Here is a 117,143-nt window from a genome sequence, read left to right as displayed (position 1 = left end):
TACGCTGAAGAAAAGACATGCAGCCATCTACTGGGAGGAAAAATATTCATAGATCATAAAGAAGAAGATGACCAACGTTGCCAGCAACCTGGCCTATGTAGTTCCACTCTATTCTCATCTCCCTCCAGAGTTCTGTCTGGGATTTCTCCCATTGATTTTGATTTCTCACGATGTATTTTATCTCAGCCAATCAATTAACACAAGGAGAAGTTGTGAACTATGTCTATTTTCTGTGTTGTTATAGAATTGAATCAGTCTGTAGTTTAAGCAATGGCAATGGAGGAAGTGAAGGAAACTATTCAGTTTGTGTTGGTCATGCCTGCAAATATTGAGCAATTAAAGCCAGAGGAAAAGGAATGTCTAAGACGGTTTATTGCTGCCAAAGATGTTGTTCATTTCAGCACTTCTCTCTTTGCTGTGGGGATGGTTGCTTACCGCACCTTAGTTTCTGGTAAACCTCATAGTGTTGCTTCCTTCACGATCAAACTGACTTCTTATGGCTTGGCCGAATGTTAGCAATTGGGTGAAATCTGATTCAGCTGTTTCAAATTTCAATATCTGCCTACACCTCTAGCAAACAGTCGTTTTTCAAAAGCTGAGGGTCCAGACCCTCTGTATGAAGGGAAAAGCAGAACAATGGTCTGTTTATTACCAGGCTGCCATGAAATTAGCATGAAACAATTTAAAACGTGTGTCATGTTGCATTATCCTACTGGAGCTCCAAACCAAAGATGGAAACACTAGATTCACAAAGTCTTGATCAGCAGCAATGCTCTGCTGGTACTTAGAAGCCAAAAGTGTACCAAGAAAATCTTTCCTCCACTACTACACCACAGCCATTAATTCTGACCCTACCTTCTGAATATGGTTCATCAAACCAGGCAATGGTTTTACAATCTCTTACTGCCTGGTTTTGGCAAATCGAAGTGAAATTTACTTTTGGTCTCCGGCTCTTGTTGACTCCCAGTGTGATCACTAACAGCCATGGCTTGTTCAAAGGAAACTAAATCTCCTCTCTTCTGAGTCCCACTTTTAACTCCCATAAGTTGCCTTCCTGCCTAAACACATTTGAGTTGCTGCTGTCGGTTTGTTTCCCCAAATAAAGTGGCACAGGTGCATTTGCCAATGAAAACATTTGAAAACGTAAAGAAATGTCATTTTAGTTCTTCCATATCACCATTTTCTAAAGCCAACAAGCAGTCCAACTTTCCCCCATCTGAAGAGGAAGGAGCGTCTGCTGCCTGTGGAGACTCACATGAGTTTAACCTTTGATTTAAAATCACTGTTTCCCCAACAGTGCAAACCTTCCATGGGATTTAAGTCAGGTCACTGGAGTTGAAGGTAAATACACACTTTGATCTACCAGCTCCGCTCTCTGCGCTCTCGACTTTGCACTTTTCCAATTTCCCTGTCAAGACTGTGGGACTGTATGTCCTGCCTCCTGCTTCACGCAGCCTTTTCATGTCGGGGGAACTCATTCCTCTCATTTCTCATGCAGTCGGTTCTTTCCCATCGTTCGGCAGTTTTCTCCTCGCTTGTTCCAGAGATTCCAGATTCCAGCTGCACAATATATACAACACCACAGTCCTTTTATTACAGTTTTTAGACCAGCAATAAAGAGCAGCAACCCACTTGACAGCCAGCTTTACTCTGATCTTAAATCAGCTAACAGGATTTTAATGACAAAGGCTTCTTGTCTTAAATAACTGCTCGCTTGTGGATTTTATTTCCCTCACCCGCTCTTCCTCCTGATGTAATTGAGGAGGAGCGGGAGGAGAAGGGAAGGGTGCAGAGAGCGAAACCTCCAATCAGCGATGTCAACACTTTGCAGCACTGCATTGTGAAAAGGAGACTGACTTCACGCGCTCAGGATAATGGCCATTCCAGGTCCATAAAGCAGAAACCGTCTGTAAGTGTCTGTATTCCAACTCCTACAAAGGCAGAAACGGTGAAATAGAAAGCCTCCTCTCCACGAGGAGATCTTCCTCTTCACGCATTAACATTTAAATTAACATTTATGCGGGCACAGGTGTTCGTTTATCGGGCGTTTAACAATGACTTCGGCTCCCACCAATCGGGGCGTAGGACAAGAAGTATCCACTTTATGTGTCATCATTAACGTCGCAGAGCGCCGCAGATGTCACTCTTCTCCCCAGAACAGGATGAACCTCCTCAGATTTTATTTTCTAACTCTGAATTGAAAGCTTCCTTTGATTACTTTTTGGACGTCCGGTGTGTTTTTTTTTTTTTTTTTGGTTTGTTTTGTTTTTTTTGGAGAAGGTTGTCTGAAGGGAAGAAGCTGAGCAGGGAACAAAGTTAAATGAGAAAGTGAGCTGCATGGCTTTAGCTGAGGATGTCACAGTTCAATCACTCTGGATTACAGCTTTAAGAGAAGCTGTCTGTCTAAATAGCCTCTGTTGTGGATGTGCGTGCGCGTACTGTGTGCGTCCTCCACCTGAAGGATAAGCCGCTCTTGTTTGTTTTTCAAAAAGCAATTAGGTGTTTGGTTGACATCAGAACTCTACAGAAACACAGCCATTTCTGTCTCACTTCAATATAGACTCAACTTTTACCGTTTTGCGTTACTTTGGAACATCTTAATTATATCTTTGGTGTTAGACTTTCAACGGTGTGCTCACACTAGCCTTGTTCTAGTTTGTTTGAGTAAAAAGCCTGTTTTGATTTTGAAGATCTGAATGACCAATCAACCAAAAAAAGAACATTGGTCTGCCTAAGAAGCTATAGGTCTGGGTTCAGACATGAACTCTGGAGCTGTTTGAACACCAAGTGGACTGGAGACCTCGCTAAATGCAGCTATAGTAGCTACAGTGCAGGGCATTCAACCCTAACCCAGAATGCATTGTACTTTGGTCTTTTCCCAAAGACAAAGGAGAAATTCTACAACTGTTAAAATCTTTCGCCAATCCATTTTTGTTTCAATTTTGTGAAAAAGGAAGTGGAGCTCAATGTTTTCTTCAGAGGTTTTCATGTTGTTTCCTTCAGGAACTTTTGTTACAGTGCCACCCCAGGTTAGGAGGGGAACAGATTTTTCAATCTGCTCCCCCCAATCTGTTTGGTTGGTTTGACACAGTGCAGTGTGAAGGTCAACTGCACCAGCTGAAAATGTATCAAATGTTGCAATTTTGGATCCCAATCGGATCGAGAACCGAGTATCAGGTGTGAAAACACACTAAAATGTTCAAAATTTAAGTAGAAAATGTTCAAATTCAAAGTTTCCATACATTTCCTTGGATTGTCTTTCAAATGGTGCAACTCGAGTCAAACAAGCTGCTCACATTAGTTTGCTGGAATTCTTGAACCCATTCCTGCTGATAAAATAGATTCAGCGATTGCTACATTCAGACAGCAGGCCACGTGTTTCATATCCGCTTCCAACGTTTTCATGGCAGTCTGAGGGGCCCATTCGATCTATTCACGCCCCAAAACATCCAAGTGTCACTTCCATATGTGGTGCTAAATTGAATATATATCCAATAGTTTTCTTATTGTTAAAAATGCTTATCTTAAAACATTTTACCCATCATTCTCGTTGAATACACCTCTAAAATATTTATTTTCAAATTTTCTGCAACAAATCAGGAGCAAATTTGTAAAACTTTAGAGGAAGGTTTGTGCCAGGCAAATGTCTATAGGTGCCAGAAACAGCACCTATGAACATTCACTCCAAAATGAAAGCGGTCGGCATCTTTCTATAATCCATATGAGCTCTCTGGACAAATCAAACCTCTCCGCCTACCAGTAATGTACTCCACTGTCAAACCAGGTGGAACCTTTAAGACTGATGTTGATGAGTAGCTGAACTGACAAGCATCTGCCCGTTGTTGCCAGTTCATCCACTCAGCTCCTGAACCGTAATCAGCTCATCGTTCCTGCCGCCACCGCTGCTGCTGCTGCTGGCCCGAGTGATTGCCTCTTGTTCCGACAGTCCTGGCAGTGGCAACAGCGAGCACAGCCAGGAAACACATTAGCAATTCATCACCAAACTATGACTGAATCACACACTTTAGGCTGATTTTATCCAGTAATCTGTGATATGTGAACTTCACAGCTGTGAGATGCAAAAACAGGAGATGAGACGCTTGTACAGGCAGGCATGGTGAAAAGAACAACTGTAATTCTAGGATGTGCTTTATTAACCTTTAGAATGAAGTTAAGATAATCAGTTATAGAAAAGGACATCTTAACTTATGAGATCATTGAACAGAACTATTCCCAAATGCAAAAACAATCCTGCCTTTAAAGAGGCAACCATTTTTCTCAGTGCTAAGGTTGGGTAATTAGGCTAGATCCTAAAACATATTACCTAATTTATTTTGTGATTAAACTCAATTAATTTCTGAGGAACAAAGATTAACATGCATAATTTCTGCTCCCATTTTTCAACTTCTGTTTTTTTGTTTTAGCTTTGCACACTTCTGGATGAAACTGTAAATGAATGCACAATCGCAGCACCTGTATTACCAAAGGTTTCTCATGTTGACAGTCCTAGCAAAGAGTAAGTTGTACCTTCATGGCAAAAAAAAAAGTTAACGTCTGTACCCAAAACCAGCAATCACTGCTCAAAACAAATGGTACACATTTGTACCAGTAGGGGTCAGTGATTTGACATCAGTTTCCTCCCAGATGACAGAAAAGGTGCCAGAAATGTAAAATGGCGAACTGTCCACTTTGACGTGGTCTGTCCACTGGAGAAGTTCTTCAAAGACTACCTGGAGCTGTAATCAAAATTAGTGGAGACTCAAGGATAAGTAATCTGACTCATTTTTGTTCACTCAGTTTCCATTAATTTCAAACTGACCTGCTAACAGCACCTAGCATGTTTTATTATGTTAGAGAAGTGAACAATTGTATGTAGTTTAGTAAGAAGAGACAAAAGTAAAACTACATTAAAATTGAGTCATACCCGGTCGTGCTGTGGTGGCGTAGTGGATAGCGCGACCCACGTTTGGAGGCCTTGAGTCCTCGACACGGCTGTCGCGGGCTCGACTCCCGGACCTGTTGACATTTATCGCATCCCTTCCCTACTCTCCTTCCCCCTTTCCAGTCAGCCTACTTTCAAATAAGGGACACTAGAGCCCACAATAGACCCCCTGGAGGGGAGAGAAAAAAAACTGAGTAGTGTCCATGGAGAAAAGCAGCTGTGGTTAGCCGCTGGGCTAGCACCAGGACAGGGTGTGTGTAACCACGTAACTAACAGCTTAGCAGAGTGTGTGTAGCCACTCAGCTAACAGCAGGGCAGTGTGGGTGCAACAACTGGGGGAGAACAAAGGAGGTTGGTGCTTGGTTGGGAAATACCATGGAACTGTTATTGTGAGTAATATATTCACATTTTTTGGATTTCAGTTCTTTTCCCCAAGTCTTAGTGTTTGGCAGTTTTTTTTTTAAAATTATGTGTTGATGCATCTGGCCACACTTAGCTGTTAGGTTTTGTAAAACCCCAAAAAGAAATCAGACTTTAAGCTCTACTTAATAATTAGCTTTTGGCAAGAAAAGTAATTTTGTCTCATTATTATTATTATTATTATTATTATTATTATTATTATTATTATTATTATTATTATTATTATTATTATTATTGCACATTGTCTCCTGAGCTGAGGATATCATTACACCCCTGGTAAGTTCTGTTATCTATTAGCAGATTTGGAGTTTTGGCTAACACAAAGACATGCTAACATCAGGCTAACTTTATGCATGTAAACATTGGCTGCTAAGAGTTTGGGTTTTTAAACACGGTTATATATACGATTGAAAAAGGTTGTACTGTCTTGATACAAACACTGTACAGACAGTGAAGGCAATTTACTTGGTACCACTTGCATGTCAAGCTGGAGAATTAAACTGTAGTTTAATTCACTGTTGCCAAATGAGTTAGTGTTGCACAAGAATATAATAACTTCTGCATAAGCTCACTTCATCCCTTTGTGCCTTTGTAATGGTGCACAAAATAATAGCTGCAGATGGTCTATTGTTCCAGGTAGTTGGAAACAGATGCTGTTTGTGTAAAATGCTAAATTTGTTGTAGACACTCTTTTCATAAACATCAACACTAAGCAGCAAAAAGGAAAAAAAAAACCCTAAAATTTAATTTAATAAAACTCCTAACCAATATTGTGCGTTCAAGAATTTTCTATTGACTAAGGGAGTGATTTAAAGAGTCAAATCTACTTTTTTGAGCTTCACATCGTGTTATGATGTTATTCCCTCAACAAATCCTGGAGTGCTGAGGATCATAGTAACATTCTCACTAACCCTTCCTATGTGAAAAGCCAAATTAGGTTTGCTTATGTAAATGTGATTTGCAAAACATTCCAAAACATATTTGCACATTGTCATGATGAAATGTTTGTGTGTCAAATTTTGAGGAAAGAAATTAATTTAATATAACTTGGAATAGCATAATGTGAAAAATAGATTTCTAATTTTATTCAAATGATCACATATTTATCACTGCTGGCTGACAATAGCAGGAAGATAAATTAGAACTTGGAGAAAGAAAAGCTGAAAAATATAAAAACTAGTTTATGGAGCAGGTGGTCGGGTAATGGAATAGAAAGAAAAATACTGATCATGTGTATAAATGGTAAATAATAGTTAATTTTCTAAATTCTGTGGATCATTGGACCCATTTAAGATGATCTTGTCCAGGCTCCAGACAAAACTCCCATCTTCCCTGGACCTAACAGGTAAGTGTTTGGGCTTATATGATGCCATGTCCAGCTTTTTATATTAAGTGTTTTTCAGAATTAGTGGTTTAGAAAAACCCGTCTCTTTCATCTGTTGTTGGGGTTTGAGGTCAGTTCCTCTACTCCCAGGCCTAATTAACATCTCATTAACAACTCATTTACTTAAAGTACAATCTTCTGGAATTACAGAAAAAACTTGCGCTTTTTAAAAAAAAACTCCCTTAGTCAAAAAAAAAAACAACAACAACAAAAAAAACCTCCTATCAGCAGTGAGCAAATGAATCTCTGCCAGAGCTGGTGTATCTGGGTTGAGACATCCTGTAGAGAAGAAAATGAAGGTCAGGGAGGCTTGAACACACTTTGTTATTGAGCACAAAAAACTCCTTCCTTCATCCTTTCCCAGGATGAATCTGTAAGGTTGTTTATGTTCGGATGCAGCGCCAGTGTTGGGTTTGATTACAGATAATGAATCACTTTGCATAGCAAGTGTGTGGAAGTGCAATGGAGAGCTGTTCAGTCTGAGGCAACCTCTTGTTTTCTCTAAACAGGAGCACCATGGAGAAAAAAAAAGACAGAACGAGGGATGCAATCAGTCGTCATGAATGAGCAGAAAAGTGGAAAGACTCAGAAGTAAAACAATGTCAGCGTTTGAAACCGGAGCACTGACAAAAAGAGGCCCATCAGAGATTCCACTGACTCAGATGACTACAATATGTGTGATGTGTTTCTGGCAGCCGTGACCCATTTCTGCACTGAAGAAGGAGTGATCAAAAAAATCTTAGAACAAATGTTCCTGCTTTTTGCCTTTTTCTGGCTCTCTGCAGTTTCGGGCTCTCTGAGCCTTGACTTCCTGTTGGAGGAAATTCCTGGCCCATCGTGCACAGCCATTACAGACCGACCGGAGTGCCAGCTCACCGCACAGAGTCACACTAATGCCCTGAGGGTCCCATCGATCCACCACTTCCCTGAAGTTAATGTAGAAATCCCACTGTGGTTTAGCATTACACTGGAACTAAAATGTTGGTAGAACATTTATTTCTATTTCTGCACAGTTGCCAGGAATGTTGCCTTGCAGCAAGAAGATCCCAGGTTCCAATCCTGGCCTGGGGTCTTTCTACATGGAGTTTGCTTCAGTTCCTGTGGTCAGCTCCTACAGTCCTAAAATATTATTGCTAGGACTCTTGGACTCTGTTGCCACAGGAAGTGATTGTTTTTGGGTGCATGGTTGTGTGTATCTGTGATGGACTGTTGTCAAAGCATGTACAAATGTGTTAACTCATGTAACGTTTGACAAAAAGCAGACAGTTGGTTCGGTAGTATCTCTTTTATTTAGTCGATTTCACTGACTGTAAAAATGGCCATATGGTTCATAAACAGGTTGGTGTAGTCTTGGTGAATTTGCAGATATGCAGCAAACGCTTTTTACAAGAAGGTTAACGTTGATACTTAGAATTAGTAAGTATTACATTGTGGCGTAGTTACACATCTAATCATTAGTAACCATGAAGAAAATATCCCACCCTCATGTAACCCACCATATACAAAACTAGTCTGCTCCGGTGTAAGAGGAAATGCCATTTAAGACATAGTGGTTTAAATAATGTGTCGTGAGTCAAGACAGTCAGTGACTTGATCCAATCAATAGGAGGGAGAAGGTATTTGTTGGTTTCTTTTGGAAACAAGGCTGTCAGTCAGTCCAGCTAGGTGAGCTACTTCCATAGAATAATTAGTTCGACTTGAACGAGTAGAAGCTGGATATAAACACCAGCCTCTCTGCAAAGCTTGGTAAAGATGAATCAATGAATTGTTTTCCGGCTACATCTGCCATTGGTACAAGAATAAATATTTCAGATTGGCTCTTCATGAATCCTGGATTAGGGTTGAACTGTTCTGAGGAAAAAAACAGCCTATTTGTTGGAACGTTTGGAGGAACATTGGACTTTGTACAGCCTTTTTCATATTATTGTGACATAATCGGTCTTCAAATTAGAACACACACAGTCTTTAGCTGTGTTTCCATTGGCCATATAATTGCACAATATGAGATTTGAAAAATAAATTTGCTTAAGTTGGCATGCCAATTTTGAAAAAAAAAAAAAAAATCATGCTTTTTGGTAAAAGGTTTTGGTACTAGTGCGAGGTCGTTTTTTGGCTGTATCCCAGTTGGTTTATTTCGCAAAACTGCAAAGGAAACCATTATTTATGTTTTTTCATCACACAAGCCACATGATCAACAGCCGGATGTTTCCACTGCCGCAAACCAATGAAGAAGAAGACAGGAAGTACTTAGAGAATCGTGGTTTTTAAATCTTTCTGATTTAATGCGAAATTGTGTTTTGGAAATGAAACTACAGTCTGGTGCAAATTTATAATTCCAAGAAAATCTATAAAGGCTTTGAGATTATAAACACAAGACTTTGTCTCTGGATAGAACATGAATTTAATGTTCTCTTGTGCTGTTTCAGAGAAGCATTAATTACTCACATGTTCCAAATTTCAAATTAGAACACAAACCTTCAGGTTTTGATGGAACCTTTAAATGTAAGCCATCATACTGCCAGCTTGTCAGTGAGTGTATTAATTTATGAACTAGAACATGCTTCTTTGTCTAGTGGGGAGCTTTAACATGTCAGTCTCTGACACGTGCCGTGTCAGATCTAACTCTGGCTGTAGTCAGTGTAGCCTGGAGGCTTTAGCCTGGAGCAGAGAGGAGGCAGGCTGCAGTGGTCAGATTAACTCATGTCTCCACACCCCCAGATATTTCTCAAACTTGTAGTCATTAGCCTCAACCAGCATTTTTATCACACTTGGCACGTATCAATTGGCTTTATTCATGTTTTTTTTTTTTTCTTTAATCTGAAGCAGCAGTGAAAATACCTAGCTGTAGGCATAATGTCTGACCACCAGGGCAAGAAAAACACACTTCTGGGGAAAAATGTTGCCTTCAGGGTAGTTTTTATTAATAACAACCATACATGTTGCTGAGACTAAATGAATATGTCGGAGGATTAGCAGCTAGAAGATAATATGTTTGATATTGCCTGTTTGCAAAGTTTGTGGAGGAGTTGCGACCAAATCCAGCTTCAAGTAGACAGGATGGGGGATTTCTGGAACAGGAGTCTGTCTGTCTGAGGGCCTGTGACTCACAGAGGCAGGATTAGAGATCTTAGATGACCTAACTTTAATGTTTCTGTGCAATAGAAGGACACTATAGTACCCAGAGAAACACAACACACACACACACACACACCCACACAGGAAGAATGACATTTCCAAGGTTTGATTGGTTGATGTACTTAACACTAGTTAAACAGAACAAACCAAACTTCCCACAGAACAGAAGACAAGAAACAACAAAGAAACTCCACAAAATGAGAATATTATGTAAAGACCCTGATGTCGTCCCTCCACTTTTAGCTGCTAACACTGCTAACGTTTGTACCTGAATGTACTACTGATGCTTTATTTGAACAGCTGTTCAACAGTCTTTAGTAAAAATCTACACAGGCTGATAAAATCTGCTTTATTCTAGAGGAACAGAAATGATTCACAACACATTTTTTGGGAAAGCACTACTTTTGTGAAAACACAAAATGGACATTTTCAGTGTTTTTCTTGGCTTCAGGACTGAGCTAGACAAAAAGAGCATAAAAACGTACATGCCAGTCAAACAGAGAATGTGATCTACTGTAAACTGATAACAGAACAGCAATGATAAATAAATAAAAGAAGTTTTGCTTTTTGAAATCTGAACCCTTCAGCAGTTTGTGAAAATACAAAAATTAGGATTTTCTGAAATTGTGTGAAAATCTTTTCTTGTTCAGGTGATAATTTTGTTCATCTTGTTAACAGAATAAATCACAACAGCCGTTATAATGTGTTTACTTCAACTGCTCTAAATAACTTGCTCTTTGAGATTCAGTTTACTTAGTTTATTGTTTAGTTCATTTATCTACAGAAAAGACGGTGACTACTCAGGTACTGTCCACAGTCCATGATTAAGAAATAACAAAATAATAATAATAATAACAGAAGGTAAAGATGATCAAAGTGCAGGTAGTTTTCATCTCTGCTTCAGAGTCCGTACTGTTCCATTACTGGTTCTGCTGTTTTGTTGTGACCAATGAACCTTTTCTGGTTTATTTCTAAATGATGATCCTGTTCTTTACAAAGACCACCCAATGGGAGGAAAAGAAATGACATCTGAATCAGCAATTCCAGACAGCAATTTTCAGACATTTGTAAAATTAAGACTTAACCAGCTTTTATCTCCAAACTGCGGCCGACCTCTCCGCCGTTCCTTTTGCGCAAACTGTCCTACTTTGCTCAGGTTTGATGGACGCATTATCCTGACTGCAAGCAATCAGAACAGTCCACAGTGTTGCTGTCGTCCATTCTTCGGTGCTTTTAGATACAAACTTTGGTTGATTATGTTGTTGGAGGAGCTGTGACCTGCAGACCCTCTTAGAAAAGCGAGCCTGGAACAGAGTGTGGGGCCTTCTTGTCTCACACCAGGGTTGCTGCTTCTCTTTGAAGGCTTTTAGGTTATTTTTTTCTTGTATGAAAACAGAACTGTTATGACTTGATGTGACAAAAGGCTCTAATTCTGTCTCATCAGTTGAAAGGACAATGTCTCAGAAGAAATCTGGCTTGTCACTCTGTATTTTGGTAAACTCATGTCAAGTTCTTTCTTTTCCATTTGTCTCGTATGGTGAGGATGTTCTGAAAGTTTTTTATTGCTTGTAGCTGTAAGTGGTACCAGTCAGAGTTGTCCATAATGAAGTAACACTTTTCTACTGTGGTCCTGGAAACCAGTTGTCTGTTTTAAGCACTTTATTTGCACTGTATTTTGGTTGTCTTGTTGCTGATGTTTCTGCAGTAGCTGCTTCTGGATGACAGCTGATTGTTTTTAAGAGGATTTTAATATTTTTACTTTTGTCATAAACAGAACTCAGGGGTCCAGTTTACTATTTACAATTATTTTGATAAAATTGTTCATAAGTCACAGGCAGCTCTGATCACCCCTGCAGCAGACAGCTTCACAGCTGCACAGCGGTCAGAGGTTTTATTGTTCATGCAGCATCTCTGTACATGGTACCACCTCCAGGTCAGCCTGCTGCACCTTACATTTTTATTTTAGGTTACCACCTACCTTGATGACTGCAGCTACGCCTTCATTTTCCCACTGATTATGTTCGAAATAGGAAGAAATGATTGTATTTCATTTGTCCTTTTGAATTCAGTGTTTACCGTTTTAGAACAACCTTCCTTACCAAAGATACGTTTGTCTGACTGACAGGAACTTTACATGTCTTGTTTAGAGGTGAGGATTTTACCGTGAACAAAATAGCTTTAATATTTCTAGGAAATAATGTCCAACCACTGAAGTTTGGACTGTTTTTTTTCTCGTCATCTATTCACTCACCTGCATGTAATGGGTTGTGGTCATTAACACGTCTCCCGTATACTAATGCTAATTTGGTAGCATGACTTATTTGATCATGCTGTGGTAAGCAGTCATAGTATGCTGATAACATTCTGGATAATGTTAAAGCAGTAAAATAAACGTGGGTAACCATGGCAACCGGTGACAGTTTAAAGGCCGACTGGCTCTTTCTGCAGCCACCCTGTTTCCTGGCTCACAAACAGAGTGAACAGACAGGCAGGACTCGGTTGGTCTGCAGTTGTGCGACATTCTAAAAACTAAAACAAAGTGGGAACATATGTTGTACAGTTTGGTATGAATTCCATCACACAGTGGAAGCATACTTACTGTCAGAACCTCCAATGCAGATACAGAGTCCCACTGCCAAGTGAATCTGAGGACACAGAGAGCAGCACAGCAACTGATGGGGCGAGTACCTTTTAGTTGAGTCTGTGTTCAAGTGCTCTGTTGTTCAGGATTACATTTGCTTGCATCACCAGGGTTGTCAAATTGATGAAGTTGCTTTGTTAATATGCAGAGTTCTCATCTATTTGCATGGGTTTTCTTAAGTTCAGCACACTAAAGAATTTTGGCTATTAGGATTGTTTTTATGAAAATACAGAAATGTTCTCAGTGATTTATCTTAGCATGCATAGGAGAACAATTCACCTTTAATGCTTAGAGGAACAAGGCTTTTGTTCACATTTGTTGAGTACGTGTCTACAATTATAGAACATAACATAAGGGAATGATTGTTGTTTCCTAACATAAAAATTATAATGATTTGCTCTCCATTTTTCCTAGCTTTCTTCTTAATGTCTAGAGACAGTTCTCCTTTTGGGTTTCTGATACAGAAGTCATAATGAAGTTAAGTGCCTCACGAAACAAATAATTCATACATTTTTCATCAGGCTTTATTTTGCTGGTGTCCAAAAAGAGTAAAAGCTGCCACTATTCCTCGTTAATGGGCCTGGTCTTAAAGAGCTTTGTCTGTGTGTTCCAGTCAGTGTGAACAATGAGACGCTGCTGAGGTGTCCTTAACAAGTTCTGGAGTGATTTCTGTGGTTGAAGCAAAGCATCAGACTGCTGATGCACTAAGACGTTCATTAACCCTCTCATGAAGCCACTTCCTGGACTAAAACATTCATCAGCCCCCCCCCCCCCTCCCTGTGGAAGATGTGGGGAGAGAAGTACATCTTTTTACTTCTTCTTTTTGAAAGCATTTTCCAAACAGTCAGGTTTAAATGTAAGAAGGTTTTTTTTAGTTGTGGCTTTGTAAAGGTCAACGAAGCAAACTGCTGAGAACTGTTGGTTCTGTTCTGTGCTTGATTTGTTACGCTCATTGAATGCATTTTTTCTGTACCTCAAACCTGCACACGCACACACACACACACACACACACACACATTCAGAGGACTATTCCACAGACTCTCACACAGCCCCAGGTGTTGAACATGTTGAATTTTGACGCTATTTTAGTCATTGAACATGATGGTCCCAGCTGTCAAACTTCCCTCTGGATACACACTCATTCACACACGCCTGCATGCTTACACACACAGTCCCAAAGCAAGCCTCTATTCAGCTGTACAAACTATAGACATTTAAATCCTTCCCTTGTTTTTCCGGCCTCTAAGTTCTGCTTTTGTGTTCTCTAGTTTTGAGGCAGCCTGTAGGCTGAGCTGCATTTCCATCAACTTGTTCAGTTGGAGATCTTTACATCCCGCTTTTATCTACAATTATTAGTTTAGCTCCAATTCCAGTTTTCTTTTGACAAAGAGGGCCATCAGTTAGCGTACACTTATCAGTGCAAGTGTTGAAATCAGACTGGACTGAACATCCAAAGCATAACTTTTCCATAAGCACAATTCATGTCAAATACAAACTTGGATGCACAAGCTTAACGTATTCCTTTTTATCAACACATGGTCTAAATTATGTGTATTGTCTTAGTGTAGATTTTGTTCATATCTCCCACAGAATAATTCATAGTGGGTGCTCACTGCTAGCTAAAACGTTAGTTGCTAATTCACTACAACAACATTTGTATTCAGTAGAAGCTAAAGTGCTAAATCCAGCTGTGTTGATCCCCACTATGTGTTGAGAACAAAATGTGTTAGAACATATTATATCACTCTCAGCACAGTGAAATTTGTTACTGCACACCTACCTTTATGGTAATCAGGAAGTGATTCTTTGGAACAGTGATTCTTTCACTCTGAGTGTAAAGAGTTTTATAGCTGTTGAGTTTTGATCATTTTGTTGTGAACTCTGCTGCCTTATCATCCACTGTAGGACTTCCATCAGATAATATATGGAATATTTTAAACTTAAATTCATTCTGGGTGTAGAATAAGTCATTGGCTGCATTGCATCATGGGTGGAGAACATGAAGACAGGAAATGGAGCTGCTGCGTAAACAGTCCTCACCCACTTCAAAATAAGAGCATGAATCTAAACGTTTAACTGACCGAACCTTCAACACACGTCAAACTTTAAGACTAAAAGTTTACAAAACACCCAAGTAAATTAGTGCTTAAGAATTTAACCAGAAAAAATTATCTAGGGGAAGCTAAGTGCGCTAAATGCTTTCAGAGTCACTAAAAATGCCACAAGAAACCCTGACAACAAAAATGATCTCTGCTATTTGTGCATTAGCAGAAGTGTGTCCACCACTGCCCAATGTTCACATTATCTAGGATAGTTCAGCAGTTAAAGAGTTGGTTTCCTGCCATGGACTGTAGTTTCAAAGATGTACCATTATGTTTCAAAAGGGTTGAGCTCTGCGTCTTCCCACAATCTCAGTCTTTGCCTGTTCATTTCATTCCAAAGTTCTGTTTTTAGGGACCATTTCTATGTCTGCCAAATGAAGCAGACTGTGCTGATGCTGATGGGTTCACTGTCTCTTACTGTGGGAGTCAAAGTGTAGCTCTTTTGTAAGATTTTGTAATGTGAGGAACTGAAACCTTTGTTGCCTCTTAATTTGTCAAAGATATGAGATAAATTACACAAAAAAGGTAATATTTCAACCAACTCTTTCTGAGTTATTTACCTAAATACAGCTTTGAGAACAGATCTTTGGTACGTTTTGCAGCTTTACAGTAAACTATTCCTTATGCTGGTAAACTAAGGGTTGTAATATGATGCTGTACTCCTGGCCTGTATGAGCGGATATTGAAAAATAGAAGTGTCACAGTTTAGTGCTATCAAGAATAACAGTGACTGACAACGACAGCTGGTTTTCAGCCAATAACAGCAAAATCATGCTGTCCATCAATCTAAATTCAAGATTGTGTTCTTGACTGCCAACCATGAAGTACCTCTGCTCACATTTGGAGTGAATGAGACAACGTTTCTGAAAGAGCCTTGAATTTTCTTTGTGTTGCTCATTTCTTCTTTGTTGTTCATCAGCTCCTTAGAATAAATCTGATGCAATTTCCTTTTCACTACAAGACTTCTTTCTTTCTCTTAAACTTTTGAGTTCACTTCTTTGGAGATGCATTTAGGTTTTATTTTATTGGATTTCTTGTCAGTTCATTAAGGCTGTTTTCTATCAGGTCTCCTTCAATGGTTTGTGTACATTTTTGCAGTCTCTCAGCTTATTTCACACAAGAAAGAATGTGTGGTTTGTGTCTGATCTATGGTAAATGTAAAGCATTGGCCTGCCAATACCAACACTAGCTGATTCAGATGACTTTAAGTAAAATATTATACAATATTGTTAAAAGTATTCCCTCACCTAACAAAAAAATTGGAATTATCAATTAGCGTCCATGGTCAAGTCAATCTCCTATGTATGGAGGCTGGGTTGGGTCACTCAGGTGTTCAGAGAACCAGGGTGGTGCAGCTGGTGGGAAAGTTCTTTGCTACTAAATATTTCACTGCCTTCTGTAAATCCTTTGGAAATTACTAGAAATGTCAGCAACTCAGTCAGAAAGTGGTAGGCCATTTAAAGTAACAGAGTGCAGTAAATAAATGTGTTCTCCATGGTGACCAGTCGTGTGACTGATGCATTCTTACCCGCATGCTGTGACGGGAGCCTGGACTCTTAAAGCTCAAATACATCAAAACATTCTGGAAGACCGTCTACTCCCAACCTTGTGGCAATAAATAGTGGATGGTCAATTCCTGTTCCAACATGACTGACCACCAGCCTACAGAACTCACCCATGAAGACATGGCAAGTTGTGGAAGAACTTGACTGGACCTGTTCTGTCCTCAAACCGACACAACACTTTGGGATGAATTGACATCTGACCTGGTACTTCAGTCAATGTAATAAACAAGCAGACACGTATATTCTGTCAGGTCTTACAGATTTATTCAAACTACCAGGCTAGATTCACTAGCTCTAATATAGTAACAGGGACATTTGTGTACAATTTTGATGATATTCCCTAACAAACCAAAAAATCTGGTAAATATTTGACAGATTTCGAGACATTTCTATTTCACAAAATTTGAAAAAAAAAAAAGCTCTTTTTTTTATACATAATTTACTTGACAAGAACTTAAACAAATATGTACAACGGCATGAACAGGAGGACAAATGATGTTAGCGTGCGGCTCATTCACTAGCTAAAATAGGAGTACATGATACAAAAACAGCCTCATTCAACTGAGGATTCGCTACAAAAATACATCTAATAACAGCTTTGATCTTTTCTAATGTACACAGTTCATCACAGTAATAAATAAGACCCATGTTCAGAGAGAACATTAGTTTTCTAAAACATCTTGTGGTGTGCACTCCATTCTTGTTCATGCACCTTTTCCTGCGCTCAGAACCTCGAGACCTTTTTGAACCAACACGGTTCAGGAGCCGCTCTGCCGGGTGGCGCCCTGCCCTGTGAGGAAGGCGGGTTCCTCTGCTGGGGAACCAGAGTGGACACCAAGCAAACAGCGCGCCCACAATCCTGCACCTCGCCTTGCTGCATCAAGCAGCGTTCCCGCCCTCTGCCGGTTCTGCCGGATGAATTTTAATGTGCATTATTGTTTGCTTTGTTTGTTTGCACCAGAATAATCTATAGTTGGAGAGACGGATAGTTGCTACCGCGGATGCCCCAAAGCAATCTTTGCCAGATGTTCGTCTTGAGAGGAGAAAATGTCAGAGGATGGGAGGAGAGAAAAAGAACAAGTGGAAAGAAGTGTGGGAGTTACTGTGCTTTTCCTGCGTACTTTCAGCTGTCAACATGCAGCAAGGATAATCTCCTTCATCATATATAGCAGAGATAATTGTCATTAAAATGATGTTTTAATGAAAACAAGGTTGGCAGCCTATTTATTGACATAAGATTTGAACTACCACTACTTAAGACTAGCTAAAAGCAGCGAGCTGCAGTTGACAAATGGCTGTTTTACCGTATGATTACCTGCCAATCAAACCTTGACGTCTCCGTGCGTTTCACTGCCGCTCTGAGTGGCTCTGGGACGCCGGGCTGATGTGGAACAGGTCATGTGACGAGCCGAATCAATTACTTCACGTTTCAGCCTAAACTCTCCCCGTCACTTTGGGATATTTTAAACTGACTAAGATGGCAGAAAATCAACTGTGTGAAAAGCAGAGTGTAAAGGTCAAACGCCTGAGCGGTTTATCAGATCAAAGCCTCTTAACTGCACTTCACATTTCTGACCTGCTGAAAACATGACTGTGTGTAAAGGACCGTAGCCATGGTTTCCAGGCTGTGGTACAGGTAGCTCTGGTCGTAGCAGCTTGCGCTGCATTCAGGGTACAGAAGTGACTCAGATAGAGAATATATTTTCTTTAAATATAGAGATTTTTAGGAATTTTTTTAATCTCTAACCCTAAACTGAAACAGACCACGGTGAACAGAGAACAATTGCTAGTGTCAACTTATTTCCCCATAAAGTAGGAACATGGATCTGGGAATGACGCCAAATCCAACTAAACCCAGTACCAGCTGCTCGTCGGAAATCAGATTATAATTGCTGTGCTCAGACAAGACTGCTACTATTGGCAATAGCTAATAACATTGTATTTTTTTGCAGTTTGGGAATGTGCTCAACAGAGGTTGCATTATAGTACTGAATGTGTGGAAAATGTAAAGAGACACAAGATGGTTTAAATAAACCAATTCTAAGGTTCATTTTGGTGAAGAACCTCAATTTTTTCACTTGGAATTTCAGATTCAGACTTTGTTTATTTTTTATTTGTTTTACTTTGGACTCACAAGTATTGACATCTGAGTAAAATGCTAAATCTGAAAATGGCTAAGATATTTTCTTTCTTTTTGTCTTGTATTGTATTAAAACGTCTGTCACCACAGTGCCTCTTGGAAACCCAGGCATTCACTGAGGTGTGATTGTCATAAAGCATCGTAGAACCTCACATGACAGTTCTACTGTCAGTCTGCAGAAAAATAGTAGTAAAGTTTGTCTGATTGTGTAACCAGGAGCGACATGGTGATGCAGTTAGTAGCACTGTTGCCTTGCAGTAGGAAGGTGCTGGGTTCAAATCCCAGTCTGAGGTCTTTCTGCATGGAGTTCTCCTGGTCATGGTGGGTTCTCTCTGGGTACTCTGGCTTCCTTTTGGGCTGTGGGAGGATAATCTGTTCATTGGTTTCTCTAAACTGCCCTGAGGTGTGAGTGTGTGTGCATGGTTGTCCGTTCTGTGTTGGACTGGTGTACCCTGCCTCTCACCCAGTGACTACTGGAGACACCAGTCCCTTCAGAACCCAGCAAGGATGAGTGGCTATAGACAACAGATGGATGAGTAACATGTTTTGGCAATGACAAAATAGCTGTGGTCAAATATCTGCTTTAGTGAAGGCTATTATCATTGTGGTAACTATAACACACTTTATTTTTCAGTGAAACTGTAAATGAATTCAACCACAGATAGGTTGTCCTTTCCAGATTTTACATTTTACAGATTTACTGCACTTTGAGCTGCCTTGTTGCTGAAAAAGTGCTAAAACTTTTTCTCCTAAAGTCATATAGGAAACAGTTCCATGGTGTGCATGACCTCTGGCTCCACATAACATTTTTACATATGTATGTAGTTTTGATCTTTTTACGTTTGCCATGAATATTTTGACAGATATATTGATTCAGAGAACATGAGCTCATCCTGTGGGTTAACACAGACTCAGCTAGCGAGCGCGACGCGTTGCGACCCGTTGTCCCCACGTCCAGCCGTCCTCACCACTCAGTGAGAAAAGCAAACCGAAGCCACCAGAATAACCAGCTTGACTCCTGATTTATTATCTGTTCACTCGTTACCGGCTGCTGTTAGAATTCATTTAACATTTATAACTTTGCATGGTCAATGCCTCAGATTATTTCTGACCCGTTGACGCCTTACAATTAAGCTCTGACCTTGAGGTCCTCCAACCAGAGATCATTAATAGATTCTCACAACTGATTTAAATCCTGTGTTTCTTTCAAGCTGTTGCATCTCATCTGTGGAAGGAGCTTCTCAGGTTTTTTTTTCTCATATTGACTGTGTTGGTTTGTTTAAACAGCAACTCAAGGGAAAAGCCTTAAGCGATTTTTCTTTCTGATTTTTTTATTATAGTTTTTCCCTCCCCCCATTGTATTTCACCGTTAAGCCGTTTGTAATTTTAATGAGAAATAAAAGCGCCAGCCAGATTTATTTGCATCCCTGTAGCACTCATAATAAAAAAAATTAGAAAAAATGATCCATTAATTTAAGTACATTTATTCAAAACCCATGTTACTTTTGCCATTAGGATTTTTCTTTTGGTTAATTGTTTGTTTTGCCCACTGGCTCTAAGGTCATTAGACCCAGTGATGACCCGTTTTCAGCCTACTGTTACTACTGCCACATTCTTATTGGCATGTGGAAGAGTTTGTAATGCCACTCTGGTCATGTTTCCATCAGAAAAGGTTTTTGGAAACAGCAAAATTCCTAACAACTGTTGCAAAAATTTATGCTCACTTAAGGCATTTTTTTTGCTTTTCATAAAAGACTTAATGCACTAAAGGCAGATGGAAACACATTTGCAGAATAAGTTAACATTCCCATCCACTAATAGACCTCTACCTTACCAGAGCCACAAAACTGTACAAACCTCCAGCTCATTGGAGATTCTCTCCATGTAGTTTACAACCTCCACTTCCTGTTTACTACAGCCATGCGTAAGGTCAGCATCTGACCACATTACGGTTTGCAGAGCCAGGTTGATTCGCTCCAAACTCGTAAAACAAAACACACCTAATGTGCAATTTTATTTTTATTTTTGTGACATTTTAAAAGTTCCCAAAGCATTTGGTAGAGAACCAGGCCCATAACATCATACATCCTCTACCGTACTTCCCTGTAGACATGATGTGTTTTCTCACATTTTGATCATTTGCTCCCTGTGGCTCCTCATTCAGTGACTGAAAGAAATGGGCCTTTGTGTAATGTCAATGTTGGTATTTTAAAAGTTGTGAGCTGGTGTGAATTTTAGATTGTTTTTATTTGGATCGCAACTAATTAGGAGAGAATGAGGCTGAAGAAATAATCTGAGTCTGATCCCAATGTATGACAGGTTAACTAACCAACTACCCATCAGTAAGAACATTTTTACTTTGACTTACATAAACTGTATCCATAAAAACCTTCTCTAAATCTGCTTTAACCTCCCAACTCTTGCATTTGGGATGAGGTTTACATTACAGAGATTGCATTTTTATTCAGCAGTGTCGGATTAGATCATTACTGCTAATTCCAGTTCCATTGCTATTTCAAATTATAATAACACCTTGCATTTGATATTCAAAGAGAAAGCAGTGTATTTCTAAAATGAAATGCCAAACTAACCCCTCTCAATCTTATCTTATTCAATATTAGCGAAGAATGATAGTGTGTTGCCCTGCAGGGAAAGTCTTTTATCCTCATGCCTCTAACAAACCTGGATAACGTGGCTGAAAGATGAATTACTCTTGGATTTGTTCAATTGGACTCAGAGTTGGTGGGTGGGTGGTCAGTGCATGCTCCACAGTTTCTGCCCGAGGCTTTGACACGGAAGTAACAGCAGCAAATACACGGCAGAAAAAGAAGCCCGTAACATCAGAGGCTTTCCAACAACAACAGAGACAGAGTTCACGCTGTTTCCAGCCGCCAGCTAAATCTGTTTGTCAGCCGTTTTGATGTTTGAAGCAATAGGTCAACTTGGAAAAGGTTCAGTAGAATCAAGGTGAAAGGGGTTGTGTTGCCACCGATAGTTGTCATAAAAAGTTTTGAGAGTGTCACAGATGTGTTGTACAAACTTTGGAGGTTCGATTTTCTGTGGTGGAAATTTGAATTGTCTTTTGATTTAATCCTCATCTTCTCTGTATTTAGGAACAAAAGCCGATAAACTGAGATCAGCTGTTGGTGATGGAAGAATGGGTCGTCATCAAACTGGATTTGATCCAGACGTTTACAACTAGAGAACAAGTCAAATACCAACGCTTCACACTAGTTGCATGTATTTCCAGAAAATACAATCTTTGAAACTTCATTTAGTCATAATATTTCTAAGAAACATAATGATTAGGTCAAGAAATACACCACTGACTCACTGTCAAAACTTGTGGTCATGACTTTATGATCAGAATAATCAATAGACATACATTTATTAGTAAATCTCTTGCGTTTCTGTACTTGTTTTCTGAGGAAAGGACTGTAAGCTAATAAAAGGCCTCAGCTTTATTGTGTATGCAAAATCTGCAGCAATGTACTGACTTGCTCTAATTGTAACTTTAATCCTTTTTAGTGTTGAGATCTGCTGTAAACATGTTTCATGAAAGTTATAATAAAGACCTCTATTTATGTGCCTTATTACTCAACACTGTCTCCTTTCCTTCTTACCTTTTCACTGGTTGCTGTCTTTAGTTTATGACATCCCACTTAAAACGCCAGCAAAACTCACCACTAACTCAAATCTATCTGCATCTCAAACTGCAGGCGGGTCCCTACTTGTTTCTGGCAAAATCTAGGGAATGTTTTTGATATTCATAACCCTTGAACCTTTTCACATTTTGTCACATTGTAGTAACTCGACAGAACAGCTCAGGTTTATAGAGAGATTATATTACCAACAGTTGGACTCTAAAGTGGGTGACTTCCAATTGTGACATTATTTGTAAAAATGTCACAATTATCCACTTTGTGTTGGCCTATCACATGAGATTTCAGAAAAAAATACTTTGAAGTTTAATGTGAGAACAAGTTATGGTGTAGAAATATTGCTTCTAGCCACTGTGTTTCCCAAGAGTGTGTTGCTCATATTTGTACTGGTTCCTTTGTAGGGACAGAGGAGCAGAAAACCTTTTGCCTTTCATGCTTTTTGTAAGTTCTCATAAAGGACTCGGAATAATTGCCCTTCCATTTCCTGCTTCACTTCTTAGTGGCTAGGATTCACATTTCATCTTCCTATTACTATTCTAACTGTACAGCTCTTCACTGATTTAACATATTCAGCACGGCCTGGCGGAGTGGTCCGTTTTTAAAAAACTCTTGCAGCAGAAGCAGAGATATCATCTCTAATATCAAATACATTTTCTTCTTCATCTGACTTTGGCACCAAAACCACCCCTGATGCAATTTGAGCGAAGATGTGTCAATAAAAGATAGCAGTATGCTATGGGAGTGCTGGTAATGTTATCAAGCCAAATAATTTTCATGCAAAGCTCAGGCCTTTTATTTCTCCAGATTTGTAGTTTTCAGTTTTAAGAATCTGAATTAAAATTAGGCATTAACCAATATGAAAATCTGGGCCGTTTTCTAACCCATATTTATCTGTATTTTATATTGATTTCATTATCTTTTGAGAATTTTGAAAAAAACGACCACACTACTGACTGGGATCAAATGAATTTCACGGCCACATGACCAACATCCAGAAACAAGATGGAAATAAATATTGGTTGTTGATATCGGCCCAGTTTTATTTATTAAACCGATACCGATATGTTATAAATGGCCAATGCTGATGGTAATGTTGATATATTATGTATCTACTCAACAGAAATGTTTTAAAGTCAATAAATAAAATACCAGGCCTTTACAAATATTTTACTCCTTATAAATATATGAAAAAGTAATCTTTTACGTTTGGTCACAATACAACCACAAACGTCTCCATTTTGTGTTTAAATGTCATGCTAGCTGTTGCTAGTCAACAACCTAGCAACATGTAAAACTTTGTCAATATTTTGATAATGTTAAAAAAAAACACAATTTCACAATTGTGGTGTTTCCATTTAATAAGAAACACAATTAAAATCCCACGTGAATAAATTTGTTCACGAGCAAGTCATTAAAAACATGCTGGCTCATCATCCTACTACTTCCTGTGCTCTTCTTCTTCATGGGTGGAGCCAGTGACAACATCCAGATGTTGATCACATGACTCAGGTGATGCAAAAAAAAGTGTTTCCATTGCAGGTTTGAGAAATAAACCATTTTCAATACTTTTTCAAATTTTTCATCGACAAACAAGAATATTTTTGAAATTGGGATTTTCATTAGGCAAACATATTTTCGAAATATCAAATTGCACAAATATATGGTGAATGGAAATGCAGCTACTGTTAATTGGAAGGAATATCATCCTTAAAATTAAAAATCTGAAATGCATGGCCAACATTTACTCTGATAAAAGTTGATGCAACTGAGTCGCTTCAAAGTCACCTGACATCTGCTCTGTTTTTCAGAGAACATTAGTGAACTGCTCAATCCATCATTCATCAAAATTTATGTTTCAAAAATGTGGCCCTGATGGAAGAAAGTCACTGTTGATTAAAAACTCATAAGAATTCCTAAAATGTTATGTGAGCAGAAAACCTGGTCCCCTTACACACGACCATCACTGTGTGGGCCATGCTTTTCTTCAGCAGGGACAGGAAAGTATTAACTCAGGAGGAAGCTGAACAGAAATGCAAATATCAGATCTGTCTTTGTAAAGAATTTTGATTTCTGCCTGCTTTTCACTTATTTTATGTTTTTCTAATCCCAATAAAAGACACTTCATGTTTATAATATGACACACAAGTGAGAAAGGTGACACAGTTCAAGGGATATAAATACTTTTACAATTGTATTTGAAGATCTGCCTTTCCTCTGACACGGCTGTGTGGCGTCGACAGTAAACGATCTGAAACCTCTCCGGGAGAAAATGTAAACCAAACAGCGTGTTTATGATCACAGAGTGAAGATATCTGAAAGGGATGCGAGGCTGAACTTTTTTCGTTTTCTTTTTACTGTCGTCGAAATTCATCCTGAAAGTAAATGATTGGTTTAAAATGCTAAACGGGAGACGTCGACTGATTTCTGCCGAGGGAAACGAGCCCAGCTGCGTGTTCCCGCCACGATCCTACAGGCTGCACACCTGAGGCTCATTTAGAGAGGGATTGCAACTGATGAGGATAATTAGCCATCTTTTTATATATTTCTTTCTTTTTTTTTTTCCAGACATGTGAATCAGTTCTGGAGTGTAAGGACTCCAAGAGACTCTGCATGAAGACAGATAGACTTTGTTTTCTGATTACGCTCTCCTTAAAATGACTCATATTCCACCCTGGATGTGATATTTAGGCTATGATGTGGGACTTGTCCTGGGGAATGGCAGCCTACAGTAACACCTGTAAGGGCAGAACTGCTGGATGAGGAGGAGGGTACAGGGATGGGTGGTGACTGTGAACGGGATGAAAAGCCGCTAAGGGGTACGGACCGGGAGCTTCCAGCAGTGGGATGGGGGAGGAAGCGTAGAATGAAGGAGGAAGAGGTGGAGGGGGCGGCGGTGGAGGTGGCGGAGGAGCAGGGCCAAGAGAAGAGAGGTGAGGGGAGAAGGGGGATAGGAAGTGGGGGTATGAGGAAAGCGGGAGGTGTGATGGAGGTGGCAGAAGGGAGAGGTTGTGCTGGATGAAGGTGTGGTGGAAGGAGAAGGAAGAGGAAGACGAGAGGGACGGCTGGAGGAGGAGCGGAGCATGGAGGGGGATGCAGCGTGGGGGGAGGTGAGGAGGAAAACATGGCCTCTTCTCTGAAAACAGATGCTCCAACTCTATCCCTTTCCTCCTCTCCCGTTCCTCCTTCTCCTTCCTCCTCACCCACTCTTTTTCCCACTCCTCCCTCTTTCTCTCCAGCCGCTTCTCCTCTTCCTCCTCCTCCTTCCTCTGCCTCTCCCCTGTGTGTACACGTTCTGCTTCGTTTCTGGTGCTGGTGTTATTAGCAGTATTACTGCTGGGATTACCATCAGGATTACTGCTGAAACCATGGCACTGACCGCTGTCAGTTTCAGTCTGAAGAACACCCCAGCTGCTCTCATAACCACCGTCTGGACCAGAGAGGGGGGCGCTGTCGTGACCCTGTGCTTCGGTTTCACCCTCCTTGCTCTGATCGCTCTGGACAAGTTTATCGACAGAGTCACAACTGCGACGAAAAGCGTCATCAGTTATGCTTTGATACTCTGTTTTGGTGTGCTTGTCTTCACACTGACAAAGGTTGTTGGTGCTACATCTGAGGGTACCCGTTAACTGTGCACACCCTAATGGTTCTGTTTTGTTCAAAGTACTATCAGGATTCCAGTCAGCCAAACGTACATGACATCCTTTGATAAAAGTCGTATCGTGATCACAGCAGATGGCAGAATTAAGTCCATCATCCCTGATGGACAGCTCAGCTCCCTGTCGGTGCGGCATTGAGGTGTTACAGGTGTGACAGTCACTGAGTTGTGTCAATCCTTCAGAGCGATCACAGTCAAACTGACTGCAGTCATTAGCAGTTCCATGACTCTCATCACAACAGCAGGGCTTGTCTTGATGGTCAGAACTGCAGCTAAGTGGTTCCTCGTCAGTGTTGGCGTTGTGGCTCAGGGGCTGTTGGGTCTTACAGATTGAGTGACAGTCTGTAGGCATGACCTGACAACAACAGTCCTCTTTGTCACTGAGGTCAGAGGTCAAGCTGGCCTGATTTCTTTCTTGCCTCTTGAGTAGAACATTCATGAATCTCCTCAATTGCCTCCTGCCTCGTCTTCGTTTCTTCTTAGGTGCCACCGGCTCCGGAGGTCCTCCTTTCCTCTTTCTGGACAATCCTGCAAGCAAACGAGAGGGAGGGGGAGCCACTTCCCCACTGGCCGATCCGATTCTCGGCTCTGCTTCCAAACAGCACAGGCTCTCAACTGTCGTGGTGCAGCTTTGTCCTGCAGGTATTGTTTGTGTTTGACCACACGCTGCGTCTCTGGAGGAAGTGGAGATGGGGCTAATCGTCGTATTTCCTGCCGTTTCTCCATGAGGTCTAGGAACACGACACATTTCCTCCTCGCATGCAGCGTCTCGACAGGGGAAAGTAACACCGCTAATCGCTAGCTTACACGTGTTTTCCACAGCGCCTCTTATCTCGCCGCTCCTCGGATTCCTTTGCTCCTGCCCGCCCTCCTTCTTCCCCGCCTGCGCGTCTTTGTGGATCACTCCCGTCCCTTTGTCATCCTCGGCAGGGCCGGGTGTAATTGCGGGACAGCGTGGTGTCTCCATAACAGACTTGGGGACGTGGCTAATCACAGAGCAGCATGCTGCACCCCTGCAGAGGAGCTTTCTGAGCCCTGGGCCCCATCCGGAGACTGATTGGTGGGATTGATGCTGGCTGGCCTCCCGCTTCACCTGCACACACAGCTGGTTACACCGATTACACCGATTCATGGGAAGATTACTTAATAGCTCTCCCCTCTTCTCGTCATTCCTACCTGCCCTCTCTTGCATCACCTGATTCCTTCTTATCCTTTGCTCCTCTTCCCTCGTCTTCTTTTCTCTCCCTCCTACCAGCTGATTTGCAGAGAGATTACTTAATAGCTCTTTATCTCTCCTCTCGTCTTTTATGTTGCCCTCTCTTTTCAGCTGCTCTTCCCCTCTCCCTTCAAACATCTGACTTGCAAAGAAGGGACTCATTATCTTTCCCTTTTCTGAGTCTTTTTTATCCGCCTTTCCTCTTCTTTTCTTTCTTCCCCTCCTTTTGGTTCCCCTCCCCACCCCTGCCCTCCTCCTTCTCCTTCTCCTTGCTGCTTTTTGAAGGCCTGGTGCATGGTGGCATTCTGCAGAGAGGGGAACAAATTTTAAAGCATTTTCATCACGGCAACTGGAGCGGCCCTGGATTGCATCGCCACCATCACAATGGTCGACAACTTCCACAGGATTTCCCGCCTGTCCTCCCTCTGCCTCTTCTCTTCTTTCATCTATCTTCTCTTCCTTTCGTCCCTCTGTATCTTCATGCCTCTCTTGGCAGTCGGGTTGTTTGATCACAGATGGCTTTATTCTCTCCCTCCCTTCCTCTAGTCCTCCTTTCTTTTCTGTGCCCTCTTTTTTGGCCTTGCGATGGGCTCTGAAGTCATACAGTAGAGGGTTGACGCTGTAGGAGATGGAGGGCGATGTTTTGGTGTAGTTTACCATCTCTGTGGGCCAGAGAAGAACCCTGCCTCTGTCACGGCTTAGAACCTGACAGAAAGGCTCTTTGGGACGATCTGGAGGTACAGGCATTGATGTGTTGCAACAGGCTAATGAGGGGAGGTTTGTTTCTTTTGGACTCTCATTTATGACACAAGAATCAGACTTCTCGGGATGATTTGTGGTAGAGGAAAGCAGGTCTTCACCTTCTTGATGTGTTGTCTCTTGATGGTGGACCTCATTTTCTCTGTGTGCTGAATCGGTGCTGATGCTGTCAGAAATCTGTTCTGGTGTGTCACTGTTTAAATAAAGATGAGCTTCAATCCCACGTTGGGCTTCTGTCCCATTGTCCTTACATAAAGAGATCTGGGCTCCATTCCCACTAATTGTCAAGTTCTCTTCTTCAATCACATTGCGATTGCATGAGGAAACCTGGGCTTTATTCCCAGGTGGTCCCAAGGGTCCTTTGTCAGCAGACTCAGCAGGCTGGAATTCAATCTTACTGTCCACACTGCACTGGTTCCCAGTGTCCCAGGCATCCACATCCAAACACACAGACTTTGACCCCTGATCAGTAACTTTCTCCCCAAGGTTTTTTGTCCTTTCCTGATTTGCCACACCTACTTGTTTCCCTGGCAACCCTGAACCCTGTCCGGCTTGGATGAAGACCGCAGCTGATTGGTGCAGGAGGACGCAGGTCCGCTTCGGCAGGGAGAAGGACACGGGGCGAAGCCGGATGGGGGCCAACAGGGCGTGAGCCGTACTCATCACCTTGCTTCGGTTGTAATTTGGGTTCAAGTCAGGGTGCTCGTAGGATTTTGTGCCAGTGGTAGCTGTTGGGACGTCTATAGGAGTCATGGCGTTACTCGTGTAACAATGAGGCGTCAAATGGTTGTAGAAGTGATTTGAAACGGTACAGTTTGTGTCATCAGGGTTTATTGTGTGGTTGGCTTTGAGGCGGCCGCAGTCCAGATGGGTCTTTTTGAGGATGCAGGGTTTGTCAGCAGCAGCTGCAGAGTTGTTTGCATCCGTTTGGCCGTATGCCCAATCAGTATTGCCCAGGAGTCTGGACTCGAGTGTGGGGTCGAGGGGGAGGAAGGGTTGGATCAGCTGGGTCTGTGGTTCTGAAAGGGAGAAGAAAATAGAGGGTTGGTACTGCTGACACTGCTCATATTTACATGCAAAACATAACTGGGTTATTTTCTACCCCAGTAATAAAAACAGAGTAGAAAAAAACTCTGCGGCACATTGGGCATTATTTTCTAAGACTTTGTATATAATATTCCGATCATGCTTTCGAGATTTTCTGTTTAATTGTTTTTAGTACAGCTGGATGATTTACTGCTGAACAACTGAAGAAAAGCATGCACTACATGAGTTTACAAACACTCATCTTTGGAATGATGTCATATTCAATTTGAGTCTTTAAGGATTAATTTGACTTTTGGCTTAAAAGCAAGGCATCTGTCTCAGTTGGCACTGATGTTGATGTTAATTTTCTAACTTCACTATGAACAGTGATGGGGTTTAGGTTAGTTATTCTTGGGTTATTCCTGAACACTCTGACCACTTTCATTCAAAGGTGATAGTCTGGATTAGATCATTGGTCCAAACAAAGCAAACCTAGATCTAGAAACTAAGATAAAACATAATATTATGTAATATTATGCCATCCAAGCTTATGGACTATGGAAAGAGTGAGCTGGCATCAGTCAACTAATTCATCTCTACTAATTCATTGGAATTGCTGAAGGAGCTTGTTAATGGCTGCCATCTGGGGGGTTTCTCTAGGGTCAGGGTGCCCTGATTATTTGACTCGAAAGTCTGGTTCGTTTGGGGAAGTGTGAATGAGTAATCAAACTCTGATGTGGACCAATAAAGCTAAGTCTGGGCTGCCTGAAAACCTAGCTTACCGTTTGGTTGAAGTGAAGTCTGGCGTGGTAGAAATGCAAATGTGAATGTCAAGTTGACTGTATACCACTCCCAAAGCATTCTGGGTAAATACAACCAAAACTAATGGGCAAGTCTAGAGCTAGCAGTAGAAATGGCTCATGAGAAATCCTACATGAAAATCTGATACCACTCCATTTTTGTTTGCATTTTGTGAAGAAAGAAGTTGCATTCAGTGTCTTCTTCAGAGGTTTCTGAGTCGTTTCCTTCAGTGGTTCTTGGTATTGCGCCCCCACAGGTGAGGAGGTGAACATGTTTTCAAATGTTTGAGATTGTTTGACACATTACTTTTGGTCCCCAATTGAACCAGGTCTACTGGACTATCAGGTGTGAGGACATCCTAATATTCATTTTCTATAACCATTTTAGTGCACAGCAAACTCCCAGACATGCATCTGTCTGCAAACAGGTGTGTTAAATGACTCAGACAGATATTTCTGGGCAAAGGTATTAAAATGACCCACAGCTTTAAAAGTTATCTGTAATGTGCCACCTTCTTATGCCGTGGAGCACAGTTTATAAAACATTTGGGAGTTTAAAGAAGGCGAGCCTTAAAATGACATTTTTCTCTCCCTATTGTGAAAATGCTAATTCATTCAGCACTCAGGCAGACAGCCGAGTTTGAACGGAACTGCCCAACTTTTCCGATGGCTTTGACTTTATAATGAGAAACCTGTACCGAATGAGAGGGTGACATATTTTTCAGATCAGAGGATGACAGTTGATTGTTTCTCTGAAGTCCACACGGAGTGATGCTTTCTTAGCTTTTAAAATGCAGCCATTTGGCACACAAAATCCACTGGAGATGGACTAAAGGGATCTGATTTCAACTTTTGTTTCAGAGGAAACTCAGACAAGATGACAGAAAATAATTCAGTCCAACAATTCCTCACAGACTAACCCACTTATAAGTGAATATATCTTAGTTATGGACATAACTTTAAACTTTAATCCTGCAAAGGAGAAAATAAACTTAGAGCTTCTATTGGGTAATATTTCTATCAACTTTGCACATCCAGCAACTGACATTATTAATATATCACTGTAGGGTTGATATTTGCAGTAGCTCCGTCTCCATTGCAAATGGGCTTAAAGCTTTTTGATATTTCGCTAATGTATAAAAAAACACAAATTCAAAATTGTGGTGTTTCCATTAAAATTGCACGTGAATACATTTGTTCAAGCAATAAGTCATTCAAAAACATGCAGTGCCATCATCCTCTGGCCCAAAGGTTTAATCTTTCAGTCTCGTCTGACCAGACCATGTTCATCCACATTTTTGTGATATATCTCACAGAGGCATCATGTTTTACCGACAGCAACATCTGTTACATTTTCAGTTGCTGTGGTTTGCTTTCACACTGCTCTGTATCAAACAAACTGAACACTGTGAGCAACCTGTTCACCTCCTCACCTGTGGAGGTGCTACACCAAAAACCACTGAAGGAAACAAGTCAAAAACCCCAGAAGAAGTCACTGAGCACAACTTCCTTCTTCACAAAATGTATTTCTCAGTGTTTTTGGCAAAAGATCTCGAGCCATTTCTCCCACTAATGCTAGACTCATGTTTGTTTTGGTTGCATTTACCCAGAATGCCCTGCGCTACAGTCCATGTCCTGCTATTGGAGTGCTCTCCGGTCCGCTTGGCGTTTACATATGCATTCAAACCGCACCAGAGTTCATTTCAACCGAACTGAGACCATTGTTAGTAGATGAACTTTTTTTGGTTAGCATCAGAGTTTACATCTCTCCAAAGGAACAGAAGTTTCTAGGTAAATGAACTAGAGTTCAACTACAGTGGGCCAGACAGGTCTGGTGTGATTGCACCCTTAGATACATATTGGAAAAATTCTTTTATGAAAACATCTTCTTTTTTGTTTCCCAATTATGTAATCATTTGTGTTGGCCTCTTATGGCTCTAAGGTGACAAGATGTCAAATGAAGTGTTGAAAGGTTAATAATTTTGTAAGTCAACGTATAATATCTGGTACAGTTCAGGAGTAATAATTTGGTATAATATTTGTATTTAAATGACATCAGACCTTTAAGCTTCATTACCCAAAGGCAACTGATGATCAGAATCATAATGTGACTGGGATATTATTGCCTTTAAATAAGTTTCTTCTTTGACTTGATGGCCATTAAACAAGGATATGGATATGGAATCTTTGATGTAAGAAAGTTAAACCATAAATATTTGAAATGATGAGGTTGTCTCTAAAATGTTAATCCTGCATTCTGCAGTATTACTCATGGACGACTGACCTGAATTAAAGTAGAAGTTCCAACCCTGTCCTGGTTATTATTACAAATCACATAAGTGAGCTTTTTTGTTTTTACATTTTGACAATTTAAAAAAAAAAAAAAAAACAACTAGAAAAATGTATTAAAATACAGTCTGAATTTAGTTAAGTGGATCAGGACTAACTTAACGCTGCAGCGACTCTTAACATTAATTTCCCTCCTTTTCAAATGATCAATAATAAAATCATTTTTGCTGATTTCCTGAGTGAATTCTTTCGTCTGCGTTTTTCTCCTGCTGAATTGAACTTTTTTCTCTTTTTTTTTGGTCTGAGGCTCTTTAACAGGGGCTGCTGCTTCCAAATCCCTGCAGCATTATTTCATTTGCTGTATAATTGCCCAGAACACAATTTTCTTGTTACGTTGCATCGGCCTGCTTCCTCATCTTTATTTCTCTCCCCATTTCATTTCTTGCTGTCAACAGACATAATTCAGCAGACCGCATGCCGGTTAATCCCTCAGTATCAAGAGTGATATCCTCGTCGCCGAAAACCAAACACTCTCTCATAAACTATTTAAGCAGATAAGAGCTCTTACTTGTTGCCCGTTCAGCGCCGCTCGGATGAAAAGCTTCCCAGTTCCGCTCGACATTTGGTTGGGGCTGATTCGCTGGGTCGATTGCCACTGTGGTGGACCGGAACATCGGACCAGAACCCGGAGCGCTGAGGAGAAAAGAAGAGAGGAGAGGATGAAGACGGAGGAAAGATAGTCCAAATGGGGAAAGTGAATCAGGGCGATTGGAGAAGGTGAAAGGAAAACCAGAGATAAAGGAAATGAAATAAATTTAGAAGAGAGGACAAAAAGAATCAATAAAGAGTTAAGAATGAACACATTCAGAGGAGAGGAATTAAGAAGGACAAGAGGAGACCAAAGCTAAAATCTAGCTGAAAAGAACTTTATCTGTGCCTCTCTTTTCTTCCCACTTTGTGCAAGAAAACGACTGGCATTGTTGTTGAGCTGAAAATGGGAATGACAGCCGACACTGAGACTATTTATATTTGGTGAGTGTGTACTAAACACTGCGCTTGGTCAGAAAGGCTTTACAGGCTTCCTGAAAACCCAGACGAAGCTCCACCACTTACATTCCCTTTTAAAAGGCAGACACCATCATTTTTTATAACTTTCTGTGTAACTGTATCCATGCTGGTAGTTCATAATAGTTATATTCATAACTAAAAGTGTGATTATGGAAATAATGTGGACATATTCAGTTTCTGAAAAGTGAAAAAGGGTGTTGAACGCAATTATTTGATACTACAAACAGAGCAACATATTTGGGCATCAGTGCATAAGAAGAAAGTACTGATATTTGTCTTTTAAGTAAAATGTGTTTATAAGGTGAAGGTTTATATCGTCTCGTTCCTGTAATTTACTATTGTCACCATTCATGACAAACTTTGTAATTGACAGAAATAATAGTATTTGCGTAGATTTGGTCATTTCTGGTTTGGTTCTGCACTTCATTGTTACTCTAGCAGCTTTTGCTTTAGCTAGACATGCAGTGGTTGGAAGCTTCTGTAAAGTCAAACTTTTCTCCACATACCAGGTTCCTGTTTCAGGCACAAGAGCTGGAATGAACTCATAGGTTGATATCACTAATGTAATTTAACAGAAGGTGAAAACAGATAATTGATTTTCAAAGGACAAATCAAGCTGTTTTATTATTTGTGATTTTAAGACTTTAGTTTTAGATTGCTTGTAAATTGACTGTTGATTGTGTGGAAAGTATAAAGTGTTTTAAGGACAAAGCTTCTGGAAACGAATATAGTTTGAAGTTTAAAGGACTTTTTGGTATAAGCTGTAAAAATAATAAGAAAAAAGGGGGGTAGTGAGTTAAAGTGAGAGCTAAATGTTAGCAAACACAAAGCGTATATAACAATGAGGAGAATGTGATCTGTGGAGGGAATTTATGGAAGTGTTTGGACAAAGACAATTTCATTGTAAATATATTAACAAATCCCTATTGCAAAAGTAAATGGATGGTTAACAGTTTATTTGAATGGGCGTTCATAAGACGGTCATAAATATGACATAATGTTACATACTCTACATTATAGTGGCTTTATAGTTTCTTCTTGGTATTATTGATGGAAGATCGGTGGAAGCTTTTAGTTTACTATCATACAGTTAAAAGTCAAGGTTGAATGAGTAACCATCTCATTTTAATTTTTATTATTCATGTTTTTTTTTTAGAGTTTTCACCCCAAACTACATGTATGACAACAACATCCTTCCACAGTAAAAGCTGAAGGTTTGACTTTTCATGAAACAAGTAAAAGGAAGGAAACGTTGAAACTTAGAGCGTCTCATCTTCTACATGAGCAGTAACAGAGCAACGTTTGGTGCCTTCAGGTCTCAGATACCAACAGTGTTAGAGATGATGCAACTCAAAGACAAATTATCTTCATTAATAAGCAGCAGAAAACCTCAAAATGAAATCCTGTTACTCAACAACAACATATTTGGCTTTATTTTCATACTAAATATAAACGCGGTATAATCTTAAATCATTCCAAGTCTTTATTTACATTTCTAATTCCTGCAGAGGAAACTTTCCTGCATGGATTAAAGAGGCTGAATGTTTTGAAGGTGTGTGCAGGGACTGCTTTCTGGCACGGATCAGCGCTCTGGTGGTGTGGGTGTGTTTGGGTTGTGACTCTGAGCTCGGCGCTCAGATCGCGTTCACATGTGACACCGTGTTCGGCGGATTCTGCTGCTGGAGGAACGCCAGGCGAGCCGTCCTCAAAACATGTTTTTAGGAGGAAGCAGCCGAGTCCATGCTATGTTTCTGAACATGCAGGAGCGCTGATGCTCCAGACACACCAAGGCACGCGCATAAATCAGAGGTTATGATGCATGTTTTTAAAAGATGAGTTTATAGTTTATGCTGTTTGACTCTATCTTATCTCATGTTTTGGCAGTTGACTTTATTTATAGTTACAGTGTTGAACTATTACTGTTTTATGCCTTTCCTTTTTTAGTTGTTTGAGTGTATTTGCATGCCATTATATTTGGTTTTCATCTTGTTGCATTTCTCATTCTTATAAATCTCAGCTATTTCTTAAATCCATAATTTATTTACTAGCATCTTTTTAACAAATTGTAGGAAATAAGTTGACAAAAAACGTCTTCATGTGCAACAACATAAGTACATGTCACATTTTCTCTTTAACGAGTGTCTGACTAAATAATAAAAAGATCATACATATAATTTCCACAACAAAATGACACAAATATCCATAGTATTTATTTATTTTTTCTCAACATTATTTTGGAAGCTAAGAACTTTTTTTGTTAAGTCGTTATCCACAAACATCGACATCCCATTGAAGAAAATGGGGTGTAAACATGTATTTATTAAAAATAAATAAATAAATAAAATGTGCTTTAAAAATGAACACACAATCCCTACTGCAGATATTTATTTACTTTTTAAATGACTTGTTTTTTCAGAAAAGACTCCCTAATATCTGCGGCTCTAAACACATTGAATTAATTTTTTTTTTACTTAATGAAAGTGGAACATCTTTGACTGTGGGACACATTTTACTCTGTTATTAATCTGACTCTAATAGATAAACAGCGTGAAGTTTTCAAGGTAACCACCTCCTTCATTTCCCCTGCAGGAACAAAGGCCAGATCAGATTACCCAGGAACATGTTTACCCCAGAGCTCTGGACTTTTGCTATCTAATGCCTTATCTCTGCTCATATTTCCAGAATTTCATTTCACTCATCTCCCAGTTTGAAAGCCTCGACAGTTCTGTTTCCTCTTTGATTAATAAAGCTGCAGTAATTGATATTTTGTTTGCAGACACAACATTTCGATCCAGCCACTCACTTTAAATATTACTTCTTTAGTGTTTGCATTTGAATACATTAACAGGACCGGCTAACCTTAGTGAAAATTGTAATTAAAAGAATGAGCTGTGGAGTTTGACTTTCAGCATCTGTGGAGGTGGAGAGATTAACCAGACATTTTGTCATAATGTTATAATATGACAGCGTTTAACTGCTGACATACAAAATAAAACAATCACGTTTTCTGACGACTTTCACTATTAAGTGTTGTCGGTTTATTCCAGACATTCTCAGTTGGGTTCATCTCCGAACTTCATGCTCTCTGAATCGTTTGTTCACAATTGAAGCCTAACAAATCCTGGTTATCACTGCGTTTCAAGCACTGCATTAGAAAACGTTTATGGGAAAAATCTGAAATAACCAACTCCAACCAAATAATAACCAAAACGTTTTTACACTCGCTTGAGGTGATTTTTGGCTTTTCCATAAAAGAGCTGAAGCTCAAAACTGGAGATCCCATCCACTGGTGGGTCTGTGTCTTCTTAGGAGCACGAAACCTGAAAAATGTTCAAAGTCCAATTTTCTAGCACAGAGAGGAGGATACATAGGAACGTCCACTTCCTGTTTATTACAGCCGTAACATCAACATCTGAAGGAATCACACTTTGTGTAGCCTGGCAGGTTTTGCTCTAAACCAATACATTGAAACATCCCTAATTCACATTTTCTTATTTGTCTTTATTACAACATTTCAAAAGTTCAAACATCCATCTGTCTGCAATGAATCTATATGATGTGTTATGTCTTGGTGACAGATGTTTCAATAACATTTTAATTTACTGTATGGGTCTGTAAATGAAACTTGGGTTTGCGTTACTTTTGATTGTTTTGCATGTATGTGTTTTTTATATAATCACATAAGTCATAAATGACTGGAAATATACAGAAATCTTTTGACGTTTCTGTATGTTTTTTAATAGAAAATGAAGAAATTTGAAGCAAGCAGCTAAGAAAGGTTATGAGATTAATCTCCTTAAATGTGCAAATTTGGCTTATTTTAAAACAATTCACAGCACTCAAGTTCCTTTTCGGAGCTTTGTTTTCAAGACCCTGATAGTGAGGATGTAAAACTGATGGCTTCGCCTCCTGAAGAGCGCCTCGCTATTATTGCTGGTTGTGGTTCTGACCCGTCTGTGTCCTGCTGTGACATGTCAAAATGTTAGCAGTAAATTAAGGGATCTCCAGCTGCTTAACAGCCTAAATACAACCCAGTTAGACACAAAACATCTTGGGTTATTTTATATTGTCTGTTTTCCATACGTCAACAATCCCAAGCCTTTTACTTCTGTCTTTGGGCTCCACCTCCTCATAAATACGTTAAATAAATGTTCACCTAACCTTTTCCACCCGCTGGTTGGTGCTGAGTACATATCAAACATTTTTTCTCGCAGAAAGCTACATAGAAAGGGCGCTGATTAAAGCCGAGAAAATGCAGGGAAACCATAAATGTCAGCCTGACGAAATAATGGAGTGAATGCAGTGAGAGCTGCACGGTCAGGTGATTAGCTTGAGCGGATTTATTATTACAAGCAGTCTCTTACATTAAATATATGGCGATATAAAAGAACATTAACTCAGAGTTGTAAAGAAAAAGGTTTTTTTTTTCTTCCCAACGAAGCAACATTTTAACATAAGTTGCATAAAATATTCAAAACGCAGGCCAACATCTGCTGTGGTGGGAGACGGTTGTGCACCAGAACAACAACAAATGGATTAAAGTGTAAACAAAAGAAGTAATGGATGTTGCTCACCACTCTCCGGTCCGCCTTGCGTCACGCTGATGAACTCTCCTCAGCGCTCTCTCCTCTCGTTTCTCCTCCCTGCGCCTCCTCTGCCTCCTGCAGGCCAGGGCTCTGTAAAACTCCCTCTGCTTCAGCTCCTTCAGGCGCTGTGGAACAAACACGTCTTACTGTTTACTGTAAGACAAATCCTAAATGGAGTTTGCTAACAAAGAGAGGTTGGGAAGCTAAAATACATATATTAAAAAAATGTCTGTATTTAAACTGAAGCGTGAACATTTACCTTTTTCAGTCCATTGCGGACATCACTGTCTTTCTATTTATGCATGTTACCAGTATCTTTATTTTTGCCACGTACACATAAGTCTTTATGTTAGTTTTTACCACTATCACTCACCAGAACCACTCAGCCTCACACAGAACACACTGAAGCCATTACAGAGTATTAGTACTGCATTAATGCAGCATATTTATCATTATCATCTCAGAGTTACCCATGGATGTACAAATTACCCGTGGTGACTTCATGGTACTTGTCTTTATCAGTTTCATCAGATGGGGTCAGGGATATTGGTATTCATGAGCTGAAGCACACAGCACACTACAGTATGACACCATCACACAAACTAATTAGCCAGCTATCAATATAGCTAGCTTACAGACAGCCAGGTATCAATCTAGTTAGCTTACAGATAGCCAGGTATCATTCTAGCTAGCTTACAGATAGCCAGGTATCAATCTAGCTAGCTTACAGATAGCCAGGTATCAATCTAGCTAGCTTACAGACAGCCAGGTATCATTCTAGCTAGCTTACAGATAGCCAGGTATCAATCTAGCTAGCTTACAGATAGCCAGGTATCAATCTAGCTAGCTTACAGATAGCCAGGTATCAATCTAGCTAGCTTCCCAGGTAGCTAGCCAGTTATTTAGATGGCTACCCAGATAGCCAGCTGGCTACCTAGCTAACTACTGTTAGAGAGAAATTGTTATTTTCAAGCTGTTGTGCAAGGAAAAGGATTTGACATAGTACCAAAATTATTATTATTATTATTATTATTATTATTATTATTATTATTATTATTATTATTATTATTATTATTATTATTATTATTATTATTATTATAAAAGTCATGAATAGTGTACAAAACAAGTCAGGCAAGAACATTTGACAATATTACAGTTTTCAGAAAAGACTTTGAAAAGAATAGTTTAAAGGAGGTTTGAAGTTCATTTTACTTTCATTTAGATTTAAGTTAATATATTTTCATTTGATATTTTCAATTGTTTTGTGGTACATAGCAGTTTTTTTTGTAGAAAAATAAATATCAGCTAAAGGTTCTATAAGCTTGTACTTTATGTAAGTTTAAGTCTCCCCTGCTCCCTATTTCACATAGAATAAGGCAATGGTAAGCTGCGTTTTTAGATGCCTAAGATTTTATGTACACCATTAAAATTATTAGTAAATTATTAAGTGCAGTCGAGCCCCATCTGACAGATACCCAACCAGCTGCCACTGGTGCTCACTAAGTCAGCAGTCAGCTTTAGCACAGTCCAGATCAGCTTAATTCACTTACTGAGCTCCGTTTGCAAACCCACAACTACTTACACACTGTGTGTGGGCGTGTGTATGTGTGTGTCACAGATAACAATGATAATAACACAGGGATGAGTTCTCATCACACACAGACGGACAAATAGACAGCAAGGCGGGCAGTGGGAATGGCAAATGGACGAGCGAACAAAAATAGACAGACAGATGAAACACAGGCAGACAGACAGACGCAGGCAGGCAGGCTGGAAGACAGCTGCACTGGGGTTTGTTAACGCTCACTGCTGCATGTAGCCTCTGCATTTCATGGATGGTTTGGATGTTGTGTTGGGGAGGAGGAGATGACAGCAGGGCTCACAGCAGGCTGTAATCAGAAGCTCCAAATATCTCAAAGTACAATCTTAGAGATGTGAACAAACTACCACAAAGCAAACTTTTAGGAACTTCACGTCATCACATGTTCAGGTTTCTTCACCAGCAGGAAATACATTCATACTGATTCTGGACTTTGCTCAGAATATTGATGTGGGGTTGGGTGGAGTATTCATTAGTTGTGAGTGTCCTAAATGTGGGGCCTGCTCTGACAAAACGGCTAGTCAGAGCAGACCCGGTTCTAAAGCAGACTCTTAAAACAAGTCCAATGATTCAAGTCAGTAAGGTTAGTGTGTTGCTCATCTGATTTATTCCAGATGAACAGTTATCCACCATGACTGTGGATAGCTGGTTTTCCTCTAACACAAAAACAGAGCATACTTGTTTCTCCACCGTTTGCACATTGAGCAGCATACAAGCAATAAGACCACCCTCCAGGCTCCCAGTGTCTGTTTAATTACTTTCTCAATTACATAAGAAAGTAATTGAGCAGACAGAAATCCTTTGCAAATGTGCACAACACTGTCAATATTCCACTAATGACAAAAAAACATTTTGCATTTACAGTGTTTCCATTAAATAAGAAATGCAATTAAAATCACACATGGATATGTTTGTTCAGACAATACGTCATTAAGAACCTGCTGCATCATCATCCTCCAACTGCAGCCTGTCTTCTACTTCCTGGTTTGTGCCAGTGGTAACATCTGGGTTGTTAATCATGTGACTTCTGTGAGGTGAAAAAAGTGTTTCTTCGCAGTTTTGCAAAATAAACCAATTTCTACATGGCTAAAAAATAATCACCTCATCCTAGAGTCAAAACGTTTTATCGAAAGTCTTTTCAAGACTGCAGTGTTTCCGTTAAGCAAATTTATTTTCTAAATGCCAAATTGTGCAGTTTTGTGGTCAATGGAGACGCAGCTACTGTGAAAACAAGCATTATTATACATTACAATATGATTGCCTGAGGTAGTATCCATGTTTATCTATCTTATTTTTCTTCATAGAAAGTGAATGAGTAATGCTTAATGGACCAACTTAGTCTTAAAAGTCAATAAACGTAAACTATTAAGTCAATTAATTAATTAAGTTAGAGGTCTAAAGCTATGAACATCAGCTGTTAAGTCAAAGGCTCAATCAAAGTGTCTTGGTCACATTTCCATTATGTTACAACCACAAACATCTATGGATTTTAGCAAAAAGTCTTTCCAACCAGCAGCTGAATAATAGAGATTTTTAACTTTATCTACTAATTAATGACTTCTGAAGACAATCTGTTGCTTTTAATTTATTTAGAGGCATCTAGTAAAGGGGTTGACTAGAGATTCATGACACTTCCTTCTCGGGTTTTGTAACGTTTCTCCTCCATGTAATGACTTTACTGAAATCAGAAATGAAATGAATAATTAGACTCACTCATCCAGGTTTATAACTGTGGTATAAACATTTTTGCAACACTGACTGAATTTGTGAGAAAAATATCTGTTTTGTCTATGCAAACAAACAAATCTTGTTCTCAGTCAATGGCCCACATTTATGGAAGTATTTTACAGAATAATACTCCATAGAAAATGTTGATTCTAAAGGGAAACTAAAGGTTTTCTGACTCCTCTGGTGGACTGTACTCATTGATGCTGAGCACTGTATGTAAATGGTAAGAGCCATTATAAGTCAAAGATTTTGTGTAGGAAAATCAAGAAGACATAAGTGGAATATGGACTGAATTTAATGAGTCAGATGGCATTTTTATTGTCATAGTGACCATTCTGTACACTAGAGCCACATTGACTGAGACACACACTTTCATACACTGATACACAGATCACTAGGAAAGTGCCCAGGGGCATCACAGAGTTTAATAGGGGGAAGATGGAATCAAACCCACAACCTTTTAATTGCAAAACAACTTGTCCAAGATACTCTGGACAACTTGTCCAATTAACATTATGTTGTCACCCTACAATATAAGTCAGATATTCTGTGAAAAAAAATCTAGCTCCCAGTGCTCCCAGTACCAACTGCATAAATACACCACTCAGTCAGAAACAACCAATCAGAGGCAGGAGACGGGTCCTAGTGCTGTCAATCACTCTCATGCTAACGCCCTCTCTCTTTGCTCTCTACTAGGCTACAGCTGGTCTGCCACAACATAACCTGCCAGGAATGCTGACGCTGGTTAGCATGGGCACCATGACTGTGGACAGCTGGTCTTCCTGTAACAGTTAGTTGTTTCTGTGCCGTTTGCACATTGAGTAGCATACAGGAGATTGATTGACAGCACTAAGACTCTCCTCCTGGCTTTGATTGGTTGCTTCTGATTGGGAGCAGTGCATTTCCTGGAGACCAATACAGTAGGTCTCCAGTAGACCTGGAGAAAATCAACCAAGTAGAAGAGGTTGATTTTTCACAGATTATTTGTCTCATACTGTCACAACAGTATAGCAACATTTTTAATAAAAATGAAAAAAAAAAAAAAAAAAAAACCCATTTTTGTCAGAGTTACATACTGCAGCTTTAAGGAGATAGGCTGCATTGTGACCTGTAATTATGATGTCTTCAAAAACAGGATATACTAACTGATGCGTGACGACAGGGCCTATATATTTATTCAGTTTATTTCAATTAAAAAAACACAGTTAAATGAACTAGAAACTTCCACTGGTAATGAGTAAACTCAGTCGCTGTCGCATTACAGCGTCAATGTCGACGCATGTTTTCTCAGCGAAGTGAGGAACAGTTGGTTACACTGACATGTTATCAGTTAGTATACGAAACCTTTGACTGATGAAAGGAAAAATTAAACAGCTGCTGTTTTGGGTGCAAGCGGCTGTTGGCGTCTGTTTCTATGTGTCATGTGTGTGCTCATGTGTATGGGGTGTGTGTGTGCAACAAGAGTCAAAATTAGTAGGGCCAGTGTTTACACTAAACTGGCAAATAAATCTGACCTTTATTCCTGCGTCAGATAAAGCAACACTTCTATCCTGAGCTTAACAGCGCTGGTCACCTTGTTGGCAGGGTTAAACGGAAAGAACAGCAGAATTCTGTTCCTTTTCATATTTTACAACGTGTCAGCAGCCTGGGCTTAGAAAACACTTTAGATATTCATCAATCAAACAAGAAACCATGCAGCACACAAGCTGATTATGAGACGATGAGCCCTTGGGCACAGGCTCTTTAAAGACCCCCTCCCCCTTAAGCAGCAAATTAAATTGCTTTGTTAATTATACTGTAGGCTTACTGTAGCATTTGTGTGGAATTTACTGCACAGCTGTGTTGTGTAGGAATTAATGAACAAATGCATTATTAAAATGTGAAATCAGCTCACTGTTCTGCAGATACTTATTAGGATTTCACTTCATTAGCGATGAGATTTTTTGCACGTTCCCTCTGCTTATTTGCTTATTTGTCTATAATGAGATGAGCCGGTCCAAGGGCACTCTGTGTACCTCTGCTCAGCAACTTTCCCTAATCCAAGGCTGCACTTATTAAGTTTGTTTTTCTTTTAATAAACTTAGCATGAAGAGCTGCTGGAGACGCCAAAGGGCCAAAGTCAAACAAAAGAAGCTCGACTTGGAGTGATTCACCTCCATCAGATGAGCAAACGGACTCACAAAGAACAATGAATGTAAGGTTCATGAGCGTTAGCATTGACAGTGTCGCAACAAAAGTATCTGCCCTCTTAAAGATCATCAGATTACATTAATTGACTGATATAACCAGAGTATTTAAAAAAAAATGATATTGATTTAATTGATTCTTTCTGTATTTTTAACAAATCAAAAAATATTCAGGGGAAAAGTTATCCAAGCTAATCTGGTCCAGATAGGAAGCTAGCAAAAAGCTATCCAGGTTCTTGTTTGAATAGCTTATGTTCCTGTAATGAATGTAATCATCATCTGAAAACTGCTTTATGGATTTAATCTGGTTTTCTTTGTATTATAGGAAACTTCTGAATGTGAATCTATACTTTTCAGAGAACTGTATATTAGTCATTTGATTTGGATAAAAACATCACACACATTTTTTTCCCTTTTTGATTCAACTTCTTGGAGAATAAGCAACAAAATCACAACTTGTCCTCTTGGGTTTTTCTGCTAAATATGTAGCAGCTAATGATGCTCAAGTTCAGCATCTGCTCTGCAGCTTCCTATCTAGCCTAGAGGCTAAATAGGAAGTATTGCTATGCTTGATAACAGTCACTGCCAATAATTTTGTTCTTGTAATGAATATTATCATTATCTGAAAACTGCTTTATGTATTTAATCTGGTTCTCTTTGTATGTCAGGAAAGATCTGAGTGTGAAAGAAGACACTCAGTTCTACTTTTTCATACAACTGTGTGTACATCAGTGATCTGGTTTAGATTAAAACACCTCACATTTTTTCCCCTTTTTCGTTTCAACTTCTTGGGAAATAAGCAACTAAATCACAAGTCTTGTTTTTCTCTGCGAAATGTGAGCAAAGAAAACAATTCTGTACAAACTGAGTATTATTGTTGATCTACAGAACATTCACATTTGTCACAAAAGTAAAACCAGTTCTGATGACGTATAGCCATTTCAAAGACAAGAGAGAAAACCTCATCATTTCCAAACGGATGACCATGAACTGAAAGGCGGGCAGCATGGCTGGATGTGTGCAGGCTGGAGAATATTATTTCTGGAAAATCCATTCCCTGCAAATGTTGCGGTCTCCAACAATATGCCCTAAATGCTCCTTGTCCTCCAAAAAACCCAATATCTCTGACACGCCGCTAACTGTGACAAATATTATGGCTCTTTCATTGGCCTGCAAGTGAACAAATGATAATTGTGGTAAATACATGCCTCCCAGCATCTATAATTTGGAAAAGATCAGAGCAGCCGCAAGTTCTCAGTCCTCCACTCATAAACCATGGTTAGATAAGAAACCAGAAACTGAAAAGATTTTAAAATGGTGAACAAGGAAAGAGAAAGAAAAAAAAACATCTGTGCACCTTTAGGTAAAATCTAGTAGATGCTCTGATTCTTTGATTTAACTGGAATCTTTGAAAAATTGAAACACAACAGACTGAATGTTTTGCTGTTTACATGTTGTCTTACTAAAGTATTTGTTCACCTTAAACATTTCCCACGTTCCAACCTTAAACCTCAGTGAAAGTAAAATGAGATGTTATGAGATGCACAGCAGTGCATAATTGTGAAATTGTGGGAAAAAAGGCATTTTTCAGGGCTTGCAGATGCAAAAACAGCTGCAGTTTGTTGGTATGTCTCAACCATCTTTTCACACCTACATGCCAAAACGTTTTGACCAATTTGTTTTGTAAATTGTCTCAAGCTACATCAGATTGGCGGGAAAAGATTTGGGAACCGTAATTTTAAAGTCCTGCCACAGACTGGATGTATGCATCATCTGGTTTCTGCTCCTTCGCTCTCTGATTGGCTACACGTCACACTCAACAGGCTGCGTTCTCATTTGTCCTTGTCCCAACACACAAACTACGATATCATGTTAAATGTGTCCAATTTAAATGGTCCTGATGTCCTTCTGAGTGGACCGGTTCGCTCTTCACACACCACACACGGTGGGAATATCTCTTAAGATTATCTAAAGAACCATCCATATAGTTGTGGCCTCCTTAAGATTTCCAGAAGAGGAGATTGAGAACAAGCATCTTGCTGTGTGAACCAGGGATAAAACATGATTAGGTTGTGATCCTCTGTAGCTCAGGTAGTACATCTAGGACAGGATGGATTCCTCCAGTTGAGATCCAACACTCCTGAATCAAAGTATCGAATACTCTCAGTATGCAGACCTGTTCTCCAGATTCCCGCTAACCTTGTAATTATTCGACTCAGGTGTGTTGAAGCAGAAGCTTTCCTAGAAGTTGTCCATCTCTGTTTTAGGGTCATTGTCCTCCTGGAAGGTGAAGCTCTGCTGGACTCAAGTCTTATTCCAATATTCTAACCCCATTAACTCTGACTGACTTCCTTATCCTCACTGGAGAAAAGCCAAAAAGAGTGGATGGTGTTCTCACTGTGATGAGAAAACATGGTGACACTTTATGAGACGGGGTGTAGCATAAGACTGACATGACACATAGATATTCATGAATCTATTTAGGAATATCTATGACTGTTATTATTAAGTGTCTTTCGGTAAATAATGACACTTTTAATGCAAAGTTGCTCTATAGGTTGCATTGAAAGTCCATTAAAAGTTCCAACTTTGCATCAAAGTGTCATTATTTTCTAATTAATGCAAAGTTTTCACTTTTAATGAACTGGGTTAAACAGACCACTGTGAGACGTTCAAAGCTTGTGTTTCTTGGTTTATGTGAGGCTGTTTGTTCTCAAGAGTTTAAATCACTAATCAGGTGATTTCTGAACATAATTGCATTAAAATGTATTTAGGTGACAGAGTGGCCATATACATTAAACCTTTTGGATTTCTATTAAAAAATTAAATATGAATCTCAATGAAATACATCGTAGTTTGAGGTTGTAATAAGGCAACATGGGGCGAAACTTCAAAATGTCTGAGTACTTCTGGGAGGCCCGGCCCTCTGCTGGTGCTCAGAGTTGATTGGTCTCATCCGGAGCTGGTTTAGACCAAATCCACTCTGCTGCGTGGCAGGATGAAGGAAACCTCTGTGTGCCTCGTTAGAGCCGGCTGACTCACCTGCTTGTGATGGTGGTCGTAGGAGTTAATGTGGTTCTCGTACTGCTGCTGTCTCACGTACTGCTTGTTGCAGAGCTCACAGTAAAACCTGGAGTCTCCTTCATCCTACAGAGCGACAGAGATGTAGACAGGAAACAAGAAAAATCTTTTATAAGATTAATTTGACTAAATATATAAAACTTAAGCATGAAGCAGCTCCTCTTAATATAATTAATAATTTACCATCACATCATATCACCAAAGATTTTCTACATTTTGTTATTACATTTATTTATTAAGCATACATTGGTAAAATATTAAATGTCTCCATGGTGACGAGTCTGAATTCAGCTGGATGGACTAGCAGGCTAACAGCTAACATTCTCCCATCCATAAAACTAAGAGCTGAAACTCTGGTTAAAAAAAATTGATGCTAAGTGACTGACTGACTTAAAACTACTACTAATGAAAGTAGCAGGAAGTACTTCCACCCATTGGCTGTGGATATACTGGTTGCTATGTAGACTGAACAGGACATTGCTAACCAAACAGGTTGGGAGACGTGCTGGATGAGCCTGTTGGTTGCATATTGGCAAATGAAAACATAACATTCAAAAATGAAAAAAAAAGAAAGAAAGAAGGAAACCAAAATTATTTCAATTATTTCACCAAAATTTATGATTTTTAATTCTATATAGTGTTTTGAAAATATCTATAAGCCTCCTAACAGATTTTGACTATTTTTATCACAATATATTTTTTTCTTTCAGCACCAGGAGAGAATGAAAAATAAACCCTGACTGTTTCTTCTGACTTCTCTACATCATGATCCTAAACATTTTGAACGTGAGTAAATTATATTTTGGGATTCAATGTGACAGTATGTACTGGTTTATTTAACATGAGCACAGTTAGCTAAGTGAAACTGGCTCTCCGCTGCCAGAACATTTCTGGGTTAAATTAGATTTTTTTTTTTTCATGATAGCTACTGACCAGTCATACTTTAAAAATGGAAACAGACTACAGACATAAAAAATATGATTGGAAATCTCTGGACATCCTTTCTTTGTAAGAGGTTTTTATTGGATTTTAAAGCTAATTCCAAGCTGATGCAACCTACATTATTATTATATATTTGCTTTCAAACAATACTCGGCACATGGAAGCAGATGGTTTTGGACCAAACCGGAAGACGGAGACGGAGCCACGAGAAACAAAGCGAGACTGAACAAGCCTGGACCAAAAATGACCGGTAAAATAAACTCTGAAAACTACCCTTCACATCCTGTTTGGATAATTATAAATCATGACTCTGTCTTGGAGTTAGTCATGAAATTAAAATGAAAACAAAACTGTGTAGGTGGGACGGGTGAGTTACAGTCAGAGGCAGCATATGCAGTAAAATGTGTTTATGGTGATGTGTATTCATCTTACTCAGGCTTTTAATTTGTTACCTGTCATATGGAGTGAGTGAGTGGGGATGAGTGTGTGTGTGTGTGTGTGTGTTCAGGCCTTTCCCATATACGATGATGGTGTCTCTTAAGCTTCCAGTAGCTAATGAGTTCTTCAATCACAACTACTGACCAGCGAGAGGATGAACAAACACAAAGAGAGACAGATGCCTGCAGTTCCACTGAGGAGTTTACTGGCATCCATCCATCCATCCATCCATCCATCCATCCATCCATCCATCCATCCATCCATCCATCCATCCATCCATCCATCCATCCATCCATCCATCCATCCATCCATCCATCCATCCATCCATCCATCCATCCATCCATCCATCCATCCATCCATGTTTCATTTAGAATAGATCAGAAATATTCTTTATTGTCCTAAAGTGAGGTCATTGAAACGCACCAGCAGCAAGATAAAGGAAAGTGGAAGCACATTCACATAAAGCTAAAATGAAATAAAAAGAAACTGAAAAATAACAATAAGAGACAGAGCAGTAAAGGGCAAATTTACAACTTAAGACAAATAACACTTGAATAGCATAAAGACTAAAAGAAATGGGCAACAAGAACAGTTTTTAGTGTTTCAATATTTATTTGCACCAAGTGTTTGTTCCAGAGTGGGATGAGTAAGAAACAAAAACATCACTATCTTTTTTTTCTGTTTGTTTTGTTTTTTATATATATATATATAAATGCATCAGTTTGTATGCAGGCTGGACTGGAAAAAATCCACAATACATTCATACACAACCACAAATTAGCAAGCCTCTGCTATAACACTGAACTGGTAGAACTCATTTAAACTGGTCGGTTTTCTGGGGGGGAAAAAGTGGCTTCACAGCAAAATCCATGAAGCACATGTTGAGCTGTTCCATCCTATCCTGCTTTATTCATTTCAAAACCAGTTATGATATGTGTTTCAAATCATGTGGCTAGAAAACCTGAGAACAAAACGGTTGTTCTGTTTAATATGTGACATTGTTTAATGTCCTGTCCTTGATGACATTAATTTGAATAAAATTGTCCAGCATTTTTCCAAGAGTAGCCATAGCAAACCTCCAGTAGGAGACGTTCTTCCTTTCCACCATGGTATTCAGTATGAGACTGTCTGAATTGTTGCAAAATTTCAGAAGTGCACATTGTGGAATATTTGGTCTGTATAAAGAAGTGTGGTTGCTGAAATGATGTAATTTAACTGTGGGCCGGGTGGCTCACAGACCACACGGTGTATCAAGCATAAATCAACATTCAATCACTCACTATTAATAACCCAACTCCAGAATTTGGCCAGTTTGAATTCACGTGTCTTATACGTAACTCCTAAAGTTTCAACATGGCGGAGACTACGTTCTGTCTTTGTTTGTCTTTGTCTAACTCTAGTTAAGCTCTAGTTAAATGGCCATTTTATAGCACAATCATGCAACAATGATAACTTCAGTTGTTACAAAAATGCTACATAATTAATATCTGCTTTAAACAAAATTTGGTTTCTTCATTTATGACATTTAAAATCGGGTCTCTGTCTCTTCTAAGCTGCTCTTTCTGAAACTCCACTTTCAGGAAGTCATCATGATATGGCCTCTCTATTAACCCTTTAACATTTTTACTTTAACGATTTACCAGCATTGCACTGAGAAGTAGCTTGTGTAACGAACTCAGCAAATGTGCAGTTCCACCAGGTGTTTGCTAATTGCTGCTGGCTAGTCTGAAGGAGCCGAGTGGAGGAGGGCTGCTGTGTGAGGTGGAAGCTTTGAAGTTTGGAAACTGCGTCTCGAAGGCAGAGCTAAGTTCACCCAGGCATTTTGAACAGCTGAATGGTTGCCATGGAGATTAAAAACAAATTTCTCAAACATACATGAATGAATTAAGGCAACACTCCAGGTATATTTTTGATGAGGGAATAACATTATAACAGGCTGCAAAGCTCAAAAAAGTTACCTAATACTGCCCCTTTAAACAGCAACTAGCCTAAAAGCCTGTCCAGTTGCACACAGCCATCCACATCCACACAGTTATTCCTTAGCAACTGTTTCCATTTTCACTGTCATTGAAGACCCGCTGACCCATCATCTTCATAACCATTACCATGTGAGTAAGAACCTCACAGCCATGAAGAAAACACCCACTGGCATCAGATCAAAATATGATCATGAAATTATCTGCGTGATCTTTTGCTCTCGATTTGTTTCACAGCCTGAATAGTTAAAGACTAATGCACTATTGAATTAGGAGAAGAAAAATCAGCCTACACACTCCAACATAGAACTAGCAAACATTGCCTAGGCAGAAAATATTAAATCAAACTCGGCTTCACCGATTATATTTTTTTCATTCCTGAACTCTCTCAAGGTCTTCTCTGAATATTTTGAGTGTCCTGAAGCTTCTGACAAACACACAGCTGATGGAAGACAGACTCATCTTTAACAATTAGCAAAAAATAATTAATGAATAATCAATCTGCGACTTAACCTTCAGTTAACCAGAAGTTTTTGTCTCAGAAAAACGAACTTGAAGCCTTCTGGAGAGGAAGAACCTCGGACTAAATAATGATAAAGAACAGATGGAAGTAAAGGGGGGAAGAAACCAGCTCTGTTTAATCTGCCCACCATGTTTCAGTCAGCATTAGCTCCTCAGACTAGTGATTACAACATCTACAGTAATCCCATTTAGCATCAAATTTATGTTGCATTATTCTATTACCAAACGAAACATTACATTTGCAGTATTTAATCAGGGATGGCATTGCTTTGCATTATGTCATTAAAGATGTCGTGGGGTTGCATTAGATGGCTCTCCGTGTCCATTAAACATGGCCAGCTGGGCGGCTTGGAAATTGCCATTCAGTAATCTCAAAATTAAAACACATTACAGCTCAGAAGCTTTTTTTTCCTGCGCAGCCTTCACTGCAAAAACAACAGGACTCATTCGCTTGTTGCCACGAGGAAATCGCTTCTTTTTTCTTTTCTCATCCAGCTGAGGGGGAGATTTGAGGAAGGGTTCGTGGAAATTGCCTGACCTATCGTGTGAATGAATTTTTCAAAACCCACAGGAGCAACTTTCAGGTGTACAGCTGAGGAGAAAAACTGACCTCCTGAAGTCAGGCAGCTTAACAGCTTTCACTGCAAGATTGTAAGTGTGCAAAATTACCTCTGAAAGCAGCTTGTTGTGTCTCACTCACCTCCTCTTCAAACGTGTTCACGTGTGAAACAGTAGATTCAAACGACAGCGGAGGATTAGCTCAAATTACAGCCAAATTAGCAGAAAATATTTTTGCATTGATGGTCAACAGAACGACATAAATAAAGACCTTTGTTAAAACCAGGGGAGCTCATCAGGTTTGGGAACAATTCTTCTCAAACTGTGAGGCCTGTTTTCTCACTAATCCTTTTTGCAGAGTGCCAGAATAAAAACGGCCATATCATCTTCATCTTTTCTGTTTGTTTGACATCATTAGAAAGCTCAGAATTCACTCTTTCTGAATCTGTAAGTAACTCAAATCCCCTCCTGGGGAGACACGTTCCTGGTTCTGAGACGCATTTGCAGGCTGTGTTTGGAGACTTTGAACTTTTCATTATGTTGTAATCGGCATTTGGACAAACCCAGAGATGGACGATTGAGAAAAAAGTAAAAAAAAGATCCAATCATGAAAAGGTTTCAAGACGTAAACACAAGTGAAGCAGATTAGTTGAAGGTGGCTGTAATTAGTGGAACGTATGTTCAACTTTTTCTGTTGTCAACCAAATCAACCCTGATTTGATTTTATTAATGTTTGCTGTTATGTATTAGAACAGCAAAGAATGCAGTATTGACCTAGTCAAAGAATTAGAATTATGCAGAGTTTTCTGCCACATCTTGTGACACCTAACTAGAAGCTGAGGTTTTCACTTTTCTCTGTAGTCACTCCAAATAAATAACATTAGATAAAGAGCGTGGGGGGAGAGTGGGAGCATCAAATAATCAAAATTTTAGGATGTCTTGCTCAGCTCAATATCTTGAAATGTATTACTTTGGCTGAAACAAAGCTGGCGGCTGTAACTAATTTGATTTTCCGTGTCTTGTAACTGGCTTGATAAGTCTGAAGTGTGAAGTGAAGCTGCTCTGCAGCCTCGCCGAGCGGATCCTGTAAATGACTTTCATACTGACAGATCTCCCTTCCCTCGCCTCCCTCAGGGTTATGTTCTTTCTCCAAGCTCGTACTTTCTTAACACTAATGACAAACTGCAACCACCATGAAGACGGACGCTTTTATCAAGCTGGACGGAGGAAAAAAGATGGAGAAAATGATGCCGACTCTGCGCTGATCGCTCTTTTCTGTGATGGAATCGCTTCCGCTTTACTGCAAAAATGAGGGAAAAGGTCACAGGCTCCTTTTGATTCTTTGTCTGGGAAAGATAAGAAAACCCAATAGTTGCTTATCTTTTGGCTGCATGTTAAGATAATTACATCAGTAAGGCCCTGCAGTGTCCATTTCGCCCACTGTGAGTTAGTTTCTACTGCAGTTTTGCCACAGAAAGTTAATAAAAACAGATATTTGACAAAACATTCTTACAAAAAGATAACACCAAATAACCTGAGGACTCACTACAGGGATTATGATAGTCTCTGAGCCATATTTCAGGTAATATAACTTCAGCAGTTTAAGTACCTAATTGCTAATTAAGCTCTTAAACTAAGTGCCATATTGTAAATTGATCCAATTTGCAATATGAACCAACAGGTGAAAGTGATACTCAGTTCCTACAGACTAGCTCACTGCAATTAACAAACACCTGGTGGAACTGAGCATCTGCTGAGCTCATCATATGAGCTACGTCTCAGAGCAACGCTGGTAAAAACGTTGTTAAAGGGTTAACAGAGGAGCCATGCTGTGATGACTTCCTGGAGGCGGAGATTCAGAAAGAACAGGAGATTTTAAAGAGACAGAGGACAAAGATTCAATGCAAAAGTAAAATTTTAGGACTCTTTTATAACAACTGAATGTAACACATATAATGGATAGAGGAATAAAATGACACGATGTGCCTGGAAAATGCATAATAACTAACTGCCTCTTAAATACGTTACTTAAAGATCTAAATATTGTTGTGGCAGGACTATTTAATCTCTTTTTTTTTCTAATCATGGGACTTTTCTGAAAGGCAATAGCTTGAGTCAGGCATCTTCTCTATGTTCTGAAACTCGAGGCAGTTCAGGTTACCGCTAACCAGCTGCTAAAATACTTGTGCTAGCTAGCTAGCTTTTTTTCTTAGCTTCGACGTGACGAGGCTAAGAAAACTATTCCTGTTCCTCCTGCTAGCACTGATCTTAGATGATCCAAATGTTGATCTTAGAGCAGCATTTGGTGCGACACAAACTCTGAAGTCAGAGTGTCAGTGGCTGCACTCGGCTTACAGACTAAACCAGTCATCTCATATTATATTATATTATATTATATTATATTATATTATATTATATTATATTATATTATATTATATTATATTATATTATATTATATTATATTATATTATATTCTTTCTCAGGGAAGACAGGATTTGATCATGTATTGTGAGGATGCTTTATTTCTTAATACACATCAATATAGATTCGTGCTCCTAACAGCTTTTCTGCATTTCGAGTTTTTCAGTCACCTCTCACATTTTTGACCACATTCACTCTCTATTGATAGTTTCACATATCACAGAGGAGCTCTTTACCCAACCAGAGTGAGCTGAGGTAACGGAGGAGGTTCTCATTATGTCAGGCTGCCAGGGGTCAAAAGGTCAAAAATCTGAAGTGGTTGCAGAAAACTTCTGTCTGTTCATCAACGTTTTTTTCCGTTTCTCCATCCCATCAGTTTTGCACCCAAGTTTCTCTTTCTGCATAAAAACATAATGGCCAGAGAAAAATGTATTCTAGTTCTTTCCATCTTGAGTCACTTTCACAATTCTTATGTAGTATTTATAGAACCTACTTTGGATGCTAATTTTCTGACCACTCACAGGCTACGTACGCCCACCCAATGAAACCAAATCCACATTTTTTTTGCTCATATCCGACTTTTTCATGGACATCTGAACGACAAAATTCAGACCATTTCAACCTCCAGAAAAATCATATTTGAGCCATTTCCATATGTGGATCTGAATCAGTTGTGGATCTGATAGTTTTCAAAGTGTCTGCATTTATCTGACTTCTACATCATTGACCTGAGACATGCATCGTAATTCTGCGGCGGAAGAAGATAGATGCAGCAAATCGGGGATCGGGCGTATGGATCCAAAAATATCTATAATATCGATACCAAGTTGGTAACAGTATTGGATCAATCCTAGTGTGGTAGTATCAATATTTTAGTTTCAGATCTTGTCTTGAAATATTATTTAATTTTGTATTGTAGTTTCTCAACTCTACCTCATAACAGATTTTGTTTTAATTTTCTCTCAAATTATAGTTTTTTGCACATTGTTTATATCATCAAACACAGAAGTTTGATAATATGTCAAACTTACATAAAAAGTATCGGTATCGGTGATAGAGGAAATGTATTGGATCGATACCAAAGTATCCAGTATGGCACACCTCTACAATATGTAAACAGTGCCTGAAAATTATAATTATGAAATTACGAAAGACATCTGTGTCGATGATGTACGTCACATCACCACCACATCGACTCCACATCCTATAAGATGCCATTATACCAAACAGGAACTACTGCTGCTGCTAGAACATTACACAGCTGTAAGCTAACTGAAGTAGCTTAAGCCAAACACAGCAGACATGTTAATGTGGAGAAAAGAAGAATTAAAAATTATAAATGTATATTTATACATGCAGCTGAAGCCAGAAGTTTACAAACACCAAATAAAAAGACATACACATTTTGTGAAAGGAAACCCAAAAGGCACATTTTAATTTGAAAAAAAAAAAACACAAAAAATTATCACGCTATGTTTTCTTTAACAAATAGAAAGGAAACTGTGAGTCTAACCAATATAACACAAGAAACCTTTGGTCAGATTAACTTCAGACTTTATTTGATGTTTGAAAATTTCTGGTTTTGACTGTCTATGTTAGAATTGATGATTCAGAAGCGCTGTGCGTTGTTCCATTAATGATCGAACATTATCTCAGGTAGGTAGGTGAGAACAGATAACTGTATGCAGGTTGTTATAATACAATACAAATTAAATCTCCACCGACTTCAACATATCAGATAATAAAGATCCAATTCTGTTTTACAACATATAAAAATCTGGATGAAACGATGCACACAAGTACACTTCAATTTTCCGGTTTCGTTGCATTTCATCTCTGAGCTAAAATAATGTGGAGTTTATCAGCGATGGCGGCAGATTTCTCCTCCACCGCCCACTGATGTGATCTCGTATCAGGAGAGCGACATGAAAACGTTTTTGGCTGCTTGTCAAAGCTTGGCCTCTGGGGAGCGCTGCTCCTGCTCACTCAGCTGCTGGAGTTGTTGCATTTCGTTTAGCCAAAACAACTTCCTGTTTTGTACGTGAGCGTGCAGGTTACCGTTGGGATGACTTCACATTTCATGACAGGTTGACAGAATCATGCTGGTACAGTCAGTCAGTGTGCTGAAGGAATGCAACAAAGGAAGGCAGAGGCTGTTTGACCTGACAGCAGCAGCTCTGGCTGGGACTAGAAAGGCTGAGAAGCCCCTTGCTGGAGCGATGGATCTGGACTTCACTGGACTCTTCCTCACTTTTATCTGTGTATGTTGTTGGATGCATGTCAGACCAGGGGTAACGAGGTACTTAAAGGCAAGGCAAAAAAAAAAAAGTCTGTGAACATAATAAACAAACCTGTCTCTAAATAAAACTTGATTAGTTTGGTTGATTTGCATTGTTCTCAGTGCAAACAGATTTTACGTGATACACCAACATAAACTATGTGTTATCTGTGAAGTGAAAGGAAAATAATTTATCTTTAAAATGTCTGGGCATCCACCTAAACTATCAGGTCTGGCAGAGACAGAATGAAAAGGTTTCCACTCGTTTCGACTGGGACCAAAATGGCAACATTGAGTCCCCTGTTCCCCTCCTCGCCTGTGGTGGCGCTGCACCAAGAATCACTAAAGGAAGCAACATAAAAACTTCAGAAAAAGACTCTGAGCATAACTTCTTTCTTCACAAATTGTAAACAAAAGTAGAGTGGCGTCAGACTTTGGAGGTTGTAGGATTTCTCTTGTGTCTTTGCCAAACGACCATGAGCCATTTCTCCCGCTAGCGCTAGACTCACAAGTTTGTTTTGGTTTTATCTGCCCAGAATGCCTTGCACTATAATCTACTTCCTGCTCTTTTTAAATGATGACATTGAGCTTTAGCTCAATCAAAACAAGTAGATTGCTTTTGATCACGACTGAAAAATGATCTAGAGTGATGGTCAACAGAAACGCTTGCGAATGTCTCTCACCCAGATACCTTTTGGTATGTGTTTGCCTGTTTCAGGTAAATGACGTGCGACTGCTTCCCAATTCAGTCACCTCAGGTGTAGGACAGGCTGAACACCTGTGCCATCTTAACAAATAAACAAAACAGAAACATTTAGGACAGTATGAGTCGTTTGTATCCAGACCTGACCTAAGACCACCAGTGTGACCAGACTGCCACGTCTCATATTCACTAAATGTGATATTGTAATAATAGGAAATAGACTCACACTACCTTTCAATGCATAACATTTTATTTTGACCAGTCAGTCTGGGTGACTGACCTTTTATTTCTTTAAGCACACAGCATGTTGCTAATAGTGCCTCGACATTCACAACCAAAAGCTGCATTGTGCTGAATCTCAGGCACTAAAAGCATCATTTTCTTAAGTTTCTGTTTAATTTCACCAACACCTCAGCGGTGTTGTTTATATAACCATGGAGGAAACAGCCAAATGCTCCTAAGACTATTTGGTTGTATTTCATCTTGGCGTCATCGTGTCAAAAATAGTGTGAATTTCGTAACACAGCGTGAACAGAGTTAATGAATCTCTGGTGGTAAGTCCAACTGGTGTGTTCAGAATCTGTGAGGAGGAGAGTCCCAGTTTATTAAGGATGCTGAGCTGGTTATTAACTGCTCCCACAACCAGCACAGATGTGACACACACACACAATTAGAATGAAGACACGGTGACAAAGTGAGACTCTTTTTGTAAAACTTGCCCAGCTGCAAGGAGAGAATTATACTGTTCTTGCACTTTTTATGACAAGTGAAGAGATTTGATACAGCAGTTTTTTTTATTATTATTATTCTTCAGTAATTGGAAAGTGAGCTTTAAAGAACAGAACAGAAAGGCATGAAAGAGAACAAAGAGTCGGGAACAGATCTAAGCAGAATTGGCTACTGTAATATTCTTGTGACGGTAAGTAAAACACTGAGTGAGTCGAAGCGTCAAGAGATTGTAAAAGTTGTGTTGTCAAGTATGGAAAGAGGCTCCAGACTGATTAGCACAGATGGTTTAAGTGCTGACTCGACAAACAGAGGCGGCTGAGACTCAAGCGGAAGACTAGACATCTTGTAGTTGGAGAGTTGTGGGTTTAACTCCAACGTCTTCCTCTCTAAAGTGTTGATCTGCACATGGACAAGGCACCTCACACCAAGTCCCTATGGATTTATGTATTTGTCAGAATGACTGGTTGAATCATACTGAAGCATAAAGAACTTTGAGTGTTGAGATTAGAAAAGTGGTACATAAAAATCTACCTTTACATTAAAAAAATACCAGTAAAAAATGGAGTGGGTGTGAAGTGGCAGCTTAATTACCAGGAGTCACATTTTACAAAGCCACTGCTTACAGAACATGCTAAAAATATATTACATCTATTATGTAAAAAAGTAAGTAAGTAAGTATTACTGTCAATACAGTCAATTGAAAAACTGAGCAGTGACTCTGGCTATTCACATGGTCAACTTGTGAATAGTGACTAACAATGATTCAGACACTAAATATAATAAGTATACCTCAATATTCATTAATATGCGCAGCTGAGACCGTCTTTGTACTACCTCAGAAACTAACATCTACAGTCCTGATTTCTGCTCTTACTGCTACATACTGAATGTACAACAATGTATGCATCAAAAGATGCAACAGCAAGCAATTGGTAGAAAATACTCTCCTTTTTTGCATAAGTGGGATACTTATATGAAAGGTATATCTAACGTGTTGGTTACTGGAAAACATTATGATTTGTTGAGAATTAAAATAACTCTATGAATTGGATCAACCTGCTAAGATAAAACTAATAAATAACACCAAAATGCCAAATCTCCTGCTGCTGTTGAGTTGATCACATTTGCAGATGATCTCGTAGTTTCAGTATTTTTCTTTAGCTGCACTGTTCAGTGATCTCAAAACTGCTAGAATTTATTCAGGGTTTTATTTTTTTATCACTGTATCATGGAAACATCCTTTTAACTATTATGGTAGGCCAAACATGTGGAAAAAACAAAACAAACAAACAAACATTACTGAACACAAGGTTGACTGAGAGGATTTAAAAGAAATTAGAAATGACTGAAGTGAGTAGTTTCTGTTTATCTCCTGTCCATTTTTCTCCAAGAGGAAACACTCTAAACTTATTTTCAGCCTTGCTAACATTTCCCGTTTGTCTTCGATATTTCCAGGCTAAAACACATTTAAATCTTTACCTTCTTCTTTACAGAAGAGACGGCAGCAATAAATTTGATAACAAACACCCTGCTTTGGTTAGACCATCATCACCTCACCTGCCTTTAACAGCAGGCCCGTCCACAGGCCAGGCATGGAGCAGCCACCTCTACATTCATGACACGGACGGCCGTAAGCTTGGACAGTAACAGGCTGGGATGTAGAGAGATACATTAGCAGCAGCTATCAGACTCTATAACCAGCCCTGCTCCCTCAGGCTACATAAAACAGAAACAATATCAATACTATCAACATAAAACCAAGTCTTTAAACTGCTCAGATCAGACTCAGCAATATTACCTCCGTCGATATGCAATCACCATTTACAGTCCAATTATTTTTTTCTATCCAATCAGTTCAACCCTGTTTATGTTGCTGTTTTTTCCATGGACTGGAAACCTTCAAGTTGATGTACTTTATACTGTTTTTTTTCACCCATATTTTTAAACATCTATCTTATTTATCTGGCTTTTCATACCATAATGTCACAAACTGCAACTCAAAACCCTTGGCTGGACAGGATCTCTGTGATTCACTGAACCAGATCAACCAAGAAGGAAAAATGTCTAAAATAATGATTGAGTCATTTATTTTGTGCAACACTTGTTAAAAATGTCAAAATACAGCATGTTTTATATCTAATATTACAAAACAAAACTAAAGTCTGAAAACATATTTTCATCTCCAAAGAAACCCATCAACAAGGTTTAACTTTTATTTTATGTTTATATATGTGCCCATGTCTTCCAGGATTAAAGTAAAAGACCATATTCTTTATTTTTGCTAATTAAAAAAAATCCCTATTATTGCTAATGAAAGCTTATTGTATTCCATCCTGTGATGCTCAGGGTAGCCAGGAGGAGAAGAGGACAGTTTTAGTTGGAGAAACCCAGACTCCTCACTGACTCCTTTCAGCTCAGTAGTGGAAATCTGGTTTCCTTTTGGGTTTCTGAATGTTGGCCGCTGCAGAGCAGATCCAACAAACTGCACACAGCTCTGTGAAGTCACTTTGCTCAGCAATGCAAGAAACCACAAGAAATAAATGGGCTTCAGGATAGAACTGCTGCCGGCGCTTTTGGACCATAACAGACATTTTTTTATGATGCATTTGCATCTGGTTTCCTCACCTACAATTCAATTTTATAATAAAACTGAGATTGTAAAATGTAGTTTCAATGTGAAAGCCAGGAACCAGACTCTAGTTGGGTTATTTCTAGTAATTGTTTTTGAATAATTAGGACACAAAAATAGCATCAGTTACACTATATTGCCAAAAGTATCTGCACATCTGCCTTGACTCACATAGGAGCTGAAGTGGCATCCTGTTCCTAATCCACAGGGATCAATATGATGTTGGTTCACTTTTTGCTGCTAGAACAGCTTCAACCATTCTGGGAAGGCTGAAGATTCAGGAATGTTTATGTGGATTTTTTGACAATCCTTCCAGAAGTTGCATTTGTGATGCAGCCCAGTCAAGTTCATCCACACCAGACTCTAGCATCCATGTCTTTATGGACCTTACTTTGTGTTCTGGTGTACAGTCATAGTGGAAGAGGAAGGGGCTAGATCCAAACTGTTCCCACAAAGTTGGGAACATGGAATTGTCCAAAATGTCTTGTTATGATGAAACATTGAGATTTACTGTCACTGGAACTAAGGGGCAAAGCCAAGCTCCTGAAAACCAAACCTACACCATATTCCACCCTTCAACAAACTTTACACTTGGCACAATGCCGAGAACGTGCCACCATTTTTTCTTCCGTCCAGTAGTGTCCGTGCTTCACACCACTGCATCTGATCCTTTGCATTGCATTCGAGGATGTATGGCTTGGATGCAGCTGGTCACCATGGAAACCCATTCCATGAAGCTCTACACACTGATCTTGAGCGAATCTGAAGGCCACATGAAGTAGTGATTGACTCTGCAGAAAGTTGCCAACTTCTTCCCACTGTGTGTTTCAGCATCCTCTGAACACGTTCCATCAGTTTCAGTTGCTGTCGTTACCAAACACTTCCATTTTATTATAATACAGCTGACTAGGAACAAAAACATTTTATGACTGGATTTGTTGCACAGGTGACATCCTATCACAGTTCCACACTGGAATTCACTGAGCTCCTGAGAACCACCCATTCTTTCACAAATGTTTTTAAAAACAGTCTGCATGTCTAAGTGCTTCATTTTATACAGCTGTGGCCATGGAAGTGATTGGAACACCTGATTCTGATGAGGTAGGTGGGCGAGCAAATACCTTTGACAGTGTAGTGTATGTATAGATTTCCTGACATGCTCAAAATGTGAGCAAGAGAGTAACTTATTTAGAAACAGTTGTTAAAAATGTCTAATAAATAACAAGCTGCTGTTATGTTGCATTCGAGCCGGCGTGGATGTGGGAGTTACACACACCTGAGCTGAGTGTGTTCCGGTTGAAAGCCACTGGGATTTCCCATCTGTTAGGATGCTAACTACTATTCACAATACAATGTGATAACAATGAATTTGTCTGTATTTAATGTGTTCAAACAAATTCCAGACTGAACAACACAGTGTGTCCCACAGGCATGTAGAGACATTAACAATCAGTAGTGCAAATACTCATACCTACAGTTTTCTTCATGATTACACTCATTACAGACTCTGTGACTTTCAGGTCAGAAAGCCAACATCTGGATTGGTCCTTGTTGTATTTCTGACTGAGGACTCATAAAATTCAACTTTCAAGTACAAACACAACTCAGGGAGTATTTGTGCTTTTGAGCTTTCACATATTTCATTTCCAATAGTTGTAAAATGATTCATTTTAATCTGTGGTTGTGATTCTTTAGAAGATGCATTTGTTCTGAAAACACCTTAAAAACCTCGACATTCAATGCCAGCTCATCTTTTCCATTGCCTCTGGTCTCTGAGTAAATTTATTGTTATTTTCACGAGGCAAATATTTGTTTTCCTCTTTAGAAATTGCTTTAACAATGTAGAACACCTGCTGAATTGTCAACATAAATGCGTCTTGTTAAACTTAGCTTGAAAGCTTCTATTCTTAAACATCACAGAACTGTCATGACATTTTTTTTTATAATTATAATCTTTTCTGTCTGTTGTTTTCTTGTTGTTTTGTCCCTACAGAATGTGGTGGATAGAAGAAACTAAACTAGTAATCATAATGTCTCGTTCTGTTGTTTGGACTGTTGGTTCTGCCAGGAACCGTGTCTTTGCTACATCAACAGTTTGCTGATATTTTCTGCAGGAGCCACAAATGGAACAATAATCTGGTTGTCGAGTTGTACAATTTCCTAAACAATAAAAGTGCTAATGCAATAGAAGACGCATGATTTGACATGCGGTAAAACAACTGCAAATAATCCTGTGCTCTAATGACTCTGAAAAGTCATTAGAGCACAAATATAAATTCCTTTGACCTAAGTGACCAAACCTTTGACCTGTAATTATTGCCATTATGAAGACAGATGAGATGCTCAGTTGTTCCTTTAATGATCATTTTCTTCTCTGAAAATAAAAGCAGACGTGTATGAACAGGATAGTCAGACAGTTGCGGCTCCAGGCCTTCTCCCTGGGCTCCTCTGCTGTCTGTGTGTTTGTTTCCAGGTGACCGCTGCTGATTGGAACTGGAGCCAGATGGCCACAGCCTCCATTAGAGCCCATAACATCCACTTCTTCCTCAGACTTCCTCCTGCTTCTCCCCGAGGCAACATCATGTTTGAAGTTTTAGTTGTCCTTCAGGTTGTGAGTTGGGTTGATATTCCAGGATGTAATTCAACAGGAGTTTTAATGATGTTGAGGGGTTTTTTGCAAGAGGACACCTGAATGTACCGGTAGTTAGTCTTTTCCATAGACAAGAACCGAAATGTTGAGTTTCAAATCTGTCAGTCAGAAATTTAAGAATCCTTTTCCAGTCAGTAAGCATTATGAGCTTTCATTGACTGCAAAGCCGTTGAGTGGATCTGGTACCTGAGATTTAGCGTTAGCTTCTGTCAGTATCAGAGGTGCTTAATGGAGTTTTCACATCTGACTGTCTGATAGATTCACTTCGATTTGGAACCAACATTGTAACCTATTTTAGATTTTCAGCTGGTGCTTTCACACAGTCAAACCAACCAAACCCTTTGACAGACCTGTGTGACATCCCCTCTAATGGAAACAGCTAATCATTCTCACCGCAACAGGATTTGAAAATAATTTAGATTCATTCATTCTAAATCTCTGGATAGGAAATCAGACACAACATTTTAATAAAAGCCTTTTAGTTGTTTTTTTTCCCTTGAATAATAAATACTCCAAAGGAATCCTGGGCTCCACTCCAGAGCATCTAATGAAATCTTTTATCACTCTTAACCGTCTCTGTTTTAAGGTGACACCTCTTCCTGCTGGCAAACGTTTTTCCCTTGAAGAGACAAACTGTTTCCTCACTCCTTGATGTGACGTCTAACCAGGAAGTGAAACAAAACAAACAAACAAAAACAATGCCCATCAAGTGAATCAGATCTTGGGAAAGATTTTTAGTCCAACATCTACGGTATTTGTGGAATCTGCACCTTGTTTGGATACTGGCAGAAAAGCCCAGAGTACATTCAAGTAGAGGCTCCATGTGCTTACATCAAAGAGGGGATTAGCCATTTGTTATGCTTGCTGAAAACCCTCCGTTGATAATTTCAGGAATGCACTTTTTCTGGGGGAAATTTGTATACTTCAATGTATTTTGCTTCCCAAAGAATAGTGGAAAAACCCTCAGCCCCGCAATGTGGGCTTAAGCTAGTCTTCCTTTTGGGATTCATGAGCTCAGAAGTGGTGGTGTTCGATTTTATGGTTGGAGAAGTTTGTCCTGAGGACATGGACACGGATCTGCTATGAAGCTGTGAGCCGGCTGGTTGCCCTGCCATGGTCTTGGTAGTCACTGGGTTAGGTAGACCTTCCCCTTTAGTTTTCTTAACCATATTTGCACAGAGGTCAGCTTTGTTAGTCATGATTCTATTAAGTCACAATTGGGTTGTTTCTGAAGCATTTAATGCTTTTATCATTTCTCACTTCAATGTTTTGACGTTTCCTGTTTTTCGGCCAAACAAAGTTTTCAAAGGAACCACATTAAAGTTCCTACCATTAAGAATTCCACGTTTGAAAAATGTTTGGAAATTTCTAAGCTATGAAAAAAATATTAAACAACACAGTGAGGTTAGGGCAAAAAGTATAAATCCTGTCCTGACCAAACTGAACACTGAGAATTTCACACCCTTCATCCCGACACCCAGGATCTACAGGGAATATCAACACTGGTTTCAAAAAAACATTATTTCCAAAATGTGAGAGAATCTGATCATCCAACAAATAAACTTCATTTCCTCTCATTAGACACACATAACACATTTTGAACCACAACGTACCAGTTCAAGATAAGGAACAGTGTGACAGCAGCTTAAACGTCAAACCCATGTTTCTATAAAAGGGATTGTGTGTCACCATAAAAGTAAACCCCATTTCTCTGGAGGAAAAACTTCCTCAGTGAGAGAAACTGAGGCTAAAAGTGTGTTTGAAAGTATCTACAATGTTTGTGAGTAAACTCTGTTTAAACCAGCAAACTTCATGTTTCCAGGGTAACAGTTTGTCATAAGTGCCAGGCGTAAGACGGATGGGTAACCTGGGCGACTACAGTCACATTCAACACTAACGCTTCTGAGTCACGCTCCAGCATTCAGGAGAACTACGGTCTTGTTTTCATCATTTTTAACAGTTTTTCCATCCGAGATTTCTGAAAAATGTTTAAAAAATGTCAAAAAATGTAAAACATGACAACAATAACATGCTGCTTGTAGTTCAGGAGTGTCATGATCCTCATGTCACTGCAGCACTAGTCAAATTTCTGCTTTGTGAATGCCTTTCCTTTTGTTCTTGTAATCTTTGCACAGAGATAGAGAATGTGATATTTATGAATGAATTTATTTATGAAACATAGCTGAAAAACAGAACCTGTATGAAGAAAATGCATATTACATTAGAAAATATCACTTCTAGATGTTCTGTTGTTGCTTTGCTTCTGCTGTCTTTTTTATTCCTGGTCAAAGAAACTTTTATTCACAATTGCTGTTAAATTTTATATTTTAATAAATTTTGCTCACATAATAAAACACTAAGTTAATATTTAATGGAGGGTCAAAATATAAGACAGTCACTGGTTTTGTGAAACATAAGCTGTTTCTTTAGCAGCTAAAAAAAAATGAATGTTTTTTATCAACAGAGATACTTTCAGTTTTAACCCTTGTCCCTTAAGGTCCAAGATGTTGTGCATTCAGACACAGACACACACACACACACCTTGGTTGTGTTGAGTGGATGTCTGAACCAGTGTTGCTGTTCTATCATCTCAAACTGGTTTTTTTCTCGTCCTCCTTTCACATCAACTCAACATTTGCATCCAAAGAACCGTTTCTCTTTTGAAAGTTTCTCATTTTTTGAAGTGTTCTCTGAGATGTCGGGTGAAAACCCCAGACTGATGCTTGTCTTGAACTTCAGCAACTACAGCATATAGATGCCTAAATGTATTAAGTTGGCATTAGATCATTTTTGATGGTTGGATGGTTCAAAAATGATCTGATGGGACGCTGGAAAGACTGCTGCTGTGTACAAGTTGTGTTAAAAGGAATTAGCCTATCAGCAAAGCTATAATATATATATATATATATATATATATATATATATATATATATATATATATATATATATATATATATATATATATATATATATATATATATATATATAAACATAACATATAAACATAAACATGTAGCAGCAGCACAGACGTGGACAGTGTCAGCGTCCACAGTCCACAGATCAGAGAAGAATAACACCTCGCTGCAGTCTGAGGCTCAATAACCTAAATAACAAATTAAAAACCATAAATATATTTGTTGCTGAGCTTGTATGTCTTTCTATTCAGTAATAACTTGTCAGTAAGAAGCATTTTTGAAATGCAAATGTTGCTTTTTTTTTTTTATTTAATCAATTTATGGTTTTTGAATAAAATGCGACCATTTTGATCAATTAATTATAGACACTGCAATTAACTTGCAGTGTCTATAATTAGTGTTTAAAGTAAAGTGTAAATTCTTAAATATATTTATGAAAATATGAAAAAGACCTCGTGTAAGAGCTGATGCCCAAACAGGAGAACAACTAAGAGTCTTTGGTAGTTAATGATTAATAAACAGCATAAGTCTTTAAGAGTTTTAGGGTTCATTATGTCATCTGAACATGAAACCCAGAAATGACTCCACACCCCGGCTCCTTTCAGACGTTTCTAATGAGAAAAAGTTCTCAAAAATAAATGAGCAAAGGCTCAATGAGCTTTTCCAGCCACAATCACAACCAAATGATGTTCTTCCCAGGGAACTTAGAACGTTATGAGAAAACCATCGGACCCTTACGGAAAATCTCTCAGAAACTCCCAGAACCAGCCGAGTCTGCTCATTTATGTATTCATTCATTTATTTATTTATCTATCTATCTTACGCTCATAAAAATCTTCTAAAAAGTTGTGATTCGGCTGTGACATCTGTCTCAGCCCCTGGTGAAACATGGCCTGTTCCTCGGCAGGTCGACTGTACAGCGGAAAATTTCAGCAGTCAATTTGATTTCCTACATTTTCTCGGATCACAGTAGACGGGATCGGATGGAGGTGGGCCACTTTCCACAGCGCCGAGGAGACCTCACACACTTCAAAGCCAAAAGCAAAATGAGACCAAAACACTCCAGTGTACGGCCTCCTCCACCCTCCTCCACCCTCTTCCACCCTCCTCCACCCACACACACATGTAACACACGCCTCACACACACTTTGCGCACAGAATTTCTTCTGTGTCTTGATGGCGAATATTTCACGGCTCATTTGTCTGAGTGTCTGAACAACAGAAAACGGGAGAGACAGAGAGATAAAAACTAATGATAGACACAAGAAAGGGGATGAATAATAGAAAGAAAAGACAAGAGAGAGGGAGAGAGAATAATAAAAAAGAGAAGATGAGACGGTGGAGGAAAAATGGGGTTTTGGAGTAATGATGCAGGAATAACAGCCTCCTCTTTGTCTCTGTCTCCTTCAGTCTCTTCAGTCTCAGTCCGTCTCTGCCGGCCGCTCGTCTTTCTACTCATTTCATCATCAGCCATGAAGCAAAGACATGAACGAGTCAAAACTCACTCAAAGACATCGTTTTTTTTATTTGTTTTTTTATTTTTTGCTTGAACCAAACAGCGCAGAGGACGTCTGTGGTTCACATGAATGGATCGGTTATGGAGAACTCCTGCTGCATGGAATCACCAGGAGGATCACAAAACCAGAGCACCATGAAAAGTACAAGAAGATGCTGCACTGTAACAAACGGCTGTAAAAACTACAGTATGAAGATACACTGAGGTGGCTGGGTTTGGAAAATACAGTTCTTTACTGTGAACTGAAATGTGTAAGGAAAGTATATGAGACGTGATTGGACCGCTGGATCACGTGAGTAAAACCTGTAAACATTTCAGTAACTGGCCGGCAACCCTGCTGCCAGTCAGTTACTGTATAAGTTACTGTAAATTCTACAGTGACTATTTTTACAGTGTGGTTTTATATTGTGTTTGTTATTATTATTGTCATTACTATTACTTTGCTCTTTCAGATTTGAACAGCTCACAATAACACAGAAACAAACTTTTGCATAAGAACCTCCTTCATGCTGTTGCTCCAGCAGCAGCGTTTGGTTTTCAAGATCAGATTCTAGTGAAGTCTTGGGCCGATACTAACCGTTCCAGTTCTTGTGTTTCCATAAATAGAGAAAAGATTCCATAATTGTAATAAGTGTGAAACCTCAGCCGTCTGTCTGCTCAAATCCCACTCTGGCCTGACCCTTCACTGCCCCTCCAGTCCAGTTTCCTCCTGGCCAATCAGCAAACAGAAGGAGAAGTTGTGAATCATGATGCTGATTTCCTGTGCTGTTTCCTAATTGTAGCTGCTTGTAGTTTCAGCAACGGCAAACATTTCAAAGTCGTTCAATTCGTGTTGATCGCTCTTCCAAATATTGAGCATTTCTGTCTCCGCAGTGTTGGACGGTTGTTTATAGTGCAGAAAGTTTTTGGAAGGCCAAACGTTGGTGACTGGTTAAAATCTAAAACTTCAACAGAGGCCACGCCTCCAGGAAGTAATCGATTCTCAATAACTGAGACCAGACTCTGAACCAAGTGGCTGGTTTTTACTAGGATGCTCAAATGCAATAAAGTGTTTATAAATCTCAAGCTTTGCTTAAAATCCTGTCTGCTTAGAGTAGAAGTATATCAGTGATTTACATCTTGAACTACAGGTGATCTAATTCAGTCCAAACTCATAATTATATCTTAAGTTTAGTGTCGCTAGGAGCCCTTGTTTCTAAGGAGCTAACACCATCTCAGTGCTGCAGAGCTATAAAACATTCATATCTTTTTTCTAGCTATTTTCCAAAATGCTGCCACAGAGACAAGTGATGAAGGACTGTTATTGGCTCAACCAATCAGCAGTCTTTTCTAGTTGACTCTGTCAACATAACTGAGCAATTTGAGGACAACTTTTATTCTCCCCAGAAGAGTTTCAGCTGATGCTGCACCGTGTCAAGCTGTAAGGACGCTGTATCCCACAGTCACGTTAGCCGTTTACACTTAATTCACTAGAAGAAGTGACATACTGACAGCAACTGGATGTTGCTTTCAAAGACTGACTTCACTTTGATGAGAAATGTCAGGTTATTTGGTAATTAATGTCCTGCAATTTTTACCCATTTTTATCCTCATAATTTCTGTAAAGCACTTTGTATTGCTTTGTTCCTGAAAGTGTGCTATAGATATAAAATTACCTTACCTTCCCCGAAACACTTAAAAAAAACAGACAGAGCATACAAACAAAAGCTACAATGAAAACTTTAATATGCATCCCAAGAAATTTTTAGACATTTTTAGAGGCAAATTATGTTGGATTGGAGACGTCAGTGGTGGATGTCAAAAGGCTGGGTTAGATTAGGAAAAAAGCACAACAAAACAAATCTGCCTCGGGTGGTTTCTACTATATATCCATCACACAATAAAAATCAATGACAACTATACTAATATTTACTCAGTGGTGTGTGCTGCCCTAAGAACATGTAGAGCAAATGTTTTTATGTTTTTTATTTATTGTCTCATGTATTTCACAACAGGTCCATCCATCCATCCATCCATCCACCCATCCATCCATCCATCCATCCATCCACTTTCTAACATCCTTGTCCCCTTGGGGTCAGGAGGGTTGCTGGTGTCTTTCTCCAGCGAACGTTTCGGGCGAGAGGTGGGGTCACCCTGGACAGGTCGCCAGTCTGTCAGTTTCACAACAGGTGTCCCCAGTAAATCAAGCAAAATGACAATAGAAAAATATTAAACTGCCTTCATATACAGAAATACAAAGTTGTAAGTCACAACTTAGAGGAATTAGACTGAAAGTTGACTTAAAGCAGATTTGTTTAAAGCACAAGAAAGATGCAAAACAACTAAAGGAGACACTTTACTTCACCAAGGCCCACTGATCTTTAAAACAACACAAAGGTAGAGAAAAGAATATGCCGAATGCCGAATACACAAAGAGCTACAGCCAACCATAAAATAAACTGAACTAAAGGGACAGAGGCTGAACACAAACAGATGTCCATAAAACATTACAGAGATGCAAAAATGACAATTACTGACCAAAACTGGAACGTGAACATTTCACAGGGACCATAAATACGCAACCAGTTGTAAAATATCTTCAACAAAACAATGACGAGAGTGACGAGGTGACCGCACAGAGAGACGCAAATCAGCAGAAAAACAGGAAATGACAACAAATTTATAGTCTAAATAACAAAGTGGCCACAAAATTACAGGGGGAAACATCACTGAACAACTTTAACACGACACACAGCAACCAAAGGGAGACTTTATTCTGCCTGTAAAGAGATTTAATATGATTTTAAGAAATATTACACAAAACAAATGACAATGAATGAATACAGTTACAATATAAAATGTTAGAATAGAAGGAAAAACATAAAATGTAAAAAATAACTGACAACAAAAGCTACACAAAGGCTAATCCAGATGCAGAGCAAGAGAAAAATGTCCCAGAATAAAAAATCACACAAATTACAGAACAGGACTGGGAAAAGATGTAAATAAACCCTATAATCCAACTGGCCACTTTATTGGGTACACCTTACTAGTTCTAGGGAGGACTTTGTTTGGCCTGCAGATCTCCTTTAATTCTTTATGTCACAGATTCTACAAGGTTTTAAATCTGTCAGGAACATTCCTCAGAGATGATGCTCCATGATAACAGGTCATATGCAGTCATGATGTAAAGCTCCCATTTCACACATGACTGGCTCAGGAGGCCATTGGAGTAACAGAAATTTAAACAGAAACTTAAATAAAGGTTGATAAATTTCATTTGATTACATGTAACTAATTCACTTTGTTTTTAAGTTAGAGCTACATTCTCTTTTTTCGGGGCGCTTATAGTATCATTTATCATAACTAACTTAAGGAGGTAAATGGCTGCAAAAAGATACAAAACAGGCAGAAATAAACAAAACAAAATAAAAAAATTAAAAAAAATACAAAAATCAAAATCCAGGCAGAAAGACGTCAAACCTCCACGAAGAAACGCAAAATGGCATCAAAGACGCAGAGAAAATGAAACAAAAGAGATTCCAAACAGCTGCACAGAAATAATACTTTTCAAACATATCAAAGAGACACAATATAGCTGTGAAGCGAAGCAAATCAAATTCACTGAGACGCAAAGCAGCGGCAACACAACCACTTCAAAGAGACACTAAACTTCTTTAGTTTGTGTGGTAATACTGCTCACATCTGATGCTCCTCATCTGCTGTCAGAAATGACTCCACATTTCCACCTCCACCATCTATTTATGACAGATTAAAGCAGCTCATCCAGGTACGTGCCCCTCACATCCCGTCTAATTTAAAACCAACCAGTCGGTGTGTTTCAAACGACGGCCGGCCGTCTCCAGGGAAGTCCTTAGGCTGAGCATAACTTCATTCCAACTTTAATGCTGCCCCTAATTAACACCCCACAGGCACCAGCAGCCTCCCTTTATTAGATCACTCTGATTGAAACGGACACCAAATGTCTGTGTTTTATAATTCTGATCTCTCTGGTTTCGAATTATTAAATGACAAAAAAAAGTTGATATAAAAAAAGAAGAATATAGGATGTAAGAGGAGAGGAAGTGAGTGTCTGAGGAGCGAATTGCTTTGATAGGGAAGTAACATCTCTGGATCATGACTCCTTTCTTCTCAGCGTCTCACTGAGACCCTCCTAACTTTCTTGATCCTCCATCTTCCCCGCCTCCTCCCCCTCATCTTCCTCCTCCCCCTCCTCTTCCTCCTTCCCTTCCTCTTCCTCCTTCCCTTCCTCTTCCTCTTTCCCTTCCTCTTCCTTGCTTTTGCTGCCTCATTACGTGGTGCTTTAATTAGACCGGGTTATTCACCAAACTGGACTTCAGAAAGATGGCGAGGCGGGGGAAGATGGAGTGATAGACAGAGGAGGAGGGTTTTTGAAGTCGACGGTGTACTTTGTGGGTTAATTACATTAGTTTTTTTCCCTTGACTTCTTGATCAGGCTGCAGGAAACAAGATGTCGATGGGAAAAAATCAGCAACAACAGCTTTCAGAATGAAAACTTAATGTGTTTTCCAGCCATACAGAATCCTTTTATAGCACAATCAGGTAACCTAAAGTTTTCTGAAATTGCTATATATATACCAAAAATTAATTAAAATAATTTTGATTGTAATTTAACACCTTACAATTGATCCTGTCTCTTTAAGAAGCTCCTGCTCTTCCTGAAACTCTGAATTCAGGAAATCCTCACAACAAGGTTCCTCTATTAATCCTTCAACAAGGATTTCTAGGAGCTACAGAGAAGTAGCTCCTATAATGAGCTCAGCAGATGTGCAGTTCCAGCAGGTGTTTGCTAATTGCTGCTGGCTAGTCTGAAGGAGCTGAGTGTAGGAGTGTAAAGACCTTGAGCCAAGAGATGTGGCTTTTGACCCAATCAGCCCCCGATTCATAACGGATCTGATCATGTATTTCTTAGTTTGTTGATCAAATAAATAATCATATTTGAAATGATAATTTTTTTAAAACAAAATTCTGACACCTCTGAGAAACACGTTCTGTTTCTAACAAAAACACATATAGTTGTATCTGGTGGTGATGACTTTGGTCTGAAAATATTTGTTTGAGCCTTCAGGAACCATATGGCTCCAGCTCCATTGTGTGTGTTGTTGTTGCTCCTCAGCATGCTCCCACACAGCCAGGATAGCAGCCAGATTGCAAAGCAGTGTTTGATGCCAGCTACTTTCTTAATGGTGCACGCTCATATGAACTGCTATTGTGGTAACCCTTAGTGGTAAAACTGAAGGAAACTGCAGTGGTGGAGATGTTTCATCACTGATTTAGAGACAGTTTGGGTCAACTTAGTTCTTATGATCTGAATGGGGTTCATGTGGGAAGTTATGAGCAGTCTGTATTTTACCTAAAGTAGATAAGTCTCTTGGTAAAGTCACTTTAATGAAACAGAGATTAGCTTTCCAAGCCTTTTGTGGAACCTGAGAGTTTTTCCAAAGTAGATAAAAAAAACTTACTTTGTAGAATTTGTCTGTGGGCTGGATAGACAGAGAAGATGAGGGATGGTGAGTTAAAGGCCGACTTTCCCCACTTCCACTGCCGCTTTCTGTCTAGAAACTACATTGTGCAGCAATGGGATTTTTTTTTTTAGCATTTTCTCTGTATTTAAAATATTTGAAAAATGATGAAAAACCACATTTGTTCAAAAATATACTTTTTGACTTGATTTCAGAATCTTGTTTGAGCAATAATGGTATGAATCAAATAAACAACATACTAAGATTCCTTAAGAGCCTGGTGGTTCTAATCAGCATCATACCTGCAGTTACAATAATAGCAAGTGTAATGTTCACATGCGTAATCTGTAAGTAATTTGATGTTTGAATGACAGCAAAATGTTAAAGGGTTAAAAGGGCCCATTAAGTCACTGGTGACCTTATTTAAAGTTTAATGCACAATCGTGTGAAAGGTGTTTGTTCACCATTCCCCTCTTGGGTTTTTAATCACCTCGTCTTTCCTACATTGTCCCTTTATTTCCAGCAATAAATAAAATGCTTTTTATTTTGTTTGTTTCTAAGCAACATTATTGAAAATAAATTGGCAGGAAACCCAGATCCCGTTAAGAAGTCTCATCAAATCTGTGACAGCAGGATGAGAAGGAGGCGGCCATACTGACATTAATATTGCATCCCTTTCAAGAGTGTTTGCCATGTTGCTTCATGAAGACGACCCACATTCCAGCCAAACAGCCTAATCCTATGAATAAACATTGTTCAAATTAGACGAGACGCGCACCAACTCCTCTCACTCACACACACATTCACACACACACCCACCCCCGCACGCGCACACCCACACAAACACATTCACACTCCACATTGTCCATGGTGTTTGGAGAAAAAGACCTCATCACTGAGGCTTCAGTGCAGGATTCATCTCTCACAATTACGGCAGTATTTCATATTACCGTCTGCAGACTGTATTACTCACGCTGGATTAAAGAAAGAGGCAATTGTGTTGTGCTTTAATGGAGAGGCTGAGCATCACCTTTCCCTCTCTAAATAAATGAGAAGCTGCAAAATGAGCCGGTGGGCACGCTGCACACCCTCCACGTTACAATCAATATTAAAGGCTTTCATATGGCCGAGTGCAGAAATATGAAACGGAGTAAAAGAAAAAAAAAAATTGGATTTAAGATGTAGATTAAAAAGCAGCTGAGTGGCAGCTTTGATGAGACGTATCGTCAGGGAACGTTGTTTTCATGCACTCAGATAGCAAAGCTCAGCAAACTGAACGAGTGCGGAGCCGTTCATTTGAGAGTGAGTGTGACGGTGCGCGTGCATGAAGGGAGGAATCTGTAGCCAGGGGCCCAGATGGAGACAAATGGATGATCTTTCAAGACAACAGCCCTCCAATTAACACAGGCACACTCACAAATCACACCAGCCTCGTTCAGACGGACTCCTCACACACATACATGCACACACACACACACACACACCCCGCGCCACTTCTCACGATTCCTTACAAACATTCGCCGATGGCAGTGTATTTTTTTAAGGTGCTACTGGCCTTCCTATAACAGTGCATGGGGCCTCTGTAGATACAAAAAGAAGAACGATATGCTAGAAATTTATATATATATCTATATATATATAGATATATATATTGAGGTTTGCTTTTTTTTACTTTTGAAACTGTTTTCCAAAATAATTCCTAACATTAGTCTGGAACATTAGTCCGGATGGAAATGTACTTCTTTTTTTCCTATCTACAATGGCCCTAGACCACCCTGGGGCCTTTTTGACGGACCCCGGCAGGCGGAGGGGAAGGCCGTGTGGTGAAGGTGTGGAGGATGGCAGTGGCAGTCAGGACAGCTGCGTCAGAAGCCCTCTCACCACTGCGTCACGCGACGCCTCGGCCGTCTGGGCAGTTTTGCCACATTTTCTAAGTTTGGGTTCCAGTCAGCAAGAGATTAAAGATGGAGCTTTTTGGCTTGTGCTAAATGATGCTCAACACATTTTTTTAAATTATTTTTTGCAGACTTCTCCTGCACCAGTGGGTGTCTGTGAAGATTACAATCCATTATCACCGATAGCTGAGCTCCATTTCAATCCATGTTAGATTAGGATGATAAACGCTGAGGTGTGACTTCACCACTGCAGGTGAATTATTCTAACTCCAGACGTTTCCTGACCTGTGTCTCTGATTGTAAGGTTAGAGTTTGCTCTCTGCTCATTAGAGGATCTTTGAGTGTCTCATTGTCTGGCCTATGCTGTGTTAGCCGCTGATGAGCTCCATCGTAACATCCATCTGGTCAGAGCATTTGGGCTTCCACTGCTCCATTTGGCAGCAGCTTTATCACTTTTATCGAGAATAACCAATAATTTACATTTGTTGGCTTTCATTTAATGCCTCTAATGTCAGTAGTAGCCTGCATCTCATGCTTCACACATAGATGTAACAAATATCAGTGGATTGCCTGGGATTTAGTCCGCTGACCCCTGGTGACCCCACTAGGGAGAAGCATGAATGATGATGGATGGTCAGGATTCAAGTGATGGAAGTGGATGAAATCATCAACAGTGTCATTAACTGTGCTCTGTATATTTTCACAATACTTTAAACTAAATCAATTAATTTAAAACAGGTCTACCCCAAAAAGCCCCCAACGTCTCTAACTACATCTCAGGAAAAAAGTTAGGTTCACTTATTTTATTCAATTCATCTTAAAATTGTTACTTTGTAATGCACTCAAAAGTTCACTAGACTTCATTGAATTAAGCGTTAACCTTGATCAAAGCCAGCTGAGATTCACCTACATGAACTAATCAAATGTTTAATATCTGTGTGATTTCATCAGTATAAATTGTGAGTTAATGATCTGAGGAAATAATCACATGTCAATACTTATTGGTAATTTAGAACCCGATCTAAGGCCCAAAATGTCAAAAACCAGAGAATGAGACAGACAGACAGACAGACAGACAGACAGACAGACAGACAGACAGACAGACAGACAGACAGACAGAGAGGGAGAATGGAAGAGACGAGTAATGCAGATAAATAGTAAATATGAATTCATTTTCTAGTGGTTACAGGATGCGGTGGGTGGAGGCCCATCTGAGATGACCTGGGAAAGTTATCAGCTACCCTGGGTAAGTCTGACATTCATAATTCTAATAAACAAACAAAAAAAACATTAAAGTTTTCACTTGAAAATGTTCAGTAAGAGATGAATGAATACTTTTGTGAGACTCTGATCACATTCTATGGGTATTTGTGTTCTGATTCAGGGCCAGGATCCATTTGGGTTTTCCTCCAGGGAACTTCAAAATACCAAATTTTGAGGCTTCAATTACAACATTCCAGTGGTTTTATGTTTTTACCTTAAGAGAAAACAAGTACGACAAAATTCTAGAGACCTGCTAGAGAGAAACAACCAGGACATCAGTTTGGTACCAAGCTGAATTTTCTTCTTCTTCTTCTTAGTGCTAGATACATTTTGGAGCTTTTGATTCTTTTTTAATTAATCTAATAGTGTATATAAGAAACAAACATTACAAACTAGCAAACAAAGCTACTGATGTACAAAATCACCAAATAGACATGAGAAAAAACACAAAGGGCATAAATTAAACTGGATCCATTTAGGACATTTTAGACAAAATACAGATCATAAATAAGAGATGTCACAACCAATATGGAACTGGTTACATATGCAGGTCAGGATACTTTTTTTCTTTTCATTTTGACAGTCATTTTATGATTTTTTTTTTTCTCAAATTCTTTGTTTTAAATCATCTGAATTTTCTCAATGTGCGACTGAAGCGGCTCAGTTTTACCTTCTGCGACTTTATTTCATCCTGAAGTGCTTTGTTGTCCTCATGCCCACAAGCAGAAGCATCATAACCATATGTTTGCATTTTAACAATAAGCCACAGGAAAACTTGGCCGAAGCTTGGGATATCGATCTCGTTTCCCATCCTTCTAAAAGGAAAGTGGTTTAGTCGACACTGTGAACCCAACGCACCGGCTTCATCTGCTGAACGGTGTAATAAGTGGAATTCACGGGTGATGGAGACCTGCGTGTATTCAGCTCCATAATGCTCCGTCATATGGAGCCTGAGCATCTGTGTCAGCCCTCAGCTCCTCTCTGAGGACCGGCGGTGTTGAGGAGGCTGGGATTGTCTGGACCCGGCTCTGTGTTATGGATTTCCCAGAACCCACAGCGTGGCCGCGAATAACGATTTCAGTTGGTGACGCCAAAGGAAGATGAGGGCCGCTTATAGTTACATGGCCCCCATCTTTAACCTCCCTCCTCCTCCCTGTTCCCATCTCCTCTGGCCGGCTGAGCGCGCCCAGCTGGACCGCCGTGACCCACAGGGGGCTTGGTTTCATTTCATTCCTGCCGTTCTTTCTCCCTTCTCTCCCCTCACGTTTCATAAAGTGACTTTTTACTGAACCTGAACTTTCCCCAGTTGCATTCTGGGAGCTCCTAAACACGTAAACACAAGTGCATGCACGCAACGGTACACACACACCAACAGGCATGATACACCAATCAGACTACGACTATGGATCACACGCACACACACGCCCACACACACACACACAGGCTTAGTTAGGATTAAACCACACACACACTGCAGATATCCACTCATAAACAGATGCTGACTGTAACACACACATCCACTCTGTCTTCTTTCCTCCTCTCCATCACGCGCACACACGCCTACACCCACGCACACGCCTGTACACACACGCCCACACACACTGACTTTCTCATTATCATGCATAGTGGTAGTGGTTGCATTGATTTCCACTCTGTCTTAAACGTAGCCCACACAGAACGAGAGCGTGTGTATGATGTGTGTGTGTGTTGTGTGTGTGCATGGTGTGTGTGTGTGGTCAGTTTGGCAGAGCTTCTCCAGGCTGAGTGAAGATTATGGCTCAGAGATTTTTCACTTCTCTTCTTTTTTCTCCCTCTTTCCCTCTCTGTTCTTCACTTCTTCTCTCTATAACACACACACTCTCTCTCACACACACGCACACACACACATCCCTCACTTCCTTCGCTTTCTCTCCTCCTGTCTTTTTATTGCTCTTCACTCCATCAATCTCTGTCTTCCCTCCAAGAAAAAAGAGCAGGAGGAAAAGTGCCGTTGAAGAATTTGTAAGGGGTAACTGGAGGGAATAGTAGGAGGAGATGGAAATAAAAAGAGATGAATAGATGCAGAAGTAGAAAACAGATCAGCAAATGAATGAAGGAAGGCAGGAGAATGAAAGAGAGAGAATGCAGGAGGGTAAATAAGGAGCAGACAGGTCTGACAGGCTGAGGGGAAAGGGAGGGATTCAGCAAAGATCTGAGGTTATATTGGGGAATCGGGACGCGGAAAATTCCTGCAGAGAAGATTGATGGGTGAGGCGGCAAAACGGTACGCTGGGGTCTCATCTAGACGATATCCGACATCCAGTCCCTCGGACACTCAGATTTGCTCCCCTCCAGTTAGAGAGGAAGCTCAACCAAGGTCTCTCAGGCATCACGGCCATATTATGGGATGTCTTAACCGCTGGCATCGCTCCATTCTAATTAACTACCTCAGCGTATATCTGGCTCCTCAGACATTTGGTTAATGGTTTGCAGCAAGCCATGAGCAATCCAATACTGCAATTAGAGAGGTTTACTAACTTCCTATCATGAGATACCTGCAACATAATTAGTTAAGGCCTACAACCACAATGTTGAGGCCCATTTTTTCCCCCGTCTCACGCATTTAGGTTATAAATTTCAGTGTGCAATCACAGTGGATAATCCAATAAATCTCTGTCGCCTGAGCCGAGTCAGCCTAAATGATTTAAGGTACATAATAAGCATTCCTATGGTGATGGTGATGAACATGTTATTGATGGTGTGGAGCATTTTCGCTTATACTTTTACAGTAATGTGGACCGTAAATCAACTCAGGCTCAGTGAAATAGAAACTAGAGTTGTACAATAATCAAATTGATCCTTCATTGTTGGTTTTGCCTCCAAAACAAACATAAAAACAAAATCATCAGGAAAAATGACAATCTTTCATATTATCATGTTGACATATTCCATTTTATGATTCTCCTAATTTGTAACACCTCTTGACTAATGTGAAATATGCTCTTTGACATCCACATAAACAAAGACTGTGTAAGAACCACAGAGCTGGTTCTGTTGGACATCACTGTTGACATGTTACGATGTCACCAGGTGACTCAGAACCATCACTGAATTAATGCTTAGAACAGATCAATGTGTGGATGTGCCAGAACCTTCTCCAGCTGAACAGAAACAAAACTGAAGTTATTATCTTTGGATCTAAAGAGGGACCATCTAGAGTCATAGATCTAGAGTTGTAGATCTAAAGTCAAAGTTCAGTTATTACAGCTGGAAACTAGAGATCAGGCTGAACTCTGACCTGAACCTTCAGAGCCACATAAAGACGGTTACAAAGTCGGCTTTCTATCACCTGAAGAACATTTCCAGGATTAATGTCTCAGTCAGATCTAGAGAAACTCATCTATGTGTTCATCTTGAGTTGCATTGATTATTGCAACAGAGTCTTCACAGGTCTGTATAACAAATCAATCCTCCAGGTGCAGCTGATCCAGAACGCTGCTGCTGGAGTTCTGACTAAAACACCAGCAGCAAAGAGAGAGAATAGATTTTAAGATGCTGATGTTAGTTTATAAATCACTGACAGTTTGGCACCACAATACATTAAAGATCTGCTGCTGTTGGATCAACCTTCCAGACCTCTTGGGTTTCCTGGTTCTGGTTCTGCTCTGCATCCAGAACCAAACATGGAGACGCAGCATTCAGCTGCTATGCACCACAAATCTGGAACAAACTTCCAGAAAACTGCAAAACAGCCAAAATGCTGAGTGCCTTTAAAAACCCATGTTTAGCATTGGCTTTGATTCATAATAAAATTGATCAATTTGATGTATTTGGTTGATCATTTTGATTAGGGCTTTAGACAAAATGTAATGTTTATTGCTATTTCATAATTGGCTATTTTATTATATTTTGTGGTGCAAAGCTCTTTGAACTGTTGCTGCAATATAATATAGTAATAAACCATAGAGATCTGGTACATGGCTTGTATGAAATATCCTGCAATAGACCACATGAAGTGAAGAGCGCCCCTGGTGAGAGTGGGAGTGGGAGCGCATAGTAACCAGAAAAGGCAGAATGAGTTCATTTGTTTTGGAACACTAGATTGGAAGAAAAAGACATGAACACCAAACCAGATATCCTGCTCAGTGTTGTCAGCAGTCTGCAGCACAACAGACCTCTGCAACCTGCTGAAATTTAAACGCAGGGATCTATGAGCAAATACAATAACAAAAATAATAATTCTTTAATTGTCCCTTTGTTGAAAATGTTCTGTTCAGCAGCAGATTTATTAGAAAATAGGAGCAGAAAGATTATTCTGGAAGCATAAATGTTTACAGGATCTTTCTCCAGTTTATTGCTCTTATAGGTGAGCAAATCGATCTGCTCAAATTATTTTGTATTTATTTGTAGTTGTGGTAGTTAAGTAGATGCTTTTAAAAATATTTATATTGTATTTAAATTATGTTGTGTTTTAGTTTTTTTTACATGTCCAGTTTTCTAGTTTCAGCAGATTCCAGACATTAGAGCATTTCAGGATGGATGGATGGATGGATGGATGGATGGATGGATGGATGGATGGATGGATGGATGGATGGATGGACTGGCAGATAGTGAAAGACAAATCAATGGACAGATAAATATGTTGTCATCTTATAAAAACAAACAATACCGGTAAACACATCCAATTGAACAAATATATAATTATGAGAAAGTTAGATAAATCTCTTTCTTTTTCTACAATCTGGTGCCACATACCCTGTGATGGAAAGGTTGTAGTCTGATCGGGGACCTATATTTTTTAGAGGTGTGCTGGTACCTTCATCTCATGAGACAAGATGACAACAACTAACAATCTCCATTGTTTGATTTTGTGAATAGTGAATAATTCAGAAACTGCTTTTAAAAGAAGTATTTGTTAAATAATCCTGTCCAGGTTTGTGTAATCCATGTATTGCTGTTTTTATGCTTATCTACTTCCAATGAAAAAATGAATTGTGCTATACTAAGCAACAAAACCAAACAAACTCAATAAAAGATCTATAAAATAAACTCATCAATGTTTGATCAACGCTAAAAAGCTTCAGCCTTCTTGTCTTTGTGAGTTCTTCTTGCATTGCTGCAGAGTGTTGGTGGAGGTTTGTCCATGACGGTTCCCAGGTGTTTGTAACCATCTACTTCCTCTACAGACTCTTGATCATTGTTGATTCAGCAGGTTGGGTCGTTTCCTGAAGGCTGTTTCACCAACATCAACTTCAGGTACTGTTCATCAAACCACTTCATAATGCAATCTAGAACAAATTGTTGAATCTCTCCATCCTGCAGCAGACTGAATATAACTGTGTCATCTTCAAATGTGAGAGTTCCTTCTACTAAAGACACTCTTACAATCATTTATGTACAAAATATACAAAAGAGGGGAGAGGACCCACCCTGAGGTGAACAGAACACCATTCACCCTTATTGTCTGCAGCCAACATGCTAGTTTGCCCTAATCTGTGGCAGTCTGGATTAGCAGGTGATATTTTTGGGCCGGCTATGGAACATTATCAAATAGGACGTAAAGTGACGCCTTCCTAAGATACGCCACAGAAGCACAATCCAAGATGTGTAATGTTAGGACGGGTGTGAGATTTGGCGTAGATGATTTGTCGTCATTAATACAGCACAGACCCCAACGAGTGCAGAGGGGAGTCTTACCCAGAATCCTCTCTTGAAATATTGAATATGGACCGAGATTTCACTCAGTGAAGGCTTGTTAAGAATCATAGTAAAAGTTTGATCATCTGTAATCCTCTATATAATGCAACATCTGCACTCACACCTTCCATACATTCAGATGGTTTCCTCAGGGCAGGTTTATCATTAGCAGATGTTTTCTTCTGCTTCCTCACTCAGCTGGATTTGGGGTTGAAGTGTTGGTCTTGGGTACTTTCAGTTCCCAGTTCAATTTTCCCAAAACTTTTCTCATCTTTTTGTCTCTGTGTTTGGATCCTCTGCCGTCAGCGCAAAGGTTGGAAAGCGTAGCGTTAGACTTACTGAAAATACATGCTGTCAAACCTCAGAACAACATTTTATTTCCTCTACAACACATGGGCTGACATTTTGGAGGAATGAATTTTCTACTACCAGTAGCTTTGCCCTTTAATGTCAGTGCTGTAAGAGTTCGGTCAAAACGGGTCAAAACGGGTCAAAAACGGTTTTCATGTGTAAAGAATACCAAGTGTAAGAAGGCGTCTGCACTTCTGTTACAACATTAAACATATTTTCCTTTATTAAACTAATGTACTATTTTTCCTTTCATAGCAACTTTAGTCAAGGAAAACCAGAAAGTTAAATCACTTGTCGGAGAGTTTTCTGATGTTAAATATAATTAGTTGAACATTTTCCTCCACAGGCCCTTCAAATTCCCATGAATTATGTTGAAAGCATAACACATTTATTTAAATGGGGTTCCTTGGAAGTTGCGCCTTCATACTAATTTATAAACATATAACAGGCAGTGATTTTTCAGACGGTTACTAACGGCAGTAATGGTGCTGGCCAGATGGAAGTGTTCACTGCAGGTCAAAGTTTAAAGAGCACGACGCTTTCTAAAGCACAAATAGTTCAGGAGAGGTGTTAATTAGTGAGGGTCAGAGGTGACGCTGGCTGCAGTTGTTTTTAAACTGCAGGGACGATGAAGTGGGATTAATTGACTGGCCTGATGCCTGTGTGTTACTGAGGATGAAGGAACGGCTTGTGGCTGCAGCGTTTCTGAAACTCAGAAGTTTCTGAAACTCACACTTTACAAGTAACTGACGCAAATATGGAAAATCCCAGTAACTCAACAGAACACTGTGTAATTTATGCTTCATTAAAAATGAAATGTATGAATTATGTGAAACATTCCAATGAATTAATCCATTTGTAGAGCTAAAAGCAGATTATTAAAGCAGCAATATTATGTAAAATGGACTTTGTTGAGTTTAAATCATGTTATGTTATTTCCTCATTAAAAACACACCTGGAGTGTTGTCTTGATTCTTTCATGGATGTTTGAGAAATCCTTTAATGGAGCGGCGTCCTCAAGGACAAAGCTCCTTGAGCTGCACCCCCCAGACTCCTCCACTCAGCTCCTTCAGACTAGCCAGCAGCAATTAGCAGACACTTGGTGGAGCTGCACATCTGCTGAGCTCATTATATGAGCTACTCCTGAAATGTTAAAGAGTTGTGATGATGACTTCCTGAAGGTGGAGTTTCAGAAATAGTAGGAGCTTCTTAAAGAGACAGAGGCCCAATTTCAAGACGTTAAATTACAAAGTATGATTTTTGTTCTATAAAGTGACACTGTGTGGCTGGAAAACACATAATGTTGCTCTTTAAAGGTTTATCAGCAGCCCATCTGGTTTCTTCATTATTTTACTTCATGATGTGTTTTCTATAGAGGATGGTTTTGTGCTGCAATTCTTTGTTTTGTTCTAAGAGTTTTATTTTCAACATAACTATCCTTCAAAACCAAAGTAATAGTTCATTAAGCCACTATTTAAAGTCCTAAATCGTTAACATTTTTTGTGTTTTTCACCAAGTAACAATTTGCAAGCAAAAAAAAAGAAATCTTCACTGAGGGTCTCTTTAAAAAGAATCTAAGGAAGTGCTGGTGTTGGCCCCGCTCAGCAGAGATAAGGGCCCCTGTGACTCTGGCATCGCTTTCATTTGAAACTCTGGCACATCAGTGACGGGTTCTGTCCTGTGGCTCTGAAAGCATCTTTGCAAGTCAGATTTCTGGACCCTTCCTGCTTCTGCAGAGTAAAGCTGAGGAAGGTTTAGGTGCAAAAACAGGACTTTGGAATCAGACCATAAAACCTGGCAAGTTGGATAAACACTGATCTTAGTTCAGTTAGCATCTATTTATATATTCTACTGTTCCTTTATCAATGATTATTTTGCACAGATTCTATTTAGAGAGCTGTTCACAGCTTCTTCTCCTACCGATCTTCTGAACCTCCTGACCTTTTAAACACATGAAGAGGGAAGATCCAGGATATAATCTGTAATGATGAAACAATGAGAAACTTTAACTGCTACGGTAATCAGGACGTAGAACCAGATGTGGAGGGGAAGCAGAGAAACGAGCTGAGACCAGAGGAGGGAAGAGTGTGAAGAATCACGCACCTACATCTGCCTGGGTGGTGAATCATGTTTTGGGAAAACTCCAAAATAAAACCAAATTTAAAAGCAAACCAGGACAGTTTATAAAAACTAAAATATTAGAACCTTTTAGCAACAAACTGGGACAAAAACTCTCACGTTTGTGTCTTTGATACAAAAAAAAAGAGAGAAATTTGCCAAAACAACAGACCTCCAGCTGGTAGACAGTATCTATTGCAGTTCCATTACCAAATTTTCTTAAACTTTGACTAGATCACAGAAAATGATCTAGTCAAAGTCCCAAAAGAAATGAAGCATCTTTGAGGATAATCCAAACCGATACATTATTTCTTCAAAATGTCCTCTCTGTACAAACAAGTTGAACAAAAACAGTGAGCACTGTTAACTCAAATTAAAACTAAATCAAACCCCAAAACAGGCGGGAAATCAGAGATCAGTGCAGGGAAAATGAAGGATCGCCTTTAACACAGACGGTGAGCTCTGACGGTTTAATTGCTTCATTCTGCAGGTTTGCAAAAGCGTTCTAACCTTCAACACAATTATTGAGATATTTCCAAGAAGGTGCCAGCTTAATTAAACATCAGATTTTCCCAGGCTTCTTCCTTTCTGCTCATTTGCTCCGTTCTGCATATGTTTGCCTCCTACGTGGGGGGAATTACAGACTCCAGGTTTGCCAGAGTTGAACTGACAGACGCAGAGCACAACCTTCCCGTGCCCCTCCATCCTTCTTGTCTCCTGTCTGCGCCCGCCATAACTAATTTCTCCAGCCCTCCTAATCCCAATACATTTCTTTTTATTCTCCTGCCCTCTCTCACTCACTTCTCCGCCTTTACATCATCCTCTGTCGTCTCACGTTCCCCCCTTCATCCCTCTCTTCCCGCGCTCTCATCCGTCTCCTGCCTCGCCGCTTCCATCTCGACTCCCGTTCCGCCGCCGTCTTCATATCTATCTCCCGCCCTGTCAGGGGCGCCGGAGACGGAGAATCATTTGGAGAAGATGGCCTGGGCAGACATGCCGATGCACTCGCACACACACGCATACACACGCACTAGTGATGTGAGGTCAGGGAATCCTGATAAGTAAAAATAGGTACATGAGAAGTAAAATAGATGCTAACTATGAGACAAAATCTATGTTTTCACTTGCAATTTTAACATTTTTATGGTCAAAAATGCTGAACTTAAGAATTATCAGATGAAATACATGAAAGAAGTTTGTGGCGAGGCAGTGCAGTACTGTGGCTCACCTGTAGAGGTGCTTTGTGGTGCAAACGTGAACAAACACTGCAAATATTCTTGTTTAATTACACATGTTGATGTTCCACAGCATAATGCATTTAATGAATGTAAGTGGCATATTTGGTCTTTCTAATCGGCCCTAAAAGCGCAGTGAAATGCGCCGGGTGAGGCAGTCAATACCGTGCCGCACTGATAGGGGGCAGTGCAGAGCCCCTACTGAAAACAGTCAGAGGAAAAACAAAATGCAGACAGAATAGAAATGATCAAAATGACGGTGCGTTAGGAGCATTGTTGATAGAAAAAGAGTAAAATCCACCATGAACTCACACATTTTAAGAATAGCCTCAGAAATTTTCTAAAAAGAAAAAACTGACATTTTTCAGTTTCAAAAGTTGAAAATTTTTTATTTTTTAAACTCAAAAATTTAAGACTAATCTCAGAAATTTTCTAGAAAAATCCTGGACGTTCCTGAGTGTTTGGACAGAAAGTTACTCTTCTTTTTTATCTACAAATGTACAATGGCCCTGAAACACCATCGTAGATCAAAGCCTCTGTGTGGATGCCAGAATTTTAGAAATGAAAGGAACATGAGAGACAAGGATGTTTTTGTTTATTTGTTTGTTTGTTTTTTACAACAGAGTGACAGCTTTTTATGAAGAAGGATGGTGCATGGCGTTCATATTAATGTAAAGGTAAGGTCATGTAGGATTTTCAGTTTTAATCAGAGAAGAGAGAAGTTAGCTTAAGGAAATATTCTTTAAAAAAATGTGACCTTATGTAAAATATTATTTTATTTTTCTTCCTATTAGATTTTTTAATTGAATAAGACATAATTAAAATCTTTAATTAGTTATGGTGAAAATTAAAATATAAGCTTCTATATTGGATTTGTGCAGCCGACTCTGGAGTCCATGCATCAACAGTCATGATCCACGCTGCGTGTCACTGACACACACACACACACACACACACACACTTAGCTCACTCTCTGCTGTCTTTCTTTGTGTTTGTCTGGGCAGCAGATAAACTAGATGTTATAAAGTTCAACTGGTGCTGTGTTGGAAGGGAGCTTGAGAAGAGTTGGTAATGGTGGGGGGCTGGAGGGGGAGGGGGCTACACAAAGTTAGAGAAAGAGAGAGGTGGTGGATTGGGAGAGATGGAAACAGGAATGAAACAGAGGGGAAAAAAGCAAGGCGGGGGGAAAAGCAATCCTGTTGGCGCTGATAGATTTCTGGGAGAACAATGTTATCTCTGCTTCCCTCTCCACACACACTCCACAGACACACGCAGATACACACACAAACTCAGTTGTAATAGAGAGAGCTAACAAATCTTTGTGGAAGAGTACATGTATCCGCAGCTTTTTTCTTTCCTTTTTTTTTTTTTCTACAACCAAGAAACGCTCAAAAGGCGGAAGACTTACAGAGAAGTAAGTCGAACCGGCCTGAAATAGAAACCGAGACAAACCCGTTGCTGAATGAGAGGCTGCGCGAGTGTGTGTGTGTGTGTGTGTGCGTGTGTGTGTGCTGGTTGTGGTTTCTCGGTGCTGGTTTATTTACATTCAACACTGCATGAGGGCGCATGGGGAGGGAAGAGGCAAACCGATGGAAGACGGAAATAGCGGTGACAGAAAATCTGAGCCAGGTGATATTCTAGCTGTGGTGAACGAGCAACAGAGATGACAGGGCAACTATTTTAAAGCATCAGATTGGATGACCACAAGATATCTGAACAGGGATTCAAGGATGGCTGCATCACACAGAAGTTGCTGGGTATCAGATGCTAATCTAGTGTATTTGTAAATGTTGAACAGGCCTCATTTTCAGGAAAAACTCAAGCTTGAACTGCTCAATAACTTTCCTAGAGCAGTTTGAGTTTCAGCTGTAGTAAACAGAGGAGGGCAATCTCTCAGAGATCAGATGCTTCTTTAAAAGGTTTTCTCTAACAGAGAATTGATTTTTTCTAATCAATGGAAGATGACGCAAACCCTGTGAAGAGGTAAAGAGATCTGCAATCACCCTTGTTAATCATTTTGGGAAGGATCACTGAAAGATTGATCCAGTGGTTAGAGGACAAACTGGTCCGGTTTCTTAGAGTTGTAAATAGTTGGTAAAACTAAAGAATTATGAAATGCAAAACCGAAAATGTGTGAAGCAAAGCTAATACTTACAAAGCTAACGTTTACAAAGCTAGTTAGCTAGTTAGCTTTGTAAACAGGCAGGTGGCATGTGCCACCTGGGTGAAGGCTTCCCAGACTCTTAAGGAGTTCAATGGCATCCAAACAAAGATCATCGGCAAAAATGAGAATTCTACCATTATGACTGAGTCACCATAGAGCAGCAATTAAATCCTGAAGCTCTACTGCATCTCAAGTTTAATTCCTCCAGAGCGTTGGCACTCCCAAAGTCCTCCACCAGCAGGTTTAGAGAAAAGGAGCTTGGGGTGTATTCACAGCAGGTCAGGTTATTCTGCTTTAATCAAACTCTAGTTGGTTTGTCTAGGTAGTCTGGGTCGTTTGGGGAAAAGCAGGTGAGTTCCTAAGAGATTTGCTAAGCTTAACATAGACGTCCACTAGCGTTATACAAACATAACATAATTAAAACAAGTATTTGTTTCCTTGCATTGGATATAGAAGATCTACGCAAAGTGATTTTCCTCCAGTGCCTGATGAGTCAGAACGCTTCATCTGCCTGTTGCTTTAAAACCAAATCATCATCGTCTATAAACAGCACCATTTTAACAATAAGAAATTCAACAGTCTGCATAGTTACAGTTCTCATCATGCTGTTTCCACAAGCTAATTTAGATGACTGTAGAATTATTTTGCTTTTTTTATATTTCATTTAGTCCCATTCATCTAGCATTCCTGCTCTTTTTCCTAGATTTTTCTTTATCCATTTCAACTAACCAGCAAAATCATCTTGACAAGCATTTTGCTTGTTTCCAATGGTATTTATGATCTGCCCTTGTTCTCCAATGAGCCCCCAAGTCTTTTGAAGCATTTTCTTGATTCCTAGTCTTGTTGAGTAAATCCAGATCAGTAGTATTCCTTTCAGTCACATAAATGATGTAGGAAAAAATTTAGATCTAAAATTTCTTTTTAGACATAAATATTGTCATCTTCCTAAAAAAATGTCTGTTTGTTTTTTTACCAAAAGATGATTTAGGTAACAAAAACAAACAAACAAAAAACACAAACAAAATTACTTAGGAAATTATTTTAGAAGGTGATGGTATGTATTATGATTGACATTTAATGGAAATAAAGTCAAGAATAAAACGTGACAGCTGGGTGGCTACTCTCTTTGTTATTCTGAAATCAAACTTCTACTATATGACTGTGTCTTAAAATCCCATTTTGCAAAATCTATCGTCTCATGAGATGTCCAACAAACAATAAAAATAAAGTCTAAGCTGGTTTTGCTCCAGCTTTGATTTAAATGAATTAGATGGATTCCCATCTCTTCGTAGATTTTCTCTACAGCTCCACCAAGAACAGCCCAACAGTTCTTCAATACGACTTTCTCCCGTCAATACTTGATACCAGAGAACTCTCCGAGTCCAAACATGCACAGGTCGGGTGAAGAGGATGCCTTCAGTTGTTCATTAAATGAGTTTGTTTGTTCTCGTACTGTGACAGCAACACAAAAAGTGAACCTGGGAGTCGAGCTGACCTGAAAAACAAACACAGACTTCCAACTCCCCGTCGCATACAAATGTGTTCATCCTCACTTCTTACTGTTGTTTGTTTGCCTCCCCTTCTGCAAGGTGATTAATGAGGTGATCAGTGATGCGGAGATTGGTGAGTAAAAAAAAAGACATCTGGATTCTGAAGTTCTCGTTTTTCCACACATTTAGCTCACCGCCACCGGTTCCGTGTTTAAAAACCGAGACGGCAGACGAGCCAGATGGTGGGAAAGGAAGACGCTTTGCCACGACGCGACACCGATCATGTGACATTTTACACTGTTCACAGACGTCACAAAGTGGCTGCTGGTGTGTGAAACATTCCGACGGGTTCAGCCTGTGAGAGTGCACACGTTCGGAAGTACAAAGCCGATCTGCTGCATTGTGATTTTTTTTTCTTTTTTAATAAATGTGCCCTTTTGTCTGTGCGAACCTGTCAAAATTAGATTAGTTTTCCACAGCAAGGGTGGCCTTTACACAAACACACTCCAAGAAACCCCTCCACAGCCAGGCAGACCTTCACACACACCAACACACACACATATTCAGGGATAAATCTTGGCTTTGCTGTGTGTGTGAGGCCAATTCATTTTGCCACAAGTGGTCCCAGATTGGATCTGGTCAGAGTCCCATTACATCCCACCTTGGATGACCTTTAAAAAAAAAAAAAACACACAAAGATACACACACTTACACACCTTCGAATGCTTTTGGAAAACAGGTTAGACACGGGTCAGGTCATCGGTGCAGGTCCCCCCACCCAGACAGACCCACCGTGGTATTGATTGTAACGTTATCCAGATGGGATCATTTCTATCGATTCAGAAAGACGGGTCGCTCTGATCAATGCTATCTGCTCGTCTGCTGTGTCATTAGAGCTGAGCCTCAGTGCCAAAATATCCCAGTATCTTTCTGGAAAAGGCCACCAAGCAGGAGGAAGAATTACATGTTTGATCTCCGGTATCAACCGGGCCGACACCCCCGACGGCAAGGGCATCTACGTGTCATCTGCTCAAAGGACTTGTACTGAACATTAGCAAACAGGCAGTAAACAGAGATAAGGAGGAGGGTTGAAGTTCATGATGCAATCAGTTTGTCTCTTTTTATTGAGTCTGAAAGCATCAGCCTTCTGTTTGCCTCACTGTTGCTCCCGAAAGAACAGCAACACTCTTCATCCCAGACGCAGACAAATATTCTGTATCTCTTCATCGGATCTCTCTAGACGTCAATACTTGGTGTCTTTTGTGGAGTTTTATTTATTTATTTATTTCATTTTCACTGATAGATTTGGAGAGTTGTTATGTTTCAGGTTGAAAATGACGTTTAAAAACATTCATTCCATATTAAATGGCTTCTTTCTGCGCCTCGTTTCTGTCCTGCTGTTTTCACATTTACGATGCCTTGACGAGGTTTGTCATTTCTGTATTTCAGCGCCGTGATGCATCCTTAACTAAATGCATCACTGTCACACAAAATACAGAAAGGACTGTATGTCCAGAAAACATGGTCCTATTTATGGAGAACCATAATTTCCCATGCAGACTCCTTGGTCATTTTTTCTCTTGATTTGATCATTATAACTCTGCCACACTAATGCATCTCTGCCTTTTATTTCAGTGATGGTGGAAGACACAATGTCATTAGAAAGTAAAACTGCTTTTAGGTGCATTTTGAAGTATCACACTGGAAAAAATTGATGGACACAGTAAAGTTTAAAATAACTTCCTCAATTTTGCAAAAAAAAAAGTGTTTATACTAACTTGCGGTGGCTTTTGGCTTCTCCTAAAGGATTATAGGGAACCCTCCCATACAGAGGGGAAGACTCTCTCCATCTTTCTGGGATGTGTAGTCCATGCCAGTTTGCAACCTTTACGTCCTGTTTATTACTCCATGTCTAAACATCTGACAAAATTACACATTGCATAGCCTGGCAGAGTCACTCCTGACCAGCAGATGGAAACATGCTTAATTTGTTTTGTTTTTTTCCTTTTTGCAACATGTCAAAAGTTTGCTCTGAATTTCCATGACCAGAGTACTGAAACATACCCATGCCTGAATACTATGAATTACGGTTTGACTTCACCTCTAACGTTTAGTACCATTGTGATTCCCTCTTCTTTTAAGATCTCGTTGTCTCTGAAGTGTTTTCAGTGTTTTGTGATTATTTCACTCTGTTCCCTGGGATGTTTCAGTTCTGTTCATTTCCCTTTCCATGTCAGGTTGTAGTTTTTATCTCTGCCACAGATCTGCCCAGTTATTTATTATGTTATTTAGAATATACAGTTTCTTTTTCCATCATATGGATTTGTTTCATTTTTATTGCTCTAAGTTTGAATCTTTTGTCTGGAACCTCCAGAGCAAATTACTGTAGTTCCTGTTGTTTCCAGCAATTGTTTCTTTTTTGAGGACCTTGGCCTCCCAGAGTTTACCTCACTAGACAGGACAACAGTGACCCATCATCCTCCAGTCCATTTAATGACTGGCTGGACTGATGCCTGCCCCACAGGTCAAGGGTTGTGGGAAGGTTTCCTGTCCCTGGTGTTAGGTGTACTTGATGCCTGGGCAGACCAGAGTCCAGGTTTGGCCAGAACTGAGTTGGACCAGACTGGGTCAGGAAGAGCAATGTTCCCAGAACCTTTTCAGCCTTTGGCCTCATGCTCCTGTTCTTTACTGCAGATGTGATGTCATGTAACTATCTTATGGGGAAGCCTGGGGCTATTGCAGCTTCCCTGGGGAAGCTAGCTGCCACATGCTGCTCACTTCTGTTACACAAACCCACAAACACATGTAACTGCATTCATAATCAAAATTGGTTAAGGGTTTTATGAAAACAAGTTTGTATTTCATCAATGTGGTCTGTCTGAAGGTTGTTCAGTAACTTTATTCTGAAACATTCTGGACTCACTGTGGTTCTGTCTTGACAGAACAGAGACTCTATGAAGGCTTTTATTTACTTGTTGAAAAGGTTACAATAAAGGTTGTTTAACTGGAAGAAGCAAAAGTTAGTGATCAAGATTTTCAACTCCTGCTGTTGTAGAACCAGCAGCCAGACTGATCTTTGTCTCAAGACGTTTCTTCAGACCCCATTTTAAAGTCTTGGTCTTGTTTCAGTCTCTGACATGCTGGACATGCTGGACATGCTGGACATGCTGGACACTGCAGTCTTGTGTTAAACTCCTGGCTGCATATAAATGAGATAAAAACATTGCTTTACAGTGAAACCTTCACCTTTGCTCTGACGTGCTGAGCATGAGAAAATAAGACGGATAACCAAATCAGAGACAGAGAAAATTTTCCTGTGCAAATATTGTATACCAACTCCAAGTCCAGTCTTTAAGATTTACTGCACTGCAACGTTTGGATACATACCTGCTCTGACACAGCTGAATAACACTGAATTACCTCCTCAGCATGTCATCATGTTTGGCAAACTTGATGGCATACAAGCCATTCATTTGATACAGGTGTGTTGGAGCTGCATCTAAAACCAGCAGGATAGTAACTGGAGACACCTGCTTTATACGGATATGTTTTCTGTCCAACACAGCCAGGGAGACAGAATGCTAAGTCAGTCAAGACCTTCACCTTGAAGTGTCGCCTCCACTCAGTCTGCCTTCTGCTTGTGCTGTCAGCTAACATTTCTTACGATGTATTTGCTCCTCAGAATTTTCCCGTTTAACTTGTTGGATATCCATCTGATTTTTTGGATAATTGGTATGTTGAAGGTTTACAGGTCAACAAGTTTGGGTTGTGAACTGAGGAAGTGAGGTGAACCAGTGGAACCAGTTAGTCTGGAGCCAAATTTACTCACCAACAACTATTGGTAGTTGAGGTGAGGGGTTTTCAAAGTGTGGAAGAGCTGCCCTACATCCTAGGATTACATTTATATAGAAGTTTTACATTAATTACAAATTAACTTATTTAATCATTTATTAATTATGTGTTGTGCAACAAAGATTAAGTCATTCACTAAAAATCTTTCAATATTTTTAGTTGTTGAAAGTGTAACTAAATAAATGGACTTATTTATTTAGTTACAGTTTATTTAGTTTAGTTACTTTCAGTTTAGCATAAACTGAAAATAAGTCCATCACCTTTGGGATTTCATTAATAATGATTCAAAATTAGTCATTTTAAAAATGTCAAAAAATACCATGAAAATAAAAAGAAAATGGCTGAATGACAACTTTGTCAAATTGTTAAGTACCATTAAAACATTAACCAAAGATAATCTGTAGCCCTGTTTCAGAATCCTAAATAGTTTTATACAAATTTATTAAAAATAACCCAACTCCACTATGGAGTTCAGAAATGCAAACGAGGAAGTGGTCAAATAGACAAAACCTAAAAACAGATTCTAGCGGTAAAATGAACAGTTCTTGACAAAAGGATCCAATCAACCTGAATGTAATTCCGTGTTAAATTTTTATTGAGTTTTTGAGATATTAAAGACACACTGTAAAATGTAAAAGTAAAGTGTACTCAAAAAGAAAAGTGACATGAACTCATTCCAGCTTATTCTGTTGACTATACTAACTTAAACTTAGCAAAGACAACTTTCTACTGAGGCAAGTAATCAAACTCATCAGCAGCAAGTAACCCGAACTTGGAGTTATGAGTGAGCAAAACGCATCTGCATAACCAGCAAAAAACTCGGCATCATTCGGCAGCTCTCGTTGAACGCACATGCGCATTGGACACTGACGAGTGACGACGTGTTTGAAAGAAGCGCCAAACTGTCAACAATACGGCGGTTGCTGCAGCTAAGTTTTGTCACGGTAAGTCCCACTGTTTTTTAGCAAACTTATATTCGTTATCTCGGCCGTATAATTCATCCGTAAGTCCAGGTTTTGAGGTTAACTTTATGTGTAATGATTTAGCGATGCCTGGGACTAACGTTAGTCGAAAATATCATGTTTATTTAGTGGCAACAAGATGGAGCGGCAGAGCAAAAAAGCTGTCCGGGGCGCAAAACAAAAAAGGAAAAGGGATAAGGATAAAGATGTTGGCGGGTTAAAAAAGCCGCTGTACTGTTATAGAAGGCTTATGATGAGTAGACTGCCATAGGTGGGACAGCTGTAAACTGTAGGAGAAGCAGCCGTGATGAAGAAGTGTAGGGTCACCAGATTTGGGTTTCTGAAAAGGAGGACACTTCTTTTTGTTGGCGGGGTTGAATCGGACACACATGCGCAAGGGGGATGGAGATGGGGAGACGGGGTGGGGGTAGAACCAGCGGTAGCACAAGAAATCGGTAGCACATGTGTGTACATGTGCTACCGATTTCTTTGCCATACAAAGAAACCTGGAATGGAGTAGTGGAACGGAGTGGCAGTGTAATCACAATGCACTGTAAGCTATGTAATGTGTTTTGAGGCAGTTGACCAAAATCCCTAACGATTTTTAAATTCCCCCCGGACATTTTTTTAGGTCTGAAAAGTAGGACATGTCCGGGAAAAAGGATGTCTGGTCACCCTAAAGAAGTGTTATGTTGATATGTAATTGTGGTGTTGCTTCTATTGGTAGGACTGCGAAGACCCAGACGTGTCTCACACCCCCATTGGGATCCTGACCATCATTCCTGAGGACAGGCAGGCCTCCACTGACTCACTGCACCTCCAGTCTTCAAGTACTGCCATCATTTTGGAAGGAAGTCTTGTCATGAATGATCTTGGGAATCTTCCACATGCCATGTGTTTGCTCTTTGGACTTATTTATTCTCTGAATTTGGAGTACCCTCAACAACTGAAGTACACCTTTGACTTCATCCAAAGGGTGCTTCTGTCACTTGGACATAAATCCCTAAAACCAAAAATACAATCACTCAAAAATCTTCTGATGCAATGAGTGAATGTGATGTGACATTATGGATCAACGTTGATACCTTTACCCTTATTGGAAAAGTGATTTTTATTTCTTGTTTGATTCTTTTTTGTTGGAGAGAGCATCATTGCACTTGCAGACTACTAAATGGTTTTATGTTAATGAGGAGAAACATTACTTCACTTCACTACTTCATTATTTACTTTATCAATGTTATGATAAATGTTGGGCTCTAGTATTGAGAATTGAGTTTTTGTTTCACACCAGTCAACAAAGACATTTAAGCAGGGATTCTCAAAGTTTTAAAGACTGAGGGCCATTTGAAGGATTCAATATTAGATTGAAGGCTACCCTAGAAAAAAAGTCATGTCATTTTTTTCCCTAAAAAAAGTCTATGGAAAACTTTGTTTCCAGGTTAGTGTGTATGTAACCACACTTGAGAACCTTGTATTTAAGGTAAACTTGTTTAATTATTAAACATTTTTTCCATTCAAACTGTTGTCTGTTGGCTCTTCGTTCCAATAACTTAACACTTTTGGTTCATCTTACTTGAACATATCAAGGCAATCGGTTTCCTGATATTTTGCAAGTAATGTGAACTCTTAAACGTGTAAGTATAACTAATTTTTATGAGTACTGCTTAATTGACATAACTCACAATTTGAAGTAGTCATAATTGACATTTTATAGTCAACTTTACTAATGATTTTGAGTTAACGGCACTCAAGTTTACTGCCATTGCATGAGTTGTCTGAATGAATATTTTACAGTTAACCCAATTAATGATTTTGAGTTAACGGCACTCAGGTTTACTGCCTTTATCTGAGTGGTCTAAACATAGTTATTTTTAGCAATAACACCTTAAAATGAATTAGCTACTTTACTTGAAGATTTTGAGGCAATCGGTTTCCTAACTTTTTTTAAGTAAAGTGAACTTATTACTTTTTACAGTGCAGACCGCTCCACTCCAGCCAATCACAGCCATCAGTGAGCAACTTAGCGCCGCCGGTGGCTGGATGAATGGATGTGTTACTGACTTGTTGAAGTAACTTTTTCCAGTTGAATTTTTCCTCTCGTGTTAAGCCCTGGTATAAGATAACCACGTTGATGCTCTTGAAAATGACCTCATAGAGTCAGTCTTTGCTCTCTGGAAGCCCTGGTCTTTACTCTGAGGTTAGTTCGTCTTGATAACACAAACTCCTTCTGTACATTAAACTTTAAAGGGCTGGTAAACATAATGCACTCTGCCTTTGTTCATGCACAGTGGTTTATTCAGGGATAGTCTGAGGTATGCTTTGACGTCTGAGCCAAACACAACTTTGTAGTGTTTACTTATGGACAAGAGAGAAAACTTACACACATCTAAAGAGGAGGGAAGGAACTGTTTCCATCGAGGGAATCAAAGTAACTGGATTCAAGTCGACAATATGAAATAAAGTGTATGAAATAAACTGCAGTATAATTAGATTTCATTTGGACCTGCAAAGATTTACTGTGAACATTTGTCAAGAACTGAGCTGTTAAGTTAATTAAGTTGAATTCAGTCTCTTTCTTTCATTTTCACTCTCTGGTTAGCTAGTTTCAGCCGCAGAGATTTCTTGGTTGCATTTAAAGATCTAGTTTAAAACCATAATAATTTGACCAAAGACACTAAAATGATGCAAACAGCCACATTGTAAGAGGGAGAGGACACTCATAAAGATGTGTAAAAACAGCAGCTAATAATCCCACCTTATATCATAAGTTAGAAGTGAAAGCAGGTTATGCAGTAAAACGCCATCTGTCAAATCAGGATCTTCTACATGCTCAGAAATGACTCCCCTAGTCAAATAAAAAGCTATAAAACAACGTCCTTGTCTTTTAACCATGTCATTTTATTGACCTGCAGCTCTCCTCTTAAATGATTTGACATTTTAAAAATAAAATTAATAAATTATCAATATATGAGCACCAGATGTAAAGTTTATTCAAAAACTAAAATGCAGATAATTTAATACCCTAAATGAATAAGGATGTTACAGTTGAGGAAAAAGGTCAAAAAGGGACGAGTTCCCTCCTTTTTTTTTTTTTTACTATAAGAATAACATAATCTCTGCTGTGGGCCATAAAAGTAAAATAAATGCATAAATTATGTGCACATGTGTCCCTTGGGCAGTTGTGACCAGATGTGTTCATTTCATCTTATTAGTGTTTGCACCACTGCTCTTTAAACTCCATGAGCACTTGGCATTTGCACTTAACATTTGTACATACCACATAGAATTGTAAATTATGCAAATTCTGCCATCTATTGTCCTTTCTCCTTCACACACTTTTTTCTTGCACACTTTTCATAACTTCTCTGCTTTTTGTTTTCACCCATATTTTATTGTAACACATTCTCTTTAGTGTTGTACTCCAGAAGTAGTTTTTCATTTCCACCATTCACCAATCCACTGGGCATAAGACAAGGTTATGATGATATGATATCTAAAAAAGAATTTTATATATATAAATATATAAATTAACATAACTTAACCAATCATTTTCTAACATAATTGGTCCAATAATAAAAACTAGACTGCTGTTAAGAACTGATATTTGTTTCCATCTTGTTGCTGTTTCAATAGTGTCAATAGAGTAAGAATGATTCTATAATATGTATAACAGTGGTAAATATTGCTTATTGGCCATCGCAGCAATAATAATGTCAGATATTAATATTGGCATTGACCCAAAATTTCATATTGGTGTATTCTTACTTATACATAAATCATTTCTTTAAATAATTTAATTGAAAATACAAAACACATTTTTCCTACATTCATGCACGTTTTAGTTGCCCAGTTCTAAAACCCTGCCTTGGTTTCTAGACATTCCTCCTGACCTGAGATGGACTCTGCTCTCTGACCTCCAGGTGTCTTTAGTCTGAAATGCTCCCCTGAGTATCGACAAAAATGCTTTCGGATTTATCTCATCCTCCTGCGGCTCGCGAGGACACGAGGTTCGCACAATGACGGGACTGAATAGTCACACAGTATCTCTCCATCGCACATACACACACACCCACACACACACACACACATATCACAGTGGCCTCCAGTCAAGCGTATCTTATTGGCCTTCTGTTTGACTTCCTATTCAGCTTGGTGAGTGTGTGAGAGATCCAGATGGAGATGGGTTTCTAATTACGGGACAGTTGTTGTTTTTATTATTATTTTATCGTTGATTTTACTGCTCACTAAACTGAAAATGAAGAATGGAGAAATGAGTTGAGGAGGGAAGGAAGAACAGAAAGCAAGATTTGAGAAGGAAGTGGAACGAAGGAGAGGTAAAACAAGCAGCAAGTATCGATTAAATGGAGAGAGAGAGAGAGAAGCTGGGATTGAAATAAAAAGCTGAGAAAAACAAGATGGAAACAAAGCAACTGTAAGATAATGAAGAAAAAACAAATGAAGGAGATTAGGTCCAATGAACGCTGCAATGTAACAAGGAGGGGAGGAAAAGAGTAGAGGAGGCATATATCAGGAAGACAGCTGAGATTTTATTTATGCAAGAAGAAGAGAAGTGAGAAATGACAAAAAGGAAATAAGTTGAATCAGAGAACTGTGGAAAGACAAACTCCACGAAGAGAGAAGAGAGCCGAGACACGGTGGAGGGAAGAGAGGAGAGGATAAGTAGAAAGCAAGGTCACCCGTGTCGAGTCTGAGGAGTAGAGCACATTAAATGATGTCGAGACTCCTTCAAGTCAAATAAAAGCATGACAAAAAGACAAATAAGTTGTAAAAGTCAAGTTGAAAACCAGGGAAGGAGACAAAGTGAAGAGGAGAGAGAACACAGAGGGAATGTTGAGAGCAAGGAAAAAAGAACCGAGTGGGAAATATGGAAGACAGGATTAGACCAAAAGTTTAACACAGTTGAAAGATATGGGTGGTATGAACTGGACAAGAGGAAAAAAGGGAGGTTTTTAAAAAAGGGCGAAAAAATAATGATGACAAAAATGACAACACTAAATTATGAAAGACCTGCTGCAAATAACCACAGGAGAGGAGAAGTGCAACAAACAAAAGAGAAGGTAGAGAGTAAAAATGAGCTGGAGGATCAGAGAAGACAACAGAGGGAGCTTCAGAAAAGTCTTAGCTATTGTTGCAAAGAGATTAAAAGGGTTAGAGAAAAATATTTAAAAAAACAAGAAAACGTGAAAAGAGAATGGTGCATCCAGTTACAGAGACACAAATGCAAATATTCTGAACCGGAGCTGGTGATGAAGATACTCAGGCAGAATGAAGGACAAATCTGTCTACTGAAGGTCAGAGTATCTGTGTTTCACTGACTTATTCACAAAACAAATGATCAACTTGGAATTGATGTAACTTCTAGGGATTATGAAATGTTTTCCACAGCACTATGATTCAGGGATGTCTTGGTCTGAAGTACCAGCTGGGAGTTTTAATAAAAGTCTTTTTAAACTGATTGTTATTGGAGCTCTGAGCGAAACTCACCATACCTGTGAGAACCTAAATGTACCTTACATTTTCAAAACATTTTTACAGATTTTTTCTTTGTTGATCTGACAATCCTAATAACAAAAGAGTTTTTAGCCAATAACATTCCAAATGAAAGTTAGATTGTATTGGCTGCTGGATTGTTGTCTGTTTAGATCATGTGACATGGAAAGCTGAGTAGAGAGCAGCTGGAACGTCATTAAACTATACAATGGTTGAGGTGAAGAGCTCTTTTAATTTAATGCAGGAGAAACTTTTCCCATACTGTATTATCTTGGTGTGACTGAAAGCGCATTAAACTGTACTACAAGCTAAACTATTAATGAGTCACATCATAACAAAATGTGATGAAAATATGCTAGATTTATCATGATGTACTTTTTAAAAAAATTAAAAAGTAATGTACTTCCTAAGCTGCATTTTCTTTCAACTATTTTAGCACTTTGGAAAAAATCCAATGAATCAATAAATTAATCATGCTGCACAGAAAAATCCACAAACAATGAACCACAAATAGGTGGGGGTCCGCTGGAGTATAGCATCAGGAAGCTCATTGGTATTTCAAACAAGTGTTTACACAATCGCAATGCTTAAATGAGATGAGTTTTCAAGCATTTACTTTATGCACTTTTTTATGTCATGAATTTCACTTCAATCCTGTCAGATTCCTTTTCCTGAAAAGACTTGGATCCGTTTCAGACCTGGTTTCAAAAAGGACTGATGTCAGAAGTGTTTCCACTACAAATGTGCACAAAGCTGTCAATGATCAGCTAATATGGAAAAAAGACAATTTTGCAATTGCTGTTTCTGTTAAATAACAAACAGAACTAAAATATCACGTGTATAAGCTTATTCTCGCGATAAGTCATTAAAAACATGTAGCACCACGATCCTCCAACTGCTTCCTGCCATTTCCATAGTTTGCAAAAGTTGCAACATCCAGTTGTTGATCATATGACTCGTATGATGCGAAAAAAGTGTTTCCATTACAGTTATGGCAAATAAACCAATTTCTCACTTTCTCCTAGAACCAAAACTTCTAGGTTCTAGGAGTTTTGTTGTTTCGAAATTGGTATATTTCCACTAAGCAAATATGTTTTTGAAACGTCAAATTACACAGTCAGTGGCGTATACAAGAGCGGCTGGATCACAACAAAAATGTTACATTTTCACTGATAACTGCCTCTATGTAAACAAGGCCTTAGGCATCAAAACACTGGGACATCTGCACTACTGTTATTGACATATTCAGCAGCAGAAAAAAACAAAAAATTTATGACTTCCCTCCAAATGTTACTTAGCTTTATGTTCATTGATACCACAGCTCTCTAGCTCTGTTTTCCTTGCTCTTCTATAAGCAACAGTTTATGTGTACATTGAGATGCAAGAGAACAGCCGAGTGTTGACCAGAGGGTCTGGTTCTTAAACATCAACGCTTGTTTAGTGGTTCTTTAGTCTCCCTTATATATTCCTGGTGGCACCCAGCAGCACATTCTCCGTAGCTCAGCTTGTGATTGTGATACAGGCTTGACTCGCCTCCCAAGGCACTTTTCATGACCATTCACACCCTGAACGGTGCGACCAAAACACCTCGCATGTTTTCCATGTAGGGGAGACAACAACAACTCACAGGATCTGAGACAAATGTGTGGCCTCACTGATTATTAAGGTGTGAACAAACCGGCAAGTGCTTCCAATTCCTGGGATTCACAACCTGGAGGACTGCTCTTTGATACATAAGAGGGTATTCATTGTACATGTGGAACTAGGTATGTTTTCATTAAAACGTATTAATTCAAAACCACTAAAATGTTGCATTCATTTTTAAGGTTCTGTCATTTTAATGAAATACCAAACAAAGTGAGTTTCTCTGGTTCTGTCATGTCTTTAAAGATGGGCAGTGATAGCTTAGAAACTACAGGAGCCCCACTGACCACTCTTGTTAAAGTAATGATGTTTTAAAACTAGTCGGTAAAACTACCTGACTAATTAGCTTGCTAATATCTACACTTACTACATGCTATACTTGCTTGTTATAGCGCTTATTAGTCCCTTTAGTTTCAGAATTCACTCAAAAAACATTTTCCCACATTTTTTTCTAGAGTTATATTCTGTGATCAACATGGTGAGAATCAAAAAGCCACATTTACATAAGGACATAAGCAATAAATAAACACACTACCTTTGATGTAATCATTCTAGTTCTTGACTTATTCTCTTTCACTTATATTTTTCCAAACATCCTATGGTTGAACAATAGAATTAATTTTAGAACTTATGTCAACATCTGCTAATATTGAGCTATTTAAGTTTTTTAGAGAACAAAAATGTTTGTCCAATCCATCTGCTTGTTACTTTTTCTCATTTTTGTCATGTAAATTTTGGAAGGGGTTCAATGAGAAAACAATTTTGCAAAATTCCTTGCAAATATTTCTAACATAGAACCACAAAATCAGTGATTATAATTCTTTTTTTAAAAAAATCACAAAAACAAAGGTGAAAATCTTTAGGTTCTGCTATAACAATATGTTTTCTCTTCCATTCTCCCTCCTTTGCAATTGAGGTGTAAAAGTTGGTCCAGCCACATATTGTTTTTCAGAAACCTTTTTTTTTTTTTTTTTTTACAAATGATGGTCCAGAGGTTCACATTCTTCCTAAAAAGCATTCTGGATAATACAAATAAAAACACAATATATTCATACCCAACAGCAAAAAGAGATGCACACACACAGTATTGGACCCAGATGCAAGTTTATAAGCTTATAAGTCTATAAGCTTATTCATGCAGGGTTATGTTGAAGGGTTGGTGCCTATCTCCTGCAGTAATTGGATGCATGATGGGGTACATCATGTACAAGTTGTCAGTCCATCACATAGTAATGTATGATGGGGAAAAAAATCAAGCACCGAAGTTGTTTGCCACACTCAATTGAAAACATAATTTCCCTTATAAGGATTTATGACAAAAAGGATAAAGTCCCCAAACCTTAAACTGCTTACCCTTAATGTACAAACTCACAATTCTGACCTTGTATTTCTTATTTATATGAATCTAGACAGGCAAATCAGGATTTGCTTCACCTTAAAAAAAAAAAAAAAAAAAAAGAGTATTCAAGGAAAAAAAAAAAAAAAAGGTTATTCAGACTATTCAGCCAGGCTCTGAGACTAACCTTGTGCTTTATCAAAAAGGTGCCTGAAAATCCAACTTGTGCTTTAGTTGTATTTATTGAGAACTTGAGCATAAATCTGTTCTTTAAGCAGGAGGATACAAAAAAAGAAAAACAAAAAAGAAATAACCAAGTTCTTAAACAGCAAAATTTTAAAAAGAATGGACATTTACAGCATGGTTGTACACATGCTGTGCATAGTTTTTCCAGGCAGATGGAAGTAGAAGAATGGTGCAGAGCAGATTAAAAAATAGCAAACTTCTCATAGCAACCAAAACTTTACCTCTGATCATCTTAGTGTTTCTCTTACTGTTCTCCATCTGCTTCCATTTACTCTGACTACCCGCCCCTCTCTCCCCCGTCTCCATGTCCCTCCCACCACATTTTCAAGGTTCATCCAAGTCGCGTTGACGCCCACTCACCTCCAACGAGCTACCTCAGTTTCCATGGTAATTGAGTAACGACAGCGCTACACAAATATATACTTAAACGCTCAGCTCCCCACAACTCATTAAGAACATCTTCAGATGAAAAAATTAATCTCTCAGGGTGTTGTTTTTCTTAAAGGGCCAGCCTCCCACATCCGGCGACTCCGAGCTTTTCTAACTCCTGAGAGTCTTGGGCAAGTACAAACCTCTGAGCCACTGGGGATTCTGGAGCACAAAGGAATGTTTCATGACTTCAACTGGTAGTCAGCTGTCTTTCTGCAAGATGCATACATGAATGAAATCTCTCAGAGTTTGGTGAAAGCAAAAGTTGGTGGTCGAAACGTAACGGTTACAGCTGTTCCACCGCCTCCACCGTGGCCCTTATGCTCCTTTTCCTGCCTGGTTTCTGCTATTAGACATCTTTTAAAACGACAGTGGTTATTTTATGAGAAATCGACAACACAAACAACATATGTACCAAGTCTTCGCCGTTGGTCGGCTCTTAAAGCCTGATGGGAGCTGGCCCCCTTTGCAGCAGCCTCCGGTTTTTCTTCCTAGCATGAGGATTTTCTGGGGGATGAGATTAAATCCTCAATGATTTTGTGGAGCTTAAGTTTGTGGGTTTTGCAAAACATGTTTTTGGTGGTTATTTATTCATTTTTTTCTAAGTTGTACTGCCACGCAGAAGCCCGATTTGCAAGCTTAAAAATGTTTAGATCTTTACTAAACGAGGAAAATATAAAGATTAAAGTGAAAAGTGTTAACTCTGCATCTTACATGAAATTGTGACAAGAAAGCTGTTCATAAATGACTCAAAGGTATGTGTTGTAAAGAGAGTGTTATTTCCAACATGCTCAAATGATTTTTTTTTACTTATTATGAAAAACTTTGACTAGGTCAGAATATGTGTCAAAGGGAAATTAGTTATGATTTTATGGAAAGTCTGGCCTCTGAACTCAGATGCAGAAACTTCATTTAACAATGAACTGTTAAAAATAAAATACAGTTGCTTTCTAAATTTGTACTGATCCACGAGTTCTGGTTCGAGCTTCTGAACTAAATCTTAAATCTTGAATTTGATATTCAAGATTTTAAAAAAGAATCTTGAATTACCACATGGAATTTATTCAGCTCTTTGTTAAATAAAATCGTCTGCTTGTTATTATTTTGTTTGTGAGTTTTATTTCCACCATATCTTGTTTCTATGCTTCCTCTTTGTAAGGTGAAGTTGCTGCTGTTTACTCCTGTCCTGTTGCTTCCTTGCCATTGTTCTGTCAGATGTTCTCAGCCTCAGTCACAGAGTCGTCTCTGTAGCTGATTTCATTTTGTGCTCAGTCTTTATTTTTATCATTCCACTTCCTGCTTCCAGAGCGCTTCATGTTTGTTCACAAAGCGGTCTGAATTAAACGTAGAAACGTTTCATGAATCCGCACATGGTTTTAGGGTGAAATGTCTGGTTTCAGTTCCCTAATCCCCATTTGTTCAAGTCGAGTTATTTTAGTATGTTTCGTCTATCCATCTGTCATCTATACCTACATTTTGTTCAGGCTCAAATCAATGTTGTCACTTTTCCTGTTTGCCTCTGGTGTTATTTCTGTTGCTTTTGGTTAATTGTTTTATGATTCAAAATGTTTCAAAGAGGACTGCAACAGGAAAGAGACTTTCCACAAATTATGAATTTGAAGTTTAGATGAGGAATTGGGGATATATTCCAAATTTGAAATTTGGAATAATTCACATCAAATGGATCCTGAATACAGACCCAAGAAAACTCTTGACTGGTTTCAAGGAAATAAGCAAAGCTGCTAATACACAATTCAACTTCAAATCAGAAGAAAGATCTGAGTTTTCAGGTGCATAAACGAGACTCTAAGAACTTCAATGATTCTATTTGCACAAATACATGTGGCTACTTTCTGAATGCAACAAATGTCCTGAAGTTGTCTTTAGTAAAACCGGCTGTTCTGCAGGGTATTAAATAAAGGTGTGTTCAATACCCATTCATTGGCATTCCATTTTACTACACATACATTATGTGCTAATTTGTGTGGATTACTTGGGCTGTTGCTGAAATCCAGAGTGAATAGCCTCATTAGCAATAGATTCACTTTTTTTGCTGTTGCTGAGGCCACAACTCCTAAAGCATAATAATAAAGCACATGGTTCTGCTCTTACCCGCTTTTCTTCCTATTGCAAGTAGGAACCAATACCGAAGTTGGAGACATGCACATATTTTAAAACAGGCAACTTGTTGGGAGTCAGACTGGGTAAACTCAAGCACACACACACACCGTAGTGTCTTGCAAACGCATGTTACCTATAACACACGCTCACTTGCACTCCGTTGCAGCAGATGGCTCCACAGTCATAGCTGATGTTTCACACGTCAATGGAGCACTCCCTGTACTCACAACACGCAGTCATTCCATGAAAATCACAGCAACTCAACATACAAACAGGGCTGCACATGCAACCCCAACAAACTCATGACGGTACAGGCATTTATTTTTTTCTTATAGTGCGCACGCACGCACAGAATGTCCTTATCTGTGCTAATTTATGGAGCGAGTGGCCACTTTTGTTGGCAACTCAGCTCAAACCTCATCATAACACACAAGTGGAGGTCTTCAGAGGCAGAGAGTCAGGGGAAGGCGTTCGGCCCGATGTCAAAACAACCAACAGCACCAGATGAGGAAGACTGCACCGTGTGACCCCTGCTGCTCAAGGACATCAATGCTTTTATAAAACACTGAGCATCTGTGGATGTTAATTGAAAACACTCAACATTTAATAGAGACCTGTGATGAGGCAAATAAACCAAGACGCAGTTTGTAAGACCCGCTAATAGAATCAGAGGGTCTTTTTAAGTTGAGAGCTGTGTGAACTGACTGGTTGCCGAAAACGTTGGATATTTGAGCTGAGAGAAAATTAAAAGATCGGATGAAATTTATGTCAAGTCTTTTTGTCAGGTGGATGTGGACACAATTATACTGACTGGAATGATAGCAACAAAACTCTGGCCTCTGTGATATTAGGAAAAGTGTACAAAACAATTCTCCGACAGCTGATAAAAAAAAATGTAAACACAAGCAGAGGCACAGGAAGAAGACTCTCAGGAGTGGGTTACATCTCTCTCCTTTTTTAGTAATTATTAGTGCTGCTTTCAGGATTTGGACCGCCCGGCGCGGATCTGAGGCGAGCCAGGCTGACAGCAGGAATAGTAACACGGAGGGACGCGGGCATCCTGCCCAAACTTTCTCTGACACATTCAGGCCAATTAATGAACAAAAAACCCACTTGATTCAGAGTGGGAGAAGGATTTGTTTTTCCCTCTGAGGAGGACAGACTTGGGAGATGTTTGATGTGCAACGATTCACCTGAACAGCAGACAAATAACTGTTGAACAAATAGCTTGGGCTTTACAATGGGGTGAGGTTCTGCACAGTCGGATGTTGATCACCTGCAGCAGATAGCTCATAACTGACTTCTAATTGGAAAGCAGATATTAGTATTTTATGACCAGTCGAGGTAAGAGCTGGTCAGAAAGGAGCCGTTTCCTACATGGTTTTTCACTTATGATGCCCGATTCAATCAGAGTTACAAAAATGGCTTTTGTGAAATTAACAGTATTAGTGTATTTGTTGTTGTGGTTTTAATTAATCACAACACATGTTCATCTTCAGAACTTACCTTAAGGTGCAGTATTGTGTGTTTTCCAGTCACACAGTATCATTTTATAGCACGATCAAGTAACTTTGTTACCTTCAGTTATTCTACAAATGGTATGATTATCAAATATCACTTAAAAGAAATTTTACTACGTAATTTAACATCTTGAAATTGGGCCTCTGTACGGCCCCTTTAATTTAAAAAAGAGGAATCAAAAATAAATATCCCATCCATTATTATTATCAAACATGCTTATCCCTAGTGAGGTCCTGAGGGCTGCTGGTGCCAATCTCCAGCGGTCAACAGGCGAGACGTGGGGTCATTCTGGACAGGTCACCAGTCCATAGCAGGGCCAAAAATAAATACATATTCTTTTTCAAAATCAAACTGGACTTTATATGAAATATTCATTTTTTTGCTATGCTATTAAACACTGTGGACCTGATTAAAGCACATATATTTTTAAAATAACTAAATATTTCAATTAGGATCAACATCGAACTATAAGTTTCTTTTTTGGGTTTTATATATATTTGCACAACCAACGCCAGCCACCTTCCTCTAGTACATTTAAACTCTTACTGAAACTTTATGCAGAATGACAAACATGCTGCTCCAAACAGTCACTACATTCAGTTGTAAATCAGCCGCCTCTTATGTATGTATTCATGCAAACAACTGAGATTATTTAGCAGGATGAAAGTTGTCCTAGCTGTGCAAGTATTTGCAGGAAACAAGCATTTCCATCTTGGAATAGAAACAGCCCTCCTGTACTCCTTCTTTATTCAGCTGCTCCCCCTGGCTGTTAAATTCCAAACCTCCTGCCTGTTTCCTCCATATCCTGCCTCCTGCAGTGATAAAATCTGAAATAAATACTATATGGGGAATCTCTCTCCTTCAATTTTCATAATAATCTAGAGTCTTAAACCTTGCCTTATATCACTGCAGAATAAACAGTGATGTATAACCCTTTCATTTAAATCAGTTTCTAGAAGTTTTTTTAGTAAGCAGATGATCTAAGCAACAGTCCTCCACCCTAAAAAGGAATAATTAATGTAAGACTGTGGTTGGACTCGTTTCAAGCAGTATATCTAAACTTGGACGTGAACTTCATGAAGGAAACTCCTCCATCCCACTGATTCCTACCCTCCTCTTTGGATTCCAACCCTGCTGCTATTTCTGCACTCTCACGCAATCAGCTTGTGCCGCCGTGAACGCATCTCCCTCGTTTTTCTGTGCGCCAAGCATGTTACTTGAATTTTTAAGACGTTTCATGCAATTTCATCAGACCTGCCCACGCTAAGGAAGTTGGGGATAAAATTAGCTTGGGTAGATGAGGCTCCAAGGTGACTGGTGATAGTCGTGTGGAGTTGTTTGCCAATTAAAAACTCTTGATATAGCTTTCTATTCCTGGTTTAGGTGACAAACAGAGTTGAAATCTTTGAAGTCAGATGGTTTTCTTGTGCAGAACATATAATTCAGAAATGTTTTCGTAATGTTTTGGGGCTTTTTAGTTTGATACTATTTAAATCTAAAAGCTCTGTCTTGATGAAGGTGCAATAACAGCTTCATTACTCTGTCATCTCTTTAATGAAGCTCAGTAATTAATGTGTTAGAAGTGAGTGAGCATCTGTTTTTTTTTCTTTCCCTTGCCTTTGACAGAAATTAATTAGAACTGTGGTTGGAGATTTTGGGTGTCTTACAGACAAACTTGAGAAAAGAAGAGTTTCTAAAAACGGGACAAATGATGAGCATGAAACTGGAACTGTAAAACTGTTGATTGGAATCAGTCATGAAACTGCATCTGTTGAAGTCACAAAGTGTGCTTTCAGGAAATAAGCTGTTGAGAATAAAGAGTAACTTGCATGAGCAGTGCAGCTGAAGTACAGTGGAAATTGTTCTGGGTTACAGATCAACAGGTACTTCATTCTTCACAGTTCATCAAAATGAAAATCATGATTGCTTTAACTTGGTAGTTCTGTGTAAGACTTCATTCATGACCTTAGCATGCTAAGGTCATGTTACTAGCATATTTAGCAACATGTCTGGTGAAGAGCATTGACCATAAAACAAGGTGTTTCTCTCATCATTGAAAAAATCTGATTGTGTTCATTCTGCAGCATTTTCTGCTTCTCACTCGGCCTACAAGACTGTAGAAAAAGACCCTTTAACCTTTCTCACGTAGCGCTTCCACTGAACAGTGGAAATGCCAATATTGATCATGCCGGCCCGTTTTTAATAGAATACGCTTTCTTTTGATATTTTAATGCAACATGCTGAAACCTTTAGAGCTACAGCTGAGAATTTCATTGATTCTGCTAGAGCGTGCCAGGACCGTGAATCTCCCCTGACGACTTAGCTTCATCATACCATCATTAAATGTCGTCATAATTTATGATTTTTAGAGGTCAGATATACAGTGGAGATGTCAGAATTAAATGGTTTGAGCTAATATGACAACTTCACAAAAGTATGAGATTTTTTCCAAGGCAACATTAGCTTTAGCTTTCATGCTTATGCTTTGTGAGCCCTGTTCATCACACTCATCCTTTACCGTGATTCCTTCTTTACAGTCGTCCTACTTTCTACCCTCCTTTTCATCCTACTCATCCCTATCCTATCTACAGCTCTAATTTCAGACTCATCCACCACAATCTTCTTTTGTTATATCTATTCATCACATTAATTTTCCGGATCCCTGCCTTCAATGTCTTCATCCAACTAATCTTCTTCATCCCTCTTTTAATGCTTTTTCATACATTTCATTCTCATTATTTTTGTTCTGATCCCTTTCCATCCCAATGATCCACCTTATCTCTATATCATTCTGTTTTAACATTCATCCTCCTTATTTTTATGCCAGTTTTTCATCCCACTCATCATTTTAATACCAGTGTTTTGTCCCACTTATACTTCTTCACAGTCCTGTCTTTACGCCCATCCACCTCCTCCCTGTTTCTTTTTATCACTCTTCATTCTTTTTTTCCATTACATTCATCCATCTTATTCTTTTTGTGGCCACGTTTCACCCCACTCATCTACCTCATCCTTTATTTACAACCTTGTTGTCACACTCATCCCTCTTTTTGATGTATTATCATCTCACCCATCTTCCGTATTCCTCTTTGTGTCTCCGTCTTATAGCAGTCATCTTTCTCGTCTCCTTTTGAACAATTTTTCTTTCAACTCATCCTCCACTGCCTCCTTTGTTAGCACTTTCATCCGACTCATTCTCTTCATTCCTTACGTTTCTGATTACCATCCCACTCTTCCCCGTCTTCAAAACTTATCCCCCCAACAATAATGCAGCTGTAATATGTACTACATGTTTTAAATGGTTTCATAAACATTCAGTTGTTTTATGCACTGCTAATTCAGATAAAATGTAATTCTGAGTGCTATAAAAAAGAAGTTCAAGACAAAACTAGTACTTTGTGTAAAGAAAACTAGCTAATCTCCCTCCATCACCAGTCTTAGTTTAATTCTGAGTCACTTTAACAACTCAATATCAGTTCATTACTGCTTCTCATTTCTACCATTATCTCTTCTTCCCAATTCCTGTTTTGCTTTTTGTATCATCTGGGTGGCTGCAAACATTGCCAGATCATTTCCAGACTGAGATGACTCCCCACAGTCCCTGTTGTTATAATAAAGAAAAACTTAACAAAAATCACAAATAGCAACTGCTCTTTATGTGGCTCATCGCCCAGGGCGAACGTTTTAAACAGGACATCAGAATCACTCAGGAAAAATAAAAATCAGTTTTCACGTCCAGTCCAGGACTGTGATAAAATATGTCAATCATTTTGACTTGCTAATAACCCAGGAGCTGGTTTCTGATTAGATTACTAGTTAGGGCAGTTTCACATTTTTAAGAACATTTATATACTTTCATCATTTGTAGCTCAAACACTGAAATATTTATTTTGTTTAAACCTTAGTGGACTAATCCACACGTCAGTGGTTGTTCTATTTGATTTAAAAAAGCAGATTTTTTTTTTTCTCTTCCTCGGGGCAGTGTTCATGCCACATCCAGATGAAACTTAACTTTCTGATCCTCATCCTCTCCCTCAACTTTGATACCACACTCATGAAAGCAGATAATATTTAAGCATTTGATCATTTATAATGTTTGGTTAATTGAGAATTAAGTGACATATTAGGAAAAGTGCCTTATTTCTACATTTTCTTTTAAATTAAGCACATTTTCTGCCTAATGAGCTTACTGTAGCCCAGGTATTACGCCCTCCTCCTGAACGTCTCTTTGAAGCTGGAAGGTTTTTTTTCTTCTTCTTCTTTGGGTTTGTTGCATCTCTACAAGGACTCGCTGTAATTACGCTTGGCTGCTGCATTTAGAGCCGATGAAGCACAAGGTTTAGTTTTAGCTATTTAAAAAAGTAAGGAGTGTGACTCATCTCTGGTTCAAATCCTCCCCCGCAGCTCCATGACTCCACAGATATTCCTCTCCACTAATTTACATCAAGAGATTAATTAAGTGCGGTTAGAATTTTTTCGGTTTAAGCAGAAAGCGTGGTATACATTCAACGCACTACTTTATTATATTTATGTTAACTGCCGCATTATACACCTGAGAGAGTGCGTGTATAGACTGTTACAAATAGACGAAGCGCGAGAGGAGCTCTCCAGTGACAGGGGACCCCCCTTTCTCCCCCCCTTCATCCCCATCTGGATCTTCCTGCCTCTCAATTAACCCTAATGGAAGTGGCAATTAATTAACTCCTCTCAAAGAATGATTAAGAACCTGGCAATCAAGTGAGTGGGAGGGGTTTAAGTAATGATAATTAAGAGGTAATGATTTCCCGGCAGGAGAAGAAATACATTCAAAAAGAAAGAAAACTAAGACGCGCGTGCGTTCCAGATTAGCGTGGATTTACGTCAGGTGAACGCAGCCCGGAGTTCAACCTGATTCAACTCTTCTCTGCAGGTTAACGGAGGGAGAGCAAAGTAAGCGCGAGGCCTTACCGTGTTCCTCTGGCCGCTGGCTCCTATTGGTCCCCTGAACACCCCCTTGATGCTCCTCAGCTGTCCGTCACGCAGGTGGGTGGAACTGATCACGATGTAGTAGCACGCCATTGGATAAAGTCGACTTTCATGAGGTTAAATACCTATCTAGCTCTTTTTTTCAAATCTTGAAACTTCCTTCTCTTCCTTCTGCTGTGCTTCTCCTGCTCGTTGGCTTTTATTAGGAAGTAGACGGAGAAGAGGAGGAGCAGCTCGGTTTTCCTCTCTGCTTGCACTGATTTATTCTCTCTCTTCTCAGAGTTTTTTGGAAGTTCCTCCCCAGCTCTGACTCCCTCCTTTCAGCGCCCGGGTCCTCGTAAATATTTCACCCTCTGTTCCTCCTCGGCTTTTCTGAGATGCTTTCTCCGTCTTTTCTGGATTTGCTAGTTGTCCCTGTCTCCAGTTAAATATTTCTCTTTAAGTCTTTTCACCCATCTCTTATTCATCCATCCTTCCCCGTCGCTGACTACCCTCTCCCTCCCTCTGTGTCTTTTCCGCTGAGTCTAAATTTCTTGGTGAAATTGATCAGTCTCGCAGTTGCTCTAACTATCTCCTCCTCTTCCTCAGTTCCCTGGTGTTTCTCCTCGCTCTTTGTCTAAGTATCAAGCAGGGCTACTTTCTCCCTCTCAGTCCTGTCCTTCCTGTCAGAGCAGCGCGTGCAGCTTCCTCTCAGATGCTCCTCTCCTCCGCATGTGCTCGCGCTCCTCCCTCCCTCCGCTGATCTCTGGCTCTGTGGCCGGCAGAGTGGTTTGCTCCTCAGTTACCCCGCCGTTACCATCTGCCCTTTTAACACATGGAGTGCTGACGCTTGCTCCCTCTCTCTCCTTTTTCCTCTCTCTCCTCCATCCCTCCCTGCCTCTCCTCCTGCTGTCTTTCTTCTGCCTTTAATCATCTCCTTCTCTCTTTCTCTCAAGCCAAAGGAGACAAGCTCCACCTACTGGTTAGCGGGGATCGCACAGAGCGAAGACACGGAGAAGAGGAGAGCGAAGCAGCAGGAGACAGTCTGAATCCACGCCACGGTGCCTGGACGTTTACCCACAGCTGGCAAGGCGGGAAATTACCTTCGACAACCACACGATTTACAATAAAGAGTTGTTTTGCTTTTTTTTTTTTTCTTCTTGAGTGAAAATGAGAATTTTTCTCTTCATTTAGCATAAAAGACAAATCAAATTTATTCAAATATAATTATTTTTGCTGGTTTTTAAGTCTCACCAATTCAAGTTAAAGACTTTATAAGGTCATAATAATTGAAATCTAAGACTGGGATCAAGATAGAAATGTATTTAAAAATTCATTTCTAAACATTACAATGGACAACTGTTAAAGAAATTGTATTATTTGTTAGATTAACTACAGATACTCATTCTTACATTAGTTGAAGACATTAATTGCCATTGTAACAGGCTATCTGCAGGTTTCAACATGTCAAATTTAAGATTTTTAAAGAGCTGACTGAAATATAAGACCAAAAAAGTAAGTGGTTTGGAGATTCTGCTGTTATAATCAAGTGATGGAAAATCTTCACATTTCTGAGGTCTGTTTGTGGCTCTTAGCAGCAGCTTTGGGGTCATATTTGATGTCAATTTTACCATTAATGATAAAGTCTAGTCATATAAATAAAGAATAAAACACAAAGGAAAGACATTTTAAAGCTTTTTGGAAAAAGTAGCAATGCTTCTACTTCTGGTGAGACATAAAGTGGAAAATTACAACAAATCATGACAACAGAAATTAGCTAACCTAATCAAAGCGCCACATTTATTCACCACATTAATCAGTGAAAATCCCACAACAAAAACAATTTATGATCCACTTTCAGTGGAACATGAATTGGAAGACACATTTAACTGCCAACATGCCCAGTTCTAGCCTGGCTGTCATCCGATGCAGTTCAGCTCAAATTTCATCTCCCTTCAGGGCTTTGTCTGGGATTTCTCCCATTGAGCTGAATTTCACAGGGTGAATTTCACCCTGGTCAGCCAGCAAACAGAAGGAGGAGATGTGAACGATGATGTCGAGTTTCTACGCTCGTTTAGAATTGTGGTAGTTGTAGTTTGGAAGTGGCAGAGGAGGAAGTGGATGAAGCTGTTCAGTCCATTCTGCATCAGGATCTGGGTGACCCAGTGGAGTGGACTCCCTCAAAGCCTTTAGCTTTTATATTATATATTTAAGTGGACATAAAATGTTAACTTTTGTGGTGTTTTTCATGTTTAAGAAAAAAAATGTGGGCTAAGATTCCAGTACTTGGAGAATTGAAACAAAGTCTCAGGGATTTTATAGAGGCAAGACAACATCTAGTTCTTTAGATTTAAAACAAGAGCATTTTAAATACCAGGCATGAAAATAAGTCTCTATCCTCTGAAGATTCTGTGTTTTAGAATTTAAAAGTAACCCAGGCACTATTTTTTTTTTCCTGAGTTAAAAATCCCCCTTGCCTTGTTTATAATAAATAATCTAATAATCCAGCTCTAATATTTATAAGACTTTAAGGTTTAGTTGAAAGGAACCACAGAACCTTCTCCTCTACAAGGCCTTTGAGCTGTCTGTGTCTATGTTCTAAAAAGACTTTAATTCATTTATGACAGAGACAGCTCAAAAATAGAAGACAAATGTCTCCTTAAAACAGACAGAAAAGAGGATTCTTGGCTCGTTATAATTTCAGGCCTCCGATATTCAGCCCCTTATAAATCACAAGAAACCGACTGGTTGCCAATTCCTTTATCTAATCATTTTTATGTTCTTTCTCTTTCATAAATCTGTGAACTTCCCATTCTGAAGCTCATATTCTCTCTTCAAAACATGTTTTTTTTCTCTTATCAGAAGAACCAACGTTTGTCCCGTTAGAAGTGAATTAAGGTTTCACTTCCTGTTTACTTTCCAGAGAAGTGAATCTTAATGTGCTCTTTGAGAAGTTAGGGATTTATATTAAAACGGACCATTTATTTTCTCATTCCTCCAGAGAAAACTAATCAGTGAAAGCAGCTCTGAAAAATGGATGCAATGAAGATGCAAATTTGCATATTTTACCTTTGACCTGCACTGGGCAAATTATGAAAACATTGAAGGTTGTCACTAAAAGTCAGAATGATCCCTAAACATTATTTATCCTCAGTCTAACAGTATCTTCTGTGGTTAGACTGAGGTGTAGGTTGAGTTAGACTGCATGTGAGAAGGAAACATATGGCCTAGTAAAAGGAACAAAACTGAGACACAGAGAAGACACAGAGGGAGCAGCTTTGCCAGGCTGAGCTGGCCAGACTCAAGCTGTCTCAGCTTCAGAACCTCCACCGACTGAAAAACTAACAAGGGTTCAAAATGTATTCCATACTCAGGTAAATTTAACATTTTAAAATTTAAAAATGGCCTACAAAAATCACAAATGAGGTCAGGAAAATGTTGTTTTGATGAATTTCTGCTTTTTCCATTTATAACATTATTGAATGAGCTTAAGATGATTTTCTTAATGAGACAAAGAAGCAGAGAGAAGAGTGTAACTCAGAAGCAGAATGATTATACTTAGTTTTACGTTTTTCAGCAAACTAAAATCCAAAAAGCCTAATGTGCATTTGCATTCAGACACATTAGGTTGTCATTTTATTAAGAAATAATCTTAGAGGAACTAATCTTCAGGAACTAACACAAAAATATCTAAATACATACTGTAATTCTGTTTGCTTTTGCCATGAAGTTTTAATGTGACATTTACATTTCCAAGAGTCTGTGTTTACTTTCCCTCATTTTCTTACATTATAAGAAATAGAAGTCTGCTTCTGAACCTGCAGAAAGAGAGAAAAAAAACAGAAACCACAACAACAAACAACATTATAAATAATGTTACGGTTTCTTTAGTTAAACATGTCCAGTGCATCACCTGATTATCAGGAATCATTAGCCAAACACATTCAGGTCTCCTGAAAATATCCCCATTAGGTGACCTGATACCCTCAGCACAACGTATGAAGGAGTGAATACTAGTGTACCAGAAAGGTGCAAAGAACTTTATTAATAAGTATGAGAATATATTAACAAAATAGTTGAACTTTACAGTAAAACATTTACCCAATAAGCCCTTTAACCAAAATACCTCACATTAAACCAGTCTTAAGGAACAATGTCTAAACTATTCTATTCTATTCTAACCAGGCATCCTTATAACTTCAATTCTTTCAGTGGAATGTTGTTATAAAACTATGAATGCTGGGAGATGCAGTTCGATCTGTGAATTTTGAGCAAAACTGGAGCCTAACTGTCCTGTACTTTGACAGGGTTATTAGGATTATTGTATTTATGAGTATGAAGTTTTTTGTAGCTTAAATTTCCTCTTCCATAAATGACTGCATTAAACTTGATCCTCTCATCACCTCTACCCATTTTCTTCTGTCCATACTGATTGTTGTAAATACAAAAATAAATTCAAAGAAATGCATTACCCGTGTAACTTTAGGTGTTTTTTATTTTTCCGGTGTACATTTATGTTAATGGCCCAGTAAGGTGTGACCACTGTGACAGGCTACCTCTTTCTGCGATGACACCTTTCCTCCTGCTGTCAGACCGTTTTCCCTCACTGCTCACCGGAATGTGGAACAAGCCCACCAAGGCCCCTCATCTCTGCAGCCTCCAATTCCACAGTGGACCAGTTAGTTGGAGGAGAGCGTGGGTGGCTCATGCAACTCCACCAATTTTAAAAGTGTTCTAAGATCCCTGGGAGTTTTACTGAGAAAAAGAGAGAGTTATTAATCCTGGTGTTAGAGAAGGTGTCTCACTCCTGAATCCAAACTAGAAGAAAGTTCCATAGTTCAGCAGCCTAATAACTTATGGCTTTTACTTACTTTTTACCGCTTAACATTTCTTGGAACCATAGACATGTGAAGTAGATTTTAACTTAAGCTGACATATTATTTACAAAACAGTAATAACTTATGTTTGCTAATCTACCAGTCAATCTGTTTGTCAGTCTGACATGAATTGACTACATGTTTATGTGGGAACTTTTCTGCCCTAATGCCCCCCATGATGTAATTGTGATGGACCCGACTCAAAAGAGGACAAAAAGAGTTCAAATTAGAAAAAATTTCAATTTAATTTTTCCAAAATAGCAAACAAAACATAAAAATTCAATGCAAAAATAAATCAAAGAATAAATAACAATCTTGGGCCCAATTTAACTGAGGTCAACTGAACTCTAACTGAACAAACAAAACTGACCTTCCTAACAAAGAACAAAAGGCTGCTTAAATAGGGATGGAGTAACCTAAATCTATCACTTGAGGGACATAACAAAAGAATAAATAAATACAAAATTAACTAAAGCATTCTATGAAACAAATAAAGCAAAACTAACTTTTACTTAACAGAAACAATAATAAGTGAAAATTTAAGTGACAAGATTAACTAATTAAAACAACTTGAAACAAGTCTCCTCCTTCAGTCTTTCAAGACAAATGGTACGCTCCAAGTTTCCTCCTCCAGCTGTTTTGAATCAGCAGCACCTCAAACGAAACACAAGTGTAAGTACACCATTCAGACAGACATTAACTAAAGTGTGCACCCATTAGAAAATGTATATCTAAATGAAATAACTAGCTTAAACACGTAAACTAAAATATAATATAAAGAAAAATACTAACACGATGTGGTGGTGGGAGGAGCATCCACCACACACTCCCCCTCCTCTGAAGGCTCGCTGGCACAGCAGGACAAGTAGTCAGCAGTAATGTTTTGTCTGCCAGGGATGTGATGCACCTCAAACTTGTAGGGCTGCATGGCAAAGCAGGTTGTTCAGATGTCCAGCAGATGTTGATGAAGCTTCACTCTGAGCAGCAACAGCTGGAGAAAAGCTCCACAGTCGACCAGGAGGAACCAAAGAGCCTCCAGTTTAAAAAGGAACAAAAGGAAGTTGAAAGCACCAACATGTTTAGTGGTTCTGTCCATGTGAAGACAGAAGAACAAGAGGTGGAAGCTCAGTCTTCTGAGCTTCATGACAGCCAGACTGAAGAAATCGTAATTATTCTGGAGGAAGACGACAGTGGAGAACCTGAGACTGATATCGGTTACACTAATTCAGACTTGATGGCACCAAAACCTGACCCTGCAGATGAGGAGTGTGACGTAATCCAGGATCATGAAAATCCTCTGAACGACATAGGGTCTAATGTTCTGAACTCGTTCCGATGCTCTGAATGTGGGAAAAGATTCGGGTCCCTGAGCTACCTGAAGCTGCACATCAGATGCCACACAGGAGACAGACCTCTCCGGTGTCCGGTTTGCAGAAAGAGCTTTTCATGGAGAGGACGTCTCCAGAAGCATATGAGAATCCCACTCCTGACACCAACTGTGATGGACCCGACTCAAACGAGGACAAAAAGAGTTCAAATTAGAAAAAATTTCAATTTAATTTTTCCAAAATAGCAAACAAAACATAAAAATTCAATGCAAAAATAAATCAAAGAATAAATAACAATCTTGGGCCCAATTTAACTGAGGTCAACTGAACTCTAACTGAACACAAACAAAACTGACCTTCCTAACAAAGAACAAAAGGCTGCTTAAATAGGGGTGGAGTAACCTAAATCTATCACTTGAGGGACATAACAAAAGA

At 39.3% G+C, this 117,143-nt stretch overlaps 1 protein-coding gene and 1 long non-coding RNA gene across 3 annotated transcripts; one reads left to right on the top strand and one right to left on the bottom strand.

Moving 5' to 3' along the window:
• The first annotated feature begins 6,957 nt into the window (after window positions 1–6,957).
• Window positions 6,958–7,495, top strand: LOC122842484. Its single transcript, XR_006372565.1, has 2 exons — window positions 6,958–7,045; window positions 7,256–7,495. It is a non-coding gene; the product is annotated as an uncharacterized LOC122842484 (long non-coding RNA).
• Window positions 7,496–22,887: 15,392 nt separating this feature from the next.
• LOC122842632 lies at window positions 22,888–111,379 on the bottom strand. 2 transcript variants are annotated; one of them, XM_044136684.1, is made up of 5 exons: window positions 110,507–111,379; window positions 45,947–46,051; window positions 37,379–37,515; window positions 32,305–32,429; window positions 22,888–28,640 (listed from the first exon to the last, which is right to left on the bottom strand). In XM_044136684.1, exons 1-5 carry the CDS (start codon window positions 110,615–110,617, stop codon window positions 24,715–24,717), a joined length of 4,404 nt encoding a protein of 1,467 aa, XP_043992619.1. In that variant the 5' UTR covers window positions 110,618–111,379; the 3' UTR covers window positions 22,888–24,714. The 2 variants fall into 2 exon arrangements, with proteins under 2 accessions (XP_043992619.1, XP_043992620.1); XM_044136685.1 differs by lacking the exons at window positions 45,947–46,051; window positions 110,507–111,379 and adding an exon at window positions 37,880–37,959.
• Between the last annotated feature and the right edge of the window lie 5,764 nt (window positions 111,380–117,143).

This window comes from Gambusia affinis, linkage group LG13, assembly GCF_019740435.1.
Source record: "Gambusia affinis linkage group LG13, SWU_Gaff_1.0, whole genome shotgun sequence".
NCBI lineage: Eukaryota > Metazoa > Chordata > Actinopteri > Cyprinodontiformes > Poeciliidae > Gambusia > Gambusia affinis.
The sequence above is the reverse complement of the archived record's forward strand: the minus strand, read 5'-3'. Positions and strand labels throughout refer to the sequence as shown.

What these genes read in the sequence shown, in the direction of transcription:
- LOC122842632 (XM_044136684.1), bottom strand. Translation starts at nt 110,617, where the DNA reads ATGGCGTGCTACTACATCGTGATCAGTTCCACCCACCTGCGTGACGGA. An exon ending in ACGACCACCATCACAAGCAG is followed by an intron (nt 37,516 to 45,946) that starts GTGAGTCAGCCG and finishes TTTGTTCCACAG; the next exon opens with CGCCTGAAGGAGCTGAAGCA. An exon ending in CGGCGCTGAACGGGCAACAA is followed by an intron (nt 28,641 to 32,304) that starts GTAAGAGCTCTT and finishes TCTCCCTTTCAG; the next exon opens with AACCACAGACCCAGCTGATC.